A 122,056-nucleotide genomic window follows, 5' to 3' on the forward strand; every position below is an offset into this window, starting at 1 on the left:
TATGTCAGATTGAGCTATTTATGATACTGATGAAATACATGATGAGATACACTAGGGCTTTATATAAGATTCACCTGAAGGTGAAGTTCCAAGGCAAATAAGGAAGGACACAGAAGTTGGACAAATAAGGTAAAGGCAACTACATATTTCTGCAGCTTGCATAACACATAAAAATCCTTGGCCTTCATGCACAGCTTTCAGAAGGAGCTTCTCCACCCCCATTGTTTTACTACTGTGATCCAGCTCCAAGGGCCTTCTACTGGTTTTCTGATTATGAAAAGTAACGTTCCATGGAATGAGAGAGGGCCTTCTTGGAAGTGGCGCCCACCCTCTATAACACCCTCCTGTCAAATGTCAAGGAAATAAACAACTATCTGACTTTTAGAATACACCAGAAGGCAGTCCTGTATAAGGAATGCTTCTATGTGAGGCATTTTACTGTAGTTTTGTAATTTGTTGGAAGCTGTACAGAGTAATGGGCTAAAACAATCAGAATTACCCACTCCCTCTGATCAACAGGAGGAGGGGTGAGAAAGTCACCTTCCTCTTCCCCAGCAGTATGTTTAATAAGGGTTGAAAAAACAACCTCATAAAACACCAATCACATTAATTTGAATAAACGTGGTTGATGAATTGAGTCAGGGCATTTGAATACTTTAATCACTTTCCCCTTGCATAATAGAGTCTATCTTTCATAATTCTGCCTACGTTAGCCATTATGTCTATTCTATAAAAAGCTCTAGCTGCTTCCTTCAATGTGTTCAAATACCTGATTTGGTTTATTTTATGTCTGCTTTGTTCATCAGTTATCTATAATTGTATATGGATCAGTTATACTGTCATCACATCTTGATTGATAACTGTATTTTATACATTTTTGCATGATTTTCTCTTTTTCATTTGAAATTTAATAAAAGTAAATTTTAAAAAAACTAATTTGGATGCATCCAAAACCACATCTGAAATGGAAAGCATTATTCAAATTGTAAATGTTTGTTCTGTGTCCTTACACACATACACTCTTACCTGAGGAATCTTGTAGATAGCAAAAAAAAAGTAGGAATTAGTAACATCCGCAGTGATTGTCAATAAATTTTCATGCATACCACACATAAAGTTGGGGAGGAGTCTGTCCTTTGGTGAAATAAATTGCATCGCAGCAAATAGGTCCACCTAGCTTGCAAAGTGTTTTCATATATATTGAATCCCAGTGAAATATTGGGTAAAATCTGGGGATTTTCGTTAACCTCCTTTACAGCAAAAGCCAAAGCCTGAATATGCTGATAGTTCTCTGTCACTCCCCTACAAAGAGAGTTGCATATTGTGTTACATGCAAATTCTGCTCTTTCTGAAGCTTTTATTTTTAAAGTAACAATCCTATAGCAAGATCCTTGGCTGAGGTGGCTGAGTTGAAGCTAGCTCAGCTGAGAGGAACTGAGCTGATGCTGGGATGAAAATAGTAATTCCAGAGGCATGTAAGGGCAGAACCAAGTGGGGTCAAGTTAGGATATTTCACAATTTTAACAAGAAATATGTTAAAATCTTATGTTCCCACTACCATTCCAGAGGCAGATTTGAGGTAGCTCAACCTGCACACAGAGCCTCAGGGTGTGCCGCCACCACCATCATTTTCTTTCTATGTCTTCCTGTAGTTAAAACCATTCTCAAGACCGCTTACAACATAGAATCCTGGAAGAGTTGCAAGGATCCTCGTGGGTCATTCGTACCTTGCAGTGTACGAATCCTGACCACAGGCATCTCTGGGCGGGCTTAGTCCACCAACATTCGGGTTAACAGCCTGAAAACACTAACCCACACAAAACATTGTTCCAAAACAAATTTATTGATATGCATTGACTGAAGTTCATAAAGTTAAGGTTAAAAATTGGAAAGGGAAAGATGGGGAATATGTAAGTAACTTTTTTTTAACACAATACAAAGGGGATGAAACACCTTGTAAAGGGCCTTGTAAAGACCCCAAGATCTCCTGCAATGATTTTGCAAAGTTTTTTGCAGATAAAATCACTCATATTCGGAAGGAGCTAGACACCACCGTGGGAGCAGGGCTGGGACGGGAGAGTGCTAGAGCCCTGTCTGGTCAAGTTGCATGGAATCAATTTCAATCCGTTACCCCAGAGGATGTGGACAGGCTGCTTGGACGCGTGAAACCAACCACCTGTCTCCTTGATCCTTGCCCATCTTGGCTAATAAAAGCAAGCCGGGAAGGGCTGGGCAATAGGCTCTGCGGGGTGGTGAATGTTTCCTCTGTGAGGGAGCATTCCCAGATCTGCTGAAAGAGGCGTTCATTAAACCGCTTCTTAAAAAAACATCTTTAGACCCAGCCAGTATGGCCAACTATCGCCCAGTCTCAAATCTTCCATTCTTGGGCAAGGAGATTGAGCGTGTGGTTGCTGAACAACTCCAGGCACGCCTGGAGGATGCACACCATTTGGATCCCTTCCAATTGGGATTCAGGCCTCATCATGGGACTGAAACCGCCTTGGTCACGCTGGTTGATGATCTCCGGCGAGCTAGGGACAAAGGTGAGAGTTGTTTCCTAGTTCTGCTTGATCTCTCAGCGGCCTTTGATACAATCGACCATAACATCCTTCTGAACTGTCTAGAAGGGCTGGGAGCTTGGGGCACTGTTATACAGTGGTTTCGCTCCTTCCTCCTGGGCCGTGTTCAGAAAGTGGTGGGGGGTGAGTGTTCAGACCCCTGGGCCCTCACTTGTGGGGTGCCTCAGGGTTCTGTCCTCTCCCCCATGCTTTTTAACATCTATATGAAGCCGCTGGGAGAGATCATCAGGGGGTTTGGACTGGGTGTCCATCAATATGCAGATGATACCCAGCTCTACCTCTCTTTCAAATCAGAACCAGTGAAGGCAGTGAAGGTCTTGTGTGAGTGCCTGGAGGTGGTTGAAGGATGGATGGTGGCTAATGGATTGAAGTTGAATCCTGACAAGACAGAAGTACTGTTTTTGGGGGACAGGGGGCGGGCTGGTGTGGAGGACTCCCTGGTCCTGAATAGGGTAACTGTGCCCCTGAAGGACCAGGTGCACAGCCTGGGAGTCATTTTGGACTCGCAGCTGTCCATGAAGGCGGAGTTCAATTATGTATCCAGGGCAGCTGTCTACCAACTCCACCTGGTACGCAGGCTGAGACCCTACCTGCCTGCGGACTGTCTCGCCAGAGTGGTGCATGCTCTAGTTATCTCCTGCTTGGACTACTGCAATGCGCTTTACGTGGGGCTACCTTAGAAGGTGACTCAGAAACTACAACTAATCCAGAATGCGGCAGCTAGACTGGTGACTGGGGGCGGCTTCTGAAAGCCACATATCACTGGTCTTGAAAGACCTACATTGGCTCCCAGTACGTTTCCGAGCACAATTCAAAGTGCTGGTGTTGACCTTTAAAGCCCTAAACGGCCTCGGCCCAGTATACCTGAAGGAGCGTCTCCACCCCCATCATTCTGCCCGGACGCTGAGGTCCAGCGCTGAGGGCCTTCTGGCGGTTCCCTCATTGCGAGAAGCAAAGCTACAGGGAACCAGGCAGAGGGCCTTCTCAGTAGTGGCGCCCGCCTTGTGGAACGCCCTCCCATCAGATGTAAAAGTGATAAACAACTACCTGACATTCAGAAGACATCTTAAGGCAGGCCTGTTCAGGGAAGTTTTTAATGTGTGATATTTTAGTGTATTTTCAGTTTCTATGGAAGCCGCCCAGAGTGACTGGGGAAACCCAGCCAGATGGGCGGGGTACAAATAAATTATTATTATTATTATTATTATTATTATTATTATTATTATTAATGGGAAGGAGATGATGGCAAAGGGGGAACAGCTCAACTCCTACGTACTCTCCATTTTTTCTGACTTACGTTTCAAAGCAAAAACAGTTAAAATGATGAAAGGAAAACTTTTCGGTCCAATAAATGTTAAGAAGTGATATGGGAGCACATAGCCACTTAATGAAAGGTTAATTTTGAACAGATAAGACCATTTCAATTTGCCAAATGCCTTTGTGGCATAAAGTGACACCAGTGACAAATACCCTTTGGTTTAGTGTGCCCCCATTGCGTTGCGCTGCCACTTTTATAGGCCCTGAGAATCACACTGCTCACCCTAATTGGCCTAAACATCCTGGCGCGTTCCCAGGGCCTAACAGTTAAGGTTTGGGCCACACCTATCAACAACTCACCCTGGTTGGGTTGATTCTCTGTACTTTTTGATTCTCTGTACTTTTATCCTGTATTTATTTCTGTATTATTACTGTATTTATTTCTAACAATTTCAACTATAAAATGTGATTTTCCTGAGTCAAAATGAGAGTACCCCTAAACATTTTAAAGAGAGAAAGCACTACCCGTCCCTGATATTGGGAGTCTTTCTTACCTTTCTGACTTTATTAACTGGTTCTACTTTTTCAATATGATTTTATTCCAGGTTTTTCTAAACTTCTGCCTTTGTTAAAAAAATAATAATTTGGTTGGAAGAATGTGAATTTGAATTAAAAGATTATTCTTCCCAATATTTCATTTGTTTCATAATATTTCACACTTGCTGAGCTTATTGAAAATACTTTATTTCTCCTTAAATTCAGTATCCTATTGTTCTTACAGCATTGTATTAAAATGAAGGAGACTCACCTTAAAATAAAAGTAAGCTCATTTGCTATCATTCAACATAACATACTTAACAGTGTTGCTGAGAAGATAACATCGAGCGAAAAATCAATGAATTATAAACATTCACAATTATGTCATTTTAAGATGTTCTTTGTACAATGAAATCTAGTCCTTATTTATACTTAAGTCAGAAAAGGATTGAACGAATTATAAATAAAAAAGAATTGTTGTTGTTGTTGTTGTTGTTGTTGTTAGCAGCAGCAGCAGCAGAAGAAGAAGAAGCTTTTGAGGATTATAGTGATCTTCAGTGTTTTCATCTCCTAATTAACTGCTCCCTTTTGTTCAGCTCAGGCCTCAACAAGATAATGTAGCATTTGGGAAAGAAGATGCAAGTCAGCAACCCAGCACTGGAGGCCAAGATGGAGAAGATCTCCACAGCCACCATATATTTCCCTTTGGTGCTCAAGTAAGTTGGAACAAAGGACATCCAAACACTGCAAAACACCAACATGCTGAAAGTGATGAACTTGGCTTCATTGAAACTGTCAGGCAAGTTCCGCGCAAAGAAAGCTACAATGAAGCTGGCCATGGCTAGCAAGCCCATGTAGCTCAGGACACAGTAAAACATGATTGGGGATGACTCGTTACATTGCAGTACAATCTCCTCAGTCATTGACTGGGCATCAGTATCTGGGAATGGAGGAGAGGTGGAAAGCCACACCAGGCAGATGCCCACTTGGAGAATGGAGCAAGAAAGGACAATGCAGTTGGCCAAGCTTTTGCCCACCCACTTCTTCATCCTGGGTCCGGGTTGTGTGGCCATGAAAACAAGAACCACAGTGATGGTTTTAGCCAGCACAGAAGAAACAGCCATTGTAAACACAAGGCCAAAGGCAGTTTGGCGCAGAAAACATGTCACCTTGTCAGGTCTGCCGATAAATAGGAGTGCAGAAAGGAAGCAGAGCAGGAGGGAGATGAGGAGAGTGTAGGTCAGGTCCCTGTTGTTGGCTTTAACTATGGCAGTATCATGGTGCTTCAAAAATACTCTTAGCATCAAAACTGTGATAATGGAAAATGAGACAGCAGAAACTGTGAAACTGATACCCAAAGGTTCTTCATAAGATAAGAAGGTTATAGTCTTGGGAATACATGCATTCTGGCCCTTGTTTGCATATTGATCATCTGGGCATTTGGAACACACAGGCATATCTGAAATGGAAAACACACAAAAATACCAGGTTAGAATTATTTTTAACCCTTTGCTTCTGACGTGACAGGAATACAGTCATGAATAAGTAACACAAACTAGCTATAGCTGTTACTCTCAGTCAGCTACACTGCCGGTGGCACTGTGGTTGAAACCAACGAGCCACTTGTTCGGCAGTTTTAATCTGCACAACCGGGTGAGCTCCCATTGCTAACTCCTGCCAACCTAGCAGTTCCAAACCATACCAGCGTGAGTAAAAAATAAAAGGTAAAGCACTCACGGATGGTTAAGTCCAGCCAAAGGTGACTATTGGGTTGCGGTGCTCATCTCGCTTTCAGGCCGAGGGAGCCAGTGTTTGTCTACAGACAGCTTTCCAAGTCATGTGGCCAGCATCACTAAACCACTTCTGGTGCAATGGAACAACGTGACAGAAGCAAGAGTGCACAGAAACGCCGTTTACTTTCCTACTGCAGCAGTACCTATTTTTCTACTTGTACTGGCGTGCTTTTGACCTGTTAGGTTGGCAGGAGCAGGGAGGGAGCAATGGGAACTCACCCCGTTGTGGACATTTGAACCACCGACCTTCCAATCGGCAAGCCCAAGAGGCTCAGTGGTTTAGACAATAGCGCCACGCATGTCCCATCAGAGAAATGGGTAACGCTGTAGCGGGAAGGTAAATGGTGTTTCTGTGCTCTCTGGCCTCCATCACAGTGTCCCGTTGCACCAAAAGCACCTTAGTCATTCTAGCTACATGACCCAGAAAACTGTCTGTGGACAAACACCAGTTTCTTCATCCTGTAAGCAGAGATGAGTGCCACACCCTATAGTCGAATTTGAGTTCACTTAACTGTCCTGGAGTCCTTTACCTTTACAGTATAATATGTAATAACTGAAAAATGAAATATTCTCCTTACTTGTGTATTCACTCATGTATTCCATTCTATTTTAAATGTGCTATTACATTCAATGGCTAAAATATCAAGGGCTCATTAAAACATAGGAAGAACAAGGTGATTTGATGGAACATTAAACTGGATTGTATGTTCATATTTCTCCCCATAATGTATTGTATTATGTAGTTCTTGTATGGACATATTTCCACATATTACACATATTTCCAGGCTATCACATGGTTGTTGCAAATGTTATGGCTCTAGATGCAAAGGTTCACAAAGACACACATTCATCGACACTACTAAATCTCATTTGAAATATGGAAGGCACCTAACATTGCACAGCTGGACGCATAAACTGCCATTGTCCACATAGTACACATTAATTGCATTTGCATAATGTGCCCATTATTCTTCATTGTATTGGGCTGTGAAATACAGACATTCTTCTTGTATCTGTATGCTGAAACTCTCACCTTCATGATCAGATATCCACCCTTTGGGGCAAACAATGCAATCATAGCAGCAGAAGGACTCCCCCTCCCTGCTTTTCTTCATATAACCGGTTGGGCACTTGGGATTACACAAAGCAACAGGCTGTGTCTATCAAGAAATGAAAGGGGGAGATGTTGATCTTCAGGAGAGTCATCTTGGAATCTCATTGTGCTTTCTGGCCATTTTCCTCATACACAGTCCTTTAGTCATATGCCCTTCCCTTCCCTCCACTTTAACTGCTGCTTATTGTCATGCATCCAAGTTCCTGGCTTGATAACACAGTAAGCATTGTTAATTAAAAAGGAGGATTTATTGCAAAAAAACAAACAGATAGCTCCAGACAGCTGTAACATCGCCTCCAGCATCAATAATCAGGAAGACCCTTCTGAAGACTGTTTCCGGTTTCTACAGAAGATAAGAATTTTTTGAACCTTGCATCTCTTGCTTTATTTCTCGTCTAACAGCCCTCCCCTTAGCTGATTCTTAGAACAGATTAAATCAGCTCCAAGCTCTTCCCAGTCTGACATACTACTTACGTCCCTTTTCTTGCCTGATTGTACTTCCTGAGAGTTTTGGTTGGGTACCAGCCCGCTCTCAGTCATTCCCTTATAAATTGGCATTCCAAGGAAGTCAGCTCTCTCTGCTGTGTTCCTGGCTGCTTTCTTCAGTTCGCTGCAAACCTTCACTGGGAGCTGGCTCATTCCTGACACTTATAATGCATAAACATCAATTTTCATAATTTGGTTTTTCCATATCCATACTGCATCTGTAACACCTTCATGTTGTGTGATTCTCTCAATGTCAGTTTCTCTCAGGCATGCCATCTATGGGGGGCCGGAGAGCTCAAGGACCCTTAAAAAAAACCAATCATGGGGTGGGCCCCCTCAATATTTTGGAGCCAGGCAGGTGCCATCAGGCTCTGCCGCAGCTGCAACGGGCTCCTTTGGACCTCTGTTGGGCCTGCCTGTTGCTGCAATAGGCTCTGAATGGCCATTTAGAGGGTGTGACAGGCCGTGTCAGGTGTAACCGCAGCTGTGGCAAACCCATGCTGTGCATGTGATATCACACTCGCTGACAACCCCCCAATGTTGAGTGAAACCTGGTGTGCCTGATTTCACTCCATTTCTCTTTCTTTTCTGTGTAAAATTTCGTTATCCAGAATTGTATATGCATTTTTAAAAAAATAATTCTCCATGAAAATTCACGAGCCTTTTAGTTTGAATTTCTCCTCATTTAGCGATGCTTGTATGCAATCAGCTGACAGGAGTGCTCACCGTCCTAACAAGTACACATTGCACTTGGCTATGCTGTCACTTACAATGCCCAAATACCCCTTGCTGAGGGGTCAGTTGCAGCAACAGGGGGCCTCACCCCATTCACCAGCTTCTGTAACTTTCATTTACACACAGCTGGAGATGACACTTGCATGGTAGCTCTTTCTGCTCTTCCTGCTTCAATTTTCTCGTGGTTCTGGGGGACAGTGATGCAGGAGAGGGTAGGGATGCACCTGGCTCTTTACTTCCCTGACCTGCTTCTTCCTCCACTTCCTTGAGTCCTTCACCCTCCAGCTCTGCAATTTCCTCGACTTCGTACCTCCTGGCTTCCTGTTCGTCCCAGTCAGACTCCAGCCCCACTTCCCCTGGTGCACACTCATCAGTGTCCTGAAACTCCCTGATATCAGCGTAATATAGACATTTTTGCAAAGCAGTTTCTGTCATTCTAATGCCTTTTACAAGTATAAACATTTTGAAGCACACACCAGGCCCTCTTACTCACTGGAATAAGTCTGCATAGGGCTGCTTTTTATTTTTGCTTAAATGAGAGTATAATTATCATACAATGGGGAACGCTTCATGAAATCTCTCCTCCTTTTCTCCTTTCTGCTCTTGCTCCTTCAATTCTCTCCTAGTTCTGGGAAACAGTGATACAGGAGAGGGTAGGGAAGCACCTGGCTCTTTACTTTCCTGACCTTTTTCTTCCTCCACTTCCTCCAGTCCTTCACCATCCAGCTCTGCAGCTTCTTCTGCCTCTTACCTCTTGGCTGCCCTTCCTTCCCAATCAGACTCCAGCCCCACTTCCCCCACTCCACATTCATCAGTGTCCTGAAACTCCCCGACACCACCACCACCACCATCATTTATTATTTTTATCCTGCCCATTTGGCTTCCAATGAAGATTAAAAATACATTAAAATGTCACTCATTAAAAACTTCCCTAAACAGGGCAATGGGCAAGGACAAAATTGTGCAGAGGGTTGGGCTTTGAACAAAAGACTCACCCTCATTGAGAACTGGGACACTTCCCCAAATATCTGCATTGAAGTCCTACCTGATTAAACCAGCTGTGCCACACTATGGCTTCCTCATTGATGCTCAAGAGTTCGTCAGGAGGAGGTCGGGGATCCATCCTTCCAACTTTCACTCTCTTGAAAGATTGGTTTGGATATGTGACCAAATTGATAATGTCATACTTTTGAATGAGCTCCCCATTCTGGTCAAAGGAAACCTTCTCCCCAACACTGTTGTTAAACGACACAGCTTTCAAAAAATGGTAGAGCTGGAACAAAAACAGAAAATGAGCTATTTAAGAGAATGGTTCAGCAAAACCAAAAGAAACCCCCCAAAACCTTTCAATAAAGGCCAGTGTTGTGAATAATGACCTCTTGATGGAGATAATGTTACTAAAGGTAGATTCATGTCAGACTTTTATTATTTATCGTCAAAAGCTTTTGACAAAAATTCAAACAGGCTTAGAAGTATAAACCAATTACAATGACAAAAACAAAGACTAGATTTATTATTATTATTATTATTATTATTATTATTATTATTATTATTATTAAATTAATTTATACCCAGCCTTTTCTCATGAGGGGACTCAAGGAAGCTATGTAGTAGTAGTAGTAGTAGTAAATTTTATTTATATGCTGCCCTCCCCAGCCAGAACTGGGCTCAAGATGGCTAAAATCAGGATATATGATACATTAAAATAAAAGAACCAACAATCAGTTGAAATACAGATTAAAATCAGAATAAAATCAGATGGCAATCCACAAATTATAACTCTAGGCGTCGGAAACATTAAGTGCTCACCAGGCCCAGCTATTTGTGTTGGTCTTATATGACCTGGTGAGAAGAGTTAGAGAAGCCACTTTCATACTGGGTCTTGTAATAAAGAGTGGGGGAAGGTCAGAATGGGCCCCGACCAAATGCCTGGCGGAACAGCTCTGTCTTGCAGGCCCTGCGGAAAGATGTCAACATGGCCCTGGTCCCTTGTGGCAGAGCATTCCACCAGGCTGGGGCCAGGGCCAAAAAGGTAGAGGCCAGTCTAACCTCCTTGAGACCCAGGACCTCCTTGAGACCCAGGACCTACAGTTCTGCAGACCGCAAGGTTCTCCGTGGAGCATACCAGGGGAGGTGGTCCTGTAGGCACGAGGCTGTATAGGGCTTTGAAGGTTAAAACCAGCACAATAAACCTGATCCTGTACTCCACCTGGAGCCAGTGCAGCTGGTGTAGCACTGAACGATTGTGATTCCACAGCAAGGACCGCGTAAGGAGCCTCGCTGTGGTATTCTGCACATGTTGGAGTTTCTGGGTCAGCTTCACGGGCAGACCCACATAGAGTGAATTATAATAATCGAGTCTGGTGGTGGCCATCGCATCGATCACAGTGGCAAGATTGGGGTGGGAAAGGTACGGCACCAGCTGCTTAGCAAGACTGAGGTGGGAAAATGCCGCCTTTGCTGTAGCTGCAAACTGTGCCTCAGTAGAGAGGGAGACATTGAAGGTTACACGCAGACTCTTGACAGAAGGCGCTGGCACTAATTGCAGCCGCACAAGAGATGGGAGTTGGCCCCCCAACCCCGTGTCATCCTGACCCAGCCAAAGGACCTCTATCTTCGAAGGATTTAACTTCAACCAACTCCCACACAACCATCTAGCCGCAGATTGCAAATATCTGGTCAGTGTGTCTGGGGCTGAGTCAGGATGGCTGTCCATCAACAGAGCAGGGAGAGGACTATATATATATTTAAAAATAATAACAGAAAATTAATAAAAACTGAAGGAAGGGACAGAAATAAAAATAAAAATAAAGCGCCATTAATACTGTCATAGAAAGGTGGCACCATATATATATATATCACATACACCCTTTTATTTCTTCAATCTCTCCATTTCTTTATCACACAGCCCATATACAGACATTTCTCTCTCTCCCTCTCTGGCCAAATATATGTTGCTCGCAAAGACAGCACTTGAGCTCACAAAAAAATATTAAGAAAAATTGCCCAGCCTTGGACCTCTTAACTATAGGGAATGAAGGCAACGCAGATCCTTGCACAGGATCAATCTAAAAAGTGTCTCCAGCAGCTGAATCATTCTTCCTGCAAACTTGACCTGGAGATGTAATATTGCTGTTCTTGGACTTGGAGAACTATAGTGCCAAAGTTTTGGTCAGACCAGGGCTCCCCCTCTCCATCATAGTACAAAGCTGAGAGACACAGCTGGGTCTCCTTAATTAAAACAGCACCTCAAAATGTGGGTGAGACCAACAATTCAGATGAAGCTTTTGCTATTATAAAAGACGTATTCTCCTTATATTTCTTGCTAATGCAACATTACAGCTCTGCTTGAGTTTGAAAACACACACCATGTACATCCCTCAAACATCCAACTCTTTCTCATGTGCCCTTTCACATTCCCCTCTCTTCATTTTTCTTTCACAAACCAATATGCCTTCACATATACAGTTAAATGTCAATGGAATTAATCATAAAAGCAGAACAACCAGTCCCTGATTCACATTTGGATTCTCTTACCTGCCATGGCTGATGATAGTGAAGGTTCCTTCTTTCTCTCTTCATCCCTGCTTTGCTTCTGGATCTGGATGAAATCATGGCATGTAAGGCATGAGCCACAATATAAACACTATTGTAAAAGCTGTAGCTGTGGCCTGTTACACTCTTTGGGAAGACGTGCTCAGGAAGGCTCTCTAGTTTCTCCTCTCCAGTGCAGGGAGATGAATAAGCTCTCCCAGAGTAATTACCCAGTACAAAATGGTCCAGAACAATATCCTGAGATATACAGCGAAATTGATCTGTCCAGAAATCTTTAATAAAAGTATCTCCTTTAGAGTTAGAAGGGTTTCTGTTCTGAATAAAGTGTTGGAACCCTTGTAGCTCATTAGACTGAAGTGCAAATGATAAAGCACCAGAGAAATCGTCTATATCAAAGATACAATCAAGGAGGTAGGTTTTTAACTCCATCCCGATTGTCAGAATGAAGACTTTTCCTTTTGGATTTTGCATTTGGGGCTTGATTCTTTTTCGTAGAAAATATCTCAAACAGATCATATTTTTAACCTCTCCATGGAAGACCAAGACATTGGATTTGCTGTTCATGATCTTATCAGACAAATACATTGAACTTCTGACAAAATTTCCTTTCTCAATATCATATTCCAAACTGGTGAATGAGTCAAGGAATGCAAAACAAATGCTATAACTGGAAAATTCTGGAACCATCTTCTGTATGAACCACTGTAAAGTCATTCCATCTGCAGCAAACAATCCAATCCATCTCCATTGGAAATGGTCAAGTAATTTGAGAATCCCCCTGAACTGATCAAGTCTCTTTGGAACCATTTTGTAGAAGGAAGGGACTTCAGGGTTCTCAAGTATGATTGAAGCAGAATCATATATGAGCTAAACATATATTGCAGATGTGGAAACATTTTTTATTCAGTTTACATTGGTTGTGCTTCAGCACTGTATACCAGAAGGAGCATCTCCACCCCCATTGTCCGGATACTGAGATCCAGCTCCAAGGGGCTTCTAGTGGCTCCCTCATTGTGAAGCCAGGAGGGTCAACTTGGTAGTGGCTCCGCCCTGTGTAACACTCTCTTGTCAAATATCTGACTTTTAGAATACATCAGAAGGTAGCCCTCTATAAGGAATGCTTCTATGTGTGGCATTTTACTGTGGTTTTATAATTTGCTGGAAGCTGCACAGAGTTGCTGGGCCAAACCACTCAGATGGCCAGCATAAAAATTATTATTATAGTTATTATTATTCATGAGGTGGGGCAGAATACATGAAGAAAAACAGGCATGGGAAGGAAAGTCTTGTGAAAACTCTAAGACCTATCCTGATTGCTGGGTGTGTCTTTCAGGAGAAGGTAGGAGCACACTGTGCCCACTCTCCTTCCTTCCTGCACTAGGAAGGATTTGCCTCTATATGTAGCAGTGTTTCTGTGCTTGCACCAATCCTGTCTTCTGCTTTGGATTCTGGCAAAAGAACACCCCACAGAATTAGCCCTCCTTTTGATCAAAAGCGGGAGGAATGAGAAAATCACCTTCCTCTTCTCCCCTCCTAGCAGTATGATTAATAAGGGTTGAAAAAGCACCCTGATAAAACATCAGGCTTATTATTTTGAATGAATGTGGTTGATAAATTGGGTCAGGACATTTGAATACTTTAATCAGCTTCCCCTTGCATAACAGAGTCTATCTTTTTGTAATTCTATGTTTTTTAGCCATTATGCCTATTCTATTAAAAGCTCTAGCTTCTACCTTCCATGTGTTCAAATTCCTGATTTGGTTTATTTTATGTCTGCTTTGTTGGTCAGTCATCTATAATTGTATATGGATTACTCATACTGTCATCACACCTTCTTTGATAACTCTGTATTCTATACATTATGCATAATGTTCCTTTTTTCATTTGAAATGTAATAAAAATATATTTTCAAAAAACCAATTTGGGATGGATCCAAAACCACTTCTGAAGTGGAAGGCAGTATTTAAATTGTATATATTTCTTCTGTTTCCTTACACACATGCACTCTTACCTGAGGAATCTTGTAGATACCAAATACCTGTGGTATGGGAAAGTAGGAATTCGTAACATCCGCAGTGATTGTCAATAAATTTTCATGGATACCACACATAAAGTTGGGGAGGAGTCTGTCCTTTGGTGAAATAAATTGTATTGCAGCAGGAGAGGTCGACCTAGCTTGCAAAGAGTTATCATAAATGTTGAATCCCAGTGAAATATTGGATAAAATCTGGGGATTTTCATTAACCTCCTTTACAGCAAAAGCCAAAGCCAGAAGATGCTGATAATTCTCTGTCACTCCACTAAAAAGAGAGTTGCACATTATACCAGAAGAAAATAACAAGTGCAGACAACTGCTGGAAATGTGTGAGTTAAAATGCGAACTTAGTACATATGTTGATTAACTACAAGATAATAAGCTCATTTTGGTGCGAGGTGAGGATATTTATAGCAAGAATAATTAAAAAAAAGTTATTTAGGGGAACTGAATTTAATTCTAAATTATATTCCGGAAATGTGGGTGATTTCAAGGGCTCAAAAATAATGGATGTACCATGCTATATTAGAAGCAAAAAAACTTGTTTTGATGAATTGGAACAGCTGCAAAAAGATTCAGTTGAGCACATGGATTGATAATATGGACAGATTTGCTACATACGAACGAATTGCATGTCGATGCAAAATAAGAATGGATAAATATGAAGAAATCTGGAATGAATATTTAAGTGGATAGTGGTGAGAAGTAGGGGGAGGAGAGAGAGGTGGGAAAATATTGTAAAAAGCTGTGGTCATAGGTATATTAGTGTATTCAAATCTGAATTGTCAAAATGTGTTGTTATTATTATTATTATGGTTTTTGTTATATGTGTCTTTTGCGGTTGTGTGTCTTTCGCATAAAAAAAATGATTATATATATATATATATATATATATATATATATATATATATATTAAAAAAAGAGAGAGTTGCATATTGTGTCACAAGTATATTCTGCTCTTTCTAAAGCTGTTATTTTTTAAAGTGGCAATCCTATAGCAAGATCCTTGGCTGAGGTGGCTGAGTTGAAGCTGGCTGAGGGTCACTGAAGCTGGAAAAATGGTTGTTCCAGAGGAATGGGAGGGCAGGACCACAGTGGGGGTGAGTTACAATATTTCACTAACACACATTACCTGGCAAGCCAGCATACAAAAATATGTTAAAATAAAATATGTTCCCACTACCAAGCCAGAGGCAGAATTGAGGCAGCTCAACCGGTTCGCTTGTACTGCACACGGAGCCACAGGGTGTGCCGCAACTATGAAGTATGAAGGTGAGAGGCAGAGGGCACCCATGAAATCCGAGACTCCCAAAATCCACCACTGGCCAGGTTTAGGCCAAGGAGCAGCAGCAGCTCTGCTGCTGAATGTGGCTTGGATGTGGTGTATCTTTACCTCAGATTAATTCACACAGGTTTGGATAAAAATGAATGTATTGCCAAGAATGTTATTTTTGTTTCAATCATTGCAAATTTTGGACAAAATGGACTGTTTCAAGAAGTGGCAGAGAGACATTTCTAGATTTGTCTGGCAGGGCAAGAAGCCCAGAATAAAATTTAAAATATTAACTGATGTAAAGGACAGAGGTGGATTTGCCCTGCCAGACCTTAAACTTTATTATGAATCAGCAGCATTTTGCTGGTTGAAAGAATGGCTGCTTCTTGAGAACACAGACATCTTGGATTTAGAAGGTTTTAATAACGTTTTTGGGTGGCATGCATATTTGTGGTATGACAAGGTTAAAGCACATAAAGCATTTAAAAACCATATTGTCAGAAGAGCATTGTTAAATGTCTGGATAAGATATAAGGACTTGCTTGAAAATAAAACCCCAAGGTGGTTGTCACCGATGGAAGCAAAGGCTCAGAAAAAGCTCAATATGGAGGCCAAATGGCCGAAATATTGGGAAATTTTGGAACAAGGAGACAAACTGAAATTGCAGAGTTTTGAGAAATTAAAAGATAAAGTGTGAGACTGGCTTCACTATTATCAAATAAGGGAGGCTTATAATTTGGACAAAAAAATAGGCTTCCAAGTGGAAAAATCAAAATTGGAAACAGAACTGTTAGATCCCAAAACAAAGATACTTTCAAGAATGTATAACTTGCTGTTGAAATGGAATACTCAGGATGAAACGGTTAAATCGGCTATGATTAAATGGGCATAAGATGTTGGACATAACATTATGTTTGCTGACTGGGAACAGTTGTGGACCACAGGTATGAAATTTACGGCATGTAATGCCCTAAGAGAGAATATTATGAAAATGATATACAGGTGGTACATGACACCAGTCAAGCTTGCAAAGATCTATCATTTGCCCGATAATAAATGTTGGAAATGTAAAGAAAATGAAGGTACATTCTTTCACCTTTGGTGGACGTGCCCAAAGATTAAGGCTTTCTGGGAGATGATCTATAATGAAATGAAAAAGGTATTTAAATATACCTTCCTGAAGAAACCAGAGGCCTTCCTCCTGGGCATAGTCGGCCAATTGGTGCCAAAGAAGGATAGAACTTTATTTATGTATGCTACAACAGCAGCAAGAATACTTATTGCAAAGTATTGGAAGTCACAAGATTTACCCACCCTGGAAGAGTGGCAGATGAAGGTGATGGACTATATTGAACTGGCGGAAATGACTGGCAGAATCCGAGACCAGGGAGAAGAGTCGGTGGAAGAAGATTGGAAGAAATTTAAAGAATATTTGCAGAAACATTGTAAAATTAATGAATGTTAAAATGATGTTGGATTGAAATTAAGTGGCCTTAGTAACAAGGTCAATACGAATATGTAAAAATGGATTGATAACGGATGAAAATATATAGTTATAATATGTTGAGATATAGAGTTAAGATAAATGAAAGAGGGTAAGGATTTGCTGAACTAACCATGTGAATGGGAATACAAAAAAGGGAGGTGTGAGGAGGTCAGGGAAATAAGCAAACGAAATTTAAGACATGAAAAAATTGATTTGTTTTTAATTTTTTCTATATATTTTTTCTGTATTTTGTATCTTTTTTTCTATGTATTTTTGTACTTTTTGTATTTTTCTCTTTTTCTTTCTCGTTTTCTTTTTATTCTGTAATTTTCTTTTGTTTGTAAAACTTCAATAAATATCTTTTTAAAAAAAATAATTCACACAGGCTTGCTTTAATGCAGTTTATTGTGTGTATGAGTGTTCCTCAATTTTTTTAGTTACTGTTCTTCATTACTATACATTACTATATATTATGAGCTTACACACATACAAGAGTGGGGGAAAGCTACAATATCGCCACCACCACCATCATTTTATGTGTATGCCGTTCTACAGTTGAAACCATGCTCTAGGCAGCTTACAACATAGAATCCTAGAAGATTAGGAAGGAACCTCATGTGTATTCTACCCTACAGGCATATCTGGTTGGCCTCAAACCACCAGCATTCTGATTAACAGCCTGAAAACACTCACCCATTGCAATACCTTAGGCACAAGACATGACAATATTTATATAATCACAAACATGAGAAAAGTAATAATGAACAAATAAAACACATCAAAAATAAAACAGCGAAACTGAAATAATTTCCACAATAATCAGAATAAGATCTGATTCATAATCAGTTCTAAAAATGAAAATAAAAAAGAATAAATAACAACAATGAAACACCCCAACAAAAGATGTGAAACAAGAACCCAGCACAAGAGTCTGTTCAGCAGCTTTCGTAGCTGAAGTCAGTCACTCAGTCAGGGCACTGCCCTCCCAGGCCTGATGGGTAAAAGGCGTCCATGGAAGCGATTAGATCATCCAGGACTCACAAGCAAGATGGTCTTCTGGCAATGACAAATTTAATTCTTATATTAAATAACCACAAACAAACCCAATGAGATATATTAATGTTTTGGGAGCTGAGGAGAGGGATTTTCCTCGCTGCATACATGGTGCTGTGGCTGAGCTGTATAGATTATTTATTTGGTGGGGGTAGCAGCTTGGTTTATGAAGCAGAATTCAATATCATAACTTAACTGGGTACTGCTGTCCATCACTCTTCAACAGCATAAGAGTCCTCCTTCGGAAGATAACATGGTGATGGAGAGAGATACAAATGGAAAGAGGATGGAAATGCACATGTCAAGAAAAAAATGCTATAAAAGTCAGTTGACATTCTAAAGCCCCAGTACATATTCAGTGGCTATTTGTATATGGGGAGGTGGGAAATTCCTATAATTAATTAACTGATTTTCCTATTGCAAAAAAAAAAAAACAAAAAAAAACATGTCATTATCTGGAGGCTGAAAACTTAAGATTCCTGTGGACCTTCCACCAGCTCTCCCTAGTCCAGGGTGTTTTTTGTTTCAGTTTTAGAATCAGGATTGCAAAGAACCAAAGTTCAATTTGTTTATTTTCTGCTGTGGAATGTAATATAGACAGAGACAAAGTATGATGGATAAATGATTCCTTATACAAACATTTTAGGTACTTGTTCCCAATCAGGATGTCTGTTCAAGGTAATTGGAGTCAGAGAGATGGCACTCTGAAAAACGATGGCTCCATAGGTGAAATCTCCACGTTGATAAAACCTGGGATGAATCGGTCTGGAACGCCACTTTCTACACTGAACATCTAGAGTTTTGCATGCTATGTGAGGTAGCAGCAGCAACAACAAAATTACCAATATCACCATTTTCAATGCACGTTTAACTTCAGTTGATCTAATTATATGGTCAAAATTAATAATGTCACCAGTCTGTGTACAAATCTAACTTCAGCACTCAGATCCCTCTATTTGTCTCTACCGCTGTATGTTTAGAATCCCCATGATAGCAGCAGCCTGACTTTAATGAATAATTTGCAAATCTACCCAAGCCCAACAACCAAAAAACATGAATTGATAGAAACCAGTCTTACATAGGTTTGTTCTCTATTCCCTAATCCTTGGTAATTGCAGGTACTCTATTTTGTATCCTCTGAGCATTTCTTGAAAAATACGTACTTGTTACATCTTAAGAGAAATAATACCTGCGTGTGATTTGGATAATAAGGGCCAAAAGCAAGAGCAATAATTAAAGAGGCTTGTCTGGAGCCTGGCAGAAAATGGGTTTCATTCATCATAGGAATTCTCATGTCTGATAATATAATGCAATTTCTCCATTTCTGCCATTCTAGGAAAGTAAACATATTTTTAGCCCAAGCACCTTTTAGTGTGTGTTCCCTAAGTTTAAAATTAATAGGATCCAAATGTAAAATGGACTGCTATGATCAAGCAACAACTCCCAAATATGCACCCCATTATGAAATATGAAAGTCAGTGAGTAGGCATTGGAAATATTCCTAAAGACCATTGACTTGATTCATCTGCTGTGTCCTCTTCAGATATCTTTGCATATCTCGAATTGACCTTTACTCTAAACAATTTTTTTAAAATCCCCTTTAAGAGAAGGATGTTAAGAAATAGACAAACATTTGGCAAAAGAGGAAATACAAGGACATTTTATGGGAAGGAAATCATGGCAAAGGAGAACAGCTCAACTCGTACTTGGTCTCCATCTTTTCTGACTAAAATTTGGAAGTAAAAATGGTTGAAATAATGAAAGGAAAAGTTTTCGGTCCAATCTGTGTTAAGAAGTGATATGGTAGCACACAGCCACTTAATGAAAGGCTAATTTTGAATAGATAAGTCCATTCCAATTTGCCAAATGCCTTTGTGGCATCAAGTGACACCTGTGCCAATTAAATACCCTTTGGTTTGGTGTGGTAAATCACATTAAATAGTTGATGCAAAAAACACCAACAACAAAACCAAAAAAAAAAATCTGATCAACTTTTAAATATTTTGGAGTCGGTGTGCTAAGCAGTTTTCTAGAAGAATGGTAAATAATTGAGGATTCACATCAATAAAAGAGAATGCCCTTTATGATTCAAGAAGTTCAGTATCAATTTTGGGTTTAGGTAATAAAACAAGTTTGGATAATTTCCAAGAGTCAGGAATAAGCCCACCTTGTTGAAAATCCATATCTAATGTACTCAAAACTAGTATAAGGAGGCCCTGATTGTATGCGCTATACCATCTACTCCCCCGATAAAACCATCCATATTTGGAGTCTTTCTTACCTTTCAGGCTTTATGAACTTGTTTTACTTTTTCAAGGGAAATGGGTATTTGCAAATATTCAATATGATTTTCTTCTAGGTTTTTTTCTAAACTTCTGCTTTTGTTAAAAAAATTAAAAGATTTAAAAAAATCATTATTTCATCTGTTTCTTAAATTTTCACACTTGCTGAGCTTATTGAAAATACTTTTCTCTCAATTTTCTTTCATATAAATTATTTACTAACAATTTAGAATATTTCCAAATTCATTATATGCTCCATTGAAGTATTGTAATGCTTCACAATTTTTTGTTATTTTGGAGGCATTCAGGTCACCTTTATGTTTCGTAAGTATTTTTTATATTTCCCATTCTCTTATTACATTTTTTTTCCAGTTTAAAGATACTTGTTACTATAAATACAGGCAATCCCCAATTTGCTATTGGGTTGTTTTCCAGGTCATTGGGTGCTGATTCCAGGTCGCTGTGATGCGTTTGTGCCCATGCTCTGAATATGCGTAAATTGTACATTGCCTGTAATATCTGCTTGCCTAGGGATTAGTGTGGGGGGCTTTTCTGCATGGCATGGTTGCTTTGGGTCTGGCCAGGCTGCCATCTTCAGTGTGGTCTGGAGAGGGAACGGTCACCTGGATCCACCTACCTCTGCCAAATCAGAGAATGAGGTGCGGGTGGGTGGTGCCCACTGAGCAAATCAGGGCCAGAGACCTGAGAGCAGTCTGCCTTCTTGGGTGACATTCATGGGATTTCCCACCTGGTTTGTGAAGGGCCTGCACAGTGGAGAGCAGGCGCATTGCATATGGACCTTGCTATGCTTTACTGGGTCATTGTTGCTGGGGCCAACGAGGAATTTTCTCCTGCAAGCAAATTGGCTTGCACGTTTTCACATACCTCATAGCAACCGTCACAACATGAAGAGATTAATTTAATATTTTAAAATATATATATTTTAAAAGATTTCCTAGTTTACAGAAACAAATGTGTTGTCTCTTTTTCCAAGTTTTTTTTTTCCTACAGATCATTTTCATTTGTTGTGAGACATCAGTGTTACATACAGTGTTAGGTTAGGAAGAAAAGAGGGGGAAGGACATGGAGGGGAAAATGGTAAGTGGGGGGTGGGATTGGCTAGTTATGCTTCTCTTCTTCTACTTAGTGTATGTATGGGGTTCTTTTGATGACCAAAGGGATTAAACTATCATCTGTAGTATCCTTTCTGAAGTAGGTAGCCTCCTGTAGTTCCCTGACAAATTAAATCCTATAACGTTATAGTGGCAAACCCACAAGCAGCTGCAACATGTAACTGCCAAAGGCCCAACAAACTACACAGCCAAATTAACTGTGAAGCTTTTTTATGGTAAATCTGCTTACTGTTAATGGTGTTTCAGCCTAGCCATGGCCACATCCACAATCTGATGGCTGGTGGGGAGGATGACAGCCTGCCTGGGAATTGGCCAATAGTGAGCAGGGTTAGGTGCAGGAATTTCACAGGGGGTGGGCCCAACCAGACAATAGGCGTCACTTGGGTCTGCTACCAGGGAGTTAAATAGAGGCCTGCACAGGCCTCCATACCAGTTTGTCATCACACAACTAAGGGAACAGACAAATGGATGGGGAAGTGAACTATTCCCGCAACTCCGTTACCAAATGAGAACCCGAAGAGAACCCAAGCTGCCATATTACTCTCAGAGAACCATAAGGACTGGATTCAAAAATAGATTAATTCAAAGAGGATATGTGACCACCATTTACCTATGCACTCATATTTACCTGAGAGAGTCACTCAAGGATGCTGTCTGTAAGGAATTACAGATTTTTCAAAATTCATGAATGCTTATCCTTCACTTTTTCCCCAAAGCCCCTTGAAGTCAGTATGGCATTGTTATTACAGCATTGTACTCAAATGAAGGAGACCCACCTTAAAATAAAATTAAGCTCATTTGCTATAATTCAGCATAACATATCTAACAGTGTTGCTGAGATGGTAGAGAGACAAATCAATGAATTCCTCCTTGCTCTGTCTAGATGAATGATATGGATAGAAAGTGAATAACAGGGGGGTGGGGTGGAGAGAACATTCACAATGATGTCCTTTTAAGATGTTCTTTGTAAAATGAAATCCTCATCCTAATTTATACTTAAATCAGAAAAGCTTTGAATGAGCTATATATAACAAGTACAACAACAATAACAAAAACAACAAAAATAAGCAGAAGCCGATTTTGAGAATTACAATGTTCTTCAGTGTTTTCATCTCCTAATTAACTGCTCCCTTTTATTCAACTCAGGCCTCAACAAGATAATGTAGCATTTCGGGAAGAAGATGCAAGTCAGCAACCCAGCACTGGAGGCCAAGATGGAGAAGATCTCCACAGCCACCATATATTTCCCTTTGGTGCTCAAGTAAGTTGGAACAAAGGACAACCAAACACTGCAAAACACCAACATGCTGAAAGTGATGAACTTGGCTTCATTGAAACTGTCAGGCAAGTTCCGGGAAAAGAAAGCTACAGTGAAGCTGGCCATGGCTAGCAAGCCCATGTAGCTCAAGACACAGTAAAACATGATTTGGGATGACTCGTTACATTGCAGTACAATCTCCTCAGTCATTGACTGGGCATCAGTATCTGGGAATGGAGGAGAGGTGGAAAGCCACACCAGGCAGATGCCTGCTTGTAGAATGGAGCAAGAAAGGACAATGCAGTTGGCCAGGCTTTTCCCCACCCACTTCTTCATCCTGGATCCAGGCTGTGTGGCCATGAAAACAAGAACCACAGTGATGGTTTTGGCAAGCACAGAAGAAACAGCCATTGTGAACACAAGGCCAAAGGCAGTTTGGCGCAGAAAACATGTCACCTTCTCAGGTCTGCCGATAAATAGGAGTGCAGAAAGGAAGCAGAGTAGGAGGGAGATGAGGAGAGTGTAGGTCAGGTCTCTGTTGTTGGCTTTAACTATGGCAGTATCATGGTGCTTCAGAAATATTCTTAGCATCAAAACTGTGATAATGGAAAATGAAACAGCAGAAATCGTTAAACTGATACCCAAAGGTTCTTCATAAGATAAGAAGGTAATAGTCTTGGGAATACATGCATTCTGGCCCTTGTTTGCATATTGATCATCTGGACATTTGGAACACACAGGCATATCTGAAATGGAAAACACAAAAAATACCAAGTTAAAATTATTTTTAACCTTTTGCTTCTGAGGTAAAAGGAACACGATAATGAATAAGTCACAGAAATTTGTTATAGCTGTTGCTCTCAGTCATCTATACTGCAGGTGGCACAGTGGTCTAAACCAATGAGCCACTTGGGCTTCATGATGGCAAGATTGGCAGTTCGGATCCGCACAACCAGTTGAGCTCCCATTGCTTTGTCCTAGCTCCTATCCACCTAGCAGTTTGAAAGCATGCCAGCATAAGTGGATAAGTAGGTACTGTTAAAGTGGGAAAGTAAACAGAATTTCTGTGCTCTCTGGCTTCCATCTTGGTGCCCCGTTGCACCAGAAACAGTTTAGTAATGCTGGCCAAATGATCCAGAAAGCTGGGGTCACCTGGCTTCTTCAATCTGTTGCTGACACATTTCTTCACTCTCCTTGATACTTTTTCAGTTGGTGCTGAGACACATGATCAGCCAGGGTTTCCTCTAGCTCATAGAATAGCCTGCTGTGCTAGATGGCTCTAGATTGATAGCCATACAGATTCATAGACACTACCAAATCTCCTTTGAAATATGCAAGGCACCTAACATTGCAGAGCTAGACGCATAAAAGGGAATTGCCCACATAGTACTCATTAATTGCATTTACATAATGTGTCTGTTATTCTTCCTTGTATTTGGCAGTGAAGTATAAATATTTTTCTTGCATCTGTATGCTGAAACCCTCACCTTCATGATCTGATATCCACCCTTTGGGACATACAATGCAATCATAGCAGCAGAAGGACTCCCCCTCCTTGCTTTTCTTCCTATAACCGGTTGGGCACTTGGGATTACACAAAGCAACAGGCTGTGTCTATCAAGAAATGAAAGGGGGAGATGTTAATCTTCTGGATAATCATCTTGGAATCATTAAGTTTCAGGAAGGAATATGCTAAACTGTCGTTTAGCTTCCTAAGCAACATAAACAACATTTTTAATTGTTTACCTGTGGAATAAATCCTGAAAGCCCTGCCTAACAAGTGCAGATGGCACTTGTCTAAACTGACACTTACAATACCCAGATACCCCTTGTTGATGGCTGATTTGCAGCATTAGGAGGCCTCACGCCCTTCACCAGCTTCTGAAATTTCCATTTATGGGCTGCATGAATTCTGCTGGAGACTACACTTGCATGGTAGCTGTTTTTGCTCTTCCTGCTTCGATTCTTTCCTGTTTCTGGGAGAAAGTGATGCAGGAGAGGGGAGGGAAGCACCTGGTTCTTCACTTCCCTGACCTACATCTTCCTCCACTTCCTTGAGTCGTTCACTCTCCAGTTCTGCAACTTCCTCTGCCTCTTGCCTCCTGGCTACCAGTCCTTCCCAGTCAGACTCCAGCCTCAATTCCCCCACTGCACACTCATCAGTTTCCTGAAACTCCCTGACATCAGCATAATATAGACATTTTTGCAAAGTAATTTCTGTTGTCATGAACACGCCAGCCAAAAGCCAAGCAGTACAGCTTGAGATAGAAGGCAGGCAGGCAGGCAGGCAGCAGAAGAATAGAAAGACTTGCAGACTTTTCAGAGAGCTGGAACCAGTGGGCTGGCAGGAATGCATTTATCAGCTCAGGGAAGGTGGGCTGGAGGGAAGCTAGCTTTCTCAAGAATAGCAGTCACTCATGGCACAAGGGAGGGAGAGCAGTAGCTGACCCCATCAGTCGCAGGGCTAGACAGATGGGGAAAGTCCAAGACAAAAAAAAGACCCCTGAAACGTAAGGGTCAGAAGTTCAGGATATTCTGCAGAAGCCGGAGGGATTATACAGAAGGATCAGCTTGATTGTGATGTATTGTTGTTCAGAGAGAGCGGTTGGAGGCTAATTGCTTGTAAGCAATAAATCTTTCATTAAATTACTTCTTGCGTGCTGTTTCTCAAGCTGGCAGCCAGCCAGGTCCTGACGTCTGTCAATATAATTCATTTTACAAATATAATCATTTTGAAGCACACACTATGGCCTCTTACTCACTGGAATAAGTCTACATAGGGTTGCTTTTTATTTTTGCTTGAATGAGAGTAACATTTTCATGCAATGGGAAACCGTCCATGAAATCTCTCCTCAGTGGGTTGAGAATGAGCAACAGGCAAGGACAAAATTGAGCTCAGGGTTGGGCTTCGATCAAAGGACTCACCTTCATCAAGAACTGGGACATTTCCCCAAATATCTGCATTGAAGTCCTACCTGATTAAACCAGCTGTGCCAAACTATGGCATCCTTCTTGATGCTCAGGAGTTCGTCAGGAGGAGCTCGGGGATCCATCCTTCCAACTTTCACTCTCTTGAATGATTGGTTTGGATATGTGACCAAATTGATAATGTCATACTTTTGAATGAGCTCCCCATTCTGGTCAAAAGAAACCTTCTCCCCAACACTGTTGTTAAATGACACAGCTTTCAAAAAATGGTAGAGCTGGAACAAAAGCAGAAAAAGGAGCTATTTAAGAGAATGGTTCAGCCAGACAACCCCCCCACCCCAAAAAAAAACCCACCCCCAAACCTCTTCAGTGAAAGCCACTCTGGTGGATAATGCCCTCTTGATGGAGATAATGTTAATAAAGCTAGATCTAGGTCAGACTTTTACTGTATTGACCTCAATGTAAGCCTCACTTTCCCCCCAAATTCTGACAGTGAAAAGTGAGGCTTAAATTTGCGACCTTAGAAAAATTGGCTTTTACGATATCGCTGCTGAAACAGAAATATGGTGAAAAGGAATGGGTGTTAGTGCCTGCGGAATTTTAAGGGAGAGGCATATATTCGGGTATTGTCTTTTTTTATATTCTCCGCTTGAATTTTAAAGGTGCTGCTTATTTCTGGGTGTGGCTTATTTTCAGTCCAATGCGTTATTATTTATGGCCAAAAGCTTATGAAAACAAAACAGGTACAAAACAAACCACAATGACAAAATTGAAGACGACGACGACGAGGACGACAACAACAACAACAACAACAACAACAACAACAACAACAACAACAACAATTTATTTATGCCCAGCCTTTTTCCCTGGAGGGACTCAAGGCAGCTATATATAAAATAATATGTATACAATACAAAATCATGTATACTATGTATACAGATAAGAACTAAGAATAAGAATCCGGAGCTATGGGTAAAAAGGGAATAAAGTAAATAAAATAATAAAATCAGGGAATCATCATTTCAGTATACAGCTAGATTTGAAACAGTGGTAGAGTAGGGAGAGGAATATATCTTTTTAAAAATTGAACAGAAAAGTAATAAAAACTGAAGGAAGGAACCAAAATAAATGATAAAAAATAAAGTGTTGTTAATACTCTCATATTCAAATGAAGCGGACATAGCTGTCAACTTACAGATTTGAAAATAAGGGACCAGCAGTCAAAATAAGGGACCTGCAGCCTCACCTGTTCCAGGCACTCTAGTCTTCCTGTCCTCCTGCAGTCTGGTCAAACTCATGCTGGTAGCTTTGAGAACACTATCCAACCAACTTTGTAACCAGAGGTTCAACTGAATAGAATCTGAATCACATGCACCACAAGGCCTATGCAGCCTCAACTTAAGATGGATCCCCGGCCTGGCTTTGCGCTGCAAAGTTTGCAGCAGCACGTGCAACAAAATGGCGTCCAGCATTCAAAAACCTCCTCAGCTTGCATTAACTAGCCACACACAAGGCATGCAAGCTCCACCATCCCCAGGCGTTCTTAGACTTCTTATTGGGTGAGCAACACAGCCAAGCAACACAGTTGGAGCCTCCCTCCTCCCTGGCCGGCAGGGAGGGAGGGAGAGGAGCTGCTTCCTTTGAAATTTAAGGGACATCATTTAAGGGACATTTAAGGGACATCTATCAATAAGGGACAGCAGCGGGACATGGCGCTGGAATAAGGGACTGTCCCTTCAAATAAGGGACACTTGACAGCTATGGAAGCGGATGCGACTATATAGGACTTATTCTCCATTTGTTTCTTGTTGGTGCAACATTAGAGCTCTGCCCGTGTCTGAAACCACACACCATTTACATCTCTCAAGCATACCACTCTTTCTCATATGCTCTTTTACATTTCACTCTCTTCAATTCCCTTTCACACACCACACTTGACCTCTCTATCTCTCGGCCCAATTGAATCTCATCCAATCATGCACATACTCACATCAACACACACACACACACACACACACACACACACAGAGACCATATTTGAGCATTCAAACAACCATTCAGAAAGGCTGCTGAATGGATGAAAACATGCTGGCCAGCTGCGCCCAATGTGGTATGTAGAAATTAACTGTGTGGATGGAATGGTGCCTATTATTCCCTCTTCCCCAAAATATGTTGGGAAACTCTCTACACAGAGCAAAGCAAGTTCCCATCAACATTCCCACATGGGCAGTGGGCAACAAAGAAGCAAGACTGGGTTCTTCTGTTAGCAAAAAAGGGAATTCCTGAACCTAGAACAGAAAACAAAAAAGCCTTCCTAACAAACAGATTCAGATGTACAGTTAAATGTCACTGAAATTAATAAAAAAAGGTGAACAAACAGCCCCTGATTCAAGTTTGGATTCTCTCACCTGCCATGGCTGATGATTATGAAGGCTTCTTCTTTCTCTCTTCATCCCTGCTTTGCTTCTGGATCTGGATGAAATCATGGCATGTAAGGCATGAGCCACAACATAGACACTATTGTAAAAGCTGTAGCTGTGGCCTGTTACACTCCTTGGGAAGATATGCTCAGGAAGGCTCTCTAGTTTCTCCTCTCCAGTGCAGGGAGAAGAATAAGCTCTCCCAGAGTAATTACCCAGTACAAAACGGTCCAGAACAATATCCTGAGATATACAGCGAAATTGATCTGTCCAGAAATCTTTAATAAAAGTATCTCCCTCAGCATTCGAAGGGTTTCTGTTCTGAATAAAGTGTTGGAATCCTTGAAGTTCATTAGACGTAAGTGCAAATGATAAAGCACCAGAGAAATCTTGGATATCATAGTCATAACTCAAGAGGTAGGTTTTTAACTCCATCCCGATAGTCAGAATGAAGACTTTTCCTTTTGGATTTGGCATTTGGGGCTTGATTCCTTTTCGTAGAAAATATGTCAAAAATATCATTTTTGTAACCTCTCCATGGAAGACGAGGACATTGGCTTTGCTGTTTATGATCTTATCAGACAAATACATTGCACTTCGGTCAAAATTTCCTTTCTCAGTATCAAATTCAAAACTGGTGAATGAGTCAAGGAATGCAAAACAAATGCTATGATTGGAAAATTCTGGAACCATCTTCTGTATGAACCATTGTAAAGTCATTCCATCTGTAGCAAATAATCCAATCCATCTCCATTGGAAATGGTCAAGTAATTTGAGAATCCCCTTGAACTGATCAAGTCTCTTTGGGACCATTTTGTAGAAGGAAGGGAGTTCAGGGTTCTCCAGTATGATTGAAGCAGCATCGTATATGAGCTAAACATATATTGCGGGTGTGGGGGAAAAAGTTTTTTTAGTTTAAATTGGTGGTGCTTCTGTGTGTGGGGGGGAGGTTCAGGGAATGCAAACACATTTGTGCAGTGTTGTATTTCCTAATAAAACACCATGCATATATCTGAATCATCGTTCATACTTTGTAATATATTTTTTTCCTTAGGTTTTTCAAGGTTCATTGAATTCTCCAGTGTTACATCAAATACAATTTTAAATCTCACATGTTATTCAGAAAATCTCAATTCACACCACTGTCTTATTAATTGAAGTCACATTAGAAGCAACCTTGCAAATTAAATCGGATTAAGATATTTAAGATACTGATGAAAAACATGATGAGATAAACTAGGGTTTTACGTAAAATTCACCGGAAGCTGAAGTTCCAAGGCAAATAAGGCATATTTGGAAGGACACAGGAGTTGGACAAATCAAGTAAAGGCAACTACATATTTCTGCAGGTTGTATAACACAGAAAATTCCTTGGCTTTCATACACGGCTTCAACCCCGTATACCAGAAGGAGCGTCTCTACCCCCATTGTTAGAGTACTGAGATCCAGCTCCAAGGGCCTTCTAGTGGTTCTTTCATTGTGGAAAGTGAGATTCCAGGGAATCAGCGAGTGCCTTCTTAGTAGTGGTGCCCACCCTGTGTAACACCCCCCTGTCAAATGGCAATGAAACAAACAACTATCTGAAATTTAGAATATGTCTTAAATCAGTCCTGTATAAGGAATACTTCAAAGTGTGGCATTTTACTCTAGTTTTATAATTTGCTGGAAGCCGCAGAGAGTAACTGGGGCAAACCAATCAGTTGGGTGGCTAATAATAATAATAATGATAATAATAATAATAATAATTCATGTCATAAGATATGAAGAAAAGCAGGCACTGGGAAAGTAAGCAATGTGGAAACTCTTAGACCTATCCTGATTGCTGGGTGTGTCTTTCAGGAGAAGGTAGGAGCAAACTTTGTCCACTCTCCTTCCTGCCTCCACTAGGAAGGATTTGCCTCTCTGTGTAGCAGCTTTTCTGTGCTTGCATCAGTCCTGTCTTCTGCTTGGCGTTCTTGCAAAAGAACACCCCACAGAATTACCCCCTCCCTTGAATCAACAGGGGGAGGAATGAGAAAGTCACCTTCCTCTTTCTCCCTGTTAGCAGCAAGTTTAATGAGGGTTGAAAAAGCACCTTGATAAAACAAGTCCCATTAATCTGAATCAATGTGGTTGATAAATTGAGTCAGGACATTTGAATGACTTCCCTTTTGCATAATAGAGTCTATCTTTTATAGTTCTGCCTTAGTTAGCCATCATGTCTATTCTATTAAAAGCTCTAACTGCTACCTTCAATGCGTTCAAAACCCTGATTTGGTTTATTTTATGTCTGCTTTGTTCATCCGTCATCTATAATTGTATATGGATTACTTATACTGTCTTCACATCTTGTTTAATAACTGTATATATTTATTTATACATTTTTGCATGATTTTCTTTTTTCATTTGAAATTTTAAAAAATGTATTTTAAAATATATATGAATTACTTATGCAGTCAAACCTCAGTTGTTGAACGCCTTTGTAGGTACAATTTTTTTCAGAAGCCGAACATCTGATGTGGCAGACATGAGGCTTCCGATTGCCTCTTCTCATTGGAACAGTCAATCAGAAGTTGCGCCAAGGAAAACCAATGTTTTGGAAGCTGAACAGACTTCCAGAACACATTAAGTTGGACAACCGAAGTTCCACTGTATTGTTACCAAATCCTGTTTGCATAATTTTCATTTTTTTAATTGAAATTTAATAAAAATATATGTTTTAAAAAGTAATTTGAATAAATCCAAAACCACTTCTGAAGTGGAAGGCAGTATTTAAATTGTATATATTTCTTCTGTTTCCTTACACACATGCACTCTTACCTGAGGAATCTTGTAGATAGCAAATATTTGTGGTATGGGAAAGTAGGAACTCGTAACATCCTCAGTGATAGTCAGTAAATTTTCATGGATACCACACATAAAGTTGGGGAGGAGTCTGTCCTTTGGTGAAATAAATTGTATCGCAGCAGGAGAGGTCCACCTAGCTTGCAAAGTGTTATCATAAATGTTGAATCCCAGTGAAATATTGGATAAAATCTGGGGATTTTCATTAACCTCTTTTACAGCAAAAGCCAAAGCCAGAAGATGCTGATAGTTCTCTGTCACTCCACTACGAAGAGAATTGCATATTGTGTCACAAGTATATCCTGCTCTTTCTGAAGCTGTTATTTTCTAAAGTATAGCAAGATCCCCTTAGATGAGCATCTTAGAATGCAGCAGACCTCTGAGCCAGAGAGCTGCTTCCTGTCTCAGCTGGCCCAACCTTGTCAAGGCTTGGTTGAGGTGGCTGTGTTGAAGCTGGCCGAGTTGATGGTCACTGAGCTGATGCTGGGGGGAAATAGTCGTTCCAGAGGAATGGGAGGGCAGGACTAAAGTGGGGTTGAGTTAGGATATTTCACTAAGACACATTACAAAAATATCTTAAAATCTTATGTTCTCACTGCCAGGTTTGGTCATACTTCACACGGAGCTGGAGGGTGTGCCACAGCTATGAAGTAGAATGGAAGGTGAGAGGCAGAGGGCACCCATGAAATCTGAGACCCCCCAAATCCACCACTGGCTGTGCTTAGGCAGAGCAGCAGCAGCAACTGCACTGTTGAATGTGGCTTGGATGTGGTGTATCTTTACCTCTGCATAATTCACACTGCCCTGCTCTCATCCAGTTTATTATGCATATGAGTGCTCCCCATTTTTATTTTATTTTTTAGTTATTGTGCTTCATTACTATATATTATGTACTCTGGAACACAAGAGTGAGGCAAAGCTACCATATCAACATCACCACCATCATTTTATTTGTATGCCTTTCTATAGTTAAAAACAATACTCAAGGCAGTTTACAACATAGAATCCTAGAAGATTAGGAAGGAACCTCACGTGTAATCTACTCCACAGGCATCTCTGGGTGGCCTCAAACCACCAAAATTTTCAGAATTACAAACATGACAAAGTCATAATGAACAATTAAAACACTTCAAAAAGTACACAGCCAAACTGTAATAATTTCCATATAAATCAGAATAAGATCTAATTCATAATCAGATACAAAAATGAAAATACAAAGAGAATAAATAATAACAGTGAAACACCCCAACAAAGCATGTTAAACAATACCCCAGCCCAAGAGTCTGATCAGCAAGTTTTATAGCTGAGGTCAGTCAGTCACTCAGTCAGTCAGGGCACTGCCCTCCCAGACCAGAGGAAAAATGCCTGCATGGAAGGGAGCAGCTCATCCATCCCTCACAAGCAAGATGGTCTCCGGGCAATGACATATTTAATTCCTATACTGAATAACTACAAACATACCCAATAAGATGTATTAAATTTTTGAGAGCTGAGAAGAGGGATGCTCCTTACTCTATACATTGTTCTGAAGTTGAGCTGTTTATTTTCTTTATTTGATGGAGGGATTAGCTTGGTTTTTGAAGCGGAATTCAATATCATAACTTAACTGGGTACTGCTGTCCACCACTCTTCAACAGCATGAGAATCCTGCTTTGGAAGACAACATGGTGATGGAGAGAGATACAAATGGAAAGAGGATGGAAATGTACATGTCAAGAAAACAATGCTCTAAAAGTCAGGTGACATTCCAAAGCCCCAGTGCATATTCAGTGGATATTTGTACACGGGGAGGTGAAATACAAAATGCCTGTAATTAATTATTTGATTTTCCTATTGCACAAAAGACCATTGTCTGGAGGCTGAAAACTTAAGATTTCTGTGGAACTTCCACTACCTCTCCCTTGTCTAGTCTGTTCAAAGTTTCTATTTTAGAATCAGGGCTGCAAAGAATCAAAGTTCAGTCTCTTTATTTTCTGCTGCAGAATGTAACATAACAGAGACAAAGTAGAAATGATTCCTTATACATACATTTTTGGTACTTGTTCCCAATCAGGATGTCTGTTCAAGGTAATTGGAGACAGAGAAACACCACTCTGATAAACGATGGCTCCATAGGTGAAATCTCCAGGCTGATAATACCTGGGATGAATTGGTCTGGAACGCCACTTTCTACACTGAACATCTTGAGCCTTGCATGCTATGTGAGGCAGCAGCAGCAACAACAACAAAATTACTAATATCATCATTCTCAAAGCAAATCTAAATTCAGTTGATCTGTTTCTATATTCAAAATGATTAATTTCACCATTCTGTGTACAAATCTAACCTCAGCACACACATCCCTCTATTTGTATCTCCTGCTGTGGGCTTAGAATCTGATAGGAAGAGCCTGACTTCAATGACGAATTTGCAGATCTACCCAAGTCCAACAACACTTGACAGAAATCAATCTAACATAGAAATCTTGTTCTCTACTCCCTAGTCCTGGTGTTGAATAAGAGGTATATTTATGGCATCCTTCACAATGTACGTGATTTATTTTCTTATTGGCCACTGGAATTCCTGGGAGAATTTTTCCATTACAGTCCTCTGGATAATTGCAGGTACTCTATTGTGTATCCTCTGAGCAATTCTTGAAGAACACGTACTTGTTATATCTTAAGAGAAATAATACCTGCATGTGATTTGGATAATTATGACCAAAAGTAAGAGGAAGAATTTAAGAGGCTTGTCTGGAACCTGGCAGAAAATGGGATTAATTCGTCATAGGGATTTCATTGTCTGATAAAATAATTTGATTTCCCCCACTTCTGCCATTCTAGGAAAGAAAATACATTTTTGGCACAAGCACCTTTCAGTGTGTGTACCCTAAGTTTAAAGTTAATAGGATCCAAATTGAAATGGGACTGCTAGGATCAAGCAAAAGCTCACAAATATGCCCCCCATTATCAATTATGAAAATTAATGAGTAGGCATTGGAAATATTCTTATGGACCATTGTCTTGATGCATCTTCCGTGTCCTCTTCAGATATCTCTGAATCATCTTTATATTAATCTCATAAACATCTTTATGTTGTTCTTTTTAATCCCCTTAAAGAGAGGGATGTTAAGAAATAGACAAACATTTGGCACAAGGGAAAATACAAGGACATTTTATGGAAAGGAGATGATGGCAAAGGGGGAAGACCTCAACTCCTACTTGCGCTGCATCACATTAAATAGTTGGTGTTTGGGATGCAAAAAAATCAACTTTTAAATATTTTAGTGTGCTAAGCAGTTTTCTAGAACAATGTTAAATATTTGAGGAGTCACATTAATAAAAGAGAATGCCCTTTATGATTCAAGAAGTTCAGTATCAATGTTGGGTTTAGGTAATAAAACAAGTTTGGATAATTTCCAAGAGTCAGGAATAAGTGCACCATGTTGAAAATCCACATGCAATGTATTCAAAACTAGTAGAAGGAGGCCCTGATTGTGGGTGCTATACTGTCTCCTCCCCAATAAAACCATCCATATTGAGTCTTTATTACCTTTCAGGCTTTATTAACTTGTTATACTTTTTCAAAGGAAATGTCAATTTGCAAATATTCAATATGATTTTCTTCTAAGTTTTCCAAAACTTCTGCTTTTGTTAAAAAAAAATATTTGGGGGGGGGGGAGAGAGAATATAAATCTGAATTAAAAGATTTAAAAAATTCAATATTTCATTTGTTTCTTAAATTTTCATACTTGCTGAGCTTATTGAAAATACTTTTTTCTCAATTTTCTTTCATGTAAATTATTTGCTAACAATTTAGAATGTTTCCACATTCATAATATGCTCCATTGAAGTATTGTAATGCTCCACAATTTTTGGTTATTTTGGAGGCATTTGGGTCAGCTTTATGTTTGGTAACTATTTTTTATAATTCCCATTCTCTTATTACAATTTTTTTTCCAGTTTAAAGATAATTGTTACTATAAATACAGGCAACCCCCAATTTGCTGCTGGGTTGCGTTCTGGGTCATTGGGTGCTGATTTCAGGTCACTGTGATGCGTGTGTGCACAGGCTTTGAATGTGTGTAATTTTATCATTGCATGTAATATCTGCTTCACTAGCGATTGGTGTGTGTGGCTTTTCTGCATGGCATGGTTGTGTTGGGTCTGCTGTGGCCGCCATCATCAGTGTGGTCAGGGGAGGGGACAGTCACCTGCATCCATCTACCTTTGGCCACATCAGAGAATGAGGTGCGGGTGTGCGGTGCCCACGGAGCAAAATCAGGGCCAGGGCCATGAGGGCAGGCTCCCTTCTTGACTGACATTCATGAGATTTCCCACCCAGTTTGTGAAGGGCCTGCACAATGGAGAGCAGGCGCATTGCATATGGACCTTGCTATGCTTTACTGGGTCTTCATTGCTGGGGCCAAGGAGGAATTTTCTCCTGCAAGCAAATTGGCTTGCAGATTTTCACCTACCTCGTAGCAACAGTCACAACCTGAAGAGATTAATTTAATATTTTAAAATATATATTTTATTAAAGATTTCCTAGTTTACAGAAATACATGTGTTGTCTCTTTTTCCAAGTTTTATTTTCTACAGATCATTTTCATTTGTTGTGAGACATCAGTGTTACATACAGCGCTAGGTTAGGAAGAAAAGAGGGGGTGGGTGTTGAGGGGGAAATGGTAAGTGGGGGTGGGATCGGCTAGTTATTCTTCTCTTCTTCAACTTAGTGTTTGATGACCAAAGGGATTAAACTATCATCTGTAGTGTCCTTTCTGAAGTAGGTAGCCTCCTGTAGTTCCCTGACAAATTAAAATCCTATAAAGTAATATTTGCAAACTGACAAACAGCTGCACCAGGTAACTGCCAAAGGCAGAACAAAACACACTGCCAAATAACTGCAAAGCCTTTTTATGGTAAATCTGCTTACCGTTAACGATGTTTCAGCCTAGTCATGGCCACATCCACAATCTGATGCCTGGTGGGGAGGATGACAGCCTGCCCAAGGATTGGCTAATAGTGGGCAGGGTTAGGTTCAGGAATTTCACAGGGAGTGGGCCCAAGCATCTCCTAATTAACTGCTCCCTTTTGTTCAGCTCAGGCCTTACAGATGTTCTCTGTAAAATGAAATCCACATCCTAATTTATACATAAATCAGAAAAGCTTTGAATGAGCTATACATGAAAAAAAAACCCAACAACAATAACAAAAACAACAAAAATAAGCATCAGCAGCATTTGAGAATTACAATGTTCTTCAGTGTTTTCCTCTCCTAATTAACTGTTCCCTTTTGTTCAGCTCAGGCCTCAACAAGATAATGTAGCATTTTGGGAAGAAGATGCAAGTCAGCAACCCGGCACTGGAGGCCAAGATGGAGAAGATCTCTACAGCCACCATGTATTTCCCTTTGGTGCTCAAGTACGTTGGAACAAAGGACAACCAAACACTGCAAAACACCAACATGCTGAAAGTGATGAACTTGGCTTCATTGAAACTGTCAGGCAAATTCCGGGCAAAGAAAGCTACAGTGAAGCTGGCCATGGCTAGCAAGCCCATGTAGCTCAGGACACAGTAAAACAGGATTGGGGATGACTCGTTACATTGCAGTACAATCTCCTCAGTCATTGACTGGGCATCAGTATCTGGGAATGGAGGAGAGGTGGAAAGCCACACCAGGCAAATGCTTGCTTGGAGAATGGAGCAAGAAAGGACAATGCAGTTGGCCACGCTTCTCCCCACCCACTTCTTCATCCTGGATCCAGGCTGTGTGGCAATGAAAACAAGAACCACAGTGATGGTTTTGGCCAGCACAGAAGACACAGCCATTGTGAACACAAGGCCAAAGGCAGTTTGGCGCAGAAAACATGTCACTTTGTCAGGTCTGCCGATAAATAGAAGTGCAGAAAGGAAGCAGAGCAGGAGGGAGATGAGGAGAGTGTAGGTCAGGTCCCTGTTGTTGGCTTTAACTATGGCAGTATCATGGTGCTTCAGAAATATTCTTAGCATCAAAACTGTGATAATGGAAAATGAAACAGCAGAAATCGTTAAACTGATACCCAAAGGTTCTTCATAAGATAAGTAGGTTATAGTCTTGGGAATACATGCATTCTGGCCCTTGTTTGCATATTGATCATCTGGACATTTGGAACACACAGGCATATCTGAAATAGAAAACAACAATATATCAGGTTAGAATTATTTTTTAACCCTTTCCTTCTGAGGTGAGTGGAATACAATAATGAATAAGTAACACAAATTAGCTATACAGTGGTACCTCGGGTTACATACGCTTCAGGTTACAGATGCTTTGGGTTACTCTGCTCACCCAGAAATAGTACCTCGGGTTAAGAACTTTGCTTCAGGTTGAGAACAGAAATCGTTCTATAATCGTTCTATAAATCGGACTATAAGTGGAGGCCTTTTATGAATGAATATAGAAAAAGTCAGAATTTGAAGATTGGAGCCCTGCTTGGACTGGAGAAGGAAGGTTGGATAGACTCTTTCATGCAGGGATTTACTGACCTTTGGGTCCTGAATCTGGGTCAGGAGGTGATTGGAGTTGTGGGGGCCTTTGGATCTGGAGGAGCTTTGAAACATGATTTGAGATATTGTATGGACCTTGGTTCTAGCTGTGGAGAGTTGGCTGGCCTGTCGAGAGGGAATGGGGGCATGGTTGAGTCGGGCCCCCCCGAGACATGCTCTTCAGCATCTTCAGCATTAAAGAATATGAAGAAAAACTGCAGAAGGGACTTGGAAAAGATTTAAGAGCCTCGGACAGAAGATCTCCAGGTTGATGAACTATATGGAATGGACGGAAATGACTGGCAGAATCCGAGACCAGGGAGAAGGGATGTTGGAAGAAGATTGGGAAAGTTTAAAGTTTATATATAGAAATATTGTAAAATTAATGAGTGTTAGAAAATTGTTGGAATGAAAGTTTAAGGCTTTAGCAGAAATGTTTTAAGGAGTTAAGTATAAATAAGTACTTTAGTATTAATGGAAAATAAAGTTAAAAATATGTTAAGATATTCATAATGATAAAAATAGAGAAAGATGGAAAGGAATTGCTGAAACAAGTAACAGAAGTGGAATACAAAAAGGGAGGTGAGAGGAGGTGGATGAAATAAGGGAATGAAAGATAGAGTAATGAAATGGTATGGTATATGTTTTTAAATTGTTGTTTTGTTTAGTTTAGTTTAGTGTAGTGTGTTAAGGTTGTGTTTTGTATTGTTTATATATTGTATTGTATTGTTTCTTTTTTTCTTTTTTCTTTTCTGCTCTATTTTGTCTTTTCCTCTTGCCTTTTTTCCTCTTTTTTCTTTTCTTGTAAGTCTTAAAAGTAATAAAGATTATTTTTTTTAAAAAAGAGAGAACAGAAATCGTGCTCCTGCTGCGCGGCAGCAGCGGGAGGCCCCATTAGCTAAATGGTCCCAATAACAGACAATGTAAAATGTTTCAAAGATTGGCAGAAAGCTCTATTTAGATTTATCTGGCGGGGGGGGGACCCATAATTAAATAGAAATTACTTACGGATTCTAAAGAAAGAGGGGGATTTCCCCTGCCAGATTAAAAAATTTACTTTGAAGCAGCGGCGCTCTGCTGGATTAAAGAGTGGATGCAATTAGAAGATACAGACCTATTAGATCTGAAAGGATTTGACAATGTGTATGGTTGGCATGCATATTTATGGTATGACAAGGTAAAGGCCCATAAGGCATTTAAAAATCATGTAATTAGGAAATCATTGTATAATGTTTGGATAAAATATAAAGATCTATTAGAAAGAAAAACACCCAGATGGCTTTCACCAGTGGAGGCAAAGGCTCAGAAAAAGTTAAATATGGATACCAAATGGTTGAGATATTCTGATTTAGCGTGTTCTCCCTCATGGAGAGCACGTGTTGCGGTGGGGGCTGACGAGACACCTCACTGTTGCTAGGCAAAAGGTTTGGCCATTCTTTTAAGCAGGGGCGGGCTGTTACTGTGGAAATTTATATGTTTCCATTTATTGATTGACAGCCCTATTTGTTAAATACATTGCACGCAGCGACGTACTTCCTCTTTTTGCTGCGTGCTTCGGATCACTTGCCCTCTCTTCCCTAATATTTGCTTGACCTTGCTACGCCTGTCATGGGGTCGTCTGCTTTGGGGCAGGGGCCCGGTAGGAATTTTGTCCATTTGGCTGATTGGCTGGTGCCATTTGGTTTTGCCTACTGCGTAGCAAATCGTTCACAACTTGTAAGGTTGCGGTTAGGCATTGGTTTGGGAATTGGTTGGTGGAGGGGTATGGATTTGGCTGTGCCTGCCCCTTCAAAATGCTGCTGCTGCTTCAAGGGTTTTCCGTTAAAGGAACCCAGGGGCTCACCATGCTTTTTTCCGAAAACCCCTGGAAAGGGGCTAGGACCACACAAGAGCCCCTGGGAGCATTCTGGGGAGAGGTGAGGCATGGTTCCCAGTCCTGTCTCTCTCCCCAGGTGACTTACCCTTGCTGACTTCGCGGGGGGTGCGAATGTCAGAGCTGTCCCCGTGCGGGGTCAGTTAGTGCTACCAATGTCTAAGCAACCACTCACATTGCTGTAATTTAATAAAGTTGTGGCCAAAATTATGCCAAAAAACCTTAAACAAAAATTAAGTGTCATTGTGTTTTTATTTGGGGTGTCTTGGGGACCTCGACATGCAAACTATTGGAAAAGGAAGAAGGATATAAACTAAAACCATTTGATCAAGTTAAAGATAAGTTAAACTGGTTACATTACCACCAGATTATTGAATTGTACAAATTGGATAAGAAAAACGGTTTTGCTTCTGAAAAACCTAAGTTGGAGACAGAGTTGCTGGATAATGAAGGTAAAAATTTGTCTAAAATGTATAAGTTATTGTTGGAGTGGCATACAAAAGATGAACAAGTTAAATCTGTGATGATAGATTGGGCAAGAGATGTAGGACATAATATAATGTTCGAGGATTGGGAAAGACTGTGGAAGAAAGGGGTTAAGTTCACTGCATGTACTGTGTTAAAGGAAAATATGATGAAAATGATGTACAGGTGGTATTTGACTCCTGTTAAATTAGCAAAGATATATCATAACTGTGATAATTTATCTTGGAAATGTAAAGAAAAGGAAGGAACTTTTTACCACAAGTGGGGGACCTGCCCCAAGGTGAAAGACTTCTGGGAAAAGATTTATAATGATTGAAAAAAAATGTTGAAATATACATTCATAAAGAAACCAGAGGCCTTTCTCCTTGGAATAACAGGTTTGGAATTGCCGAAGAAGGATGTTAAATTATTTTTGTATGCCACAACTGCTGCTCGTATTTTACTAGCTAAAAAGTGGAAAACCCAAGAATTACCAACGGTGGAAGAATGGCAGATGAAGTTGATGGATTTTTTGGAGCTAGCCGACCTTACCGGAAGAGTCTGCGACCAGAAGGAGGAGGAGTATCAGGAAGAATGGACAAAAATTAATGATTATTTAGTTAAATTGGTTAAGTTAAACTAATTGGAAATAGCTTGCAGGAAACAGATTGGCTTAGGAATTTATATAAGTTAAGTGATGTTTGATATTTTTAATTTTGAAATGAAAAGATATAATGATGTTAAATAATTAAGTTAAGTTTATAAGGTTTGGAAAGCCATTAAAAGGATATACATTGAAATTCAACCAAGGGGAAGCGAGGAAGTCACTTAATGCTAATAAGTGTAATTTTAATAAGGTTGTGATTTTTGTTTCTTTGTTTGTTTATCTCTTTGTTTGTTTACAATTTTGTGAAAATCAATAAAATTTTTGGAGAGAAAAAAATGAACAGTTTCAGGTTAAGAACAGACCTCCGGAACAAATTAAGTACTTAATACTCAGTCATCTGCACAGCAGGGGGCACTGTGGTCTAAAAGAAGAAATTACATACAGTGGGACCTCGGGTTAAGAACTTAATTCGTTCCAGAGGTCCGTTCTTAACCTGAAACGGTTCTTAACCTGAGGCGTGCTTTTGCTAATGGGGCCTCCTGCTGCCGCTGCGCCACTGGTGCACGATTACCATTCTTACCCTGGGGCAAAGTTCTTAACCTGGAGCAACCACTTCCTGGTTAGCAGAGTTTTATAACCAGAAGTGTCTGTAACCCAAACCGTCTGCAACATAGCTGTCAACTTTTACCTTTTCTTGCAAAGAATCCTATTCGGAATAAGGGAATTTCCCTTTAAATAAAGGGGAACGTTGACAGCTATCATCTGTAACCGGAGGTACCACTGTATTTGCATACTGTCCAGATTTGCTCAATAAGGCTTCTCTTCCACTAACAAGAACACAGGAACATGATAAAAGCCTTCGGGATCAGGCCAGTTGCCCTTCTTGTGCATTGTCTGGTGCTCACAGTGACCAGCCTGATGCCTGTAGGAAACCCCCAAGCAGGACCCAAGCAGGTTTCCAGCAAATGGTACAAGGAAGCATTCCTGCTGCTGACCATTGAGGCATATCCATCATGCCTAGTAGCCACTGATGGCCCTCTCCTTTAATTTGTCAAGGCTCTTAAAGCAATCCAAGTTGGAGGAAATCTCTGTCTCCTATGGCAGAAACTTCCATAATTTAGCTATGCACTGTGCACAGAACTGCCTTCTTTTATCTGTCCTGAATTTGCTAATATTCAGCTTCATTGGATGTCCACAGGCTTTAGTTCACAACCTTTTATGGAAAGTTTGCTTTTTCCATAGGTCGGGGAAAGAATAGGCAGAATCGGATGACCTGGCTTCCTTTTTCTCCTGCTGAACTGAAAGGTCTGCTTCACCTTCCTTGACACTTTTTTAGTTGGCGCTGAGACACATCATAAGCCAGGGCTCCCTCTAGCTCAGAGTGGGCTGCTGTGCTAGATGGCTCTAGATGCAAAGGTTCACAGACACACAGATTCATAAACACTACCAAATCTCATTTGAAATATGGAAAGCACCTAACATTGCAGAGCTGGACGCATAAAATGGTATTGCCCACATAGTACTCATTAATTATATTAACATAATGTGGCCATTATTCTTCCTTGTATTTGGCTGTGAAGTATAAATATTTTTTCTTGCATCTGTGTGCAGAAACTCTCACCTTCATGATCCGATATCCACCCTTTGGGGCATACAATGCAATCATAGCAGCAGAAGGACTCCCCCTCCTTGCTTTTCTTCATATAACCGGTGGGGCACTTGGGATTACACAAAGCAACAGGCTGTGTCTATCAAGAAATGAAAGGGGGAGATGTTGATCTTCAGGAGAGTCATCTTGGAATCTCATTGTACTTTCTGGCCATTTTCCTTATACTCAGTCCTTTCTTTACTCCGTTAGTCATATGCCCTTCCCTTCCCTCCACTTTAACTGCTGCTTACTGTCATGCCTCCAAGTTCCTGGCTTGATAACACAGTAAGCATTGTTAATTAAATAGGAGGATTTATTGCAAAAAAAACAAACAGATAGCTCCAGACAGCTGTAACATCGCCTCCAGCATCAACAATCAGGATGACCCTTCTGAAGACTGTTTCCGGTTTCTACAGAAGATAAGAAATTTTTGAACCTTGCATCTCTTGCTTTATTTCTCATCTAACAGCCCTCCCCTTAGCTCATTCTTAGAACGGATTAAATGAGCTCCAACCTCTTCCCAGTCTGACATACTACTTCAGTCCCTTTTCTTGCCTGATTGCACTTCCTGAGAGTTTTGGTTGGGTACCAGCCCGCTCTCAGTCATTCTCTTATGAAGTGGCATTCCAAGGAAGTTAGCTCTCTCTGCTGCTCACCCTGCATGAAAATTAACTTTCTGTGTTCCCGGCGGCTTTCTTCAGTTTGCTGCAAACCTTCACTGGGAGCTGGCTCATTCCTGACAGTTATAACGCTTAAACATCAATTTTCATAATTTGGTTTTTTCATATCCATATTGCATCTGTAACACCTTCATGTTGAGTGATTCTTTCAATGTCAGTGTCTCTCAGGTATGCCATCTATGGGGGGCCGGAGAGGTCAAGGACCCTTTAAAAAATCAATCATGGGGTGGGCCCCCTCAATATTCTGGAGCCAGGCAGGTGCCATCAGGCTCTGCCGCAGCTGCAACAGGCTCTTTGGATCTCTGTTGTGCCTCCCTGTTGCTGCAGTAGGCTCTGAATGGCCTTTTAGAGGGTGTGACAGGCCGTGTCGGGTGTAAATGCAGCTGTGGCAAACCCATGCTGTGCATGTGATATCACACTCGCTGACCCCCCCCCAAATGTTCAGTGAAACCTGGTGTGCCTGATTTCACTCCATTTGTCTTTCTTTTCTGTGTAAAATTTTGTTATCCAGAATTGTATATGCATTTTTAAAAAAAATCTCCATGAAAATTCACGAGCCTTTTTGTTTAAATTTCTCCTCATTTAGCGATGCTTGTATGCAATCAGCTGTCAGGAGTGCTCACTGTCCTAACAAGTAAAGATTGCACTTGGCTAAGCTGACACTTACAATGCCCAAATACCCCTTGCTGATGGCTCAGTTGCAGCAAAAGGGGGCCTCACCCCATTCACCAGCTTCTGTAACTTTCATTTATGGGCTGCATGCACACAGCTGGAGACTACACTTGCATGGTAGCTCTTTATGCTCTTCCTCCTTCAATTCTCTCCTAGTTCTGACAGACAGTGATAGAGTAGGGAAGCACCTGGCTCTTTACTTCCCTGACCTGCTTCTTCCTCCACTTCCTCCAGTCCCTCACCATCCAGCTCTGCAGCTTCTTCTGCCTCTTACCTCTTGGCTGCCCTTCCTTCCCAATCAGACTCCAGCCCCACTTCCTCCACTGCACATTCATCAGTGTCCTGAAACTCCCTGACACCACCACCACCACCACCATCATTTATTATTTGTATCCCGCCCATTTGGCTGGCTTCCAATGAAGATTAAAAATACATTAAAATGTCACTCATTAAAAACTTCCCTAAACAGGGCTTCCTTCAGATGTCTTCTAAATGTCTAAATGTCAGATAGTTGTTTATCTCTTTGACATCTGATGGGAGGGCTTTCTACAGGGAGGGTGCCACTACCAAGAAGGCCCTCTGCCTGGTTCCCTATGGCTTTGCTTCTCACAGTGAGGGAACTGCCAGAAGACCCTCGGAAATGGACCTCAGTGTCTGGGCAGAATGATGGGGGTGGAGACGCTCCTTCAGGTATACTAGGCCGAGGCATAATATAGACATTTTTGCAAAGTAATTTCTGTCAAAAATTACAAAGTCCTATACAGCCTGTATATTTCTGTTACAAATATAGACAATCCAAAGCACACACTATGTCCTCTGACTCACTGGAATAAGTCTGCATAGTGCTGCTTTTTTTTTTTTTTTTTTTTTTTTTTTGATTGAATAAGAGTAAAATTTTCATGCAAGAAATCTCTCCTCAGAGGGTTGGAATGGTTGGAGAATGAGCAACGGGCAAGGACAAAATTGTGCAGAGGGTTGGGCTTTGAACAAAAGACTCACCCTCATTGAGAACTGGGACACTTCCCCAAATATCTGTATTGAAGTCCTACCTGATTAAACCAGCTGTGCCACACTATGGCTTCTTCATTGATGCTCATGAGTTCGTCAGGAGGAGCTCGGGGATCCATCCTTCCAACTTTCACTCTCTTGAAAGATTGGTTTGGATATGTGACCAAATTGATAATGTCATACTTTTGAATGAGCTCCCCATTCTGGTCAAAGGAAACCTTCTCCCCAACACTGTTGTTAAATGACACAGCTTTCAAAAAATGGTAGAGCTGGAACAAAAATAGAAAAAGGAGCTATTTAAGAGAATGGTTCAGCCAACCCAAAAGAAACCCCCCAAAACCTTTCAATAAAGGCCAGTGTTGTGGATAATGCCCTCTTGATGGAGATAATGTTACTAAAGGTAGATTCATGTCAGACTTTTATTATTTATGGTCAAAAGCTTTTGAAAAAATTCAAACAGGCTTAGAAGTATAAACCAATTACAATTGCAAAAACAAAGACTAGATTTATTATTATTATTATTATTATTATTATTATTATTATTATTATTATTATTAAATTAATTTATACCCAGCCTTTTCCCATGGGGGGACTCAAGGAAGCTATGTAGTAGTAGTAGTAGTAATAGTAGTAGTAGTAGTAGTAGTAGTAAATTTTATTTATATGCTGCCCTCCCCAGCCAGAACCGGGCTCAAGACGGCTAAAATCAGGATATATGATACATTAAAATAAAAGAACAAACAATCAGTTGAAATACAGATTAAAATCAGAATAAAATCAGATGGCAATCCACGAATTATAACTCTAGGCGTCGGAAACATTAAGTGCTCACCAGGCCCAGCTATTTGTGTTAGAGAAGCCACTTTCATACTGGGTCTTGTAATAAAGAGTGGGGGAAGGTCAGAATGGGCCCCGACCAAAGGCCTGGCGGAACAGCTCTGTCTTGCAGGCCCTGCGGAAAGATGTCAACATGGCCCTGGTCCCTTGTGACAGAGCATTCCACCAGGCTGGGGCCAGGGCCAAAAAGGTAGAGGCCAGTCTAACCTCCTTGAGACCCAGGACCTCCTTGAGACCCAGGACCTACAGTTCTGCAGACCGCAAGGTTCTCCGTGGAGCATACCAGGGGAGGCGGTCCTGTAGGTACGAGGGTCCTAGGCTGTATAGGGCTTTGAAGGTTAAAACCAGCACAATAAACCTGATCCTGTACTCCACCAGGAGCCAGTGCAGCTGGTGTAGCACTGAACGATTGTGATTCCACAGCAAGGACCGCGTAAGGAGCCTCGCTGTGGCATTCTGCACATGTTGGAGTTTCTGGGTCAGCTTCACGGGCAGCCCCACATAGAGCGAATTACAATAATCGAGTCTGGAGGTGGCCATTGCATGGATCACAGTGGCAAGATTGGGGTGGGAAAGGTACGGCACCAGCTGCTTAGCAAGACTGAGGTGCGAAAATGCCGCCTTTGCTGTAGCTGCAAACTGCGCCTCAGTAGAGAGGGAGACGTTGAAGGTTACACGCAGACTCTTGACAGAAGGCGCTGGCACTAATTGCAGCCGCACAAGAGATGGGAGTTGGCCCCCCAACCCCGTGTCATCCTGACCCAGCCAAAGGACCTCTATCTTCGAAGGATTTAACTTCAACCAACTCCCACACAACCATCTAGCCGCAGATTGCAAATATCTGGTCAGTGTGTCTGGGGCTGAGTCAGGATGGCAGTCCATCAACAGAGCAGGGAGAGGACTATATATATATTTAAAAATAATAACAGAAAATTAATAAAAACTGAAGGAAGGGACAGAAATAAAAATAAAAATAAAGCGCCGTTAATACTGTCATAGAAAGGTCGCACCATATATATATATATATATATATATATATATATATATATATATATATATCACATACACCCTTTTATTTCTTCCATCTCTCCATTTCTTTTTCACACAGCCCACATACAGACATTTCTCTCTCTCCCTCTCTGGCCAAATATATGTTGCTCGCAAAGACAGCACTTGAGCTCACAAAAAAATATTAAGAAAAATTGCCCAGCCTTGTACCTCTTAACTATAGGGAATGAAGGCAACGCAGAAGTGGACAATTGCACAGGATCAGTCTAAAAAGTGTCTCCAGCAGATGAATCATTCTTCCTGCAAACTTAACCTGGAGATGTAATATTGCTGTGCTTGGACTTGGAGAACTACAGTGCCAAAGTTTTGGTCAGACCAGGGCTACCCCTCTCCATCATAGTACAAAGCTGAGAGACACAGCTGGGTCTCCTTAATTAAAACAGCACCTCACAATGTGGGTGAGACCAACAATTCAGATGAAGCTTTTGCTATTATAAAAGACGTATTCTCCTTATATTTCTTGCTAATGCAACATTACAGCTCTGCTTGAGTTTGAAAACACACACCATGTACATCCCTCAAATATCCGACTCTTTCTCATGTGCCCTTTCACATTCCCCTCTCTTCATTTCTCTTTCACAAACCAATATGCCTTCACATATACAGTTAAATGTCAATGGAATTAATAATAAAAGCAGAACAACCAGTCCCTGATTCACATTTGGATTCTCTTACCTGCCATGGCTGATGATTATGAAGCTTCCTTCTTTCTCTCTTCATCCCTGCTTTGCTTCTGGATCTGGATGAAATCATGGCATGTAAGGCATGAGCCACAATATAAACACTATTGTAAAAGCTGTAGCTGTGGCCTGTTACACTCTTTGGGAAGACATGCTCAGGAAGGCTCTCTAGTTTCTCCTCTCCAGTGCAGGGAGATGAATAAGCTCTCCCAGAGTAATTACCCAGTACAAAGCGGTCCAGAACAATATCCTGAGATATACACCGAAATTGATCTGTCCAGAAATCTTTAATAAAAGTATCTCCTTTAGAGTTAGAAGGGTTTCTGTTCTGAATAAAGTGTTGGAACCCTTGTAGCTCATTAGACTGAAGTGCAAATGATAAAGCACCAGAGAAATCTTGTATATCAAAGATACAATCGAGGAGGTAGGTTTTTAACTCCATCCCGATTGTCAGAATGAAGACTTTTCCTTTTGGATTTTGCATTTGGGGCTTGATTCTTTTTCGTAGAAAATATCTCAAACAGATCATATATTTAACCTCTCCATGGAAGACCAAGACATTGGATTTGCTGTTCATGATCTTATCAGACAAATACATTGCACTTCTGACAAAATTACCTTTCTCAATATCATATTCCAAACTGGTGAATGAGTCAAGGAATGCAAAACAAATGCTATGACTGGAAAATTCTGGAACCATCTTCTGTATGAACCACTGTAAAGTCATTCCATCTGCAGCAAACAATCCAATCCATCTCCATTGGAAATGGTCAAGTAATTTGAGAATCCCCCTGAACTGATCAAGTCTCTTTGGAAACATTTTGTAGAAGGAAGGGAGTTCAGGGTTCTCCAGTATGATTGAAGTAGAATCATATATGAGCTAAAGATATATTGCAGATGTGGAAACATTTTTTATTTAGTTTACATTGGTTGTGCTTTGGCACTGTAAACCAGAAGGGGCATCTCCACCCCCATTGTCCGGATACTGAGATCCAGCTCCAAGGGGCTTCTAGTGGTTCCCTCATTGTGAAGCCGGGAGGGTCGACTTGGTAGTGGCTCCACCCTGTGTAACAGTCTCCTGTCAATTATCTGACTTTTAGAATACATCTGAAGGTAGCCCTCTATAAGGAATGCTTCTATGTGAGGCATTTTACTGTGGTTTTATAATTTGCTGGAAGCTGCACAGAGTTGCTGGGCCAAACCACTCAGATGGCCAGCATAAAAATTATTATAATTATTATTATTCATGAGGTGGGGCAGAATACATGAAGAAAATCAGGCATGGGAAGGAAAGTCTTGTGAAAACTCTAAGACCTATCCTGATTGCTGGGTGTGTCTTTCAGAAGAAGGTAGGAGCACACTGTGCCCACTCTCCTTCCTTCCTTGACTAGGAAGGATTTGCCTCTCTATGTAGCAGTGTTTCTGTGCTTGCACCAATCCTGTCTTCTGCTTGGGATTCTGGCAAAAGAAAACTCCCCTCCTAGCAGTATGATTAATAAGGGTTGGAAAAAAAAACCCTGATAAATAATCAGTCCTATTATTTTGAATGAATGTGGTTGATAAATTGGATCAGGACATTTGAATACTATAGTCCGCTTCCCCTTGCATAAAAGAGTCTATTTTTTGTAATTCTGTGTTTTTTGGCCATTATGCCTATTCTATTAAAAGCTCTAGCTTCTACCTTCTATGTGTTCAAATTCCTGATTTGGTTTATTTTATGTCTGCTTTGTTGATCAGTCATCTATAATTCTATATTGATTTCTCATACTGTCATCACACCTTGTTTGATAACTCTGTATTCTATACATTATGCATAGTGTTCCTTTTTTCATTTGAAATGTAATAAAAAAATATTTTCAAAAAACTAATTTGGGATGGATCCAAAACCACTTCTGAAGTGGAAGGCAGTATTTAAATTGTATATATTTCTTCTGGCTCTTTAGACACATGCACTCTTACCTGAGGAATCTTGTAGATAGCAAATATTTGTGGTATGGGAAAGTAGGAACTCGTAACATCCTCAGTGATAGTCAGTAAATGTTCATGGATACCACACATAAAGTTGGGGAGGAGTCTGTCCTTTGGTGAAATAAATTGTATCGCAGCAGGAGAGGTCCACCTAGCTTGCAAAGTGTTATCATAAATGTTGAATCCCAGTGAAATATTGGATAAAATCTGGGGATTTTCATTAACCTCCTTTACAGCAAAGGCCAAAGCCAGAAGATGCTGATAGTTCTCTGTCACTCCACTAAAAAGAGAGTTGCATATTATACCAGAAGAAAATAACAAGTGCAGACAACTGCTGGAAATGTGTGAGTTAAAATGCGAACTTAGTACATATGTTAATTAACTGCAAGATAATAAGCTCATTTTGGTGTGAGGTGAGGATATTTATAGCAAGAGTAATAAAAAAAATGTTATTTAGGGGAACTGAATTTAATTCTAAATTATATTCCTGAAATGTTGGCGATTTCAAGGGGTCAAAAATAATGTATGTACCATGCTATATTAGAAGCAAAAAAACTTGTTATGATGAATTGGAAGAGCTGCAAAAAGATTCAGTTGAGCACATGGATTGATAATATGGACAGATTTGCTACCTACGAACGAATTGCATGTCGAAACAAAATAAGAACGTATAAATATGAAGAAATCTGGAACGAATATTTAAGTGGATAGTGGTGAGAAGTAGGGGGAGGAGAGAGAGGTGGGAAAATATTGTTAAAAAGGTGTAGTCATAGGTATATCAGTATATTCAAATCTGAATTGCCAAAATGTGTTATTATTGTTATTATAGTTTTTGTTATATGCATCTTTTGCGGTTGATTGTATAAAAAAATGATTAGATAATTATTATTTTTTAAAAAAAACTGAGAGTTGCATATTGTGTCACGAATATATTGTGTTCTTTCTAAAGCTGTTATTTTTAAAAGTGGCAATCCTATAGCAAGATCCTTGGCTGAGGTGGCTGAGTTGAAGCTGACTGAGGGTCACTGAACTGAAGCTGGAAAAATGGTTGTTCCAGAGGAATGGGAGGGCAGGACCACAGTGGGGGTGCGTTACAATATTTCACTAACACACATTACCTGGCAAGCTGGCATACAAAAATATGTTAAAATAGAATATGTTCCCACTACCAAGCCAGAGGCAGAATTGAGGCAGCTCAACCGGTTCGCTTGTACTGCACATGGAGCCACAGGGTGTGCCACAACTATGAAGTATGAAGGTGAGAGGTAGAGGGCACCCATGAAATCTGAGACCCCAAAATCCACCACTGGCCAGGTTTCGGCCAAAGAGCAGCAGCAGCTCTGCTGCTGAACGTGGCTTCGATGTGGTGTATCTTTACCTCAGCTTAATTCACACAGGCTTGCTTTAATGCAGTTTATTGTGCGTATGAATGTTCCCCATTTTTCCCCCAGTTATTGTTCTTCATTACTATACATTACTATATATTATGTGCTTACACACATACAAGAGTGGGGGAAAGCAACAATATCAACACCACCATCATCATTTTATGTGTATGCCTTTCTACAGTTGAAACCATGCTCAAGGCAGCTTACAACATAGACTCCTAGAAGATTAGGAAGGAACCTCATGTGTATATTACCCTGCAGGCATATCTGGTTGGCCTCAAACCACCAGCATTCTGATTAACAGCCTGAAAACACTCGCCCATTGCACTACCTTAGACACAAGACATGACAATATTTATATACATGAGAAATCACAAACATGAGAAAAGTCATAATGAACAAATAAAACACATCGAAAATAAAACAGCCAAACTGAAATAATTTCCACAAAAATCAGAATAAGATCTGATTCATAATCAGTTCTAAAAATGAAAATAAAACAGAATAAATAACAGCAATGAAACACCCTAACAAAAGATGTGAAACTAGACCCCAGCCCAAGAGTCAGTTCAGCAGCTTTTGTAGCTGAAGTCAGTCACTCAGTCAGGGCACTGCCCTCCCAGGCTTGATGGGTAAAAGGCCTGCATGGAAGCGAGCAGATCATCCAGGACTCACAAGCAAGATGGTCTCCAGGCAATGACATAAGTAATTCCTATATTGAGTAATTACAAACATACCCAGTGAGATATATTAATGTTTGAGAGCTGAGGAGAGGCATGCTCCTTGCTCTATACATGATCCTGAAGCTCAGCTGTTAAGATCCTTTATTTGGTTGGAATAGTAGCTTGGTCTGTGAAGCAAAATTCAATATAACTTAACTGGGTACTGCTGTCCATCACTCTTCAACAGCATGAGAATCATGCTTTGGAAGACAATATGGTGATGGAGAGAGATACAAATGGAAAGAAGATGGACATGCACTTAAGTCAAGAAAACTATGCTTCAAAAGTCAAAAGCCCCAGTACATATTCAGTGGCTATTTGTTTTTGAGGAGGTGGGATACAAAATTCCTATAATTAATTAACTCATTCTCCTATTGAAAAAACAAATATGTCATTGTCTGGAGGCTGAAAACTTAAGATTCCTGTGGACCTTCCACCAGCTCTCCCTAGTCTAGTGTGTTCAAAGTTTCCGTTTTAGAATCAGGATTGCAAAGAACTAAAGTTCAATCTCTTTAATTTCTGCTGCGGAATGTAATATAGACAGAGACATAGTAGGGAGGAGAAATGACTCCTTATACAAACATTTTAGGTATTTGTTCCCAATCAGGATGTCTGTTCAAGGTAATAGGAGACAGAGAAACGGAACTCTGAAAAACGATGGCTCCATAGGTGAAATCTCCACGTTGAAAAAACCTGGGATGAATCGGTCTGGAATGCCACTTTCTACACTGAACATCTTGAGCCTTGCATGCTATGTGAGGCAGCAGCAGCAGCAACAAAATTACTAGTATCACCATTTTCAATGCAAATCTACCTTCAGCAGATTTTTTTATATCTAGAAAATTAATAATGTCACCATTCTGTGTACAAATTTAACTTCAGCACACAGATCCCTCTATTTGTATCTACCGCTGTATGTTTAGAATCTCTATGATAGCAACAGCCTGACTTTAATGAATAATTTGCAAATCTACCCAAGCCCAACAACCAAAAAACATGAATTGATAGAAACCAGTCTAACATAGGTTTGGTCTCTATTCCCTAGTCCTTGCTAATTGCAGGTACACTATTTTGTATCCTCTGAGCATTTCTTGAAAAATATGTAATTGTTATATCTTAAGAGAAATAATACCTGCATGTGATTTGGATAATAAGGGCCAAAAGCAAGAGCAATAATTAAAGAGGCTTGTCTAGAGCCTAGCAGAAAATTCATTCAAGGAATTCTGAAGTCTAATAATATGATGCAATTTCTCCACTTCTGCCATTCTAGGAAAGTAAACATATTTTTGGCACAAGCACCTTTCAGTGTATATCCACTAAGTTTAAAGTTAATAGGATCGAAATGTGAAATGGGACTGCTATGATCAAGCACTGACTCACAAATATGCAGCCCATTATCAAATATGAAAGTCAATGAGTAGGCATTGGAAATATTTCTATAGACCATTGACTTGATTCATCTTCTGTGTCCCCTTCAGATATATTTGCAGATCTCGAATTGACGTTTACTCTAAACAATTTTTTAAAAATCCCTTTTAAGAGAGGGATGTTAAGAAATAGACAAACATTTGGCAGAAGGAGAAATACAAGAACATTCTATGGGAAGGAGACGATGGCAAAGGGGGAACAGCTCAACTCCCACTTCATCTCCATCTTTTTCTGACTTGGGTTTGGAAGCAAAAGTCTTTGAAATGATGAAAGGAAAATAAAAGTTAAGAAGTGATATGGGAGCACATAGCCACTTAATGAAAGGTTAATTTTGAAAGGATAGGACCATTTCAATTTACCAAATGCCTTTGTGGCATAAAGTGACACCAGTGACAATTAAATACCCTTTGGTTTAGTGTGCCCCCAATTGCGTTGCGCTGCCACTTTTATAGACCCCTATAATCACACTGCTCACCCTAATTGGCCAAAACAGCCTTGCACATTCCCAGGGCTTTACAGTTAAGGTTTGGGCCACACCTATCAACAACTCACCCTGGTTGGGTTGATTCTCTGTACTTTTTGATTCTCTGTACTTTTGTCCTTTTACTGTATTTATTTTTACCAATTTCAACTATAAAGTGGTGATTTTCTTGAGTAAAAATGAGAGTACCCCTAAACATTTTAAAGAGGAAAGGAACTACCCATCCCTGATAAAACCTTTGATATTGGGAGTCTTTCTTACCTTTCAGGCTTTATTAACTTCTTCTACTTTTTCAAGGGAAATGGGTATTTACAAATATTCAGTATGATTTTATTCTAGGTTTTTCTAAACTTCTGCCTTTGTTAAAAAAATAATAATTTGGGGGGAAGAATATGAATTTGAATTAAAAGATTATTCCCCCCCCCAATATTTCATTTGTTTCATAATTTTTCACACTTGCTGAGTTTATTGAAAATACTTTATTTCTCCTTAAAGTGAGTATGTTATTGTTCTTATAGCATTGTACTCAAAGCATTGTATCATTCAACATAACATACTTAACAGTGTTGCTGAGAAGATAACATGGAGAGAAAAATCAATGAATTATGAACAGTCACAATTATGTCATTTTAAGATGTTCTTTGTACAATGAAATCTAATCCTTACTTATGCTTAAGTCAGAAAAGGTTTGAACGAATTATAAATAAAAAAGAATTATTATTATTATTATTATTATTATTATTATTATTATTATTATTAGCAGGAGCAGCAGCAGCTTTTGAGGATTATAGTGTTCTTCAGTGTTTTCATCTCCTAATTAACTGCTCCCTTTTGTTCAGCTCAGGCCTCAACAAGATAATGTAGCATTTTGGGAAGAAGATGCAAGTCAGCAACCCAGCACTGGAGGCCAAGATGGAGAAGATCTCCACAGCCACCATGTATTTCCCTTTGGTGCTCAAGTATGTTGGAACAAAGGACAACCAAACACTGCAAAACACCAACATGCTGAAAGTGATGAACTTGGCTTCATTGAAACTGTCAGGCAAATTCCGGGCAAAGAAAGCTACAGTGAAGCTGGCCATGGCTAGCAAGCCCATATAGCTCAGGACACAGTAAAACATGATTGGAGATGACTCATTACATTGCAGTACAATCTCCTCAGTCATTGACTGGGCATCAGTATCTGGGAATGGAGGAGAGGTGGAAAGCCACACCAGGCAAATGCTTGCTTGGAGAATGGAGCAAGAAAGGACAATGCAGTTGGCCAGGCTTTTTCCCACCCACTTCTTCATCCTGGATCCAGGCTGTGTGGCCATGAAAACAAGAACCACAGTGATGGTTTTGGCCAGCACAGAAGACACAGCCATTGTGAACACAAGGCCAAAGGCAGTTTGGCGCAGAAAACATGTCACTTTCTCAGGTCTGCCAATAAATAGAAGTGCAGAAAGGAAGCAGAGCAGGAGGGAGATGAGGAGAGTGTAGGTCAGGTCCCTGTTGTTGGCTTTAACTATGGCAGTATCATGGTGCTTCAAAAATACTCTTAGCATCAAAACTGTGATAATGGAAAATGAGACAGCAGAAACTGTGAAACTGATACCCAAAGGTTCTTCATAAGATAAGAAGGTTATAGTCTTGGGAATACATGCATTCTGGCCCTTGTTTGCATATTGATCATCTGGACATTTGGAACACACAGGCATATCTGAAATGGAAAACACACAAAAATACCAGGTTAGAATTATTTTTAACCCTTTGCTTCTGACGTGACAGGAATACAGTCATGAATAAGTAACACAAACTAGCTATAGCTGTTACTCTCAGTCAGCTACACTGCCGGTGGCACTGTGGTCTAAACCAATGAGCCACTATTAATCTGCAGAACTGGGTGAGCTCCCATTGCTAACTCCTGCCAACCTAGCAGTTCCAAACCATACCAACGTGAGTAAAAAATAATAGGTAAAGCACTCACGGATGGTTAAGTCCAGCCGAGGGAGCCAGTGTTTGTCTATAGACAGCTTTCCAGGTCATGTGGCCAGCATCACTAAACCACTTCTGGTGCAATGGAACACCATGACAGAAGCAAGAGTGCACAGAAACACTGTTTACCTTCTAACTGTAGCAGTACCTATTTTTCTATTTTTACTGGCTTGCTTTTGACCTGCTAGTTTGGCAGGAGCTGGGAGGGAGCAATGGGAACTCACCCCGTTGTGGGCATTTGAACCACCGACCTTCCAATCAGCAAGCCCAAGAGGCTCAGTGGTTTAGACAACAGCGCCACGCACGTATCATCAGATAAATGGGTAACACTGTAGCGGGAAGGTAAATAGTGTTGCTATGCTGTCTGACCTCCATCACGGTGTCCCGTTGCACCAAAAGCAGTTTAGTCATTCTAGCCACATGACCCAGAAAACTGTCTGTGGACAAACACCATTTTCCTCGGCTTGTAAGCAGAGATGAGCGCCACACCCTATAGTCGAATTTGAGTGGACTTAACTGTCCTGGAGTCCTTTACCTTTACTTTTTTAGTACAATATGTAATAACTGAAAAATGAAATATTCTCCTTACCTGTGTATTCACTCATGTATTCCATTCTATTTTTATAGTGGGAAATGTGATGTTACATTCAATGGCTAAAACATCAAGGGCTCATTAAAACATAGGAAGAACAAGGTGATTTGACTGAACATTAAACTGGATTGTATGTCCATATTTCTCCCCATAATGTATTGTATTATGTAGTTCTTGTATGGACATTAGCACATATTTCCAGGCTATCACATGGTTACTGCAAATGTTATGGGTGCCTCAACGTGGTTGGGTGAAAAATAAATTCAATTTTATTAGTAATACTGCATTGTGTGAAGCAAAGCTGGGTTGTTATTACTATTTTACAAAAACAAGCAAACTCTCATGCTTTTAGAGATCAGTGGGGGAAACAAACCAGGAACTGGAACTATGGCCACTTAAACTGCAAAAACCTCACTGTAGGTGTTAAGCTTGTACACACATGGAACTACGCTGAGGAAAGGAGTGGAAATTAAGGGTGAGACAAGGAACAGTTTAAAATGTGCTAAACACGCTGCAGACTGTCATTCAGTTTGGAAGTCGAAAATGTGGGAAGAAACACCAGTGAGTCTCATCTGGAAACTCTCTCTAACACTAGGGGATCAAGCATTAAGATGTTTAACTCCTAAATGAAGAAATTACATATTTGCATACTGTCCAGATATGCTCCATCCGGCTTCTCCTCCACAAACAAGAACACAGGAACATAAGAAAAGCCTTCGGGATCAGGCCAGTTGCCCTTCTTGTCCATCGTCTGGTTCTCACAGTGACCAGTCTGATGCCTGTAGGAAACCCAGAAGCAGGACCCAAACAGAAGACACTCTACCACCCACTGTGGTTTCCAGCAAATGGTATTAGGAAGCATTCCTGCTGCTGACCATGGAGGCATATCCTTCATGGCTAGTAGCCACTGATGGCCCTCTCCTTTAATTTGTCAAGGCTCTTAAAGCAATCCAAGTTGGAGGAAATCTCTGTCTCCTAAGGCAGAAACTTCCATAATTTAGCTATGCACTGTGCTCAGAACTGCCTTCTTTTATCTGTCCTGAATTTCCTAATATTCAGCTTCATTGGATGTCCACAGGCTTTAGTTCACAAACCTTTATGGAAAGTTTGTTCTTTCCATAGGTCAGGGAAAGAATAGGCAGAATTGGATGACCTGGCTTCTTCATTCTCCCGCTGAACTGAGAAGTCTGCTTCACCTTCCTTGACACTTTTTTAGTTGGCGCTGAGACACATCATAAGCCAGGGCTCCCTCTAGCTCGGAGTGGGCTGCTGTGCTAGATGGCTCTAGATGCAAAGGTTCACAGACACACAGATTCATAGACACTACCAAATCTCATTGGAAATATGGAAGGCACATAACATTCCATAGCTGGACGCATAAACTGCCATTGTCCACATAGTACTCATTAATTGCATTTGCATAATGTGCCCATTATTCTTCCTTGTATTGGGCTGTGAAGTACAGACATTCTTCTTGTATCTGTATGCTGAAACTCTCACCTTCATGATCAGATATCCACCCTTTGGGGCATACAATGCAATCGTAGCAGCAGAAGGACTCCCCCTCCTTGCTTTTCTTCCTATAACCAGTTGGGCACTTGGGATTACACAAAGTAACAGGCTGTGTCTATCAAGAAATGAAAGAGGAGATGTTGATCTTCGGGAGAGTCATCTTGGAATCTCATTGTAATTTCTGGCCATTTTCTCCTTACACAGTCCTTTCTTTAGTCCTTTAGTCATATGCCCTTCCCTTCCCTCCACTTTAACTTCTGCTTATTGTCATGCGTTCAAGTTCCTGGCTTGATAACACAGTAAGCATTGTCAATTAAAAAGGAGGATTTATTGCAAAAAACAAGCAGATAGCTCCAGACAGCTGTAACATCGCCTCCAGCATCAATAATCAAGATAAACCTTCTGAAGACTGTTTCCGGTTTCTACAGAAGATAAGAAATTTTTGAACCTTGCATCTCTTGTTTTATTTCTCATCTAACAGCCCTCCCCTTAGCTGACTCTTAGAACGGATTGAATGAGCTCCAACCTCTTCCCAGTCTGACATACTACTTCCGTTCCTTTTCTTGCCTGATTGCACTTCCTGAGAGTTTTGGTTGGGTACCAGCCCGCTCTCTGTCATTCCCTTATCAACTGGCATTCCTAGGGAGTTAGCTCTCTCTGCTGCTCACCCTGCATGAAAGTTAACTCTCTGCGTTCCCGGCTGCTTTCTTCAGTTCACTGCAAACCTTCACTGGGAGGTGGCTCATTCCTGACACTTATAACACATAAACATCAATTCTCATAATTTGGTTTTTCCATATCCATACTGCATCTGTAAAACCTTCATGTTGAGTGATTGTCTCAATGTCAGTTTCTCTCAGGCATGCCATCTGTGGGGATACGGAGAGGTCAAGGAACCTTAAAAAAAACCAATCATGGGGTGGGCCCCGTCAATATTCTGGAGCTAGGCAGGTGCCATCAGGCTCTGCTGCAGCTGCAACAGGCTCTTTGGTTCTCTGTTGGGCCCTCCTGTTGCTGCAATAGTCTCTGAATGGCCTTTTAGAGGGTGTGACAGGCCGTGTCGGGTGTAAATGCAGCTGTGGCAAACCCATGCTGTGCATGTGATATCACACTCGCTCCCCCCCCCAATGTTGAGTGAAACCTGGTGTGCCTGATTTCACTCCATTTCTCTTTCTTTTCTGTGTAAAATTTAGTTATCCAGAATTGTATATGCATTAAAAAAAAAATTCTCCATGAAAATTCGCGAGCCTTTTAGTTTGAATTTCTCCTCATTTTGCGATGTTTGTATGCAATCAGCTGTCAGGAGTGCTCACCGTCCTGGACTTTCGGTTGAGCCATGGACCTGACGCAAGCGGGAATTTTTCCAAGAGGGAAATTCCAGGTTTTCGGGGGGAAACGCGGGTGTTACAGGGTGCAGTAGCCCCCCAAAACGCCTCTGGAGGGAAGCCAGAGAGTCAGGATGCCAGCGGAGCCGATTGCAGACTGCCTGGCCGTCAGGTAGCTCCGTAAAAGGAGTGAAGAGAACGGCGGGCGGAGAAGCAGGCACCGGGAAGCCATTGTCTACCCCCTGAAAGCGCAGCCCTAGGCTTGCTGGCCGAGTGACCAATTCTCAATCAACAAGAAATTCGAACCAGAATTGGATTTACAATTGGATTTTTACAAAATAAATGTTTCGGAAAAAAAGGAGTGAAAATGGAGGTCAGTTTCATCTGAGATCAGGTGGAAACGCAGGACTGTGAGTGGAGTTTGGAGCGAGAGGTTGGTGATACAGCAAGTGGCTTGAACTTCTTCCTCTGAGAAAAGTTTGTTAAAAGTAACATATTGTTGCAAAAAGTTGCAAAAAGTTGCTGACTAAAAGAGGAGGTAGAGGGTGGCTATTTTCTGTCTCTGGAAGGGTCTAAGATGTAACAATTGGTTTGACAGAAGTAAAGAGCAAAAGACGCTTCTCTGTACTTTCGGTTTAAAAAATTTGACTTTTATTTGGAGGATCTCTTGTATGTACATTTGGATCTAATTTTATCACCTCTGCATTATTAGACTTTGGGTTTCTTTTTTAGTCTCTTCTTTTTTTGTTTAACTTTTGGTTTAAGGAGGAGAAGGAACTGTTTTTCTTACAATCTGACTGCACCAGTTTAACAATTTGGTGGCATTGTTGTACTGCGATATTTGGAGGATATTTTGACTTTTATTTAGAGGATCTCTTGCATGTATACTTGGATCTAATTTTCTCATCTCTGCATTATTAGACTTTGGGCTACCTCTTCATTCTCTCTTCTTTTTTTGTGATACTGTTGGTCATCTCTACTTCACTTTGCAAATTAAACATCGGAATTAAAGAACTCACATAGGGATGAATGGAATATAACTGATTTGGAAAACATTAACGAATTGGTATATTATTGGGCCTTCAAAGTTGGTTTTTGACAGTGGATTGGATTGGATTTAGCCTAAGTGGTGGCAAGAAGAAGGAAGAAGTTCTGTTTTGTGTTTCTTTCTTTCTTTCTTTTTGAAGATTGTCTGGCCTTACAATTATAATTGGAGAATATTAATGGAAATTGGGTTTTGACAGTTATATAAGTAGTGGGAGGATTTGTCTTTGAAATGTTTTGAACTACAAACCGAACATATAAACTGAACATACAACTTAATTGAAATACAAAGATAACCTCTAACATTTATATTGTTATTTGGGGGGTGCATGGTTATTTTTTTTGTTCCCCTCTCTCGGAATAGTGTTTTTTATGTCTTTGATTCTGATTGCATATTTCAAGGGAAAGTGTTAAGATTTGTGGGGGAGATTGAATACAATGTCCCATTCACAGAAAAAGGCAAGTGAAGGTGGAACGCCGGTGGATAGAAGAGGATCCAAACAGAAATCTTGAAAATGTTTGCAGAAATCAAAAGTGATATAAATCAAAGTGAAAAGAATTTAGAAACAAAATTAGAACAAATGGACAAAACAATGGGCCAGATGCATAAGAAAATTGATGCAACAGTTAATGAACTGAAAGGGCAATTAAAGGAGGTGAGCAAGAGGACGCAGACTTTGGAAGAGGGGATGAAAAGGACAAAATTGGAGATGAAGGAGGTGAGAAAAGAGGAAGAGAAAATTAGAACAGGCATGTCTGAAATTAACAAATCACAGGAAGAGGTTTGGGATGCGATTGCCATGAATGAACTCAGGCAGCGAGAAGTTAATTTAAGGTTCAGACTTGTACCAGAAGTGCAAGGAGAAAATATTAAAGAGAAATTAATAACAGAGATAGCACAATGGATGGAGCTGCAGACAGAAGAGGTTGCAAAAACAGTGCAAAACGCATTTCAAATGAAGGCAAGAACAGCCAGGGCAAGGAAGTTTCCAGGGGACTGTTTAATTACATTTAAAGATAAAGAGATGAGAAATTTGATACTACAGAAGAACAGAGAAAAGAGATTGAATATTGAAGGAAATTATATAATTATTTTTAAATACATCCCAATTAGGCTGTTAAAACGGAGAGACCCATATAAACCAACGGTGCAAATTCTTAAGAAAAACAAGATAGAATTTAGATGGGAATACCCGGAAGGGATCTCCTTCTTCTACAAAAGTAAAAGGCACAGACTTACAAATCCGGAGGAAACAAGTAAATTTTTAAGAAGGTACAAAGAGCTACGAAGTGAAGATGAAGAAGCAAGAGGTACAAACTCAGGAATGGAGGCCGCAGGAGGAGCGGACTTGGATGAGATAGAAGAAGAGGAAAGGAAGAAGATAGGAGGAGGAGGAGGAGGAGGAGGAGGAGGAGGAGATAGATTATAAAATTTGTAACAAAAACTTTAATATGGCTAAAATGGCGTTGAAATTATGGACTTGGAATATTAATGGGATTAACGATTAAAAAAACAGAATAAAATTGAACAACATCTAAAAAAGAAAAATTTGGACATTATTTGTTTACAAGAAACTCATGTGGCAAGAAGACATAAAAAAGTTTTGATCAATAAAAGATTAGGAAATGAATTTATATCCTCGGACAAGATTAAAAAGGGAGGGGATCTATGCACCTAATGGTAACAAGACGGACTTTTACAAAAACTTAGAAGGAAAACTATTTGAATATATGGACCAAAAGATTATAATAATGGGAGACCTGAATGGAGTGGTGTCAATGGAGATGGATAGATTGAGAACAACAGGGGCAAGTAAAGATGGAAAATTACCTAAGTCTTTTTTTTTCCAATGACAAAGAACTGTAATTTGATTGATATTTGGAGGCTTAGACACCCATTGGAGAAACAATTTACATTCTACTTGGAGCCAAACTAATTCCATGTCAAGCATAGATCAAGTATGGGTCTCAAATGAATTAACTCCAAGAATCTCGGACATCGAAATTCAACCAAGAGTGATTTTGGATCATAGTGCAATAAAATTTGAATTAAAAGGTTATGAAGAAAAAACCTTTAGATGGAGAATTAATGACTACCTTCTAGATGATCAAAAAGTTATAGATAGTGCACAAAAGCATTTGTCTGACTATTTTGTAAATAATTGCAACAAGGGGACAAAAATGAATATGGTATGGGACGCCAGCAAAGCAGTGATGAAAGGTTTCTTTATCCAGCAAAATGCTTTGAAAAATAAAAATAGAGAGAAAGAAAAGAAGGAAATTTTGAGGCAAATAATGGAGAATGAACAAAAATTGATAAAAAAACCTAACAATGTGAAGATAAGACAGAACATAAAGACTTTACAAACACAATTTGCAATGATAATAAACAGGGAAGTAGAAGGGAATATAAAAAGAATGAGACAAAGGAATTTTGAATTTGCTAATAAATCAGGAAAATGGCTGGCGTGGCAGATAAGGAAAAGAAAGGAACGGAATACAGGTGAATAAAATCATCATCGAAGGTACAGAAATAGATAATCCGAAAGAGATTAGAAAAGGATTCTTGGACTTTTATAGATATTTGTACAAAAATAAAGAAAAGAATAATATGAGGAAAATAGAAAGATTTCTAAAGGAAAAAGAGGTGCAGAAAATCCCGACAGAAAAAAAGATAACCTGAACGCCCTACTTGAGATCGAAGAGATAAAAGAGGCAATAAAAGAATTGAAAAATGAAAGGCTACAGGACCAGATGGATTTACAGCTGGTTATTATAAAGAAATGAGACAAGTCCTACTTGTACCAATGAAAGAAGTCATGAATAATATTATGAGAAATAGAGAAATTCCGGAAACGTGGAAAGAGGCATTTATTACATTTATCCCAAAACAAGATTCGGATTTAACGCAAGTTAAAAATTACAGGCCTATTTCCTGTATCTAAAGGTACAAGACAAGGATGTCCTCTATCGCCATTATTATTCATTTTGGTGCTGGAAGTCTTATTAAAATCAATAAGGAAAAATGAAGAAATAAAAGGGGTGTCTGTAGGTAAAAATGAATATAAAGTTGAAGCTTTTGCGGACGATCTGGTTATAACGGTAGAGGAACCATTGGGAAGTGTCAAAAAATATTAGAAGAAATAGATCAATTCGGTCAAGTTGCAGGATTTTATTTAAATAAAAAAAAGACTAAAATTATTGCAAAAAACATGAATCAAGAATTAACAGAGGTAATGCAACAACAGACAGGGATAGAAGTGGTGAATAAAGTGAGGTATTTAGGAATTTGGTTAACCCCCAGAAATATCGATTTGTTTCAAAATAATTACTTACCAGTGTGGAATGGAATAAAAAGGGATCTGGAGGTGTGGGGAAGGTTGAAGTTATCTTTTTGGGGGAGAATATCAACGATAAAGATGAGTGTGCTACCAAAGATGTTATTTTTATTCCAATCACTCCCGATAATCAAGGGGGCATCAATATTTAACGAATGGCAAAAGATAATTTCAAGGTATATCTGGCAGGGCAAGAAGCCAAGGATTCAGTTTAAGTTACTAACAGATGCAAAAGAAAGAGGTGGCTTCGCTCTGCCAGACTTGAAATTATACTACGAAGCATCATGCCTTTGTTGGTTAAAGGAGTGGATTAAACTAGAAAATGGAGAACTGTTGGATTTAGAAGGATTTGATAATAGATTTGGTTGGCATGCATACTTACGGTATGAAAAGAAGAAAATCCATAAAGGGTTTGAAAACTACATCTTCCGAAGATCACTTATAGATGTATGGGACAGGTATAAAAACCTGCTGGAACCAAGACTTCCCCACTGGATTTCACCACTAGAAGTGATGAGTGTGAAAAAGATTAACATGAGGGGGAGATGGATAACACTTGGAGAATTGATAGTAAAAGAGGGAGGGAAATGGAAAATGAAATCTTATGAAGAAGTAAAAGAATTTGTTTATGATTGGTTGCATTACTATCAGGTTAATGAGATGTTTAAAAAAGATTGTAAAGAGTGTGGATATGGAGAAAAAGATTCAAAATTTCAAACAGAGGTATTGAATAATGAGTATAAAATTTTGTCAAAAATGTATAAAATGTTGCTGGAGTGGTACACAAAAGATGAAGAGGTTAAATCGGTAATGATACGTTGGGCCAGAGATTTTGGTTATAATATACAATATGACGACTGGTTAAAATTATGGAATGAAAGGTTAAAATTTACGGCATTTACTGCGTTAAAGGAAAATGTAATGAAAATGGTATACAGATGGTATATAACGCCAGTAAAACTGGCCAAAATGTATAAAACATGTAATAAGTGTTGGAAATGTAAAGAAAAAGAAGGAACATTCTACCGCATGTGATGGGAGTGTAAAAAGGTGAGGGGTTTCTGGGAAATGATATATAATGAATTGAAAAAGTTGTTGAAATAGACGTTTGTTAAGAAACCGGAGGCCTTTCTATTGGGATTGGTAGGAAATGAGATAAGAAAGAAAGACTGTAAGCTTTTCCAATACGCAGTAACAGCAGCGAAAATACCTCTGGCCCAAAAATGGAAACAGGAAGAAATACCAAGGGTGGAAGAATGGAGATCGAAATTGACTGAGTATGGGGAACTGGATAAATTAACAGGGAAATTCGATATCAGCGAGACCAAAAGTTCATCGAGGACTGGGGAAGATTTACAGATTATCTGAAAAGGATATGTGACGAAAAGATAACACTTGTTGGTTTTCAAGAGACTCTGTGAAAAATTGAGGAATATTGTAAAAAGGAGAGTAAGATGGGGGAGGAGACTTTTAAAGGCAATACTAAGTTTAGAAATGCGTTAACAATATAAATTTAAGTGTAAGATTGGCAGAGAAACTGAGGGAAGTCAAAAAGATGAATGTGTGATAAAATGTGATATGGTTGTATAAAATTGTTTTTTGAAAATGAATAATATTTTTTTTTAAAGGAGTGCTCACCGTCCTAACAAGTACAGATTGCACTTGGCTAAGCTGACACTTACAAAACCCAAATACCCATTGTTGATGGCTCAGTTGCAGCAACAGGGGGCCTTACCACATTCACTAACTTCTGTAACTTTCATTTATGGGCTGCATGCACACAGCTGGAGACGACACTTCTATGGTAGCTCTTTATGCTCTTCCTCCTTCAATTCTCTCCTAGTTCTGACGGACAGTGATACAGGAGAGGGTAGGGAAGCACCTGGCTCTTTACTTCCCTGACCCGCTTCTTCCTCCACTTCCTCCAGTCCTTCACCATCCAGCTCTGCAGCTTCTTCTGCCTCTTGCCTCTTGGCTGCCCTTTCTTCCCAATCAGATTCCAGCCCCACTTCCTCCACTGCACATTCATCAGTGTCCTGAAACTCCCTGACACCACCACCACCACCACCACCACCACCATCATCATCATTTATTATTTGTTCTCCGCCCATCTGGCTGGCTTCCAACAAAGATTAAAAATACATTAAAATGTCACACATTAAAAATTTCCCTAAACAGGGCTGCCTTCAGATGTCTTCTAAATGTCAGGTAGTTGTTTATCTCTTTGACATCTGATGGGAGAGCGTTCTACAGGGTGGGTGCTGCTACAGAGAAGGCCCTCTGCCTGGTTCCCTATAGCTTTGCTTCTCACAGTGAGGGAGCTGCCAGAAGGCCCTCGGAGCTGGACCTCAGTGTCTGGACAGAATGATGGGGGTGGAGATGCTCCTTCAGGTATACTGGGCCGAGGCATAATATAGACATCTTTGCAAAGTCCATTCTCTCAAAAATTACAAAGCCCTATACAGCCTGTATATTTCTGTTACAAATATAAACATTCTAAAGAACACACAATGTCCTCTGACTCACTGGAATAAGTCTGCATAGGGCTGCTTTTTTATTTTTGATTGAATAAGAGTAAAACTTTCATGCATGAAATCTCTCCTCAGAGGGTTGGGATGGTTGGAGAATGAGCAACGGGCAAGGACAAAATTGTGCAGAGGGTTGGGCTTTGAACAAAAGACTCACCCTCATTGAGAACTGGGACACTTTCCCAAATATCTGCATTGAGGTCCTACCTGATTAAACCAGCTGTGCCAAACTATGGCATCCTCATTGATGCTCATGAGTTCGTCAGGAGGAGCTCGGGGATCCATCCTTCCAACTTTCACTCTCTTGAAAGATTGGTTTGGATATGTGACCAAATTGATAATGTCATATTTTTGAATGAGCTCCGCATTCTGGTCAAAGGAAACCTTCTCCCCAACACTGTTGTTAAATGACACAGCTTTCAAAAAATGGTGGAGCTGGAACAAAAACAGAAAAGGGAGCTATTTAAGAGAATGGTTCAGCCAACCCAAAAGAAACCCCCCAAAACCTTTCAATAAAGGCCACTGTGGTGGATAATGCCCTCTTGATGGAGATAATGTTACTAAAGGTAGATTCATGTCAGACTTTTATTATTTATCATCAAAAGCTTTTGAAAAAGTTCAAACAGGCTTATTATTATTATTATTAAATTAATTTATACCCAGCCTTTTTCCATGAGGGGCTCAAGGAAGCTATGTAGTAGTAGTAGGAGTAGTAGTAGTAAATTTTATTTATATCCTGCCCTTCCCGGCCAGAACCGGGCTTAAGACGGCTAAAATCAGGATATATGTAACATTAAAACAAAAGAACAAACAATCAGTTGAAATACAGAGTAAAATCAGAATAAAATCAGATGGCAACCCACAAATTATAACTATAGGCGCTGGAAACATTAAGTGCTCACCAGGCCCAGCTATTTGTGTTGGTCTTATATGACCCCGTGAGAAGAGTTAGAGAAGCCACTTTCATACAGGGTCTTGTAAAAAAGAGGGGGGATTGTCAGAATGTGCCCCAACCAAAGGCCTGGTGGAACAGCTCTGCGGAAAGATGTCAAGTCCTACAGGGCCATGGTCTCTTGTGACAGAGCATTCCACCAGGCTGGGGCCAGGGCCAAAAAGGTAGAGGCCAGTCTAACCTCCAAAAAGGTAGAGGCCAGGACCTCCAAGGTGTTATTGTTTTGCAGACCGTAAGGTTCTCTGTGGAGCATACCAGGGGAGGCGGTCCCTTAGGTACGAGGGTCCTAGGCTGTATAGGTACCAGCTGCTTAGCAAGACTGAGGTGGGAAAATGCTGCCTTTGCTGTAGCTGCAACCTGCGCCTCAATAGAGAGTTGAAGACGTCAAAGGTTACACCCAGACTCTTGACAGAAGGCGTTGGCACTAATTACGCCCGTGCAAGAGATGGGAGTTGGGCCCCCAACCCCGTGTCACCTGACCCAGCCAAAGGACCTCTGTCTTCGAAGGATTTAACTTCAACCAGCTCCCACGCAACCATCTAGCCACAGATTCCAAATATCTGGTCAGTGTGTCTGGGGCGAGTCAGGATGGCCGTCCATCAACAGATAAAGTTGGGTGTCATCAGCGCATTGATGACAGTCCAGCCCGAAGCTCTGAACAAGCTGGGCAAGAGGGCACATGTATACAATAATAAGTATACAATGCAAAACTATGTATACTATGTATACAAATAAGACCATAGGATAAGAATACGAAGCAATAGGTAAAAAAGGAATAAAGTAAATATCAAATCAGGACATCATATCAGTGTACAGCTAGATTTGAAACAGTGGTAGAGCAGGGAGAGGACTATATATATATTTAAAAATAATAACAGAAAATTAATAATAAAATTAATAAAAACTGAAGGAAGGAACAGAAATAAAAATAAAAATAAAGCGCCGTCAATACTCTCATAGATAGGTCACACCATATACCGCAGGGAGAGGACTATATATATATTTAAAAATAATAACAGAAAATTAATAAAAACTGAAGGAAGGAACAGAAATAAAAATAAAAATAAAGCGCCGTCAATACTCTCATAGATAGGTCACACCATATACCGTATTTTTCGCCCTATAGGACACACTTTTTCCCCTCCAAAAATGAAGGGGAAATGTGTGTGCGTCCTATGGGGCGAATGCAGGCTTTCGCTGAAGCCTGGAGAGCGAGGGGGGTCGTTGCCCACCGACCCCTCTCTCTCTACAGGCTTCAGGAAGCTTTCCGCAAGCCATGGGAGAGCTGCACGAATTCGCGCAGCTCTCCCACGGCTTGTGGAGAGCTGCCTGTTCTAGAGGCTGGGGTCGGGGGAAGCACCGGCTTCCCCCACCCCAGCCCCACGCCTGGGGGCGAATAAATTTTTTTTCTTTATTTCCCCCCAAAAAAACTAGGTGCGTCCGAAAAATACGGTATATATATAACGTGTGTGTGTGTGTGTGTGTGTGTGTATATATATATATATATATATATATATATATATATATATATATCACATACACCCTTTTATTTCATTTCTTCCATCTCTCCGTTTCTTTTTCACACAGCCCACAAATAAAAATAAAGCGCCATTAATATTCTCATAGATAGGTCGCACGATATATATATTTCACATACCCCCTTTTATTTCTTCCATCTCTCCATTTCTTTATCACACAGCCCATATACAGACATTTCTCTCTCCCCCCCCCCCCTCTCTGGCCAAATATATGTTGCTAGCCAAGACAACACTTGAGCTCACAAAAAAACATTAAGAAAAATTGCCCAGCCTTGTAACTCTTAACTATAGGGAATGAAGGCAACGCAGAAGTGGACAATTGCACACGATCAATCTAAAAGTGTCTCCAGCAGATGAATCATTCTTCCTGCTAACTTGACCTGGAGATGTAATATTGCTGTTCTTGGACTTGGAGAACTACAGTGCCAAAGTTTTGGTCAGACCAGGGCTCCCCCTCTCCATCATAGTATGAAGCTGAGGGACACAGCTGGGCCTCCTTAATTAAAGCAGCACCTCACAATAGGGGTGAGACCAACAATTCAGATGAAGCTGTTGCTACTATAAAAGACGTATTCTCCTTATATTTCTTGCTAATGCAACATTAGAGCTCTGCTTGAGTCTGAAAACACACACCATGTACATCCCTCAAACATCCCACTCTTTCTCATGTGCCCTTTCACATTCCCCTCTCTTCATTCCTCTTTCACAAACCAATATGCCTTCACATATACATTTAAATGTCAATGGAATTAATAATAAAAGCAGAACAACCAGTCCCTGATTCACGTTTGGATTCTCTTACCTGCCACGGTTGATGATAGTGAAGGTTCCTTCTTTCTCTCTTCATTCCTGCATTGCTTCTGGATCTGAATGAAATCATGGCATGTAAGGCATGAGCCACAATATAAACACTATTGTAAAAGCTGTAGCTGTGGCCTGTTACACTCTTTGGGAAGACGTGCTCAGGAAGGCTCTCTAGTTTCTCCTCTCCAGTGCAGGGAGAAGAATAAGCTCTCCCAGAGTAATTACCCAGTACAAAACGGTCCAGAACAATATCCTGAGATATACAGCGAAATTGATCTGTCCAGAAATCTTTAATAAAAGTATCGCCTTTAGAGTTAGAAGGGTTTCTGTTCTGAATAAAGTGTTGGAATCCTTGTAGCTCATTAGACTGAAGTGCAAATGATAAAGCACCAGAGAAATCTTCTGTATCAAAGATACGTTTGAAGAGGTAGGTTTTCAACTCCATCCCGATAGTCAGAATGAAGACTTTTCCTTTTGGATTTTGCATTTGGGGCTTGATTCCTTTTCGTAGAAAATATCTCAAACAGATCATATTTGTAACCTCTCCATGGAAGACCAGGACATTGGATTTGCTGTTCATGATCTTATCAGACAAATACATTGCACTTTGGTCAAAATATCCTTTCTCGACATCATATTCCAAACTGGTGAATGAGTCAAGGAATGCAAAACAAATGCTATGATTGGAAAATTCTGGAACCATCTTCTGTATGAACCATTGTAAAGTCATTCCATCTGCAACAAACAATCCAATCCATCTCCAATGGAAATAGTCAAGTAATTTGAGAATCCCCCTGAACTGATCAAGTCTCTTTGGAAACATTTTGTAGAAGGAAGGGACTTCAGGTTTCTCCAGTATGATTGAAGCAGAATCATATATGAGCTAAACATATATTGCAGATTTGGAAACATTTTTTATTTAGTTTACATTGGTGGTGCTTTCGCGCTATATACCAGAAGGAGCATCTCCACCCCCATTGTCCGGATACTGCGATCCAGCTCCAAGGGGCTTCTAGTGGTTCCCTCATTGTGAACCAGGAAGGGTCTCCTTGGTAGTGGCTCCGCCCTGTGTAACACTCTCCTGTCAATTATCTGACTTTTAGAATACATCAGAAGGTAGCCCTCTATAAGGAATGCTTCTATGTGTGGCATTTTACTGTGGTTTTAAAATTTGCTGGAAGCTGCAAAGAGTAGCTGGGCCAAACCAGTCAGATGGCCAGCATAAAAATTATTATAATTATTATTATTCATGAGGTGGGGCAGAATACATGAAGAAAAGCAGGCATGGGAAGGAAAGTCTTGTGAAAACTCTAAGACCTATCCTGATTGCTGGGTGTGTCTTTCAGGAGAAGGTAGGAGCACACTGTGCCCACTCTCCTTCCTTCCTGCACTAGGAAGGATTTGCCTCTCTGTGTAGCAGCGTTTATGTGCTTGCACCAATCCTGTCTTCTGCTTGGGATTCTGGCAAAAGAACACCCCACAGAATTAGCCCTCCTTTTGATCAAAAGCGGGAGGAATGAGAAAGTCAGCTTCCTCTTCCCCCCTCCTAGCAGTATGTTTAATAAGGGTTGGAAAAACCCCCTGATAAAACATCAGTCCTGTTATTTTGAATGAATGTGGTTGATAAATTGGGTCAGGACATTTGAATACTTTAATCAGCTTCCCCTTGCATAATAGAGTCTATCTTTTTGTAATTCTGTGTTTTTTTTAGCCATTATGCCTATTCTATTAAAAGCTCTATCAACTACCTTCCATGTCTTCAAATTCCTGATTTGGTTTATTTTATGTCTGCTTTGTTGATCAGTTATCTATAATTGTAATTGGATTACTCATACTGTCATCACACCTTGTTTGATAACTCTGTATTCTATACATTATGCATAGTGTTCCTTTTTTCATTTGAAATGTAATAAAAATATATTTTCAAAAAACCAATTTGGGATGGATCCAAAATCACTTCTGAAGTGGAAGGCAGTATTCAAATTGTGTAAATTTCTTCTGTTTCCTTACACACATACACTATTACCTGAGGAATTTTGTAGATACCAAATACTTGTGGTATGGGAAAGTAGGAATTAGTAACATCCGCAGTGATTGTCAATAAATGTTCATGGACACCACACATAAAGTTGGGGAGGAGTCTGTCCTTTGGTGAAATAAATTGTATCGCAGCAGGAGTGGTCCACCTAGCTTCCAAAGAGTTATCATAAATGTTGAATCCCAGTGAAATATTGGATAAAATCTGGGGATTTTCATTAACCTCCTTTACAGCAAAAGCCAAAGCCAGAAGATGCTGATAGTTCTCTGTCACTCCACTAAAAAGAGAGTTGCATATTATACCAGAAGAAAATAACAAGTGCAGACAACTGCTGGAAATGTGTGAGTTAAAATGCAAACTTAGTACATATGCTGATTAACTGCAAGATAATAAGCTCATTTTGGTGTGAGATGAGGATATTTAAAGCAAGAGTAATAATTTTTATTTATTTATTTAGGGGAACTTAATTTAATTCTAAGTTACATTCCGGAAATGTGGGCGATTTCAATGGGTCAAAAATAATGGCTGTACCACGCTATATTAGAAGCAAAAAAACTTGTTTTGATGAATTGGAAGAGCTGCAAAAAGATTCAGTTGAGCATATGGACTGATATTGTCAAAATGTGTTATTATTGTAATTATGGTTTTTGTTATATGTGTCTTTTGCGGTTGATTGTATAAAAATGATTAAATAATATATATTCCTTTTTTAAAAAAAGAGAGTTGCATATTGTGTCACAAGTATATTCTGCTCTTTCTAAAGCTGTTATTTTCTAAAGTGGCAATCCTATAGCAAGATCCTTGGCTGAGGTGGCTGAGTTGAGGCTGGCTGAGGGTCACAGAACTGAAGCTGGAAAAATGGTTGTTCCAGAGGAATGGGAGGGCCGGACCACAGTGGGGGTGAGTTACAATATTTCACTAACACACATTACCTGGCAAGCCGGCATACAAAAATATGTTAAAATAGAATATGTTCCCACTACCAGACCAGAGGCAGAATTGAGGCAGCTCAACCGGTTCGCTTGTACTGCACATGGAGCCACAGGGTGTGCCACAACTATGAAGTATGAAGGTGAGAGGCAGAGGGCACCCATGAAATCCGAGACTCCCAAAATCCACCACTGGCCAGGTTTAGGCAAAGGAGCAGCAGCAGCATTGCTGCTGAATGTGGCTTGGATGTGGTGTATCTTTACCTCAGCTTAATTCACACAGGTTTGCTTTAATGCAGTTTATTGTGCGTATGAGTGTTCCTCAATTTTTTTAGTTATTGTTCTTCATTACTATACATTACTATATATTATGAGCTTACACACATACAAGAGTGGGGGAAAGCTACAATATCAACACCACCACCATCATTTTATGTGTATGCCTTTCTACAGTTGAAACCATGCTCTAGGCAGCTTACAACATAGACTCCTAGAAGATTAGGAAGGAACCTCATGTGTATATTACCCTACAGGCATATCTGGTTGGCCTCAAACCACCTGCATTCTGATTTACAGCCTGAAAACACTCGCCCATTGCACTACCTTAGGCACAAGACATGACAATATTTATATAATCATGAACATAATGAACAAATAAAAACAGCGAAAAGAAAACAGCGAAACTGAAATAATTTCCACAAAAATCACAATAAGATATGATTCATAATCAGTTCTAAAAATGAAAATAAAAAAGAATAAATAACAACAATGAAACACCCTAACAAAAGATGTGAACCTAGACCCCAGCCCAAGTTCAGCAGCTTTCATAGCTGAAGTCAGTCACTCAGTCAGGGCACTGCCCTGCCAGGCCTGATGGGTAAAAGGCCTCCATGGAAGCAAGCAGATCATCCAGGACTCACATGCAAGATGGTCTCCAGGTAATGACCTATTGAATTCCTATACTGAGTAATTACAAACATACCCAGTGAGATATATTAATGTTTGAGAGCTGAGGAGAGGGATGCTCCTTGCCCTATACATGGTCCTGAAGCTCAGCTGTTTAGATCCTTTATTTGGTGGGAACAGTAGCTTGGTTTGTGAAGCAGAATTCAATATCATAACTTAACTGGTTACTGCTGTCCATCACTCTTCCACAGCATGAGAATTCTGCTTTGGAAGACAAAATGGTGATGGAGAGAGAAACAAATGGAAAGAAGATGGAAATGCACAAAAGTCAAGAAAACAATGCTTCAAAAGTCAGGTGACATTCTAAAGCCCCAGTACATATTCAGTGGCTATTTGTATATGGGGAGGTGGGATACAAAATTCCTATAATTAATTAACTGATTCTCCTACTGAAAAAACAAACATGTCATTGTCTGGAGGCTGAAAACTTAAGATTCCTGTGAACTTTACACGAGCTCTCCCTAGTCTTGTGTGTTCAAAGTTTCTGTTTTAGAATCAGGATTGCAAAGAACTAAAGTTCAATCTCTTTAATTTCTGCTGCTGAATGTAATATAGACAGAGACAAAGTAGGGAGGAGAAATGATTCCTTATACAAACAATTTAGGTAGTTGTTCCCAATCAGGATGTCTGTTCAAGGTAATTGGAGACAGAGCAATTGCACTCTGAAAAACGATGGCTCCATAGGTGAAATCTCCACGCTGATAAAACCTGGGATGAATCGGTCTGGAACGCCACTTTCTACACTGAACATCTTGAGCCTTGCATGCTATGTGAGGCAGCAGCAGCAGCAACAAAATTACTAGTATCACCATTTTCAATGCAAATCTACCTTCATCAGATTTTTTTATATCTAGAAAATTAATAATGTCACCATTTTGCATACAAATTTAACTGCAGCACACATATCCCTCTCTTTCTATCTACCACTGTATGTTTAGAATCTCCATGATGACTTTAATGAATAATTTGCAACTCTACCCAAGCCCAACAACCAAAAAACATGAATTGATAGAAACCAGTCTAACATAGGTTTGGTCTCTATTCCCTAGTCCTTGCTAATTGCAGGTACACTATTTTGTATCCTCTGAGCATTTCTTGAAAAATATGTAATTGTTATATCTTAAGAGAAATAATACCTGCATGTGATTTGGATAATAAGGGCCAAAAGCAAGAGCAATAATTAAAGTGGCTTGTCTAGAGCCTAGCAGAAAATTCATCCTAGGAAGTCTGATGTCTGATAATACAATGCAATTTCTCCACTTCTGCCATTCTAGGAAAGTAAACATATTTTTGGCACAAGCACCTTTCAGTGTATATCCACCAAGTTTAAAGTTAATAGGATCGAAATGTGAAATAGGACTGCTATGATCAAGCACTGACTCACAAATATGCACCCCATTATCAAATATCAATGTCAATGAGTAGGCATTGGAGATATTCCTATGGACCATTGACTTGATTCATCTGCTGAGTCCTCTTAAGATATCTTTGCATATCTCTAATTGATCTTTACTCTAAACAATTTTTAACAAAACCCCTTTAAGAGAGGGATGATAAGAAATAGACAAACGTTTGGCAAAAGGGGAAATACAAGGACATTCTATGGGAAGGAGACGACGGCAAAGGGGGAACAGCTCAACTCCTACTTGGTCTCCATCTTTTTCTGACTTAGGTTTGGAAGCAAAAACGGTTGAAATGATAAAAGGAAATGTTTTCGCTCCAATAAATGTTAAGAAGAAGCACATAGCCACTTAATGAAAGGTTAATTTTGAACAGATTGGACCATTTCAATTTGCCAAATGCCTTTTTGGCATAAAGTGACACCAGTGACAATTAAATACCCTTTGGTTTAGTGTGCCCCCAATTGCGTTGCGCTGCCACTTTTATAGGCCCCGAGAATCACGCTGCTCACCCTAATTGGCCAAAACAGCCTTGCACATTCCCAGGCCTGAACAGTTAAGGTTTGGGCCACACCTATCAACAACTCACCCTGATTGGGTTGATTCTCTGTACTTTTTGATTCTCTGTACTTTTGTCCTTTTACTGTATTTATTTTTACCAATTTCAACTATAAAATGGTGATTTTCTTGAGTAAAAATGAGAGTACCCCTAAACATTTTAAAGAGAAAAGGTACTACCCGTCCCTGATAAAACCATTGATATTGGGAGTCTTTCTTACCTTTCAGGCTTTATTAACTTCTTCTGCTTTTTCAAGGGAAATGGGTATTTAGAAATATTCAATATGATTTTATTCTAGGTTTTTATTCTACGTTGTTCTCATTGTACTCAAATGAAGGAGACTCCCCTTAAAAGAAAATTAAGCTCATTTGCTATCATTCAACATAACATACTTAACAGTGTTGCTGAGAAGATAACATGGAGAGAAAAATCAATGAATTAAGAACAGTCACAATTATGTCATTTTAAGATGTTCTTTGTACAATGAAATCTAATTCTTATTTACACTTAAGTCAGAAAAGCTTTGAGTGAATTATAAATAAAAAAAATTATTATTATTATTATTATTGTTTTTTTTTTTATTATTATTATTATTATTATTATTATTATTATTATTATTATTATTATCAGCAGCAGCAGCAGCAGCAGCAGCAGCTTTTGAGGATTATAGTGTTCTTCAGTGTTTTCATCTCCTAATTAACTGCTCCCTTTTGTTCAGCTCAGGCCTCAACAAGATAATGTAGCATTTGGGAAAGAAGATGCAAGTCAGCAACGCAGCACTGGAGGCCAAGATGGAGAAGATCTCCACAGCCACCATATATTTCCCTTTGGTGCTCAAGTAAGTTGGAACAAAGGACATCCAAACACTGCAAAACACCAACATGCTGAAAGTGATGAACTTGGCTTCATTGAAACTGTCGGGCAAGTTCCGCGCAAAGAAAGCTACAATGAAGCTGGCCATGGCTAGCAAGCCCATGTAGCTCAGGACACAGTAAAACATGATTGGGGATGACTCATTACATTGCAGTACAATATCCTCAGTCATTGTCTGGGCATCAGTATCTGGGAATGGAGGAGAGGTGGAAAGCCACACCAGGCAGATGCCCGCTTGGAGAATGGAGCAAGAAAGGGCAATGCAGTTGGCCAGGCTTTTTCCCACCCACTTCTTCATCCTGGATCCAGGCTGTGTAGCCATGAAAACAAGAACCACAGTGATGGTTTTGGCCAGCACAGAAGACACAGCCATTGTAAACACAAGGCCAAAGGCAGTTTGGCGCAGAAAACATGTCACCTTGTCAGGTCTGCCGATAAATAGGAGTGCAGAAAGGAAGCAGAGCAGGAGGGAGATGAGGAGAGTGTAGGTCAGGTCCCTGTTGTTGGCTTTAACTATGGCAGTATCATGGTGCTTCAAAAATACTCTTAGCATCAAAACTGTGATAATGGAAAATGAGACAGCAGAAACTGTGAAACTGATACCCAAAGGTTCTTCATAAGATAAGAAGGTTATAGTCTTGGGAATACATGCATTCTGGCCCTTGTTTGCATATTGATCATCTGGACATTTGGAACACACAGGCATATCTGAAATGGAAAACACACAAAAATACCAGGTTAGAATTATTTTTAACCCTTTGCTTCTGACGTGACAGGAATACAGTCATGAATAAGTAACACAAACTAGCTATAGCTGTTACTCTCAGTCAGCTACACTGCCAGTGGCACTGTGGTCTAAACCAACGAGCCACTTTTAATCTGCAGTTTTAATCTGCAGAACTGGGTGAGCTCCCATTGCTAACTCCTGCCAACCTAGTGGTTCCAAACCATGCCAGCATGAGTAAAAAATAAAAGGTAAATGTGAGAGATGTGTTTGCTGCCAAGCTAGTTGGAGATAAAATTCCAGGCACCGAGCCACCTCTGTCCAGTAGATTAATTCCTGCAAATTCCAAGCCAACACAGGACCTCAAACAAACGCGTCTGTGTTGCTTACTCAGTTGACGCTTCTGAATCTTTGTGACGATTTCTTGACCAGTATGCCGAGCGAGACAGGGCACGCCTCTTATTTCCTCTCTTCTGAATATAGCTAGTTCCAGGGACAGACTGGCCCCTCCCTAATTCAGTCTCCAATTCAGAAGACAGACTGGAAAAGGGCTCTTTAGGCTCTCGGTAAGTGCTTCCATGCCCCCCCCCATCTCTGGCTACTTCCCTTTCCCTGACAGTAAAGCACTCACGGATGGTTAAGTCTAGTCAAAGGTGACTATCAGGTTGCTGTGCTCATCTCGCTTTCAGGCTGAGGGAGCCAGTGTTTGTCTACAGACAGCTTTCCAGGTCATGTGGCTAGCATCACTAAACCACTTCTCGTGCAATGGAACACTGTGACAGAAGCAACAGCGCACAGAAACGCAGTTTACCTTCCAACTGCAGCAGTACCTATTTTTCTACTTGTACTGGCGTGCTTTTGACCTGCTAGGTTGGCAGGAGCTGGGAGGGAGCAATGGGAACTCACCCCGTCATGGGCATTTGAACCACCAACCTTCCAATCGGCAAGCCCAAGAGGCTCAGTGGTTTAGACAACAGCGCCACGCACGTCTAATACGATAGATGGGTAACGCTGTAGCGGGAAGGTAAATGGTGTTTCTATGCTCTCTGGCCTCCATCACAGTGTCCCATTGCACCAAAAGCAGTTTAGTCATTCTAGCCACATGACCCAGAAAACTGTCTGTGGACAAACACCAGTTTCCTCGTCCTGTAAGCAGAGATGAGCGCCACACCCTATTTTCGAATTTGAGTGGACTTAACTGTCCTGGAGTCCTTTACCTTTACCTTTTTAGTACAATATGTAATAACTGAAAAATGAAATATTCTCCTTACTTGTGTATTCACTCATGTATTCCATTCTATTTTTATAGTGGGAATTGTGGTGTTACATTCAATGGCTAAAATATCATTAAAACATAGGAAGAACAATGTGATTTGACTGAACATTAAACTGGATTATATGTTCATATTTCTCCCCATAATGTATTGTATTATGTATTTCTTGTATGGACATTAGAACATTGTATTTCCAGGCTATCACATAGTTGCCACAAATGTTATGGGTGCCTCAACGCGGTAGGAGAAAACAAAATTCATATTTATTAGTAATTGTGTGAAGCAAATGTTGATTGCTCTTATTTTACAAAAACAAACTCTCATGCTTTTAGGGATCAGTAGGGAAAACAAACAAGGAACTGGAACTATAGCCACTTCACAGAAGTTCAAAAACCTCACTGTAGATGTTCAGCTTGTACACACGTGGAACTACATTGAAGGCAGAAATGTAAATTAAGGTTGAGACAAGGAATAGTCCATAATGTGCTAAAGAAAAGCCTTATAGATCAGGCCAGTTGCCCTTCTTGTCCATGATCTGGTTCTCACAGTGACCAGCCTGATGCCTGTAGGAAACCCATAAGCAGGACCCAAACAGAAGACTACTCTACCGCCCACTGTGGTTTCCAGCAAATGGTATTAGGAAGCATTCCTGCTGCTGAGCATGGAGGCATATCCATCAAGGCTAGTAGCCACTGATGGCCCTCTTCTCCTTTAATTTGTCCAATGCTCTTAAAGCAATTAAAGTTGCAGGAAATCTCTGTCTCCTATGGCAGCAAGTTCCACCATTTAGTTATGCACTGTGCATAGAACTGCCTTTTTTTAACTGTACTGAATTTGCTAATATTCAGCTTAATTAGATGTCCACAAGCTCAAGTCCACAAACTTTTAGTGAACTTCTTTTTTTTTTTAATATGACAAGGAAAGAATAGGCAGAATGGCCTCATTCTGTTGCTGAACTGACAGGTCTGCTTCACTTTCCTTGACATATTTTTCAGTTGGTGCTGAGACACATCATCAGCCAGGGCTCCCTCTAGCTCAAAGAGTGTGCTGCTGTGATAGATGGCGCTTGATGCAAAGGTTTACATTTTCATATGTTCATAGATACTACAAAATCTCATTTGAAACATGGAAGGCACATAACATTCCATAGCTGGACACATAAAATGGCATTGCCCACGTAGTACTCATTAACTGCATTCGCATAATGTGCCCATTATTCTTCCTTATATTTGGCTGTGAAGTATAGATATTTTTCTTGCATCTGTATGCTGAAACTCTCACCTTCATGATCAGATATCCACCCTTTGGGGCATACAATGCAATCATAGCAGCAGAAGGACTCCCCTTCCTTGCTTTTCTTCCTATAACCAGTTGGGCACTTGGGATTACACAAAGCAACAGGCTGTGTCTATCAACAAATGAAAGGGGGAGATGTTAATTATCAGGAGAATCATCTTGGAATCATGAAGGTTCAGGAAAGAATATGTTAAACAGTTGTCTAGCTTCCTAAGCAACATAAACAACATTTTTAATTGTTTACCTGTGGAATAAGTCCTGAAGGCCCAGTCTAACAAGTGCAGATGGCACTTGTCTAAGCTGACACTTACAATACCATAATACCCCTTGTTGATGGCTCAATTGCAGCAACAGGGAGCCTCATGCCCTTCACCAGCTTGTGTAACTTCCATTTATGGACTGCATACACACAGCTGGAGACTACCGTACACTTGCATGGTAGCTGTTTCTGCTCTTCCTGCTTCAATTCTCTCGTGGTTCTGGGAGACAGTGATGCAGGAGAGGGGAGGGAAGCACCTGGTTCTTCACTTCACTGACCTGCTTCTTCCCCCATTTCCTTGAATCCTTCACCCTCCAACTCTGCAGCTTCAGCTGCCTCATGCTTCCTTGCTGCCCATCCTTCCCAATCAGACTCCAGCCCCACTTCCCCCACTGCACATTCACCAGTGTCCTGAAACTCCCTGACACCAGCATAATATTGACATTTTTGCAAAGTAATTTCTGTCAATATAAACATTTTGAAGCACACACTATGCCCTCTTACTCACAGGGATAAGTCTGCATAGGACTGCTTTTCATTTTTGCTTGAATGAAAGTAACATTTTCATGTAATGGGGAACCCTCCATGAAATCTCTCCTCAGAGGGTTGGGGTGGTTGGAAAATGAGCATAGGCAAGGACAAAATTATGCAGAGGGTTGGGCTTTGAACAAAAGACTCACCCTCATTGAGAACTGGGACACTTTCCCAAATATCTGCATTGAGGTCCTACCTGATTAAACCAGCTGTGCCAAACTATGGCATCCTCGTTGATGCTCAGGAGTTCGTCAGGAGGAGCTTGGGGATCCATCCTTCCAACTTTCACTTTATTGAAAGATTGGTTTGGATATGTGACCAAATTAATAATGTCATACTTTTGAATGAGCTCCCCATTCTGGTCAAAGGAAACCCTCTCCTTAACACTGTTGTTAAATGACACAGCTTTCAAAAAATGGTAGAGCTGGAACAAAAACAGAAAAGGGAGCTATTTAAGAAAATGGTCCAGCCAGACCAAAAAACACACAACCGCCCCCCTTGCATGAAGGCCACTGTGGTGGACAATGCCCTCTTGATGGAGATAATGTTAATAAAGCAAGATCTAGGTCAGACGTTTATTATTTATGGCCAAAAGCTTCTGAAAATAATCAAACAGGCCTAAATGTATATAGTATATATGTGTGTGTGTGTGTGTGTGTGTGTGTGTGTGTGTGTGTAGTATTATAAAGTATATAATGTACTCAAACAGGGCATCATGTCTGTGTACAGCTCGATTTGAAACCGTGGTAGAGCAGGGAGAGGGATGTTTGTTTTAAAAAATGATCAGAAAATTAATAAAAACTGAAGAAACGATCAAAAATTAAAAGTGTCGTTAATACTCTCATAGATAAGTCACCTCATATCCATATTTTATATTTCCCTTTCTCCATTACTCTTTCACACACACTACGTGTACACTTTTCTCACTGTCTCTCTCTTTCTCTGCTTAATGGCTTAATGAATATTGAATATGAATATTGAGCAATCACACGAACAAAGATCTCACAAACATTAAGAAACATTATGAAAATCTGCCCAACCTTGTACCTCTTAACTATAGGGAATGAAGGCAACACAGAAGCAGAAGGTTGCACAGGACCAATCTAAAAAGTGTCTCCATCAGATGAATCACTGCTGCTTCTAACCTGACCTGGAGATGTAATATTGCTGTTCTTGGACTTGGAGGACTACAGTGCCAAAGGTTTGGACAGACCAGGGCTCCCCCTCTCCATCATAGTATAAAGCTAAGGGACATAGCTGGGTCTCCTTAATTAAAGCTGCATCTCACAATGTGGGTAAGACCAACAATTCAGATGAAGCTGATGCTACTATATAGGACTTATTCTCCTTATGTTTCTTGCTAATGCAACGTTAGAGCTCTGCCTGACTCTGAAAACACACACCATGTACATTTCTCAAACATACCACTCTTTCTCATATACTGTACCCTTTTACATTTCCCTCTCTTCATTTCTCTTTCACACACCACACTTCCACCTAACTGTCTGTCTCTGCCCAAATGAATTCCATCCAATGCACATGAACATGCTCACACCAACACACACACAAAGACCATTCAAACAACACCACAAAGAGCATTCAAACAACCAGTCAGAAAAGTTGCTGAATGGATGAAAACATGCTGGCCAACAGCTCCAAATATGATATGTAAAAAATAGCTGTGTGGATGGAATGGTTCCCATCATTCCCCCTTCCCAAAAATATGGGAAGAAACTCTCTACACAGAGCAAAGCTTGTTCCCATCAACATCACCACATGAGAAGTGGGCAACAAAGAAACAAAGAGACTGGGTGCTTATGTCAGCAAAGAGGGAATCCTTGAAACTAAGACAGAAAACAAAAACACACACCATGTACATCTCTCAAACATACCACTCTTTCTCATGTGCCCTTTCACATATCCCTCTCTTCATTTCTCTTTCACAAACCAATTTGCATTCAGATGTACAGTTAAATGTTACTGGAATTGATAATAAAAGTAGAACAACCAGCCCCTGATTCAAGTTTGGACTCTTGTCACCTGCCATGGCTCATGATTGTGAAGGCTCCATCTTTCTCTCTTCATCCCTGCTTTGCTCCTGGATCTGGATGATATCATGGCATGTAAGGCATGAGCCACAACATAGACACTATTGTAAAAGCTGTAGCTGTGGCCTGTTACACTCCTTGGGAAGACATGCTCAGGAAGGCTCTCTAGTTTCTCCTCTCCAGTGCAGGGAGATGAATAAGCTCTCCCAGAGTAATTACCCAATACAAAAGGGTCTAGAACAATATCCTGGGATATACAGCGAAATTGATCTGTCCAGAAATCTTTAATAAATGTATCTCCTTTAGCGTTAGAAGGGTTTCTGTTCTGAATAAAGTGTTGGAATCCTTGAAGTTCATTAGACTGAAGTGCAAATGATAAAGCACCAGACAAATCTTGTATATCAAAGATACGATTGAAGAGGTAGGTTTTTAACTCCATCCCGATTGTCAGAATGAAGACTTTTCCTTTTGGATTTGGCATTTTGGGCTTGATTCTTTGTTGTAGAAGACATCTCAAAAACATCATTTTTGTAACCTCTCCATGGAAGACGAAGACATTGGCTTTGCTGTTTATGATCTTATCAGACAAAAACATAGCACTTCTGTCATAATTTCCTTTCTCAATATCATATTCAAAACTGGTGAATGAGTCAAGGAATGCAAAACAAATGCTATGATTGGAAAATTCTGGAACCATCTTCTGTATGAACCATTGTAAAGTCATTCCATCTGTAGCAAATAATCCAATCCACCTCCATTGGAAATAGTCAAGTAATTTGAGAATCCACTTGAACTGATCAAGTCTCTTTGGGACCATTTTGTAGAAAGAAGGGAGGTCAGTGTTCTCCAGTATGATTGAAGCAGAATCATATATGAGCTAAACATATTTTGAGGGTGTGAAAATATTTTAGTTTAGTTTAGTTTACATTGGTGGTGCTTCTATGTTTGGGGGCGGGGTGGAACTGCAAACACATTTGTACAGTGCTGTATTTCTTAATAAAACATCATGTATATATCTCAATCATTGTTCGTACTTTGTACTTTTTTTTTGAAGATTTTCAAGGTCTCACTAAATTTTACATCAAACATAATTTTAAATCTTACATGTTATCCAGATAATCTCAAATCACACCACTGTCTTATTAATTGAAATCACATTAGAAGCAACCTTGCAAATTAAGTTGGATTGAGATAATTATGATTCTGATGAAAAACATGGTGAAATATAAAAATATATTTAAAAAAACTAATTTGTGATGGATCCAAAACCACTTCTAAAATGGAAAGCAGTATTTAAATTGTATATATTTCTTCTGTTTCCATACACACATGCACTCTTACCTGAGGAATCTTGTAGATACCAAATACTTGTGGTATGGGAAAGTAGGAATTAGTAACATCCGCAGTGATTGTCAATAAATGTTCATGGATACCACACATAAAGTTGGGGAGGAGTCTGTCCTTTGGTGAAATAAATTGCATTGCAGCAGGAGAGGTCCACCTAGCTTGCAAAGTGTTATCATATATATTGAATCCCAGTGAAATATTGGGTAAAATCTGGGGATTTTCATTAACCTCCTTTACCGCAAAAGCCAAAGCCAAAAGATGTTGATAGTTCTCTGTCACTCCACTACAAAGAGAGTTGCATATTGTGTCACAAGTATATTCTGCTCTTTTTGAAGCTGTTATTTTCTAAAATAGCAATCCTTTTGCAAGATCCCCTTGGATGAGCATCTTAGAATACAGCAGATCTGTGACTCAGAGGGCTGCTTCCTGTCTCAGCTGGCTCATCCTAGCTGAACCTTGGCTGAGGTGGCTGAGTTGAAGCTGGCTGAGCTGAGGGTCGCTGAGCTGAAGCTGAAAAAATCGTCATTCTAGAGGTATGAGGGCAGAATCAAAGTGGGGGCTAGTTAGGATAGTCCACTAAGAGACATTACCTGGCAAGCCTAGAGGCAGATTTGGGGCATCTCAACAGGTTCAGTTGTACTGCACGTGGAGCCGGAGTGTGTGCTACAACAATGAAGTATAATGGAAGGTAAGAGGCTGAGGGTGCACATGAAATCTGAGACCCCAAAATCCACCACAGACCAGGCTTAGTCCAAGAAGCAGCAGCAGCTCTGCTGCTGAACGTGGCTTGGATGTGGTGTATCTTTACCTCAGCTTAATTCACACTGCCCTGCTCTCATCCAGTTTATTGTGCATATGAGTGGTCCCCCCCAAAAAAATTAGTTATTGTGCTTCATTACTATATACTATGTTCTTACACAAGAGTAAGGCAAAGCTACCATATTAATATCACCACCATCATTTTATGTGTATGCCTTTCCCTAGTTAAAACTATGCTCAAGGCAGCTTACAGTACAGAATCCTACAGAAACCTCATGTGTAATCTACTCCACAGGCATCTCTGGGTGGGCTCAAAGCACCAGCATTCTGGTTAAGTCATGATGAACAAATAAAATACATCAAAAATTACCAAACTGAAATAATTTCCAAATAAATCAGACAAAAATCTGATTCATAAGCAGATCGAAAGATGAAAATTCAAAATAAATAAATAAATAACATGAATAAATAAATGAAACAGCCCAACAAAAAAATGCTAAACAAGACCCCAGCCCAAGAGTCTGTTCAGCAGCTTTTGTAGCTGAGGTCAGTCAGTCACTCAGTCAGGGCACTGCCCTCCCAGGCCAGATGGGTAAAAGGCCTGTATGGAAAGGAACAGATCATCCAGGACTTGCAAGCAAGATTGTCTCCGGGCAAGGACATATTTAATTCCTATATTGAATAACTACAAACATACCCAATGAGATATAGTAATGTTTTGGGAGCTGAGGAGAGGGATGCTCCTCGCTCTATACATGGTGCTAAAACTCAGCTGTTTAGACCCTTTATTTGGTGGGAATAGTAGCTTGGTTTGTGAAGCAGAATTCAATATCATAACTTAACTGGGTACTGCTGTCCATCACTCTTCCACAGCATGAGAATCCTGCTTTGGAAGACAGCATGGTGATGGAGAGAGATAAAAATGGAAAGAGGAAGGAAATGCTATAAAAGTCAGGTGACATTTCCAAAGCCCCAGTACATATTCAGTGGTTATTTGTATGTGGGGAGGTGGAAAATAAAATGCCTTTAATTTATTAATTGATTTTCCTATTGCACAAAGTAACATGTCATTGTCTGGAGGCTGAAAACTTAAGATTCCTGTGGACCTTCCACTACCTCTCCCTAGTCTAGTCTGTTCAAAGTTTCTATTTTAGAATCAGGGTTGCAAAGAACCAAAGCTCAGTCTCTTTATTTTCTGCTGCAGAATGTAACATAACAGAGACAAGTAGGAAGGAGAAATGATTCCTTATACAAACACTTTAGGTACTTGTTCCCAATCAGGATGTCTGTTCAAGGTAATTGGAGACAGAGAAACGGCACTCTGAAAAACGATGGCTCCATAGATGAAATCTCCACGTTGATAAAACCTGGGATGAATCAGTCTGGAACGCCACTTTCTACACTGAACATCTTGAGTCTTGCATGCTATGTGAGGCAGCAGCAGCAGCAACACAATTATGAATATCAGCATTATCAATGCAAATCTAAATTCAGTTGATCTATTTATATCTCCAAAATTACTAATGTCACCAGTCTGTGTGCAAATCTAACTTCAGCACAGGCTTAGAATCTCTGTGATTGCAAGAGCCTGATTCTAATGACTAATTTGCAGATCTGCCCACAGCCAAAAAGAACAACAACAAAAATGAGTTGGCAGAAATCAGTCTAACATAGACTTGTTGTTCTCTACTCCCTAGTCCTGATGTTGAATAAGTGGCATATTTATGGCATCCTTCACAATGCACATGATTTATTTTTTTATTGGCCACTGGAATTCCTAGGAGAATTTTCCCATTACAGTCCTCTGGCTAATTGCAGGTACTCTATTGTGTATCCTCTGAGCAATTCTTGAAGAACACATAGTTGTTATATCTTAAGAGAAATAATACCTGCATGTGATTTGGATAATTAAGGCCAATTTGCAAATCTACCCAAGCCCAACAACCAAAAAACATGAATTGATAGAAACCAGTCTAACATAGGTTTGGTCTCTATTCCTTAGTCCTTGGTGATTGCAGGTACTCTATTTTGTATCCTCTGAGCATTTCTTGAAAAATATGTACTTGTTATATCTTAAGAGAAATAATACCTGCATGTGATTTGGATAATAAGGGCCAAAAGCAAGAGCAACAATTAAAGAGGCTTGTCTAGAGCCTGGCAGAAAATGGGTTTCATTCATCATCGGAATTGTCATGTCTGATAATATAATGTGATTTCCCCACTTCTGCCATTCTAGGAAAGAAAACATATTTTTGGCACAAGCATCTTTCAGTGTGTGTCCCCTAAGTTTAAAGTTAATAGGATCCAAATGTGAAATGGGACTGCTATGATCAAGCAAGAACTCACAAATATGTAACCCATTATCAAATATCAAGGTCAATGAGTAGGCATTGGAAATTTATAAACCATGGTATCACCAAGACAATATATAGCTAGATTTGAGAACTGGATTAAAAAGGAAAAGGAGGATCTTTAATCAATAGATTTAGCAGGAGAAAAAGAAGCTTGTTGAAGCTGCATGAGAACTCTGCCTGAGCCTGACAGCACACACTGCTACATTTCTCACATGCCACACATTCACACCCTTTCTCCTTCTCATTCACCACCTCTCTCTGTGTGTGATTCACACATCATATTGACATGTCTATCTCTGTATTTATTATTATTATTATTGCCATTAATTTATGAACCACCAACTAAACCACCATCTCAAGGCAATTTACACATAATGTAATTAAATACAGTTAAAAGCAGGAAAGCAAAATATGCAAAATATGGGCCTTCATGGTAGAGACCCATTTATCCAGCTGGGGGGAAAGTGCACATGCACCACGCATTGAGTACGCAAACATATTCAAAATAGCTACTCTGTGGGTGAAAAAGTGCTTTCCACCAACTTCACATGCTACTGGGCAACAACTAGCTGGGGGGGTGGCAAGGTGATCTCCCTCACTTCCCCACTCCTGTAGACATCCTTCCAAACCAACAATTCACAATCTGCATAATAGCATGGCCTGTGACATTGTCTTGGAAAGAATTAATACAAATAAAACAATCCATGCAAGCCAGCTGTCACAAACTCATGCTTGCTGCTGACATCAGGCACCAGATAATATAGGAACCAGTCCCCAGATTAAACTGTGGACTACGGTTTATATAAAAAATAAAACATCAGACATTAAAACTTTCCCTAACAGGGCAGCCTTCAGATGTCTTGTAAAAGTCAGATACCGTATTTTGCGCCCTATAGGACGCACCGTCCCATAAGGCGCACCTAGTTTTTTGGGGGGGAAATAAAGGGGGGAAAATTATTTTCCCCCCAGGCGCGGGGCTGGGGCCGGGGGAAGCCCGAGCTTCCCCCAACCCCAGCCCCCAAACAGGCAGCTCTCTGCAAGCCGTGGGAGCCCAGCACTGGCTCCCGCTGCTTGCTGAGAGGTCCGCTAAGCCTGGACGCGCTGAGCTCAGCGCGCACAGGCTTCAGCATGCAGGCAACTCTCCGCAAGCAGCGGGAGCCCAGCACCGGGCTCCCACCGCTTGCGGAGAGGTCCGCGAAGCCTGGACGCGCTGAGCTTAGCGCGCGCAGGCTTCAGCATGCAGGCAACTCTCCGCAAGCAGTGGGAGCGCTCCCGCTGCTTGCGGAGAGGTCCGCGAAGCCTGGACGTGCTGAGCTCAGCGTGCGCAGGCTTCAGCATGCAGGCAACTCTCCACAAGCAGCGGAGCCCAGCGCCGGGCTCCCGCTGCTTGCGGAGAGGTGCGCAAAGCCTGGACGCGCTGAGCTCAGTGCGCGCAGGCTTCAGCTTGCAGGCAACTTGCCGCAAGCGACGGGAGCGCTCCCACTGCTTGCGGAGAGGTCCGCGAAGCCTGGACGCGCTGAGCTCAGCGTGTGCAGGCTTCAGCATGCAGGCAACTCTCCGCAAGCAGTGGGAGCGCTCCCGCTGCTTGCGGAGAGGTCCGCGAAGCCTGGACGTGCTGAGCTCAGCGTGCGCAGGCTTCAGCATGCAGGCAACTTGCCACAAGCGACGGGAGCGCTCCTGCTGCTTGCGGAGAGGTCCGCGAAGCCTGGACGCGCTGAGCTCAGCGCGCGCAGGCTTCAGCATGCAGGCAACTCTCCACAAGCAGCGGGAGCCCAGCGCCGGGCTCCCGCTGCTTGTGGAGAGGTGCGCAAAGCCTGGACGCGCTGAGCTCAGCACGCACAGGCTTCAGCATGCAGGCAACTTCTTTTTACAAAAAAGAAACCCTTTTTCCCTTCATTTTTGGAGAGGAAAAATTGCGTCCTATAGGGCAAAAAATACGGTAGTTGCTTATTTCCTTGACATCTGACGGGAGGGTGTTCCACAGGGCGGGTGCCTCTTCCGAGAAGGCCCTCTGTCTGGTTCCCTGTAACCTCACTTATCACAGTGAGGGAACCACCAGAAGGCCCTCGGAGCTGGACCTCAGTGTCCCGGATGAACAATGGGAGTAGAGATGCTCCTTCAGGAATACTGGGACGAGGCCATTTAGGTCAGCACCAACACTTTAAATTGCGCTCGGAAATGTATCGGGATCCAATGTAGTTCTTTCAGGACCTGTGTTATATGGTCAAGTGATACAGTGGTACCTCGGGTTACATACGCTTCAGGTTACATACGCTTCAGGTTACATACGCTTCAGGTTACAGACTCTGCTAACCCAGAAATAATGCTTCAGGTTAAGAACTTTGCTTCAGGATGAGAACAGAAATCATGCTCTGGCGGCCCGGCTGCAGCAGGAGGCCCCATTAGCTAAAGTGGTGCTTCAGATTAAGAACAGTTTCAGGTTAAGAACGGACCTCCGGAACAAATTAAGTACTTAACCGGAGGTACCACTGTATTTCAAAATGTCAAAATTTATTAAGTAGTCATTTATTAAGTAGCCAGTCCTGCTAAAAAGTTCAATTCTTTACAGTGATCTCCTAAATATAATATAAAATTTCCCCATACTTTATTGAAATTTTGGTCTTCCTGACAATGTTATGGAATTAAAAATTAGGCCACAACTTTATTAAACTTCCGAATGTAGGAAGACCTTGGCTTAGGCCTTGGGCATGTACCCCTCCCAGCCCCCCAGCTGGGGGAACTGGGGAACATCAGGGTAAATGGGATATGGGGTGCACTGCAAGGCGTATGTGTAGCAGGCAGCCCAGCCCATATCCCCACACTGACAGCCTTTCGGTTTATGGCCAGTGACACCCATTATATAACCCCTTTAAGAGGGGGACCCTGGAATCACCGCTGCAGGGGGGGGTGAGTCACCACTTCACACACACACACACACACACACACACCATATAGGAAATAAAAGACTAACGGATTCCGCCCAAGGCCATAATCGCCAAAGTTGTGACGAATTGCTACCAATGCAGGAAAATTTATTCCTGGTCCTTCAACAGCAACCAGTCAAAGACCATAGCAGCACCCGCTAAACAGGAAGAAAAAGTTAACCTGCAAACAAGAAAACGTTAAACAAAGGGAGGGTAGGGAGGGTGAATCTCCAGGTGAATCTCCAGAGCCAACTGCCTGGCTATTCTCGGCTCCACCCCCTATTTATAAATGGGGCTGGTCCCGCCTCCCAGCAAGAAACTTGATTACTGAGGCTGGGTGTGAACCTCCAAATAATAACACTGAGAGGCAAGCCAGCCCCCTCTATACTAGTAAGTTCCCTGGGAACTGTAGCACCGTGCGCGATCCCGCAAAGGGCACCCACATTATAAAGTGTGAATGCTCGTTATTTTAATATGGGCCTGGTGTTTCAAGAGATCACAGACAATTAGCATTTTCTTTTCTTTTTTTAATAAATTTTATTTTCAAGTTTTTATATTTACAATTTCCCAAATATTCAATGCATTTCCAACATACCAAATGCAATGTGGACTTTCCCCCACCCCCATTCTGAATTCCAATTTTCTCCTGTTTTTACTTGCATCTTATCATTTAATTTTCAACATCTTTAACACCTAGCATTTTCTCACCTAAAAGACCAGCATTTATTTATTATCCATTTATTAAATTTATATATTGCTCTTCATTCAAGGATCACAGGGTGGTTTACAGTAGAAAGCACAAAAATACATAACACATACACCCATACACACACAGTTTAAAAGTCCATAGATTATTTAATTAGCCAAAGGCATGGGAGAAGAAGAATTTTTTGCGTGTTCAGACCCAGAAACCTCCCCCCTAAATAAATTCACACTTGACTCAAATTTTGGTTTTGGTTTTTGGCAGAATTTGGGCCACAACTTTATTGATTACAGAAAGTGACTGGTTGCATAGACTCTGGTTCGAATAGCTCCCTGCCATGCAGGTAGCACTGACCCAGGTTTCCAGCATAGGTCAGCCAAGGGTGAACACCTGGATAAGCGGAAAGCCAGGAACAGGCATCTCCACCACCCAAATGTCCCCCTGGACTCAGGCATGGGCACAACCCCCTCTCAGGGGTTGACCAAACCATCGAGTCCCTGGATTCCTTTAATGGAATACCCTTCACATAGGGATGGCGAGAGCGTTCTCTATCCCTATCACCTGAACCAGAGCCTATCCACAACCTTACAAGTTGTGACGATTTGCTATGTGGCAGGCAAAACCAAAATGGCAACAGCCAATCAGCCAAGTGGGGAAAATTCTTGCCGTGTCCCTGTCCCAATGAGGGATGACACACGATGGCATAGCAAGGTCAAGCGCAAAGCCCTAAAAGTAGGGAGAGGTGGGCGGGTGTTCCGAATGCATGCGCCGAAAGAGGAAGCTCTGGGTCACGTGCATGGGTATGTAAAGGTCCCTTGATCCATTTGGACTGCACCCCATTGGCCAGATTTCACCCAGCTTCAAGGGACCTACCAATTGGGTGTTGTGGCTGACCAATCATACCCATCCACAACACAAGGTATTGGTTTTCCAGGTCTTACCACAATACGTGCCCTCTTTAAGGGAGGACCCAATTTCTCCTGACACTTAAATATACGCAATGAAGATTCCAGGTGAGCCTCCCTGAGGAGAACATTCCTCAAATGTGGAGCCAACTCAGAAACGGCCCATTCTCAGGTTGCCACCCTCCAGGCATCTCGTGGAGGGACACAAGAAGAAGGGCTTCAGATGATGAAAATCAGTTTCCTCCAAGAGTGCCTGGATCTCATCCATGGCCAGAGTCAACAGCCTGAGAGGGTGATGGCGACATGCCATGTCTTACATCACGCATGATATCGATGGCCCTGACTGCTTGCTAGTACAGTCCTACAAACTGAAATTGAGCAATTGACTGTTTTCTTGATATGGTGTGTGAAAGAGACAAAATTTCATCTGCAACCATTCCTCATATCATGGCAACATGTGTAGTATTCAAGTAATAGGTTTGCAAACCAACTGTGATACCATGTATTTGGGATAATTAACTTTATAGGAACCTTCCATAATAGTAATTAATGGGAAATTTGAAGCCCCTTTGATTTTGTTAGGGTTAAGAAATTGTTCTTACATCACTGAAACATCTCATTTTGAGTTCAAAATGAAGAAATACATTTTTGGGGGAAAATCCCCAATGGAATTATATTGTTTGATTTACTCAAAAGCCCATCTATTCATGAAGTGTAATTATGAGGTTTTAATATGCCCCAGGGGCTTTATTTAAAATGACAGCATTTCCAAAATGCAAACTGACTAGTCACCAAGGGACTTGTTAAAAATGTAGGAGAATTTATGATATTATTTCTTGAAAGTTGACCATTTTTACCTGCACAGTATTTGGTCCATATCATGAGGAAACTGTCTTTCTGGAGGGCAGTTTAACTGAAAGGGTTTGTTTGACTACAACCATTAAATGAGATCTTTTAGGATTCCCATGTGAGCAAACTAAATTATCAGAGTCATACCCTCTGGGATGTAAATTGGTACTACCCAGCTAATGTCTATAAAACTAATTATATTCATTTATGAAAAGTGAAGTTCTAATGCTTAAAGTGCAGCAGGATTGCTATTGACAAATGTGTAAAGTTGCAGATTGACATTGTACTGGTTTGCTGAATTTTAGCTATTATGGGAAAGGGCTGCAGTTCAGTGGTAAAGTGGAAGGTCTTAGGTTTAATCACTGGCATCTTCAGGTAGGGCTGGGAAGGATTCCTACCTGAAACCTTGGAGAGTCACTGCTAGTCAGTGAGCTAAACCGACTAATGGTCTCACTCAAGGTAAGGGAGCTTCCTGTTGCTGGAGTTTGGTAAACATATTGAAGCAGTGTGCAGAAAGAACTAGTCTGGTAAGACTGCTGGTTGAAAGAATAAAGAACACTTGAGGTTTATTACTCAAGGCAAACAAAGCCATTCTATAGTAAGTATAGATTTTACATGTCACCAAGATGGAGCTAACACTAGCACATGTTAACTCATACTGTACCTGGCTTGGACTCACTAAACTTGGAGAATAAGCAAGAAAGAAATAAAAGCATGAAATGAAGTAATCCACTTTCCCAGCATTAGTTCCTAGAAGAGAAGGAATCAGTGAGAAGGAAGGTTTCATTTCTGTCTATAAGCCCCCATTGGTTAAGGTAACCTATTCGAAGTGTTGTTGCTTTACTCACAACACCTATGTTCCCAACTAATATATATATATATATATATATATATATATATATATATATATATAACCTAGACAATCTTAATTCAATCCTGACAATTAATTAGGACTAACCACTCATCACCTGACAGCAACAGACCTCAGAGCAGGTCCTATGTTTAGAGGTTCTTCTGACATTAAATATGTACTACATTGTGCTACATTAAATATACACTCAAGCAAATAGAAATATTGTGCAGAGAATTAAAATATGTGAAGGACCAGGAAGAAAAAGTAGGTCTGGGAAGTAGGTCAGGGCACATTTTGGAAAAAGAGCTGATGTGCCTCTGTAAGTAGAAACAGGATCTTCCTTTTGAAATTAGCATAAATAGTCTTGAAAAACCTACTGTAGCCAAATAAAACAAAATAAAATATGAATTATTCATTTTTTACAACTTCTCTTCCAACAAATATATTTACTGAGTTTACAGAGAAGCATGTTCTTCCCTCTCAACCTCCAGAGGGCATCTTTCACTTCCTTGTTCCTCAGACTATAGATCATAGGATTCAGCATGGGTGTAACAATGGAATAGAATAGAGCAACTAGCCTGTCTATGTCCTCAATGTGACTGGATTTGGGACGCAGGTACATGGCACTGGCAGAACCGTAGAACAAGGTAACTACTATGAGATGTGATGAGCAAGTAGAGAAGGCTTTGTGCCTACTTTCAGCTGATGGCATGTTCAGTACAGTGAAAAGGATTCGAATGTAGGAAACCAGCACCAGCAGGAACGGAGATAATGTGATTAGCACACTGAATGCAAGAATTGACATCTCATTCCTTGTGGTGTCAGTGCAAGCCATCTTCAGCACTGGTGGCACATCACAGAAGAAGTGGTTAATCTTATTGGGACCACAGTAGGGCAAGGTGAATATCCAAACTACATTGCCAAGAGGCATCACAATGCCACATAGCCAGGAGGCAACTGTCATCTGAGCACAAGCTTTTTGATTCATAATCAGTGGATAATGCAGTGGGGAACAGATGGCCATGTAGGGGTCATAGGCCATGGCAGCCAACAGATAGCACTCAACTGTTCCAAGCGAGAGAAGAAAATACATCTGAGCAGCACAACCAGCAAAGGAGATGCTCTTGGACTCAGACACAAAATTGACCACCATCTTGGGGAGGGTCACTGAGGTGTAGCAGATCTCTAAGAAGGACAAGTTCCTTAAGAAGAAATACATGGGTGTGTGAAGGGCTGAGTCAACCAGGGTGAGGGTGATAATAAGGCCATTTCCCAAAAGTGTCAGAGTATACATAGCAAGGAACCCAACACAGAATAACACTTGTGTTCCAGAGCTATTGGAGAATTCAAGGAAAATGAAATCAGGTGTCAGGGTATGATTTACCAGTTTATATTCCAGAATATAAGTCATCTAAAAAAAGGAAATGGAAAAACAAAAATTACTTTGCAGACAATTCAGTTCATTTATAATTATATGAATCACCTTAACACAGAGATGGGGAACTTGCAGTGGTCTGGATGTTGTTGTACTACTGCTTCCATCATCCCTGACCACTCACTATGTTGTTCGGGGCTGATGGGAATTGGAGTTCAACATCTGGGGGGACAAAAGTTCACTCATCCTTCTCTACTGGCAATCCCTACAGTTTTCCCCTCAGTTCTTATAAACTGTTCTGGGGATATCATTGAAATATATAGGATAAAGTTTTTTAAAATACTTGTGAAAGGCATGCTTTTTGGTCATTTGATCCAGGTGATCAAGTCAAGTACTCTTCATTCCTCCTATATCAGTGTGCTTTTGTCTTGTGAAAGAAACAACCACAATGAGGTTTAGTCAGCATTTCAAAAGAAAGACTTACCTCTGAGATGAGAACAAATATCTGTGTCAGGTGCCTGAAGCAAATGCTTCTACTCATGAAACACCGCTATATCACACAATGCATGGCGATTCTATGGAGGTTTCCCCTGCAGACTCTGGTGGTTAAGAAGAGATTAGTTATACATACGGGCAGACTGAAAGCATGTCAATGGGGACGAAGCACTCTACAGAACAGGCCACTGGTGAATTGTTTCTTGTCTATAGAGATAACAGTAGATGTGTTGGCAGTGTTGTTTTCTGTTGTATTTTATATGGGGAAGGCCCGGGGTTCAGTGCTTTGTGTGCAGAAGCCCCCAGGTACATTCCTTGCTGTCTCAAATGGGTGGGTTTGGGAAAGATTCATGTTTGAAAACCCAGAGAGCTGGTGTCAGTTCTGAACTAGATGGGCCAATTGTGTGACTCATTTAAGAGAATTGTTCTATGACTATAACTGTTTCTTAACAGATGCTAAGTTCTCATAAGGGGAATCTAATTTGAGCAGTTAATGTGCATAACAACTGAAAAGCCATAAAGATGACTCATGGGACCAAACTTTGGGATGAAGGTTATATTTTTTGAAATATAACAAAAATTGATGAAGTGCCAATAAATTAACCAAATTCAGAAAGTATAGACGGGGGAGAATATAATTTAACTCTGGCAGAGAAACAGCCCTCCAGGCCCCTGTGCATGCAGCAAAGGTTCTAGAGGAAATGACTCCCTCCTTGCTATGGGAGCCTTGGATGAAAAACCCAACATGTACACCCAGAACCCACTGTCCACCATTCACAATAAAGTTCTGACATATTCCTAAAAGGTGTCCTGAACCCAATAATACCCTAATATAGCTACAATTTTACTTTTCACTTCCTCACCTAGGCAGAGGCAGAGCTAGTTGCTCTGGCACCCAGAGCAGCGTGCACCCGGGGGGCAGGGCTAGCCACCGATGGGGGTGAGATGAACATCTTGGGGGGTGAGTGTCCCAGGGGGGCAGGGCGAATGTCCCAGGGGGGTGGGGCGAGTGTCCCGGAGGTGTGTTCCCCCCCACCGCGAGTGTCCTGAGTGGTGGGGCAGTGATGTCAACCCCCCTCAGGGATGACACCCGGGCCGGGCCGCACCCACCGCACCCACCTTGTTCCACTTTTGCACCTGGGTAGGAGTCAGTCACACTCCTTAAGTTGTCAATCAAAATAGTCCCAGTAGTGTGGAGTAGGTGGGAAAAGGAGGGAACCTTAGGACCAATTTGTTGGGGTGTGATTAAATGTTAGGAGAGTATATATTAGATATTATCCTTCCTTCCTCACATTTGTGAGTACAGCAGAGTGCTAACCCTTTGCAGCTTAAAGAGAAGCTCAGATAGGCTAGTTTTAGTCTTTTAGTTTAAGACACTTCCCTCCATGTCCCTGTTATTTCATTTACTCCCAGATGTGCTGTCTTGGCAGAATAAAACACAACTGGCAGGTTTGGGTATACTTTATTGAAAAGTAATTTCTTTGAAATAAATAAGTCTCCTTTGCTACATTGAAAAAACAGTGCTATTGTAATTGAGCAGGTTTTCAATGTCACCCACCCAGCCACTACTGGTCTGCTTGCCATCTTCTCTTACTTATTAATATAATGTAACCATAAACAAAAATACGAACTACAAAATGAATCAGCAAACACTGTACACTTGCACAAGTTACAATGGCAAGAGTTGGAAAACTGCTACTTCTTCCTCTTCTGGATTTTGGTATTTTGATTTAAATGTCCGGACTATGAAATGTTGCCGTTAAAGCAAGGGGACTACTCTAAATGACATATTTGTATCTTGCTGTTCCATTCAGGACATCAAAGCTGTGTACATTATTGTCTGTCTGCCATTTCTGTCATTGTAATGGGATTCACCAGTGGGTTTTTTTCTGAGGGAATGCAGGGGTACACATACCCTTAAGCATTTGTGAATCTTTGTACTTTTGTCCATTTACTGTATTTATTTTTCCCGATTTGAACTATAAAATGGTGATTTTCTTGAGTCAAAATGAGAAGTACAGCTAAACATTTTTTTGTAGAAAACAAAGTACTGGGATTCACCCTATTCCTGTAACTGTAATTTATTTTTAAAACTGTTTTTAATCACGATTTTTATGTTGTTCTAACCCACCCTTAAACCTTTGAGGTAGGCTAGATTAAGTTAATATAGGTTCATAAACTGCAGTTTCTGCCAATAGATTGCCATGGTGTTGGAGACAGTGTACCAGGCCCAGGAAATCCAGTTGGCATCCCTGTAACAGGAGAGAAGAGAAGAAGGGTCACTCAACTGGCTTTGCTGAGAGACTAAGCTACCTCTGACTTTTCCTCTTCCTCAATTGACACTAAGTGACTATCATTCCATCAGGCTGCAGAAGAGGGAGTATTTGGTAGCACAGCTACCACATTAGCTCTGATGAGGGACCAGCATCTTTTGCCCCCCCCTCCCTAAACTGTTTCCATTCTAGCTGGTCCTTATAAGGATTGACAACTTTAAGAACTGATACTTGATGAGTTTAAGAACTGATACTTGATGAGTTTGCTTTTCCATGCCCAACCTTTTTTGTTTTGTTTTGTGTTGCATTTTTGTAATTATAAACCTGGTGACAGGTGCTATAGAAGAAGAAGAAGAAGAAGAAGAAGAAGAAGAAGAAGAAGAAGAAGAAGAGGAGGAGGAGGAGGAGGAGGAGGAGGAGGAAGAAGAAGAAGAAGAAGAAGACTGCTCTGCGATTGTTTGGGGCTGAACAGTGGTGTAAAAGCTTAAATAGAAAAATGGGCAGATAAAACTGTAAAAGAATATGTACAAATGTGTTAGTTATGAAAGTTTCTGAGGACTTCAGCGCTCCTTTCATGAATCAAGGCTCTAATGCCCTAGCTGGGAATTAATTGGAATGTGTCAAGATGATTTGCTATTCAAATGAGCATACTGTTGCTTCCAGTTCTTTTCTTTCTTCTATATATTGCTGGAAACAATCTAAGCAGGTTACAGAAATCAATTAACTACCATTCTAATCATAACTGTTTAGACTGCAGGAGCTTCCAGAATTCGCTTACAACATTCACATCATGTTTGGCTTTCCACAGGTAAGTGTGGAATTATTATTTCTAAAACTGCAACTTGTTGCCTGGATATCTACAACTATTAATTGCAATATTACTGATATAATATTTGGATGTAGGGGTGCCTTTTGGTTCACACACTTTCTTGGGGAGTGTAAATTGGGTGGTTTTGCATTATAATGAGAGCTCAACCAAATTTCTTCTCCACCCCTATTTGGATGCTTGCAATGACAACTTTCTACTTGCATAATAGTTTTGGCCAGGCAAATATGTTCTTGTCATTCAAAGGCTAATACTTTGTAAACTTGTGATTTGTGCAGAGTAAACAGCTGTCAGAGACTGTAACAGGCACAGGAACAAGCCAAGCTCAGACAACTGGCAAACCTATTAGTTTTTTTATACTTTACAACTTACCGCTTTGGGCAATATACCCATCAAATCAGCCTGACTCTGTCACTCGGAAGTAACAGTGAAAGAGGTCTATTTCCCATCAATTGCTGCCCAGGCATTTTAACTGGAAATGCCAAGTGATGAACCTTATATTAGAATTAGCACAGTGTGCTCGATACAATTCATGATCTATGACAGAATGCAAAACATTTTCTCTAAAAAATGAAAAAAGGAACACAGTAAGTTGCCTTATAGTAAGTCATATCAGTGCTTCATCTAGCTCAATATTATTTCTTCCCAGTCCTACCTGGTGATCCCAGGGATTGAATCTGAGAGCATCTTCATGGAAAGCCAATGCTCTGCGGCTGAATGATGGACCTTCCAATCAATGTTCCAATGGTTTAATGAGAGAGGTGTGCAACATAACTCTGTGCCTGCTCTTCTGGTACTAAATCCAACAGTGTTTTAGCCAGTCATGTGATATCTCTACTCAGAACTAAATTCTATTTAGTTCAATGGGAGTTCTTCCCAGGTATACAGAATTTTACTTTTATGGATCCACTTGTCTCTTACGAGAGAGAGAGAGAATTTGTTAACTTCCATGGACTCTAGCTTTTCTTTATACAGTTGGGTTAGAGGTAGACTAAAGTGCCAGACAATATAATGCATGCAAGTGAGGGTACTTCTGATCTCTCTTGCAAAGACTGAAAATATTCTGACCCTTATATTCATGGCTTTCAGAGAATATATTTTCTATAAAAGTCCTACATTTATAGATAGATGGAACAGCCTTATTTACAATCTGTTTCAGTTTTACATCTGCTCAGTATGGATGGGGGAGATATTCAGTTCAGATCTCATACAGTTACCTATCTAATTTGCCTTTCCAAGAACAGTCACAAACCAAAATGCAGGTATCCTTTGCAATTCTCTGAAATTTGAAAAATAATTCTGAAGCAAAATAATAATAATAAATGTGTAAAGAAAGTGTGCATAAAAATGCATATCTTAGTGATGCTGAAATATGATACCACTTCCATCAGCCAGGGTGGTAGATCGATCAGGGGATCTTTTTGTGATATCTCCCCAAAAGTTCAACAACTAAAAAGTATTGATTTCAAAATTTTGGCACCCAAAAATAGGGCTCATCTTATACATGGGGGTGTCCTCTATATGGAAAAATATGGTAGTCCCTTAGGCTGTGGGGAAATGACCAAGACAAGGTCACCCTGTTAGCTTCATGGCCTACTACTAGTCCAACATTTTAACCCCTATAGCTGTCTCTTTCTCTTTTGTCACAAAGGTGGAAAATAACCTGTTCCAAAACTAAGAGCGGGTTGAAACATTTTCCTTTGCAGGTCCTAATATCAGAAATTCACATATCACAGTTGCTTTTTTAAAATCCTTGCAGGAGGAGCATGCAGAAGAAACCACAAAAAGGAACACAAGCACCACCACATTTGAATTTGTGCTCCTGGGAATCTCACACAGATATGATTTACAGTCTGTGCTCTTTGCTGCCTTTCTGCTAATCTACCTGTTCATAATGATGGGGAACCTGCTGGTTTTTGCTGCCACTATATCAAATCGCACTCTGCATACACCCATGTACTTCTTCCTTAGACATTTGTCTCTTTTGGAGATCTGCTATGCATCTGTGACTCTTCCTCAAATGCTAGTGAACCTAATGTCAGAGAAAAAAACTATCTCATTCTTTGGCTGTGCCATGCAGCTGTTCTTCTATGTTTTACTTGGAGCTGCTGTGTGTTACCTCCTGGCTATTATGGCATATGACCGCTACCTGGCCATCTGCCACCCTTTGCATTATATGAGGCTCATGACCAGGAGGGCTTGCTTTCTGTTGGTTTCTGGATGCTGGCTCAGTGGGTTGTCCATATCGCTTATGGAGACATGGTTGGTATTTTCCCTCCCCTTCTGTGGCCCAGGTATCATCAATCACTTCTTCTGTGATATCCGCCCATTAGTAAGATTGCACTGCCCAACTACCTACATAAACGAGGTGGAGAGAATTCTAACTGTCTTCCTGGTTCTCATCACACCATTCATATTTATCCTGGTCTCCTATATTCTCATATTTCTAGCTATTTTGAAAATCACTGCAGTAGATGGTAGGCAAAAAGCTCTTGGTACATGCTCCTCACATTTGCTCTCCGTGGTCCTCTTCTTTGGCACAGCTATGTTCACATACTTGAGGCCAAGTTCTAGTTATTCAGCTCCTACAGACAAATTTCTCTCCCTCACCTATACTGTGGCTCCAGCCATGTTCAATCCTGTTATCTACAGCCTGAGGAACAGACAAATGAAACATGCCCTGAGCAGTTTGTTAGCCAAAAGCAGACAGTTTGTAGGCATGGGAAACATTCATTTTGGTGTCTGACTAATTAGACAATCAATCTCTTTGGAAATGGCTATGCACCTCTTAAGGGCCAAATCTCTAGGTTATTCTTATGACCCAATTGTCCTTTATCCCTTCAGAAATTGGTGATGCCAGGGCAGGGGTAGGGTATCTTTTGTCCTCTGGTTGCTGTTGGCCTCAGTGGTTAGAAGAAGAAGAAGAAGAAGAAGAGGAGGAGGAGGAGGAGGAGGAGGAGTTTGGATTTGATACCCCGCCTTTCACTCCCCTTAAGGAGTCTCAAAGCGGCTAACATTCTCCTTTCCCTTTCTCCCCCACAACAAAACTCTGTGAGGTGAGTGAGGCTGAGAGACTTCAGAGAAGTGTGACTAGCCCAAGGTCACCCAGCAGCTGCATGCAGAGGAGTGGGTAATCGAACCCGGTTCACCAGATTACAAGTCTACCGCTCTTAACCACTACACCATACTCTCTCTCATTCTCTCTTAGGAATGATGGCAACTGCAGTCCAACAACATCCAAAGGACAACAGACTCCTCATCCCTGCACTAGGTTGAGACTGCATTTCTTAGTGCAGAAAGTATTGATCTAATGTGTAGAGATCTTTCCTATTCTAATTAGTTCAAGAGGGTTCTAGAAGCTTCTCTGTGTGAAAGAAACTTCATGATATTTGGGTTATTCCCTCAGAGAAGCTGAGTACAGCTGGTTTGAACTGGTTCTCTTCTCTCTTCTGTCAAGGTCATGATGACTGTAAAACTAAGGCCCGAAGGAGCCTGGGTTTCACTTTCTCTTTCTATCTCTTTTCCTTCTGGTGTGGTGTTCTATACTGTACATAGTACAGTGGTACTTCGGGTTACAGACGCTTCAGATTACAGACGCTTCAGGTTACAGACTCTGCTAAACTGGAAGCATTACCTCATGTTAAGAACTTTGCTTCAGGATGAGAATAGAAATCACGTGGCGGCGGTGCGGCAGCAGCAGGAGGCCCCATTAGCTAAAGTGGTACCTCAGATTAAGAACAGTTTCAGGTTAAGAACGGACCTTCAGAATGAATTATGTTCTTAACCCGAGGTACCACTGTATGCTTAGTGTGTTAAGGTTTACATTTATAAGTTATTGTAAGTTTAAGTTAAGTCTGCTGTAATTGGATTTCTTATGGACAGGGCCAATCCTGAATGTATTGGATTTGTGACCATTATGCTTATTTGCCTTCAGTAGCAGTAAAGCTCTGCAATTGCCTCTTGTCTATTTTTGGGGAAGCCTGCAACATGTTTAAGTTGTTACTCTGCTAACTATACATTGGAATCTACTCTGGATCAATATTGAGTAGAATTACATGACAGAAACACACAGTTGCAGTTGGAGCTGACCTACACAGAAGCAGCAGTCATGCCACAAAAGTAACAAAAGGGCCTAAATAAAAGATCAAAATCAATATTTTAGTGTGGCAGCACCAACACTTTGGAACTTTCTGCCTGTTGACATGATACAGGCACCTTGACTGTAATCTATTTTGTGCCTGCTAAGAAACATTTTTGTTTAGACAAGCCTACCCAAACATCTAGGGTGTTGATGTATGTCTTATCTGTTCTTAGTTTACTGCTGATTTCATTTTTTTGAATATTTTCAATAGTTGATATTAACTGTTTTTCCTGATTGTTTTATTCTCTTTGTTAATGACTTTGAAGTTTGTCTTTACAATCAAGCAATGTATAACTTTTATTAAATAAATAAATTAAATAATAAAAAATACATCCTATATTAAATTGCCTATAAAGTTTTTCTCTCCTTTTAGAAACATCAGCAGCTATTCATTAGGTCTGTGCATACGGCCCGCAAAGACCCACAATCCTGAACTGAATCAGGACAATCTGGGAAAGTGAATCAAGGCTTTCCCCAGGGACTGGTGGACTTCGGATTCCAAATTTCAGCAGCCAGCTCATGGGGGCCAAGGTCCCTTCAGCTTCCCCAATAAAATATTTGAGGCCCCCCAAAAATGTTGATAGGTATTGCCATTTAAATGGTGTGAGTGTGCCATGCCATGTGATCAATGATGTGGGGCAGGATTTTTCTACCCCCCCATATTTTATTCAAGTTGGCATCCCTGGCAGCACCTAAGTGACAACCATAGGGTACAATCATGGGCAATATATATAGCAGTCCAGAATGAATACTCAATAAATAGCTGATGTTGCCTAACCTGGCCACAAATTTTGTACAAAGAAGTCAGGATGAATTTTCCATAAACAGGTCATCTAGAAGTGACCTTACAAGCAAGCTGAACCACCTAAATCCTTACTTTCTTATTTTAAAGTATTTCTTATAATCTCCATGTCTGGGAGATTATATGTGTGTGTATATAATGACTACATTGGTCATTATAACTCTTTGAAAGAGCAACAGGGAGTGATTTTCATGAATGACTTAGACCAGGTTTGGTTTCACCAAGAAAGGGTGTAGTTGGCCCAATGTGATATATAAGGCAAAGTCAGTAAGAAGTACAATGGAAGCAGGGAAGAACGTTAATTCCCTTCCTTCCACAACTGCCAGTCTGGATAGGCCAGTCAGGACAGAGCTATCAAGTAAGCTGTCACCATACTTGCTTAGCACCCTCTGCCCCCAGATAGGGGTGATTTTCCCCAGATAGGGAGGACCCAAGGTAGGTAATGAGCAGGGAAGACCTAACCTTCCTGGCTGTACTCTGAGCCCAATGTGGCTTTCTTTTCTTCATCATTCCCCAATTTAAAGACATGTAGCATGAAATGGTTTAGACACATTAGAAGAAAATTTCCTTTCAGTTTGGTGGAAATAGACAAAGGAGCTGAAAATAAGAAAAACAAAATATCACTATGTGGTATCAGGGAAGAAACACTCCTAACAATGGGCTGGGTTCACATCCAAGAGCTGTTGCTGGCTTCCATTTTGTTTGTATGAATCACTCAAAGTGATATGCGAAAATTAAAAGCAAATATTATAAGTCAATATTAAGCAAAGGGGGAAAAAGAAACACTAACAGTGCATTCCAGTACATTTCTGCTCAGAGGTAATTTCCCTTGAGATCAAAAAGGCTCACGTTCAGGTAGGTGGATAAAGGATTGAAGCAAACAAATCATGCACTAAAGTGGTGACACGCACCAAACCAGCAAATGTGTACAGAGACCTGTGCATGTCCGTACAGTCATATGTCCCTTTGAGGAAAGGACTGTCACAATGGATACCTGAATAACCTTAATAACGCATGTAGCCACTCCAACCATCATTCATTGTGATCTGTTTTGGAGCACAGCTCCCAGAGGGAAGAATATGGGAGAATAAAACATGGCCATTGTGGCTGGTGAAGAGGCAAATACATTGCAAGCAGCCTAAGATCCCTGCCTTCTATCAGTGTGGCTGAAAAATCACTAGTGCCACTGGTGAGTCAAGAGCAGAGAGCTGGGTGTGACCTTCCAGGTATTCTGTAAGTACGAGATTATTTTCTTTTGAAGGCTTTGGCATGTTTCACTCTTATTACACTCCTCATGATTGATACTAAATTATTTCTTGGACAATGATTATTTTTCAAGTTTGATGCATTTCTTAAGGAACAATCCTACCAAAGGTTGGCACTTATAAATCCTGTTTTTAATAAAGAAAATGATGATTATATCAATTGCCTTTTCAGTGAAATCGTTCAATGATGATTAAAATAAAACTTCCCCATATTAAGAAGACATGGAAGCTATAGGCATAATTTATTATAAGATCACTTCTAAATCCTACTGATTTCAGTTAAGTACTTTTTTTCTATTCCAGCACTGAAAACAATAGGGCTTAAAACTGATGTAGCTAGATCACCTATTTATAATATAAAATTTACATGAGATAACAGTAGTTAAAAACACATCATCTACTTATATTCCACTCATTCTTCAAAGAGTTCATGAAAGCTTAAATATAATCCATAGAAGGTATAATATGAAGGCAATGCTAGAACCAGACCTGAGTAACTTGTTTTAGAAATATGCTATGTGACTTTGGATCATTCCCTGATCTGCTAGGAACTCTTATAACAGAGTTCCACATATACATTATATAAAAATATTTTGTAGGACAAATCATATCCTAAAATCATGTTCATTATGTTCTTTTTCCAGGATGAAGAACAGAAAAGAACACATTCTACAAAACAGTACAACACCAGCAACGTTCATCCTCCTAGGTCTTTCTGATGATCCAAACCTGCAAAGTGCATTATTCTTCACTTTCCTGGCACTTTATATCATCACTCTGGCAGGAAACCTTCTCATCATTCTTCTGACATTGGTTGACTCTGCCCTCCACACTCCCATGTATTTCTTCCTAAGAAACCTGTCTTTTCTGGAGATCTGCTACACATCAGTCAATGTCCCTAAGATGCTGTCAAACCTCCATTCTGGAAATAAATCCATCTCCTTCATCGGATGTGCTCTGCAGACCTACTTTGTATTCTTCCTTGGTGGGTCAGAATGTTTCCTCTTGGCCGCAATGGCCTATGATCGATATGTTGCCATTTGTAAGCCCTTACACTACCACGTCCTGATGAGCCAAAAAGTTTATACTACTTTAGCTGTGGCATCTTGGTTAAGTGGGTTTCTGATGTCCTTTGGTCACACCAGCATGGTGTTTACTGTCTCCTACTGTGGCTCAAATGTGATCAATCACTTTGTCTGTGACATCCCTCCTTTGCTGAAATTGGCTTGTGGGGACACCTCAAGGGTTGAAATTGCAGTCTTTGTGGTGGCTATGATTTTTGTGACTTTTCCTTTTATCCTGATCTTGATGTCTTATGCGGGCATTATAACCACCATTGTGAAGATCTCGTCCTCAGAGGGTCGGAAGAAGACCTTCTCCACCTGTTCTTCACACCTCATTGTGGTGACCTTGTTCTACGGTTCTGCTTGTATTACATATTTGAAGCCCAATTCCACTTACTCACCAAACACTGACAAATTTCTCTCACTTTTCTATACTGTTATTGGTCCCATTTTGAACCCCCTCATATACAGCTTGAGGAATAAAGAGGTAAAGGGTGCCTTTAAAAGAATTTGGGATAGAAGACCCTTTCGGCGATAAAAATGAACTGACGTATTGTGGGAGTTCCAAAATAGGTAGGGACTTGTACCTCCTAATTTCTGAAAGCATTAGCTTGGATCCAGAATGATTTAGTAGAACTGTGGTCCCCTTAAAATTAATGGGATTAAGTTAATTATGCTTTAATATATGATCCTTGATTTAAATGGCAATTTAATTCATTTGACCTTGCCTGTATCTACCTAACAATTCAAACAGTGGGATAATTTATAGTAAATAAATTTGTGTGAGGAAAGATTGTGCTTCCCTCCTAGTGAAATCTCCAAAAGATATCTCAGTGAGGGTTGAGGATTCCTCCTATACAATTTGTACAGTGGTACCTCGGGTTACATACGCTTCAGGTTACATACACTTCAGGTTACAGACTCCGCTAACCCAGAAATAGTACCTCGGGTTAAGAACTTTGCTTCAGCATGAGAACAGAAATCGTGCTCCAGCAGTGCGGCAGCAGCAGGAGGTCCCATTAGCTAAAGTGGTGCTTCAGGTTAAGAACAGTTTCAGGTTAAGTACAGACCTCCGGAACGAATTAAGTACTTAACCCGAGGTACCACTGTATTGGGGAATGGATGGAAAACTATTGGGGGAAGTGTGAATCATCCTCGATTAAGCTTGGAACCTAATATAACTTAATATGAAAGTCATTCTCTGTCAGAAAGTTTCCTGCCCCTTCATCCCCAACCATTGGAGCCGAAGGGTAAATCACAAGCTTTGTCTGCAAAAGGTCCCATGTTCAGTTCAGGCAGGGCTGGGAAAGATTTTTTCCTGAAACTCTGGGGAACTTCTGCCAAGCTGCATTCAGAGGTGGGGTTTATTGCATGAGTTTTTCCGGTTATGATGCTACTGCAGCCTTGTATTGGGAAGGTTTTTTTAAATGTTTAATGTTTTATTATGTTTTTATATATATTCGAAGCCACACAGAGTGGAAGGGGCAACCCTGTCAGATGGGCAGGGGATTGATAATAACAATAACAATAATAATAGGGTGTCCTTGTTTTCATTGGAGACATGTTGGAGGGCCTGAAATCAATGCTGCTACTTTGCACAGAATCATACCCAAAGGCTGATTGTAGGTAGCTGCAGTAAGTTAGGTCCTGCAGGAGGTTGCACCAGTTGACCCTCAGGGTCCCTTGCAACTCTACGATTCTATGATACTATGATAGCAAGGCATGGGATAACCTGTGGGCTTATTTCTATTGTTCTTATTGTTGAACTACCATTTGTCCTCTTACTATCTGTTTAGCTCTTAATAAACTTCATCCAAATAACTGTCTGGATTATCGTGTGTATTGTTGCCAGACCCAAATGGAATTTTTCACTTATGTGTCTACAACATTTTGGAGTCATTCTACACGTGTTAAGATTGGAGTCTGCCAAAGAAGAGAAAGCTACATTGGGCTCAGAAAAGATCCAAGAAGGCTAGGTGCCCTCTGTGTCTTCCCTCCTCATTACCTGCTTTGCATCCTCTGAAATCACCCATTTGGCTGCAGAGTATATTAAGCAGATGGGGGAGGGGCAGCTAACTTGCTAGTTCTGGTATAACTGACCTACACCCAGACTGATAGTAGTGGAAGGAAGGGAACAAAATTTCTCCCCCCCCCCTTTCACTGTACCTTTTACGAACTTTGTTTTGTACACCAAATTGTGGTAACTACAACCTTTATTGGTGAAACCAAGGCTGGTCTTAATCATTCAGGAAAATCACCCCTGTAGCCCTTTCAAAAACTTATAATTGTGGTGAAGAAATGGGCGGAATGACTGGCGCAGCTGTAACTTAAACAGCAAACCACGCCCCCGCCAAGCCGCCCGGTTGGTTGGCCACCCGGGGGGGGCGTGGTGCGCCAGCCAGGTGAGAGAGGGTGACGCTGGAATCGCGTCCAGTCCACAACACCTCCCCTCCGGAAGGAGGAGAGGCCTTGCCAAGGTAGAATATGTAAATCTATCAACTATCTATCTATCTCTCTATATCTATCATCTATCTATCTAATCAAAAACATCTCTCTCTTGGAAGAAAAAGTAAGGATTTTAGTGGTCCAGTTTGCTAGTAAGGTCAGTTCTTGATGACCTGTTTATTTAGCATTTATGCTGATTTCTTGTTACAAAGTTTATGGCAAGGATAGGTGTCACCCACCCTTTCCAGAAATTGTCTGCAATTTAAAGCTTCTTTTCTGAATGCCTCCACATCACCTCCTCCAGAGCTTCCTCGTGAAACAACACTCTTTAAAGTTGAATTGGAGTGAATGTCAAACTTCAGAAAACCCAAATTGACATTTGCCCTGATTCTGCCTGGAAGAGTGGGTTTTCATGTGGAAAGCGCTGGCATGGGGGGCGGGGAACCAAGGACACAGAGACTTAAAACCCGGATTTGTGCCTGGTAAATGATGGGGAACTGAGCATTAATTCTTGTTTGTTTGCAGGAGGTTATACAATGTGGTCAAGAAAGTGTTTTCCCATTACAGTACATTTGTTGGAATCAATCTGTCTCAGAGGACAATCAAACCACTGAATTGGCAGAAATGAATGGATGTTCTGGGCTGCTCACGTGACCAGACCCCCTTCTCAACCTCACTGATGTGGTCGAGAAAAAACACCAATACATTTGACACCACCTTAACTGCAGGAGTTGTCCCAGAAGACAGCTTCTGGGAGCCACAGGTAACAGCTGAGTGGAGGGTAGGGACCAAAGGGAAACAAACTACCCAAGAAGAATCATGTGTGTACCAACATAGGTACTACCCCTCCCCACCCCATTCACCCCATGCAAGGGGTTGGACTAGATGACCCTTACGTCCCTTCCAACTCTACAATTCTATAATTCTATGTCTGCACAGCCATATGCCCCATAGAACAAAGAATGAAGGGCTTTAAAGTTAATATAATAGAAATATCACAATGGATAACTGAATAGCTACAAAAATGCATCTGTCTGATCAGTGAATAATTCATTGTGATCTGTCTTGGAGCACAGCTCCCAGAGGGAAGAATCTGGCATAATAAAACATGGTGAAGAGGCAAATACACTGAAAGCAGCCTAAGATCACTATGTTCTATAACTGTGGCTGAGAAATCTCTAGTGCAACTAGGGCATCAGGAACAGAGAGCTGGGTGTGACCTTCCAGTGTTCAGTAAGTACCAGATTGTTTTCTTTTGAAGCCTTTGACATGTTTCACTCTGAAGGAACACACTTTGTAAATTCTTTCTCTTGAATGATACTAAATTCTTTTTGGACAATGTTTATTTTTCTAGTTTGATGCCTTTTAATAATGTTATTTAGGAACAATCCTACCAAAGGTTAGCACTTGCTATGTTTAATAAAGAAAATTATATAGATGGAAATGAATATATAGATGGAAATTTCAGAGAAATATCTTTTATGATTATTAAAAAATTCTTCCCCATATGAACAAGACACAGAAGCTGTAGGTATAATTTGGAATTTTTATTATAAGATCACTGCTAAATCCTATTGATTCCAATCAAGTTAAACACCTCAGTATGTGCCTTTGAATCATTCCCTGATCGGCTAGGCAGTCCTTGAACAGAGTTCCACATATAATCTATATAAAGAGATTTTGTATAGCCAAACAATCATATCCTAAATTATAGTAATCAGTTCTTGATGTTCTCTTTCCAGGATGCAGAACAGAAAAGAACACATTTTACAAAACAGTACAACACCAGCTAAATTCATCCTCCTGGGTCTTTCTGATGATCCAAACCTGCAAAGTGCATTATTCTCCACTTTCCTGGTACTCTATATCATCACTCTGGCAGGAAACCTTCTCATCATTCTTCTGACATTGGTTGACCCTGCCCTCCACACCCCCATGTATTTCTTCCTAAGAAACCTGTCTTTTCTGGAGATCTGCTACACATCAGTCAATGTCCCTAAGATGCTGGCAAACCTCCTTTCTGGAAATAAATCCATCTCCTTCATTGGATGTGCTCTGCAGACCTACTTTATATTCTTCCTTGGTGGGTCAGAATGTTTCCTTTTGGCCGCAATGGCCTATGATCGATATGTTGCCATTTGTAAGCCCTTACACTACCACGTCCTGATGAGCCAAAAGGTTTATACGACTTTAGCTGGAGCATCTTGGTTAAGTGGGTTTCTGATGTCCTTTGGTCACACCACCATGATGTTTACTCTCTCCTATTGTGGCTCCAATGTGATTAACCACTTCTTTTGTGACATCCCTCCTTTGCTGAAATTGGCTTGTGGGGACACCTCAAGGGTTGAAATTGCAGTCTTTGTGGCGACTATGATTTTTGGGACTTTGCCTTTTATCCTGATCTTGATGTCTTATGCTGGCATTATAACCACCATTTTGAAGATCTCGTCCTCTGAAGGTCGGAAGAAAACCTTTTCCACCTGCTCTTCACATCTCATTGTGGTGACCTTGTTCTATGGTTCTGCTTGTATTACATATTTGAAGCCCAATTCCACTTACTCACCAAACACTGACAAATTTCTCTCCCTTTTCTATACTGTTATCGGTCCCATTTTGAACCCCCTCATATACAGCTTGAGGAATAAAGAGGTAAAGGGTGCCTTTAAAAGAATTTGGGATAGAAGACCCTTTCGGTGATAAAAATGAACTGACATATTGTGGGAGTTCCAAAATAGGTAGGGACTTGTACCTACTAATTTCTGAAAGCATTAGCTTGGATCCATAATTTTTTTATTAGAACTGTGGTCCCCTTAAAATTAATGGGATTAAGTTAATTATGCTTTAATATATGACCCTTGATTTAAATGGGAATTTAATTCATCTAACCTTGCCTGAATCTACCTAACAACTTAAGCAGTGGGATAATTTATAGTAAATAAATTTGTGTGAGGAAAGATTGTGGTTCCCTCCTAGTGAAATCTCAAAAAATCCCCCAAAAGATATCTCAGCGAGGGTTGAGGATTCCTCCTAAACAATTTTTGTTGGGGAATGGATTGAAAACTATTGGAGGAAGTGTGAATCATCCTCGATTAAGCTTGGAACCTAATATAACTTAATATGAAGGTCATTCTCTGACACAAAATTTCCTGTCCCTTCATCCAATACCATCGGAGCCCAAGGGTAAATCACATGCTTTGTTTGCAAAAGGTCCCATGTTCAGACCAGACAGGGCTGGGAAAGTTTTTCCCCCTGAAATTCTGGGAAACTTCTGCCAAACTGCATTCAGAGGTGGGATTTATTGCATGAGTTTTTCCGTTCTGAAGCTAGTGCTTCTGTCCCAATTTCTAAAATACCTTTTGCACTTCAATAGCAGCTGCATTCCAGAATTGTGTTTTTTTTTTAAACAACAACAACAACTTGCTTCTCCACCACGCTGCATTAGATTTTAAATGGCAGGAAAGAATTACGTATATGCAGGGATACTGCACACATTTTGTCACATGAACTCACAATGCAATAATTTCCTCTCTTTGGACTTATCCTAGCATGCTTCTGTTCCAGAGGTGTTTCCATTTCTCTGAATCAGCCAGTACAAAGAACTCCAAACCCATATTTTTTCTGCATTAATTTCCAAAATTTGCAGAGACTAAATTAGCACTGATTGACATTCCCCTGGCTACTGACTGCCTTGTGATTGTCTGGGCAGTGCCAGATATCATGCAAGACCTACTTGGATCAAACCTCTTGGAAGTGAACTGTTGCCATATAGCCCATTGTCTCTGAACATTCCTCATATAACTTGACCATCACAGACCCTCCATGTTTTCCTCTTTTTTTACAAGGACAGTCCTGGACATACAGAAGCTGTCTCAGTTTCTGATTTGATCCCAGAATGCCCCACTTTTCGTTAGAATGTCCCTATTTTCACAGGAGAAATATTGTGTGTATGGAGATAGGCAACCCCCGAGCCAATTAGATAAGTAACTATAGAGTCTTTAGAATATATCTGAAGATATCTGTACAGGGAAGTTTTTAAACATTTTATTCAGTTTTTATATATGTTGGAAGCTACCCAGAGTGGCTGGGGCAAGCCAGTCATATGGCCAGGAGATTTATAATGATAGCAGCAGCAGCAACAGCAGCAGCAACAACAACACTAAAGATAATAATAATAATAATAATAATAATAATAATAATAGTAATAGTAATAAATAATAATAGAAGATGTCCCTCTTTTCATTGGATAAATATTGGGGGGTCTGCAATCAATGCTGCTACTTTGCACCGAATGAGACCTAAAGGCTGATGGTAAGTAGCTGCAGTAAGATAGGTACTACAGGAGGTTGAACCAGTTGACCCTCAGGGTCCCTTCCAACTCTACGATTCTATGATACTATGATAGGCAGGCATGGGATAACCTGGGGGTGGATTTATTTTATTTTATTTTTTGTTGAAGCAACTTTCTGTCTTCCATTTGTCCTCTTACTTTCTGCTTAGCTCTTAATAAACTTCATCAAAATAACTGTGTGGATTATTGTGTGTATTGCTGCTGGACCCAAAGGGAATTTTTCACTTATGTGTCTACAACATTTTGGAGTCATGCTACATGTGTGAAGATTAGAGTCTGCAAAGAGGAGAAAGCTACAGTAGGCTCAGAGAAGATCCAGGAAGGCTAGGTGCTCTCTGTGTCTCCCCTCCTAATTACCTGCCTTGGATCCTCTGAAATCACCCGTTTGGGGGCAGAGCATGTTAAGCAGGTGGAGGGGAAGCTTACTTGCTAGTTCTGGCTTAGCTGGCCTACACCCAGACTGACAGCGGTGGAAGGAAGGGAACAAAGGTTCTCCCCACTCTTTCCACTGTACCTTTTGCCTACCTTTTTTTGTATGCCAAATGGTGGTAACTACAACTTTTATTGGTGAAACCAAGCCTGGTCTCAGTCATTCAGGACAATCACCCCTGTAGCCCTTTCAAAGACTTATAATTGCCAATGTAGTATATGTAAATCTGTCTATCTGTCTGTCTATCTATCTATATCTATCTATCTATATCTATCTATCTATCATCTGTCGCAGGGACACGGGTGGTGCTGTGGTCCGAACCACTCAGACTCTTGGGTTTGCCGATCTGAAGGTTGGCGTTTCGAATCCCTGTGATGGGATGAGCTCCCCTTGCTCTGTCCCAGATCCTGCCAACCTAGCAGTTTGAAAGCATACCAGCGTGAGTAGATAAATAGGTACTGCTAGTGCAGGAAGGTAAACAGTGTTTCTACACGCTCTGGTTTCCATCTTGGTGCCCCTTGCACCAGAAGCAGTTTAGTCATGCTGGCCACATGACCCAGAAAGCTGTCAGTAGATAAATGCCAGCTCCCTCGGCCTGAAAGCGTGATGAGCGCCACAACCCCATAGGCGCCTTTCACTGGACTTAACCATCCAGGGGTCTGTTACCTTTTACCTACCTACCTAACTATCATTTCTATCTATCCATCTATCTGTCTGTCTGTCTGTCTTTCTATCTATCGTCAGCTTCGTCCCAGAGCTGACAGAGACTGGGAATGAGACCAGACAAAGAGAGATAAGGACACTGGAATGTGAGCTGGAATGTGAGAGGGAGGAGGGACAGCCTAGCGGCATGGCTTCAGGGAACAGAGAGCAGGCAACAAATAGCAATGGTAACCTGATCCCTGAGCATAGTGAGCAAGGAAAGTGGAGCCAGAGCAGAGATACACAAAATAGCAGTCTTAGCTCAGAAACAGAGGGAGGGAGGCCGGGAATAGCCAGCCCAAAAACTCGAAGGTGTGAAAAGGTCAGTGAAAGGAGGGGGAAAGAGCGAAAGCGAAAGGGCTTTTCCCCCCCGTTGTAGGAAGAGGAAGGGGTGGACTTTAGACTCGGCAACTGCAAACTTGGAGTCAGAAATGAAGTGAAGGAGTTCCGGAGTGATTTACGTATTTGAGCAATAAACCTAAGATAATTACTACCAGTGTCTCGCTTCTGTGGGAGAGCCAAGCCATTATTTTATCTATCTATTTTCATCTATCTATCTATCTATCTATCTATCTATCTATCTATCTATCTATATCTATCTATCATCTATCTATCATCTATCTATCATCTATCTCAACAAGCAAATCTCTCTCTTGGGGGAAAAAGGATGTTACTGGTCCAGCTTGATATTAAGGTCAGTTCGAGATGGCCTGTTTATTAAGCATTCATATTGATTTCTTTGTACAAAGTTTGTGGCAAGCTTAGGCATCTCCCACACTTATCCTTTCTCCACACTTTCCAGACAGGGTTGAAAGTTTAAAGCTTCCTTTCAGAATGCTTCCACATTACCTTCCCCAGAGCTTCCTTGTGAAAATCCACTCTTCAGAGTTGAATTGGAGCAAATTTCAAACCTCGGAAAAAAACAAATTGACATTTGCCCTGATTCTGCTGGGAAGAGTGGGTTTTCATGGTGAAAGCTCTGGCATAGGGGAAAAAATCCCACAAGGATGCAGAGATTTAAATCTCGGACCTGTGCCCAGAAAATGATGGAGAAAAGGTTAGTATAGATAAACCCTTAGACAACATCAGGTATTTACCGAGCATTAATACTTGTTTGTTTGCAGAAGGTTATACAACTTGGTCAAGAAAGTGTTTTCCCATTATATTTGTTGGCCTCAGTCTGCCTCAGGAGATAATCAAACCACTGAATTGGCAGAATTGAAGGGCCCTCCCCTGGACACAAGCCTGAGCAGTGTGTATTGATGTTCTGGACTGCTCAGATGACAAGACCCCTTTCTCAACTTCACAGATGTGGTCGAGAGGAAAACAGCAATACATTTGGCACCAGCTTAACTGCAGGAGTTGTCCCAAAAGACAGCTTCTGGGAGCCACAGGTAAGAGCTGAGTGGAGGGTGGGGACCAAAGGGGAACAAATTACACAAGAAGAATCATGTGTGTACCAACAGAGGCACTACCTGTCCCAAACCCATATGCCCCATGCAAGGGGTTGGACTAGATGATCCTTGGGTCCCTTCCAACTCTACAATTCTATAATTCTATGTCTGCACAGCCATATGCCCCATAGAACAAAGGATGAGGGGCTTTAAAGTTAATATAATAGAAGTATCACAATGGATAACTGAATAGCTACATTAAAGAATCTGCATGATCAGTGAATTATTTATTGTGATCTGTCTTGGAGCACAGCTCCCAGAGGGAAGAATCTGGCATAATAAAATTTAGTGAAGAGGCAAATACACTGAAAGCAGCCTAAGATCACTACCTTCTATAACTGTGCCTGAGAAATCTCTAGTGCAGCTAGGGTGTCAGGACAGAGAGCTGGGTGTGACCTTCCAGGGTTCAGTAAGTACCAGATTGTTTTCTTTTGAAGCCTTTGAAACATTTCACTCTGAAGGAATACACTTTGTACATTCTTTCTCGTGAATGATACTAAATAATTTATTGGACAAAGTTTATTGTTCAAGTTTGATGCCTTTTAATGATGTTACTTAGGAACAATCCTACCAAAGGTTACACTTGCTATGTTTAATAAAGAAAATGATTATTATACAGCCTGGCAGTCAATGAACAGAGTCCATATATAATCTATATAAAAATATTTTGTATAGTCAAACAATCATATCCTAAATTTATCAGTTCTTTATGTTCTTTTTCCAGGATGAAGAACAGGAAAGAACACATTATACAAAACAGTACAGCACCAGCTAAATTCATCCTCCTGGGTCTTTCTGATGATCCCAACCTGCAAAGTTCATTGTTCTCCACTTTCCTGGTACTCTATATCATCACTCTGGCAGGAAACCTTCCCATCATTATTTTGACATTGGCTGACCCTGCCCTCCACACCCCCATGTATTTCTTCCTAAGAAACCTGTCTTTTCTGGAGATCTGCTACACATCAGTAAATATCCCTAAGATGCTGGCAAACCTCCTTTCTGGAAATAAATCCATCTCCTTCATCGGATGTGCTCTGCAGACCTACTTTGTATTCTTCCTTGGTGGGTCAGAATGTTTCCTCTTGGCCTCAATGGCCTATGATCGATATGTTGCCATTTGTAAGCCCTTACGCTACCACGTCCTGATGAGCGAAAAAGTTTATATTACTTTAGCTGTGGCATCTTGGCTAAGTGGGTTTCTGATGTCCTTTGGACTCACCAGCATGGTGTTTACTGTCTCCTATTGTGGCTCCAATGTGATCAACCACTTCTTTTGTGACATCCCTCCTTTGCTGAAATTGGCTTGTGGGGACACCTCAAGGGTTGAGATTTCAGTCTTTGTGGCAACTATGATTTTTGTGACTTTTCCTTTTATCCTGATCTTAATGTCTTATGCTGGCATCATTACAACCATTTTGAAGATCTCGTCCTCTGAAGGTCAGAAGAAGACCTTCTCCACCTGCTCTTCACACCTCGTTGTGGTGACCTTGTTCTATGGTTCTGCTTGTATTACTTATTTGAAGCCCAATTCCACTTACTCACCAAACACTGGTAAATTTCTCTCCCTTTTCTATACTGTTATTGGTCCCATTTTGAACCCTCTCATATACAGCTTGAGGAATAAAGAGGTAAAACATGCCTTTAAAAAATTCTGGGATAGAAAGCCTTTTGGGTGATAAAAATGAACTGACATAACTGTATTGTGGGTGTTCCAAAACAGGTAGGGACTTGTACCTACTAATTTCTGAAAGCATTAGCTTGAATATGGAATGATTTAGTTGAACTCTAGTCCCCTTAAAATTAACGGGATTAAGTTAATTATGCTTTAATATTTGTCCCTTAATTTAAATGGGAATTTAATTCATATAACCTTGCCTGTATCTACCTAACAACTCAAACAGTGGGGTAATTTATAGTAAGTAAATTTGTGTGAGGAAAGATTGTGGTTCCCTTCTAGTGAAATCACCAGAAATCCCCCAAAAGATATCTCTGTGAGTTGAGGATTTCTCCTAAACAATTTGTGTTGGGGAAGGATGGAAAACTATTGGGGGATTTACGGACAATTTGAAAAGTAATTGTGAAGAACAGATGACGTTTGTAGGGTTGCAAGAAGTTTTGTGAGGAGTATTATTAGAAGTATTGTAAAAATGGACAAGGGGGAGGATGATTTGTTAAGAGATGTAAAGGCAATATAAAGTTAAGAAATGCATAAGAAGTGGTTAAAATGGTGGATCATCACAGGTGCTGATGGAAGTCTAAAAAGATTGTATAAGTGATAAGTTTTGTGGTACATTTTATAATTTATATGTTAAAATTAATAAAAAATATTATTAAAAAAAGGAAAACTATTGGGGGAAGTGGGAATCATCCTCGATTAAGCTTGGAACCTAATATAACAATATCTCTGTCAGAATGTTTCCTGTCCCTTCATCCATTCCCATCGCAGCCCAAGGGTAGATCGCATGCTTTGTATGCAAAAGGTCCCATGTTCAGTCCAGGCAGGGCTGAGAAAGAATTTTCCTAAAACTCTGGGGAACTTCTGCCAAGCTGCATTCAGATGTGGGGTTTATTGCATGTGTATTTCCGGTTATGAAGCTAGTGCTTCTGTCCCGATTTTTAACATCCCTTTTGCACTTCAATAGCTGCTGCGTTCCAGAACTGTGGGTTTTTGTTTTTTAAAAAAATGCTATTCTACCATGCTGCACTAGATTTTAAATGGCATGAAAGAATTATATGCAGGGATACTGCCCACATTTTGTCACATGAACTAAAATGCGATAATTTCCTCTCTTTGGACTTTCCTAGCATGCTTCTGTTCCAGAGGTGTTTTCATTTGTCTGAATCAGCTAGTACAAAGAACCCTAAACCCACCTTTTTTCTACATTAATTTCCAAAATTTGCAGAGTCTAAATTAGCATTGATTGGCATTCCCCTGGCTACTGACTGCCTTGTGATTGTCTGGACAGTGCCAGATATCATGCAAAACCTACTTGGATAAAACCTTTTGGAAGTGAACTGTTGCCATATAGCCCATTGTCTCTCAACATCCCTCATATTACTTGACCATCATGGACCCTCCACATTTCCCTTTTTTACAGGGATAGTCCAGGATTTACTGAAGCTGTCTCAGTTTCTGATTTGATCCCAGAATGTTCCGCTTTTCCTTAGGATGTCCCTATTTTCATTGGAGAAATGTTAGAGGGATGGAGTTAGGCCATCCCCGAGCCAATTAGATTAGTAACTATAGAGCCTTTAGAAGATATCTGAATGTTGCCCTGTATAGGGAATTTTTAAAACTTTTTATTCAGTTTTTATATATGTTGGAAGCCACCCAGAGTGGCTGGGGCAACCCAGTCATATGGGCAGGAGATTTATAATGATAGCAGCAGCAGCAGCAACAACAACAACACTAATGATAATAATAATAATAATAATAATAATAATAATAATAATAATAATAATAATAGAAGATGTCCCTCTTTTCATTGGAGAAATGGCAAATGGCAGAAAACCATGGCTAAAAAAGCCACCTCTATTGGTCTGTCACCCCCCCCAACTGTATTACCTGGGTTATGAAGGCACCCAAAAGATGTTAAAGCAAAGATTATGGGATAATGCACACAATGACTTGCGATCTCGATCAAACGCAGTCTGTAGTCTGCTGGCAGTAGGAGTACAATATGGATATTTCTTTAAATTAACATCTTACATTAAAAACCTGACAGTACCAAACTATCGAAGGCTTTTCACCAAAGCCAGACTAAATGTCTTTCCTTCTGCAGTGTTGGATGGCAGGTTGAGAGGAATTCCCTACCAGGACAGACTTTGCTCGTGTCCTCAAGACATTGATTCCATAAATCATATTGTGTTGCATTGTGTGAAGGCCAGGGCTGAACTGATACTACCCTTGTTGGTACCTTTCCCGGGAAAATAAGAGGCTCACTATGTCAGGTTCCTATTGGAAGACCGGACGATTGCTAGAACATTAGCAGTGGCAAAGTTTTATCGGTGGTTGCAAGAACAAATGAACCCTATATTCTGAACAAAATGCTTGTTTAACCTGGAGGTAGGCTTTATGAATTGTGTATTGCTTTGTAATTATTTGTTGGGTCTGTGGACCGTAATAAAGATTGATGATGATGAAATATTGGAGGGTCTGCAATCAATGCTGCTACCTTGCACAGAATGAGACCCAAAGGCTGATTGTAAGGAGCTACAGTAAGATACGTCCTGCAGGAGGTTGAACCAGTTGACCCTCAGGGTCCCTTCCAACTCTACGATTCTAAGATACTATTATAGGAAGGCATGGGATAACCTGTGGGTGGATTTTTTATTCTTTTATCTTGTTGAATTAACTTTCTATCTTCCATTTGCCCTCTTATTTGCCCTCTTACTTTCTGCTTAGCTCTTAATAAACTTCATCAAAATAACTGTCTGGATTATCATGTGTATTGCTGCCAGACCCAAAGGGAATTTTTCACTTATGTGTCTACAACATTTTAGAGTCATGCTACATGTGATAAGATTGGAGTCTGCCAAAGAGGAGAAAGCTACATTGGGGTCAGAGAAGATCTAGGAAGGCTAGGTGCTCTCTGTGTCTCCCCTTGTCATTACCTGCCTTGGATCCTCTGAAATCACCCATTTGGTTGCAGAGCATGTTAAGGAGGTGGAGGGGGAGGAGATTACTTGCTAGTTCTGGCTTAACTGGCCTACACCCAGACTGACAGCGGTGAAAAGAATGGGACAAAGGTTCTCCCCACTCCTTCCACTGTACCTTTTACCACTGTACTCTGTATGCCACATGCTGCCAATTACAACTTTTATTGGTGAAACAAAGCCTAGTCTCAGTCATTCATGAAAATCACCCCTGTAGCCCTTTCAAAGGCCAATGTAGAATTTCTTTCTTTCTTTCTTTCTTTCTTTCTTTCTTTCTTTCTTTCCTTCTTTCCTTCTTTCCTTCCTTCCTTCCTTCCTTCCTTCCTTCCTTCCTTCTTCTCTTTCTCTGACGATCAATCATCTATCTATCTATCATCTATCTATCATCTATCTACCTATCATCAAACACATCTCTCTGTTGGGGGGGAAAAGAATTTTAGTGGTCCAACTTGCTACTAAAGTCAGTCCTAATTTACCTGTTTATTGAGCATTCATACAGATTTCTTTGTACAGTTTGTGGCAAGGTTATGCATCATCCACACTTACCTTTTCTCCACACTTTCCAGACATTGTCTGCAATTTAAAGCTTCTTTTCTGAATGCTTCCAAACCAGCACCTCCAGAGCTTTCTCGTAAAAAGACTCTCTTTAAAGTTGAATTGGAGCAAATGTCAAACCTCAGAAAACCCGAATTGACATTTGCTCTGATTCTGCTTGGAAGAGTGGGTTTTCATGGAGAAAGCTCTGGCATGCGGGGTGGTGGGTGGTGGGGAGGGACCAAGGACACAATCTCAGATTTGTGTTTTGAAAATGATGGGGAACTGAGCATTAATTCTTGTTTGTTTGCAGGAGGTTATACAATGTGGTCAAGAAAGTGTTTTTGCATTACAGTATATTTGTTGGCATCAGTCTGTCTCAGAGGACAATCAAACCACTGAATTGGCAGAAATGAATGGATATTCTGGCCTGCCCCAGATGACAAGACCCCCTTCTCAACCTCACTGATGTAGTCAAGATGAAACAGCAATACATTCGGCACCAGCTGAACTGCAGGAGTTGTCCCAGAAGACAGCTTCTGGGAACCACAGGTAACAGCTGAGTGGAGGGTGGGGACCAAAGGGGAAGAAACTACCCCAGAAGAATCATGTCTGTACCAACAGAGGTACCAGCCCTCCCCAAACACCCCATACACCCCATGCAGGGGGTTGGAGTTGATGACACTTACGTCCCTTCCAGCTCTACAATTCTATAATTCTATGTCTGCACAGCCATATGCCCCATAGAACGAAGGATGAAGGGCTTTAAAATCATTTCAAAAGAAGTATCACAGTGGATAACTGATTAGCTACATTAATGAATCTGCCTGCTCAGTGAATAATTCATTGTGATCTGCCTTGGAGCACAGCTCCCAGAGGGAAGAATCTGGCAGAATAAAACATGGTGAAGAGGCAAATACACTGAAAGCAGCCTAAGATCACTATGTTCTATAACTGTGGCTGAGAAATCTCTAGTGCAACTAGGGCGTCAGGAACAGAGAGCTGGGTGTGACCTTCCAGGGCTTCAGTAAGTATCAGATTGTTTTCTTTTGTAGCTATTGACATGTTTCACTCTGAAAGAACACACTTTGTACATTCCTTCTCATGAATGATACTAAATAATTTCTTGGACAATCTTTATTTTTCAAGTTTGATGCCTTTTAATAATCTTATTTAGGAACAATTCTACCAAAGGTTAGCACGTGCTATGTTTAATAAAGAAAATGATTATTATATAGTCTGGCAGTCAATGAACTTAGTCCCACATATAATCTATATAAAAAGATTGTGTATAGCTGAACAACCTTACTCTAACTTCATTAGTTCTTTATGTTCTCTTTCCAGGATGAAGAACAGAAAAGAATACATTCTACAAAACAGTACAGCACCAGCTAAATTCATCCTCCTGGGTCTTTCTGATGATCCAAACCTGCAAAGTACATTGTTCTCCGCTTTCCTGGTACTCTATATCATCACTCTGGCAGGAAACCTTCTAATCATTCTTCTGACATTGGCTGATCCTGCCCTGCACACCCCCATGTATTTCTTCCTAAGAAACCTGTCTTTTATGGAGATCTGCTACACATCGGTGAATGTCCCTAAGATGCTGGCAAATCTCCTTTCTGGAAATAAATCCATCTCCTTCATTGGATGTGCATTGCAGACCTACTTTGTATTCTTCCTTGGTGGGTCAGAATGTTTCCTCTTGGCCTCAATGGCCTATGATCGATATGTTGCCATTTGTAAACCCTTACACTACCACGTCCTGATGAGCCAAAAAGTTTCTATTACTTTAGCTGTGGCATCTTGGCTAAGTGGGTTTCTGATGTCCTTTGGACACACCAGTATGGTGTTTACTGTCTCCTACTGTGGCTCCAATGTGATCAACCACTTCTTTTGTGACATTCCTCCTTTGTTGAAATTGGCCTGTGGGGACACCTCAAGGGTTGAGATTGCAGTCTTTGTGGTGGCTATGATTTTTGTGACTTTGCCTTTTATCCTGATCTTGATGTCTTATGCTGGCATTATAACAGCCATTTTGAAGATCTCATCCTCTGAAGGTCGGAAGAAGACCTTCTCCACCTGCTCTTCACACCTCATTGTGGTGACCTTGTTCTATGGTTCTGCTTGTATTACATATTTGAAGCCCAATTCCACTTACTCACCAAACACTGACAAATATCTATCACTCTTCTATACTGTTATTGGTCCCATTTTGAACCCCCTCATATACAGCTTGAGGAATAAAGAGGTAAAACATTCCTTTAAAAGAATCTGGGGTAGAAGACCTTTTGGGTGATAAAAATTAACTGACGTATTGTGGGAGTTCCAAAACAGGTAGGGACTTGTGCCTACTCATTTCTGAATGCATTAGCTTGGATCCAGAATGATTTAGGAGAACTGTGGTCCCCTTAAAATTAATAGGATTAAGTTAATTGTGATTTAATATATGACCCTTGATTTAAATGGCAATTTTTGTCATCTAACCTTGCCTTTATATACCTAACAGCTCAAACAGTGGGATAATTTATAGTAAATAAATTTGTGTGAGGAAAGATTGTGGTTCCCTCCTAGTGAAATCTCCAAAAATCCCCCAAAAGATATCTCTGTGAGAATTGAGTATTCCTCCTAAACAATTTGTGTTGGAGAATGGATGGAAACTATTGGGGGAAGTGTGAATCATCCTCAATTAAGCTTGGAACCTAATATAACTTAATATGAAAGTCATTCTCTGACAGAAAGTTTCCTGTCCCTTCATCCAATACCATCGGAGCTGAAGGGTAAACTGCATGCTTTATATGCAAAAGGTCCCATGTTCAGTCCAGGCAGGGCTGGGAAAGATTTTTTCCTGAAACTCTGGGGAGCTTCTGCCAAGCTGCATTCAGATGTGGGGTTTATTGCATGTGTTTTTCTGATTATGATGCTAGTGCTTCTGTCCCAATTTAGAACATCCCTTTTGCACTGCAATAGCAGCTGCATTCCAGAACTGTGGTGTTTTTGTTTTATGTTTTTTTAAAAAATCCGTTCCCACCATGCTGCACTAGATTTTAAATGGCAAGAAAGAATTATATGCAGGGCTACTCTCACATTTTGTCGCATGATCTCACAATGCAATAATTAGCATGCTTCTGTTCCAGAGGTGTTTCCATTTGTCTGAATCAGCCAGTACAAAGAACCACAAACCCACCTTTTTCCTGCATTAACTTCCAAAATTTGCAGAGACTAAATTAGCACTGATTGACATTCCCCTGGCTACTGACT

The 122,056-nt window shown here is 40.7% G+C and overlaps 4 protein-coding genes across 5 annotated transcripts; 3 read left to right on the plus strand and 1 right to left on the minus strand.

Annotated features, from left to right (window-relative positions):
• Nucleotides 1–76,363: 76,363 nt before the first annotated feature.
• Nucleotides 76,364–121,094, plus strand: LOC310746660 (olfactory receptor 10A2-like; the record flags this gene model as incomplete). Of its 2 annotated transcripts, none has more annotated exons than XM_083580640.1 (2): nt 76,364–76,443; nt 120,140–121,094. In XM_083580640.1, the coding sequence occupies exon 2, from the start codon at nt 120,141–120,143 to the stop codon at nt 121,092–121,094; it is 954 nt and encodes a 317-aa protein (XP_083436766.1). In that variant the 5' UTR covers nt 76,364–76,443; nt 120,140. The 2 variants fall into 2 exon arrangements, with proteins under 2 accessions (XP_083436766.1, XP_083436767.1); XM_083580641.1 differs by lacking the exon at nt 76,364–76,443 and adding an exon at nt 119,800–119,822.
• LOC310748652 (olfactory receptor 10A7-like) lies at nt 92,395–93,393 on the minus strand (the record flags this gene model as incomplete). Its single annotated transcript, XM_083584501.1, has 1 exon — nt 92,395–93,393. One exon carries the CDS (start codon nt 93,391–93,393, stop codon nt 92,395–92,397), a length of 999 nt encoding a protein of 332 aa, XP_083440627.1.
• Nucleotides 103,805–104,761, plus strand: LOC310748653 (olfactory receptor 10A7-like; the record flags this gene model as incomplete). Its single annotated transcript, XM_083584502.1, has 1 exon — nt 103,805–104,761. The coding sequence occupies one exon, from the start codon at nt 103,805–103,807 to the stop codon at nt 104,759–104,761; it is 957 nt and encodes a 318-aa protein (XP_083440628.1).
• On the plus strand, nt 108,412–115,281 carry LOC310746675 (olfactory receptor 10A7-like; the record flags this gene model as incomplete). Its single annotated transcript, XM_083580656.1, has 2 exons — nt 108,412–108,605; nt 114,516–115,281. The coding sequence occupies 2 exons, from the start codon at nt 108,412–108,414 to the stop codon at nt 115,279–115,281; spliced, it is 960 nt and encodes a 319-aa protein (XP_083436782.1).
• Nucleotides 121,095–122,056: the final 962 nt, after the last annotated feature.

Source organism: Podarcis filfolensis, assembly GCF_964270895.1.
Source record: "Podarcis filfolensis genome assembly, chromosome: 13".
Classification (NCBI taxonomy): Eukaryota; Metazoa; Chordata; class Lepidosauria; order Squamata; family Lacertidae; genus Podarcis; species Podarcis filfolensis.